At 40.2% G+C, this 108003-nt stretch overlaps 11 protein-coding genes across 16 annotated transcripts; 8 read left to right on the top strand and 3 right to left on the bottom strand.

Moving 5' to 3' along the window:
• Positions 1-12265: 12265 nt before the first annotated feature.
• On the top strand, positions 12266-12484 carry RB195_019981 (uncharacterized protein; the record flags this gene model as incomplete). The annotated part of the gene is made up of 1 exon (XM_064188082.1): positions 12266-12484. One exon carries the CDS (start codon positions 12266-12268, stop codon positions 12482-12484), a length of 219 nt encoding a protein of 72 aa, XP_064043963.1.
• A 155-nt stretch (positions 12485-12639) lies between these two features.
• RB195_019980 (uncharacterized protein) lies at positions 12640-13089 on the bottom strand (the record flags this gene model as incomplete). Its single annotated transcript, XM_064188081.1, has 1 exon — positions 12640-13089. The coding sequence occupies one exon, from the start codon at positions 13087-13089 to the stop codon at positions 12640-12642; it is 450 nt and encodes a 149-aa protein (XP_064043962.1).
• Positions 13090-13372: 283 nt separating this feature from the next.
• On the top strand, positions 13373-14406 carry RB195_019979 (uncharacterized protein; the record flags this gene model as incomplete). Of its 2 annotated transcripts, XM_064188080.1 has the most annotated exons (2): positions 13373-13528; positions 13699-14406. In XM_064188080.1, the coding sequence occupies 2 exons, from the start codon at positions 13373-13375 to the stop codon at positions 14404-14406; spliced, it is 864 nt and encodes a 287-aa protein (XP_064043960.1). The 2 variants fall into 2 exon arrangements, with proteins under 2 accessions (XP_064043960.1, XP_064043961.1); XM_064188079.1 differs by lacking the exon at positions 13373-13528 and having other exon boundaries at positions 13819-14406.
• Positions 14407-14871: 465 nt separating this feature from the next.
• RB195_019978 (uncharacterized protein) lies at positions 14872-25420 on the top strand (the record flags this gene model as incomplete). 2 transcript variants are annotated; one of them, XM_064188077.1, is made up of 12 exons in its annotated part: positions 14872-14934; positions 17772-17883; positions 18406-18512; positions 19347-19495; positions 21576-21676; positions 21814-21908; positions 21960-22134; positions 23464-23567; positions 23629-23770; positions 24783-24865; positions 24921-25083; positions 25299-25420. In XM_064188077.1, the coding sequence occupies 12 exons, from the start codon at positions 14872-14874 to the stop codon at positions 25418-25420; spliced, it is 1416 nt and encodes a 471-aa protein (XP_064043958.1). The 2 variants fall into 2 exon arrangements, with proteins under 2 accessions (XP_064043958.1, XP_064043959.1); XM_064188078.1 differs by lacking the exons at positions 14872-14934; positions 17772-17883; positions 18406-18512 and adding an exon at positions 19975-20049 and having other exon boundaries at positions 19452-19495.
• Positions 25421-30609: 5189 nt separating this feature from the next.
• Positions 30610-38821, top strand: RB195_019977 (uncharacterized protein; the record flags this gene model as incomplete). 3 transcript variants are annotated; one of them, XM_064188076.1, is made up of 15 exons in its annotated part: positions 30610-30717; positions 30797-30889; positions 31013-31139; positions 32286-32392; positions 33243-33388; positions 33913-33935; positions 33985-33987; positions 34581-34670; positions 34797-34891; positions 34943-35117; positions 35921-36024; positions 36081-36222; positions 38192-38274; positions 38330-38492; positions 38700-38821. In XM_064188076.1, the coding sequence occupies 15 exons, from the start codon at positions 30610-30612 to the stop codon at positions 38819-38821; spliced, it is 1581 nt and encodes a 526-aa protein (XP_064043956.1). The 3 variants fall into 3 exon arrangements, with proteins under 3 accessions (XP_064043956.1, XP_064043957.1, XP_064043955.1); XM_064188075.1 differs by having other exon boundaries at positions 33913-33987; positions 34570-34670; XM_064188074.1 differs by lacking the exons at positions 33913-33935; positions 33985-33987 and having other exon boundaries at positions 31013-31124; positions 34570-34670.
• Positions 38822-39665: 844 nt separating this feature from the next.
• Positions 39666-53601, top strand: RB195_019976 (uncharacterized protein; the record flags this gene model as incomplete). Its single annotated transcript, XM_064188073.1, has 15 exons — positions 39666-39809; positions 40812-40919; positions 41002-41094; positions 43445-43556; positions 45123-45229; positions 46463-46605; positions 47523-47597; positions 48646-48746; positions 49450-49544; positions 49899-50073; positions 50782-50885; positions 51332-51473; positions 53007-53089; positions 53168-53330; positions 53483-53601. 15 exons carry the CDS (start codon positions 39666-39668, stop codon positions 53599-53601), a joined length of 1764 nt encoding a protein of 587 aa, XP_064043954.1.
• A 397-nt stretch (positions 53602-53998) lies between these two features.
• RB195_019975 (uncharacterized protein) lies at positions 53999-54909 on the bottom strand (the record flags this gene model as incomplete). The annotated part of the gene is made up of 3 exons (XM_064188072.1): positions 53999-54067; positions 54128-54299; positions 54830-54909. The coding sequence occupies 3 exons, from the start codon at positions 54907-54909 to the stop codon at positions 53999-54001; spliced, it is 321 nt and encodes a 106-aa protein (XP_064043953.1).
• Positions 54910-55152: 243 nt separating this feature from the next.
• RB195_019974 (uncharacterized protein) lies at positions 55153-59081 on the bottom strand (the record flags this gene model as incomplete). Its single annotated transcript, XM_064188071.1, has 12 exons — positions 55153-55246; positions 55339-55453; positions 55620-55783; positions 55873-55946; positions 56522-56666; positions 56721-56883; positions 56938-57074; positions 57154-57304; positions 57506-57578; positions 57693-57795; positions 58638-58785; positions 58871-59081. 12 exons carry the CDS (start codon positions 59079-59081, stop codon positions 55153-55155), a joined length of 1578 nt encoding a protein of 525 aa, XP_064043952.1.
• Positions 59082-59413: 332 nt separating this feature from the next.
• Positions 59414-61731, top strand: RB195_019973 (uncharacterized protein; the record flags this gene model as incomplete). The annotated part of the gene is made up of 7 exons (XM_013453095.2): positions 59414-59419; positions 59486-59659; positions 59717-59842; positions 61066-61149; positions 61230-61325; positions 61497-61589; positions 61678-61731. 7 exons carry the CDS (start codon positions 59414-59416, stop codon positions 61729-61731), a joined length of 633 nt encoding a protein of 210 aa, XP_013308549.2.
• Positions 61732-66868: 5137 nt separating this feature from the next.
• On the top strand, positions 66869-68528 carry RB195_019972 (uncharacterized protein; the record flags this gene model as incomplete). The annotated part of the gene is made up of 3 exons (XM_064188070.1): positions 66869-66948; positions 67529-67678; positions 68366-68528. 3 exons carry the CDS (start codon positions 66869-66871, stop codon positions 68526-68528), a joined length of 393 nt encoding a protein of 130 aa, XP_064043951.1.
• Positions 68529-87953: 19425 nt separating this feature from the next.
• On the top strand, positions 87954-107096 carry RB195_019971 (uncharacterized protein; the record flags this gene model as incomplete). 2 transcript variants are annotated; one of them, XM_064188068.1, is made up of 14 exons in its annotated part: positions 87954-88068; positions 91532-91618; positions 91682-91825; positions 96082-96231; positions 97559-97659; positions 99857-99899; positions 99958-100074; positions 101473-101627; positions 101792-101893; positions 101952-102050; positions 102109-102174; positions 106263-106352; positions 106423-106530; positions 107010-107096. In XM_064188068.1, 14 exons carry the CDS (start codon positions 87954-87956, stop codon positions 107094-107096), a joined length of 1464 nt encoding a protein of 487 aa, XP_064043949.1. The 2 variants fall into 2 exon arrangements, with proteins under 2 accessions (XP_064043949.1, XP_064043950.1); XM_064188069.1 differs by lacking the exons at positions 87954-88068; positions 107010-107096 and having other exon boundaries at positions 91555-91618; positions 106423-106536.
• Between the last annotated feature and the right edge of the window lie 907 nt (positions 107097-108003).

Genomic DNA, 108003 nt, shown 5'->3' with positions numbered 1-108003 from the left:
TAGTAGTGGAGTCAGCCGAAGAAGCAACAGTTTCTTCTTTCCTTTACGAAGCCTATCTTACACACATTCAGTTCACCAATAATAGTTCATCAATAAGTTCATCAATATCGCTCGAATTTAGGATTATCACTCCTGAAAATACATAGAAATGGTGTTCCCCTGTGTGTTTGGAATATGAACGTGTTTCAGAATTCGAACCGCTGTGAAAGGGGAACACTTTTTATCATGTATTTCGAGTGAAACATGATTAAAATTCATATATTTCCACCAATCACCAGAAATATTGACCACGTTTCGACAACGTTATGTTTACGCGTTAGTGCAAACCTCCATGGTTTTGAAATCAAATGTTAGTAGAAACATTCCGAAGGAATTTAAAAATCACAGTCAAGCACTTTTTTATGTGTTCAGCTAACTAAACATGAGATTACAGTGATTCGACAAAACATCGTCACAAAAGCATCGTTTTTCCATGGGATGTTCATAATTCAAAATCAATATAATGTACTTTTTAGAGGGGAGAGTCATGTTTTGAAATCGAAAATTGAAGTAATCGTTCAGAATTATACCATCTTATGTTTCTTAAAAATTCAAAACAGGTCCTAAGCAGTGAGTCAGTATTGAAGTTAAAGGCATCATCCCACGAATCTGAGGTGGTGCAAATTTCAGGTGGAGTATTCGTATACGGGATGGGAGACTATGGAGAGGGGGATGATTCCGTCCATTTCTTCCTAATTGCCGTAAAAAACGGCCCGGAAGATGCGGCGCCGCACAAGGCTGGCGCGCTCCAGTCGAACTCCTTGTTGAAAATAGTGCGCCAGAACGCCTGAAGCCGTATCTTCCGGCCGTTTTTCACGGCAACTAGGAAGAAATGGACGGAATCACCCCCTCCCTCCCTTCCCCTATCCATAGTTTCCCATCCCGTATACGAATACTCCACCTGAAATCCGTATCAGCTCAGATTCGTGGGGTGATGCCTTTAATGTAAAACATTCAGAACAAAAAAATTAACATTTGTGAACATTTGTGAAAAAACAAAGAGATGTGGGAGAAACCCAGCGAAAAAACTTTATCATTTAGAAGAAAAAAGGAAGTAAAAAATCATAGTTAGTTGCTGTGGAGCTTCCCGATCCATTTGCAGAGTAACGCATAAATGGATAGTAAATCATCAGTGTTGGAATTTTTTTTCTCAATTACTTGAAAATGCTTTCAATGGGACCCTCGTTAGCTCGAGTCGGTTGTGTTATTACACATGCGTCTTTTTGAGTGCAATCGCACCACAAGTCAAGCCGCTTTGGCGCCCCTGCAAATAAGAATCGTCACAGAACAAATACTATTTCTGCTTTTTTTAAAACATATTTTCGAAACCCAGAACAAAAAAATACCAAAAAATACAAGAAAAAATCTTAAGATACTTATTCGCACTATCGATTATCGTCCTATCGATTGGTGCGATGAGCAACTGCGCTCCTCCACCGAGGACCAACGCGTCTCTTTCACACTGCACCGCGTCGACCACTAATATACGTTATGATGAAGTTCTCTAGCCGCTTTTGCTCAGTATATGGAGAATAAATAAAAAAAATAATATATACGAATACAATGAATTGATTTGGGTTAAGTTTTGGCTCTAATTCGAGCATTCGAGAACATGCAGATGGATTGTAGATTTTTATTTTGAATAGGCCTTAGTACAGTAAGTGTTGAAGGAGGAGGCTAGGCGTCGAAGCAGTAGAGATGTTGTTGAGAATGCACGTTGAATGAGTTTAGATGAGGAAATATCGACATGAGGTCTTTTCTAGCCACAAATATTTATAATGCGAAACCGTCACTTAAACAGTATAAAGTCGATTAAATGATTACGGACAGCGCATAATTATGACGCGCTCCATGACCAAAATAAAAATATAAAATGCCTTTTCCAGAAGACATTTTCGTGAAGAAACACGCTTGCATGAATGTTTCAATTGGCCGCGTAAGAATATGAATATGTCCTCCACTTCGTAGAGCATAGCATTCCAACTGTATCGTTGTATAGGAGTGAGAAGCGTCTTCTCTTCAAAATCCTCTTAGGAATAGTTTTCCTACTTTACTATTAAACAAAGGAGAGTAAAGAGGACATAAAACGAGAAAATGCCCGCATTGAATGAACAATAATTAAACAGGAAATGAAAACAAAGACAATATAAACACTTCAAGAACGTACTGTACTGTGCTTGTACTGCGAGAAAATAATCTGGCACTTAGTGTTAAATATGAGATGCATAGGAAATGTATAAGAGAGGATTTTTTTTGGATTGTTCGGAAATGTAGTGATTTCTCTATTTTCTGATCGTACTGTACCATTTCAGACTGTAGATCATTTCACTGAAGAGTGTAGCATATAATAGCACTTGAGTATGTCGATCTTATCCAGATTATTCATAATTTTATACATGAACGTGTGCGACCTAAAAATAAAATTATTTCGTAAAATTTTGGGGCTTGAAAATTTATTACTGTGCACTTTTACTATTGTTTATTACTGTGGCCGAAAATGCTTTATACAGATTGCGCAGCGCGTCATTTTTAGTCTTTTTCGTTATTTTTTTATTTTTTGAATTTCTTTTTTGCTATTTAAACATGAATTTATTTATTCATTTTTTTGTTTATTCATTTATTCGTTTGTTTCATTACGGTGTATCACCAGCACGAGGCGATGCTAAAACAAAATATCAGCATAGGAAAAAAAAAGATTCGACGATTCTGAATCACAATAGAAACATAAGCAAAACACTACAAATGCAAAAACTGTACGATATCAACACTTTGACCTACCGGTCGTGTCGCGTATTCTGATTCATGAGGTGTGACCAGCAGGTAGATCACATTCTAAGATGTAATTTTACGAGATTAACAGTTTAAAGGTGCACTGTCATTAAAATTTCACGAATGCTGCGCATTTCTCCACGAAGACAAACAGGGTGGCACAGGAAGGCGTGAAATTTTGAATGTAACAGTGGAAAATCTGAGGAGTTGGTCTACAGGTGGAAGTGGCATCCTTCAGTATACGACCACTTGCCATTTAGCAATCATGGAACAGAGCGGTTCACAGCACGCATTTGCTGTGAAGTAATTTTATAAAGATGGTGATAGTTTATTAGCGGTTTTTTTTTCTGGGGTTCGTTGAGTAGGTTGAAACCCTGGTCGCTAACACTTTCAGAGTTGAACCTGGCTCTTTGAATCCAGTAATCCATGTATTGATGGCGTGGGAAATTGAAACGTCGACATGACGTACGTAATAATTGTAATGACGTCAGGATTCCCGCTTATCAGCAGTCTCACTATTACCATTTAGGTAAAATACACAGCAAATCCGCGTTGTGAACCGATCCACTGGTCCAGGATTACTGAATGGTAAGTAATTGTGTACTGAAGGAAGCTATTCCCACCTGTCTATAGCCAACTCACGTTCGTAAACCTCAACGATTTGATTGAAGGAACGTATCCGGATTGATTAACGCCAGAAATTTATCCTTTTTTTTTTTTTTTTTTAGCTGTCACTCCTATATTCAAGATTTTCGTACCACCTTTTATGGTCAAATTGAGAATTTGAGAATTTCAACACTGTGACCTAGAAGTCTGAGAGGAAATTGAGTTCCACAAATCATGTCGAAAATATGAGTGGCAATATCATAAAAATAGAAAAATCTGGTATGGAGGCGAAAATTACAAGCGTGACAAAGACAATACGAGTAAGCGCTATGTAAATTCATCCTAACGAGAAGCTGACATTACGCACGTGGCATCACTGGATAAGATTTAGCGCATGTTTGTCGTTCATGTTTATAAAATCCATAAATTTAATATTTCATTCGAAAACTATTTATCCATCCAAAATTAATGGCTATTTGCATGGAAAATCCATTAATTTTCCTTTTTTTTGTAGCACATGGAAACAAAGAAGGAGAGATCAGACCTTTCAAAGGGAATGGATTCCTCTTAGAAAAACAGGTGAAAAGAACGCATACTAAGGATTAAAAAAATTCAGACTTAAACTTGACTACGCGTCAGTGCAAGTTACACGGGAAAAAAAGACGTAAATTCATAATCTAGAGTTTAGAATCTGATGAAAAATCAGAATTCCACTGATAAAGGACGATGAGATGACGACGACATTGAACTAAAGTCGATTTTTATTCCGTATCGTCATGCATTGATGACCGTGAGACCCACCGCTGCTGTGTGTCATTTATGTATTTTCCCTCCACGAGGAATTCGATGTCCTCCCGGTGGATCATGTTTCAAAATACGAATTCTATAATCATTACCGTTAAAAAAGCGAATTGACAAAATGTTACATTGCACTATATTCGTTCTCGGGAAAATTCACAGCACTTAAAGTGTTTTAAAATTTTGATAATAATGAGCACATAGTAACAACGGTATGAAATTGAGCCGCTCACCATGTAGAAAATGATGGCGGGATCATTAAAATAGGCAATATAGAGCAAGTGGTGAAAACGTAAAAAAAATGTGTTGATTCCAGCCCATTAAATTGACACCTACATACATATCATTGGAAAAAAAAGTTATTGTGTGGTGCTCGTCCATCAATACGATATCCATTAATTTCAACATGTTCATAGGGAGGTACACCAGCAACCACAAAGGGAAAAATTGTATCTTTCAAGAATGTGATGAAATTAACGTTAATGCAACGTATAATAAGCGTAGCATGAATAAATGATCTCGATTAAAAAATTGTGAGGAGCTCCTTGTTCAGGGAGAAGGCTAGTGATAAATTGAATTGAACAAGTAATTGAGCTATTTTGATATCTTTTTCCTTAGTTTTAGCCAACTTCAGCAGCCACAAATTTTTTATGACGTGAAGATTTCTCTAGACCTACAGTACTGTGACTATAGAAACCGATATTAGTAGAAAAATTGATATTAAAATATTCATAAAAAGATCTCGATGTTGGATTACTAGGTTCTATGACGATTTTGTCGTCATAGAACCTAGTAATCTAACATCTTGTATATCGTAATCCAACATCGTGTATATATGTATGACCATTGCATGATCATTGAAAAACCAGAGGTGAGCGGCAGTGCGGCACCGTCGGCCACCGTCGCTTGCTCGTGACCCACCACAAAATAGGATTTTAAGAATATGTTATACACAGTTGAACTCTCCTCGTTGAGATCTATCAAAAACTTGCATATTATTGAGAAAACTGTAAAATAACCATAAATATGCGCCAAAAAGCAGTAATCACAACCCAACATATCCCGGCGCTATACTTAAATGTGTTCAGAGAGAGAGAAACTCTCAAATTTTGAATTTCAAATTCATGTGCTTGCATCTAATAATTTTTCTTTTTTTTAAATTTTTTAACCAAATGTGAAAGTTTGAACCTCTGAACGCTTCTTCAATCATAACCTTAGGCTATATTGTATTCCAGTTACTGCTTTTTTGCGCATATTTGGGGTAGTTTTACTCATTTTTCAATGATATCCAAGTTTTAGGATTGATCTCAGAGAGGGGAGTTTAACTCATTAATGACAGTGCACGTCTTTGCGTGTCGGGCACGTGGGACAGGCACGTTTTAGGGCACTGTGCAGCCGCGGCTCAACGTTGAGCCGCGTTGTCCCACGGTTACCACTTTTTTCCTGTGTACAAATTTTTGCTTTTTTACATAATTTATATTGTATTTGTTGCTAATCGCGTTGTTATTGGACTTTTTTACCTTCATTCATTCTGTCTGCATACAGTTAAGTGAGTTTTAGCAGCTAAAGATGGATGAATCTGAGTTAGAAGATTCAGAGAACAATTTTAAAAGATTACTCGATGAATCTGATGAAGGAGCTACAGAAAATGGTTCTATCTTCAATGATGCGTTAGTGCTGCTTGCGGATGAGGAGTAAGATTCGAGAAGTAATGAGAAATTCTCGGATAGAGAGAGCGAACAGACGCAGAAACTCATGATGGCTGGATATTTTCTCATCAGGTTGGTCCACATGATCACTCACGTAGCTGTTACAATTCAACCGATTTTTAGGAGCTATATTTGAACAAGGAAGTGTTCTCAGTAATTGTCGATGAAGCGAGTAAACAAAGCAAGGAAAAGGATCCTAAATTTAATGACGCATATGCCGCTGAGATCAAAAACTTTATTGGATTGTTTGCAGTGAATGAAAAGCCAATTTTGCATAGGATGTTTCTAAAAAATGCAAAAAAGTGTCTTTTACAACTAACGCTTGAATTTGTTTCTTGTTTTCAAAAGATAGAAACGTTTTTCCATCCCCATGTTGTGTGTGTGATATTATTCGAAGACAATAAACCAATTAAGTACAAAAATTTTTTAAAAAATTGGGAAGTCACGGGAAATAAGCGTTGGAAACCGTGCGGATCAACGTTGAGCCGCATTGTCCCACGCGACCAAAAAAACGCGGCTCACCGTTGAGCCGCGCTGTCGTCAAAGGGCTAAAGATGTATAGAATCCTTAAATTACAATTTTATCCCAGGTTAAGAGCAAGCGAGGATGGGGCGATGTTGCTGCGCCGTCGCTCACCAGGTTTTTCAATGTTCATGCACATTATTGTACACAATGCATATACATTGTATACAACTAACTCCCAAACAGGATTTTGCACGGAAGAATGAAACCCACGAGGCCCACCTCCACCTTGAGACAATGAAAGTAGAAAAATGCTGAGCAAAATTTCCTGGAACAGTGTGGATCTCAGAAATCAATGGATGTGAGTTTCAATGGAGTTCCATCGGGGAAGATCCTTCTGGATAAAAAAAAATCGTCGGAAACTCGCTACCGATGAAGTGGAACTGTACTCCAGCGGACACGCTAGATAGCAAACAAGAAGAATTCAATGAAGAGCCAAAGTCGAAATTCTAAGAAACAGTTCAGGTGTTAGGAGAAGGTAGAAAAAGGAAACTGTTTATAAGAATAGGTAAGGGATATTTTGAACAAAACATTTGTGATTTTTTCGTTAGAATTAGTATAAGAAAGAATAAGAAAAGAAAGGAAGAATGAAAAATCAGAATATTAGTATTTCACTCATGGAAGAAAAATGTTATAAATTAATTGCATCCTCATCCCGAAAATTAGGAAATCATATTTTTCCCTAGAGAATTTCGTAAGCTTGAATTAGGCGCTGATTTATTAGCCGAACAGGTTTGATCGAGGATTAATTTGTAAGTTTTTTCGGATTTATTAAAGAATTCAAAACAAATTAATACTATGTCCTCCGTTGTCGCCTACGATTTGCTCTAATTGCTCAATAGTTTTCTCGATGTCTTCCTTCCTCCTTTTTGTGTTTTTTTTTTGTTTTTCGATGACTTTACAAACTTGATTACTTGATTAAAAACAAAGCAAAAACAATAGACATCAGAAATGTTTGGCCTTGTTCATGTGACATTCCATTTTAAAGGAGATTAAAATCCAAAGTTAAAGTTAAAGTTTCTTGCGTTAATCAATCCGCTTGGGATGCGCCCCCACGTTCACTTCAATTCAGAATCGTTTGAGGTTTACGAACGTGTAGCTCGCCTATCCTCCCAGACAACTCTGGTACCAATTTTTCAACTCCGAAGGGATGAAAGGCTTGGTGAACACTAGGGCGGACTCGAACCTCCGATCGATCGTGCAGAAAGCGGAACCTCTGACCGCTACACTACACCTGCCCCAATAAAATCCAGAAGACATTAAAATTGTGAAATCAAGAAAATACAATCTTATAAACCAGGAAGTGCTCTTTCAAGTGACCTCGAATGTTCTGTCGATGCATCTTTCATTACATGCACTTTAAAATATGGAAGGAAAAATGCCCACGAATTATTCGTGAACCTAATGCATACATATACTTGGTTTTGCAGAAGAAAATCAACATCGAAGTAGAAATGAAATCAATATGGGACATAAAATTTTGGGAATATGAATAAGCTGACTCCGATCATTCATGCATGAAAGCCTAATGTTATTATATTGGGACAGTTGTCATATGATGGTTAAAATAGCACAAAGTGCGATCATCAAATTTGCTGAACATGAAGTAAATAAAGTAATCAAATTTGCTCAACATGAAGTGAAACAGAATGTGCAACAGTGTGGAGTCCTTCATTTTCTTCCATTCGCTCATTCTCTCCTTTCTTCCCCTTCCTCTTTTTTTTCCTTTCTTTCCCTCTTTCCTTCAGAATGTGGATTTTTCCATACAACTCCGAATGGATCTTCAGTACTTTATCAAGAAAATGCTTCAACTCATCTGCAACATATTTATATTCCAAAATGGTGTGGAAGGCTCCTGGATTTGTGGAAGGCTCCTGGATTAAGGATTAAAGGAACTTATGAATATATTAATAAACATATAAATTAAGAATGTTCATTCTCGAAAAAAAAGTCTGAAGAGACTGTCAAGTAATTTTTAAAAGCACTTGTGGATTTTTTAAAAACGTTGTCCTAGAACTGGAGCAGAAGAACAGCTCTACAACATCTGCGTCACCTTCGTATATATAATCTAAAAATATTACTGTTCATGTGAAGAGGAAGGGTCAAAACTGTTTGAGAGTAAAATTGAAAAAAAGACGAAATAGCAAAAAATAAGGTTTAAAAAATTTCGACAATTAAAACAAATTTTACTGTACAGTGTCAGATGTACAGAACATTTTTTAAAGATTTCCTCTCCAAATTCGCTGGCATTCACTTCTGGCTACCTCTCTTTGTCATGATCTACCGAAGAAGGAAAAAATACAATGTTGTCCCCTATGTATGCTGTAAATATTTTTATTTCCGCACTAATTTACTAAATAAACGAAAGATTAACAATCAAATTAAAAGTGAACAATAAAAATGAACATAAACTAACAGTTTCAGATTTACACAGTATTTTAGTGATTAAAATTATCAAAAACTCAAAAAAAATAAAATAGAATTTATGAGAGATGACTCTAAAAAGAAATGCAAACCTCTTGGAAAGGTGCATCAAAAGAACACGCACTTTCCTACGTTAGTGTTTGCTCAGTACTTAGTATTTTTTCGATTAAGACTGCCTATTAGCGATCGCGTGGCCTGTCGATGGATCACGCTCTCGATTCCACTGGGCCCTATTTTTACATTTTTACAACTTTCATAGCTTAAGGAATGGTCCAAAAGAATTCAATTAAGATTTCTTATAACGATAAAATGCTGAAATTAGACGCTGGAAAGCGTTTGGGTCCCTAAAGTCATTCGTTTAGGTCTTTGCCCGGTAGGTAACAACCGCAGAGGATAATGTTAGAAAATTGAGAAGCGAGAGATAGTGAAGAGAAGCGAACATCAGCCAAAAAGAGGTAACACGGAGAGGGTTCTAGAGAGCACAATTATAGAGAGTTTCAGAGAGAGTTTAACTATCGAAAACTTGTTTGACAAACTTTTTAAAGACTGGATGCAGCTCACGAAAAGATTTTACTCTTTCTCCGGAATTCCACTGAAAATAGGCTTGGAAGAAAGCTTAGGTAGTGAGGTAAATAAACAAATAAAAGTGAGTAGAAAGAGGTGATCCAGAAAAACGGCCACAACAATGTCAAACGAGGCGAAAAGATCACACAAACCGGCGCTGCCTAGTTTTCTAGTTATCTATTCACTCGTTCGTTTATTTGCTAGCGTTCAACGGTGTCATCCATTGTTTTTTTCTTGCAAAAAAGAGAATGAATTAAAACGAGGGGAGAGAAATCTTCACAAACTAAGGAAGGAGAGAAGATACATTCATATTTCCATGGGAAGTTCCGTAATGCGTCTATGGAGCAAAACTCATTTAGATATGGAGATCTTAAGTGGTGGATATGAGGTCTATGACATTTTTGTCGATTAAGCCTCAAAGAGCTCAAGCGTTTGCATTTCACACGAGCGAATGAGAATTTGGCAGAGGTATTGAGGTGCTGAGAAAGTACACTTGAGAGAATTGCAGAACGAACCAATCGAGAGGTGACTCGGCAGAGCAGAATGCGAGTTGAGCAGCGAAAACACACATTCATGGCCGAAAAACACGAATGAGTGTCGAACCACTCAAATAAAAGAGCACCTAGGCGTTGACATGTGCACGTAATGCCGTGACCGAGGAGACCTGAATAGAGGGAATGGGCAGAGATAGGGGGAATGAAGGACTAATGAAACTTAGCTCTATAAAAAGCTGAAAGAACATGTTCCCGTCGAATTTTCCTACAATTATCTCTTAGTGCTCGCACACAAAAAGTTCATCATGTGTTCATTCATTGAATTTGAAAGCTAGTGAGATCTCAAATAGTAATCTCACGAAAAGCGATGAAGTAACTCGTAACTGGATCTCACTCAGTAACAAACAGTTTATCTGCAGATATTTCTTATCAACCGCTCAGATCCGAGTCCAACATCTTGTTTCGTTTTTATTTCATCTTACATAAACATGGAGGGTTTGTAGTCAGAAAATATAAGTGGAAAATGAAGCATCTGCCTCGTTTTTTCGGAATTCATTAATTCACCGTACCAATATACCGACATGTTAAACGCATATTCGCCACAAAAAAGACTGCGCCAGGCCCCACTGACAATGAGTTTGCCGATTCTTCCTTGAGTGTTTTGACATAGACGAATGTGTTTTTTTTTCTTTTTTTGGTGCACCATTCGTGTATGTCAATAAATAAATAAATAAATAAATACCGTACCACGAATAGCTAAGAAGCTCGTGATGATGGATGAGAAAAGGAAAGAATTCTCTGCGACTTCAAGTGAACTTCAAATACCTCTTTCTTAGGTGAAGTAGCAAAACATCTGCTCTGACTTTGCGGGAAAAGGGCACGATTTCTGAGCTGGTTGAGTTTTAAAGCATCCGACGTAAGGTGAAGATCCTCAGAAAAAGGAAAGTATGCAAGAACCCCAGTCAGTCCCCGTAATACGCATTAGTAACTGTTTCGAAACAGGAAAAAACACGAAACTTTATCTGATTCAACCTCAAATATGCAGATCACATCTAAAAGTAAAAAAGCGTAAGATTTGCTACAACAATATGGAAAAGGTTAAGAAAAAGTCGTCACCTATCAAAATGTAGAAATTTTTAGGGGAAAAATGAGTACGAAGCTTTTCAAATTACTTGTCGCGATATATGAAGTGCATAAATTGTATTTTTGCCTATCTAGACGCGTACGACATTTGCACGTACTTCTATGACATAGAAAACTGGCTTTAATTGCAATGCACTGCTTTCGATTACAGGTTTGAGATGTCAGTGATGGTGCTGATCATTTCCGTAAACAACTAGATTAAGAGCCGTTGGCCGTGATGCTAGAAACCGGATCGAAAGCCCACAGATCTCCTGGTAAACGTTCGCTGTCCATTAAAAAAGTACAGGACGATGTAGGGGAACTCTAAGTGTTCACAGACTTTCTTCAAACAGCCAATACTGGAACACGATTCTATTTTGATGGATGATTAAAGAAAGAAGTTACTTGTTTATTTATTTGTTCATTCACAAACACGATTTATGCTGGAATTTGAAATCTAGTATTTAGTATGGATTTTGGTTTTATTTTATATCATCCTCTGTTATTTCAGCTGTCAAAACATTTGCAGGGATCATAGAAGATGAGTGGGAGATTGGTTGCGTTGACCAGTCCCTTCAGCTGCGTTCGACTTCAATCCAAACTTGTTGAGGAACCCTCACGCGACCTATCATAAGCACTGTCAAACCATAGACCATGCAGTCGTAGCAGAACATCTTACTGCACTACAGCCACACCAAAAATTGTTCAAGGCATTAACAATAGGTAAATATACACTCCTCGGATCTCCCTCACTAGAGGGATCATAGCCGGTTAGTCGCGAGACTACGTGGCGCGTCCCCAGAAGGATAGGGGGTAATCGTGAACTAAAAGCGAATTTGTGCCTTCCCAGAGGAGCCGGTTGATTCAGGAGCTGGACTCTTTGGTTCTGCTGAGCTAGGACTCACTCATGGCATACTTGTATCCCGCAAGTCGGTACGGCCAAAAGCCTGCAATCAAGTGACTGGGAGGTGCAATGCAGACGGTTTGGAGTCGCCTCCAACAAATAAGCTCCACCTGTCCATTCCGGGAGAACGGAAGTTCTCCCAAAAACCCATGGGAGGAGAGGCTTGCAACCTTCCCATAGGTTTCAATTTTTATGCAAAACACAGTAATGGAAAAGAGTCTCCTGATTCCGGAAGAAAGCCTGGTACGGTAGCGTAGGTAAGAAAGACGGGGTTGCAGGAGTCACGCAAGCACCCGACACGGAAAATGACTAGCATGACGATCTGTACTTATAACGCCCTGACGCTTGCATCGGATGCAGCCATTGAAGATCTGATGATGAAAGCCAGGAAGACTAAGTATTACGTCATCGGACTGGCCCAACGCCACCCTCTCAATGCCGTATATGAGAGTGGAGAAGAACTGTTCTTAGGAAGGAAACATAAGGAACATGCGACGGTAGAGGAGTTGGTGGACTCGTCAACACGAGTATAGCAAACGCATCGACTCTTTCGAACAACTTACGATGATGATACGCGGATGAGAAGATGTGGTTCAATGTCAGCTTTGACTGTCTTCGCTCCAGCATCAAGCTACAAAGATGAAGAAGTCCAAGGTTTCTATATGGACCTGGAGAAGCCCTACAAAGATCATACTTTCACAAGGTCATAATTATTGATTTTAATGCCAAAACTGGCCCCAGAAGAACGCCTGAAAACTTCACATTGGAACCCGCCGCCTTCATTAGAATGAGCAGAGAGTGAGAGAGGCTTTCCGCGTTCATCACAACGACTGAGACCATCCATAGGAGCTCGTAATTCCAGAAGCCCTCCTTCCTCCGCAGGACGTTGGAGTGACCCGGTGGAGGGTACCGTAATGAAATTGACCACATTATCGTCAGTAAAAGATTTTGTCCGACGGATGTCGCAGTTGTACCAAAGTTTTATACGGGATCGGACCATCACTTTCTCCGGGGAAGACTCTCGTTTATCCAGAGAGAAGAGAAAACCGCGAAGTCCAGAGTGCGAGGTCCCAAAACTATCATTAACTGGGATCGCTACGCTAGCCGGCTTTTGGAAGGATTCCACAATCGACAACATCGACGAGGAATAAGACCGGCTGGTTGAACACCTTCACGACTGCACGAGAAAGGATGAGAGTTTTAGAACCACCAAGATACACCTGTCTCTCGAAACTCTTGAGCTGATACGCCAGCATAGAGCGCACGAGGCGAAAAAAAAAAAAAACCCCCGCCCGGGGCGGGGGGGGGGGGGGGGGGGGGGAAAAAAAGACCTTGAAGAGAGAAGAGCAGAAGTGCTGGCTGAAGCTGCAGAGGCGGGTAAAAGCTATGCCCGTCGAGACTTCTTCAGTCGCAAGACGAGGATGACTGCTCTCCGGAACCCGAAGGGAACAACCATTGCATTGAGACGGGGATTGGGGAAAATCATCTACGACTTCTCCTTTGATCTCTTCGACAGCCATGTCCACTTGCTCTGTCATCATCTGAGCGAAAACAGAGATGTACGAATTAACACCCCGGTGAGGCTCTTTACACGTTACGTATCGGAATGCAAGGTTCCTAAACAGAGGAAGACCAACAAAACCGTGTTGTTGTATAAGAAGGGAGATCCACATGACATCGATAATTATCGCCCAATCTGCTTACTGTCCGTCATCTACAAGCTCTTTACAAGAGTGATCCTTAAAAGATTGACAAAGACTTAGATGAAGGACAATCATGTGAGCAAGCAGGGTTCCAAAAAGGATTCAGCACGATTGACCACATTCACACTGTTTCGAAACTCATCGAGGTATCACGAGAGTACAAGATGCCGCTCTGTCTCACCTTCATCGACTTGAAGAAGGCCTTCGACTCAGTTGAGATGGAAGCCTTGGACAACCAAGGCGACCCTACTAAGTACATAAAGGTACTTCGAGAGTTATACTTCTCTAAACTTAACTTCACGACCGCAATTTCGCCATTCTACAAGAATATCATTATTGATGTGAAGAGGGGGGTCCGACAGGGTGATACAATCTCACCCAAAATATTCACAGCCACCCTAGAGAGCGCAATGCGAAAGTTGGAATGGGACGACATGGGAGTGAAGGTTTATGGTCGGCATTCGCACCATTTGCGCTTTGCTGATGACAATGTTCTGATAGCATCTAACATGAGTCAGGAAGAACGAATGTTGACCGAATTCGACGAAACATGTGGATGCATCGTTCTTCAGCTGAATCTATTCAGCTGTCGATGTTCATGCGTAACGGATTGGTCTCGGATGTCCCATTCACGCTCAACGGAACGAACATATCCGAATGCACGCTACGTTTATCTGGGTCTGGAAATGAACATGATGAACGACCTGAACCTCGTGCTGGACAGGAGGAGACGAGCGGCTTGGGGAGCCTAAAAGAGCATCGAGAGAGAGCAGAGCATGTAGTGAAAAGACCAAGAACAACCGGCTCCGTGCTCACGTCTTTAACACCACTGTACTTCCTGCTTTGACCTATACTTCGGAAACCTGACGACTTTGCAAGTAGGAAAAAACGCGGTGAGCCTCGTTGAACGCACAAATGAAAGAGTGATGTTAGGAGTCACACAACTGAGGGACGGATTCACAGTTCTATCTTTCGTCAGCAAACGAAATAAGGGAAGTAAAATTAGGTGTGTCGGACACGTGATGCGTATCAACGACAATCGTTGGACCAGAGCCGTGAGCGACTGGATACCACGCGACATCAAACGCACCGCAAGAAAACCGCCGACTGGATGGTCAGACCTCTTCGCAAATTCCTTCGAAAGAAAATTATGATGCTCTTCGTGTCCCACGCGAAAAGAGGGACCACTGGGCGACTCTGGCACGCGATTGAGACAAATGGAAGAATTACTGGCGCCCGCTCGACCTGCTCGAAGATCAACGGGAGTCAAGGTGATCAAGGTAAACTACACACTATGGTTGCCGATAAAAATCAAAAATCAAAAAATTGGGTAGTTTTTTCTGACTTGGTTTCATTGACTAATTACAACAAAGAAAAGAAGTACCTCGAGGTTCTGTTGAAGTGAAAGATGGTACCACATAATTATGTTAGAAATTGATCTATTTGACTTCATCGGGAGCTGGTGTTATAGTCTGAAGGGGATGTCCGCATTTTCGCCGAGGCGTGTCGTTCTCGAATGCAGTTCTGCCCAACCTTCTTCGATATACAGCAAAAGATCGCACTGAATCCATCCATTCGTCACTGTCTCATATCTTCGGAGACTTGGTGCCTCGCGTATATCGCCTAACGATATCGAGTGATCTGGTCCTCAGCTCGACAATGTCCGACAGTTCAGCGTAAGATAAGAACGGATAGTTGTTAGCAAGGATTCCAAGTTCCCTCGAGGTATTTGACCTATTTGGATTGGGATTTGGCTGTGTGCCAGACAACAGAACCTGTTTGCAATATCTAGGTAACTTCCGCCAAATAACTGTTGAAGTAACACAGCTCGCACGTGCTCGCATACTCAAACACCCGATCGGATTCAGTGTAAGCAGAGCCACCGCTAGGAGCTAACAATCAGACTCGTATACCCGGTCCCACACACACATTAAATTATATAGATCATATATAAATATATATAAATATATGTATATATGGCAATTTTATCGCCACTTCCAGAAAAGTAAGACTTTTGGGCAGGTGCTGTGGTCCTACTGGTTCTACTTCTTCTGTAATTAACACTTTGCACTCCGTTGTAGCAGTACGTACGACATCGAAAATATGTACTTAAAATCCACAGTCCCCGCCGTAGTGGCGCCGCGCTTGTTTAGCTTATTTCAGCACTACCAGATTAAAAAAATAAAATTGGTTTATTCCTGCAATTTTCTGCAAAGCATTTTTACTTCTTCACCTCTCTTTTTCACTTAACATATTACGGAAAGGAAAGAAAAGAGACTGTGTCGTATGCTCAAACAGACAAGAAAAGGAAAAAAGACGCGAGACTAGCGAGTTTTGTGATCCTTGTCGTGTGATGCCCCGAATGTATACGGGTGACCGCTTCCAAAAATATCATTCTTTGGGAATTTCAAAATATAAACAATTAATTTCAATACCATTTTATTAGCTAAAATTAGCTAGCAATTGTGTTTACAACAAATAAATAATATTGCAATCAGTGTAAATTTATGTTTAATAAAATATGTCGCATGGGATCAGGATAGCATTTGTAACGAAAAAATGCTGGAGTTTCTTGTGGTTCCGTGTACCTGGAATGACTGGAGTGCAAAGAGTTTAGAAATGACTCTTTCCTTTCTCTGAAATTTCTTCTTCTAAAATCAAAAGAATAAATGCGGCTCAGCGACAGTTAGTGGCTGCCATTAGTAATGAGATGAGGCGCACACATGACTCCATTGCGTCGAAACCAACATTCTCTTAGGTCTCCTACAGAATTTCTATGAAATTTGTCTATCCTGGCTATTTGGCCTCCAAGCAGTCATATATCATTTGTTTTGTACCGTAAATCAATTTGTACAGGTACAGTATATGCACTGTGCTGCGAAAACTGTATTTTTGTTGATTCATTGTTCAAAAAGAGAGGTAATAAATTTGCATGATCTTACCGTATTACCACCTCAAAGATCTTAACGTCGTCGATCTCTAAGTAGGCCGGCCTTAAACGAGAGCTGCAAATATTAGTGTTGCTGATAGTGGTTAGTTCATGGTTAGCAGACCTAAGATTAAGGAAGTAATAGCAATATCTTGGTACAACTTTATAATAACTGAAAATATTGTAACTAATTTATAAACGGGGACCAAATAGTTCAGGCTCAGCAATGTTGACCATGTCTAGTACACCGCTTCACCGATGTTTCTTCAGAGTTCCTGAAATTTTGCAGAAGAGAATTGCAACCTTGTTGGTTCATGAGAAATTTTTAGGCTGACCCCTCTCGGATCCGACTATACGAGGATACCAACAGTTTTTTTTTTAATGCAGCCGCATCCCGGCATAACGCAAATGTTTTTACAAGAGTTTTGTTGCTTTTATGCTTTCGTTGTTTGAATTATTCCTTTCTTCCTTGTCTATATTCTACCTCGTGTTTTAAGGATTTTATCAGTGTGTTTGACTCTATTGATTTTCTTCGCTTCATAGCGAAAATTAGCTTCAAGTTCCCGGGAAATCTCAGAATGGAAGGCAGTACCAGTATTGGCCTATTCTGGTAAAAAAAAGTGCTAGTATTGATCCATTCTAATAAATTTGGTCACGTATTATTGACCGCGCTACAGTAAGAAAAGTCACAACACCGAACGACTACCAGAAAATGAAGCTGACTCGACTCCGAGCCAAGAGTATATGTATTTTTGTGCTCAACGTACTATATATGTATTTTATTCAACACACATTAGATCAGCAACAAATAACATTTTAGATGATAATACGATCAGACTACCCTCCAGTTGAAATTCCGCGCACGTCATTTCCAGAAATCATGCTGAGTTCTCTGAAAGAACACATCACCAAAAACAAAACAGCATTCGTAAGTTTTTCTTTAAAGAAAAGTTTCGATGTAAAACCAGCAACGGCCAAAGAACGAGTTGCACAGCTTAGATTTGTGCTAAAAGCGACAAGAAGATCACCTATGAGACAATTTACCATTCCGCCTACGCTCTCGCAACTTTTCTTAATCAAAAAGGATTTCATGTGAGTTTTCATACAGTTCCTGTCAATTCATTAGTTCTTTTCAATTGCATTCAATCTTTGTCTTTTTTTCAGATCAACGAAGTTCTTTTTTTTCAGAAAGATGTTGCATGTGCTGTGTTGCAAAATCAGTGGGAGTGGGCGACTATTTTTCTTGGAGTGATCCTGAACGGCGGTACACTCACGGCAACAAGTGCAGCTTGCACTGAATGTAAAGCATAGACAACTTCTAAAAAAAGAGCGGAAACATTTCGAAAAATTGTTTTTTTCTGATAACCTTGAAAATGTGAACGTTGACCTTGAAAACCTTGAAAACCAACTTCAAAGTCGACTCACCACGAATCATAATTTAAAAAAAAAACATGGGTGCAGCCTTGACAACAGTCACTGAGGTGAACGATCAAATTTTACAAAAGCTCATTTTCAAAAAAAAATCACTCCAAATCATGCACTTTCTTCCGAGTTTATTCCCTTTTTTTACAAAAACTAATTTTTTTTCTTGCAAGCCTGTCTCAATTTGACGGAATATTTGGAAATCATTTTTGGTACAGTTACTGTGCCTTCCCGGGTGCAAAAATCCAAACCTAAAGACCTTCAATGATCTTGTTCCCACCCTCCCGAATACAGTATCGATAATCGCACTTTTCTATTGCATACTGAAACATCTTCATATAACACTAAACATTCTTAACAGCAATTTCTGAATCACTTTGTTACTCCAAATCTTTTTTAGATGAGCTCAATCATCATTTTCTTGACAGCAATACCAAGGTGGTATTCACCTATCCAGAATCTCTTCAGAAAGTACGGAGAGCAGTTCAGTTAACCTCTTCTGTAAAGGTGAGAGTTTTCGTTTGTTCTTTTTTTATATTCAACGACAGTTCTGACAACATTGCGAATTATAGAAAACTCCGTTCAAAACATCAATAAATAAATCATCACTAAAGCTGGTAGAAAAAGTACTTCAGTTAAAAAACTGGGGGAAGGACATGGACTAAACTGCTATTGAACTATGATTTGATGATTCTTTACTCTTAAATATCAGAACGTTCTGTTTTACACAGCTTTCAATTGCTATTATTTCATTATTTGATGTTATTAATGCTCCGCTGTTCTATTTCCTATTTACTTTTGCTTCTGACATCGCAGTACGTGCGCAAATATTGATGGTGTTGATACTTCGCATCCTTCTCTACGAGAGCTCTCAAGAAAAGAGATGCACCTTGTAGGCATCACCCCACGAATCTGAGGTGGTACGGATTTCAGGTGGAGTATTCGTGTACGGGATAGTAGATCATGGAGAGGAGGTGATTCCGTCCATTTCTTCCTAATTGCCATAGAAAACGGCCCGGAAGATCGGAGCCGCGCAGGGCCTGCGCGCTCCAATCGAACTCCTTGTAGAAAATAGTGCGCCAGAACGCTCGATCTTATCTTCGGGGCGTTTTTACGGCAATTAGGAAAAAATGGACGAAACCACCCCCGTCTTCATAATCTACGATCCCGAATACGGGTACCCACCTGAACTCCGCATCACCTCAGATTCGTGGGGGTGATGCTTTTAAAGAGCGTTGTATGATCCTCATATTGTGCCCTACCTGTTCATTTGCAATAATTATTATAACGGGATTTCATAAATGTGTCTTCATACATGCTTCTAATTTATCTGATTCACAGATCATAATTTGCTTTGAAAATGCCTCCGCTTCGAATTTCTCGTGCGAGTTCTATGCATGGAAAGATGTTCTAACAACCCAACCCAACTTCAATCTAGAGGTACCAATGCTGGACGTTGATCTGGACACAGTGTTCATGCCTTACTCGAGGTTGGTCTTACATTAAAATAAATTTAAATGTAGCGCATCATGATGCGTATCATGCTGAGGCCCTTACGGACATTCAACGTAGAATCCCAGCCCCACACATACAACAGCTTTGTATGTTCTCGATTTCTGAAGGCAACGTATCCCGAGAAATTGACTTGGTACAGAAACCCCACGAGTAACGTAGGAACATCGGGTTGTAGATTACGGTAACAAGCGTGGCCTCAACCAATTCCCCTTAGTCGCGCTTCGAAAAACGGCGTGGGAACTGCTTTACTTCCTACGATGACATTTACAACGCGCACCCTTGTGCACGCTCCGGTCTCCTTAGGAATTTATTAACTGGTTTCGCTTGAAAAAGCTTGTGAGGAGACATCATTGATCTTCGATCGATCGTCCATAGAGAATTTCTGTAAAGATCTACTTAGGTTTTTCTACAATTTCTTCTCGAAATAAAGACCGAAATGAAATTTCCTTTCCAGCGGCACCACTGGAGTTCCTAAAGGTGTGATGTTAACGCACAGAAATTATTGCGCAATTATGAACATCTTCAGAAGGTGAGCTATTAGTTTTTGTTCAAAATATCTAGAGAAAAACTTGGGATTCTCTAGAATATTTGTTTTCCAATTCTTTCTGCGACTGTAACATCTTAAGATATTCTGCTGAGTAAGAAACGCGCCGATACCTGCAGCATTCATCGCCAATGAAGTTTTTTGCGTTATATCCTGTTCAAGAGATTAAAAGGAACGTTAATAGAGTTTTTTTGCGCCCAATTATGCCACAATTTTAAGGATTTTAAGGATCAAACGTAAGCGAGGAATCTGAGAAATACACTAAAAGCTGAGATTAATGCAGAACGGAATGTCTATTAAGTGGAAGTAAGAGGATCATTAAAATGATTAAGATTGAGTGAGACCGACAACAGCGTCTTTTCTGTCGTTTTTGTGTTGAAAAATTTCAAATCTAATTCAGCAAGTTTTTCATAACAGAAATATTAATACATATGCTATTGAAGTACACTAAGATACATTGATTTTCTTCTATGGAAGAATGCTGGTATGCAACACTATGAAATGAGATTTTTTTTTTGCGGAACTTTGTAATTGCTAACACGGATGGTTAAAAATTCCAAAGCAAACACAGTTTCTTTGAGATTTCTCGGGTGAATTTACTTTCACAATTTGTTCTCACGCAAATGACAGAACTGCAACCGCTCACAGCCCTGCTTTGAACAGTTGAAGAAAAATCTATGCACATTGCAACGATAGCACCTTTAGTACAACTTAAATCTAGCCTGAGCTTTTCCTTCATTACAACATGACACAACTAAACTCCTTGTTGAAATTAAAGTCTTTAGCAACATAGGATTCCAAGTACTACTTACGGAACTATCTACAAAGTACTTTTTTTCTGAGCGCAGACTACCGTTTTTTCTTCGTAAAATTCTAGGAATTCGGTCATCACTTTGACTGGCTCTGACAGTTTCACTTCACAAAGATTCTTAACATCATATGCACTCTTTAGTGGTGCTTAATTGCTGAGAAGATTTTTTGATGAACTTAAAGCTTGAATGTTTCTAGTTTCACCTCCTGACCTTAAGGGCATCACTCCACGATTCTGCGGTGGTACGGATTTGAGGTGGAGTATTCTTATAAGGGATAGTAAATTATGGAGAGGAGGGTGATTCCGTCCATTTCTTCCTAATTGCCGTAAAAAACATCCCGGAAGATGCAGTGCCGCACAGGGCTGGCGCGCTCCAATCGAACTCGTTGTAGGAAGTAGTGAGCAGAACGCTCGAAACCGTATCCTCCGGGCCGTTTTCTACGGCATTTAGGAAGAAATGAACGGAATCACCCGTTTCCCCATAATCCACGACCCCGTATACGAATACTTCACCGGAAGTCCTCACCACTCCAGATTCGTGGGGTGATACCTTTAACTTTAGCATGTGGACTCATCCACTGTTTAGTGCTTGAATATTCAGACTTTATATATGATACTGTGGAAATATTTTTTGTACATATGTACGTGTGTATAAACTGTACAGGATTATGGAGAATTAATGTTTTTAATTATTAAAAAGGCATGACGCAATGCGTATGGCTGGCGCATTAACACCACCTTGGAACCACGACAAGGACAAGCGATTTCTCTTTCTGCCCTTCCATCACTGCTTTGGATTCGGTAATGTTTTATTTCGGAGTTTTCCTTAGTATAATTTTTCAAATTTTCACCTAAACTGGAAAATTCCCATTGCATTGTAGCTGTAGCCAATAGGATCCAGAATTGGTGGCATCCATCTTTCATAGGTCACATTTCAGCATTAATGATGGCGAACTTTTTGGATGGTGGAACAGCGGTGGTGATGTCACACTTTCAACCGGAACTATTCTGCGAGACTATTCAAAAATATAAAGTTAGTCCTATATTGGAAAAGGATAATTGTTCGGAGCACCCTGCTTTACAGATTCGCTACGTCGCTGCTGTTCCGCCTGTGCTAATATTCCTTGCTAAGAATCGTATCTGTCAACGGTACGACCTATCTTCACTCCAGTTCATCTTTAGCGGAGCTGCACCAGCTGGAAAGGATTTGTGCGAGGAATTGGCACGAAAATATGGAAATATGAAGCACATATATCAAGGTTTACAAGCATCCAAAGAGAAAAAAGATTTGAAAACATTTTCTCCTACAAAGTTTTCGCATTCGCATAAAGGTTACACATTGCAGTCTCCAAGAATTTTTATGATCAGTTGCAATTGATGCACTAAATTTAGTAAGCATGTGATGAAAGTGGAATGGTCTACTTAGTTCAATACCTTAGTTCAGCTCTATGCACATTTTTTCGGCTTATTCTCTAAGATATGGCTTAAAGGGAGCATACCACAAATCCGACGAAGGGAGATTCGTGGATGCATGCGAAGATTAGTGAGGGAAACCGCTGGACAAGCTAGAGATGAGGTTGTCGGGATCAGGGGTGGTTCCGCTCATCTCTCTCCGACCACTGTAAAAAAACGTCGTGAAAGACTCCTTTTTTCACAACGATTTCGAGTGCAGCTGATTTCAGCGCCACCCTTGTATTTCGGCTTTCGATCGCCCCGCATTCAGTTGCGCAGCGATCGAAAGCCAGCGAGTTCTCCTAGATCTCCTCTTCAAGTGAAACCAATGAATAGGTTGCTGAGGGGATCACATCGTATACACAGAGGAGCGTTCTAAAGCTGCTCGTAGGCAATAAAATGGTTCCGATGCCGTTTTTCAGGACGATTGGGAGAGCTGAGCGGAACTACCCCGGATCCCGTAATTTACAATCCCATCTCTAGTTTTCCACGGGGATTCCCTCACTACGTCAGATTCGTGGTATGCTGCAATTACCTCTCACTTACAAATCCTTTCGCGTTGTTTCACTAATACAGCTACTAACAAACATGTCAGAGATTTTTTTTTGCACAAAACTTAATTGGAAGCAAATTAAAACTTTGATGATATACGATACATGATACATACGTGTAACTCCTTCTTTCCACCTTTTATTTGGCTTGATAGCTGAAGTTAAGATCCAACAAGTCCCTTATCCTCTAATAAACTGATGAAACTACGCAGAAAACACGTTTGCTTTCTGCAGAGGGAGTCTCTTGTTGGGCCATCAAGAGAATTTCGACGATAGGGGACTGTCGAGGTACCCTACATGATGCCTGGAACAGAAGAGAACGTTTTAGATACAAACCAAGGCGTACGAAAAAAATATGTACTATAAAATGCCAAAATAATCTCTAACAAATGTTGAGAAGAAGTCCAAGATCATCACTCTCGCTTTCAAAATACATGGCACATCTTTTTGGAAAGGAAACACATGAAATGTCTTTTGCCTGTCAGCTAATGGTCGGCGAAAATTTAGGAGAACTTTTTCCTAATTCAAGAAGCAGCGCGTTAATTAAAGTTGTGTTGACTTTATTACTGTATGCCTAAGTTCCAGCATATGGTATGTCTGAATTGTGTATGGCTTCACACATGCCGGATGCGTTTGAAGGGCAACCATTTGGGAGTGTTGGAAAGCTTCTTTCGAACCTTGAAATGAAGGTAATTTATGTCTCCTGGTGGCGAATTTTGCACTGAATTAAAAATCAACGAATAGCTTCAGATTGTTGATCCAGAAACGAACATTGAAAAAAATCGTGGTGAAGAAGGAGAAATATGCATACGTGGTCCAACCGTAATGCTCGGTTACCTCGAACAACCTGACGCCACCCGAGAGTGCATTAGGGACGGTTGGGTGCATACAGGTGAGTAATTATTGTGACTAGCATTCTGATGTATTCTCTAACATAAAGAAAGTCCATTGCTGCTCAGCGGGTGATAAACTTCAAAAAATGAAGATGAATGACTCCGTTGTAGTTACGGTTAGCTACATTTCTAGGTTTTCATTTTGCACTCAGTCAGCCAACGCAATAGAAGGGATGAAGAATAAAGTATCTGGCGTTACCAATTCAGAATCGAATTTGTTTATGAACACATCTCTAGCCAATGCAATAACTTGCTGGGGCTAACCCATGTATCAGATCGGTGTTTCCTCCTTTCAGAGAAGAATTCCCCACCCATTTATCCATAAGGGCAGGATGAGAGATTTAGGTGACTCTAGAACGGTTTCGATCTACCGTTTACCGAAACTTCGGTTAGAGGTTCCGCTTTCTGCACGATCGATCAGAGGTTCGAATTCGCCCTAGTGCTCACCAGGCCTTTTATCCCTCCGGGGTCGATAAATTGGTATCAGACTTGTCTGGGAGAATGAAAACCACTGACTTGAGACATCGGCTTCCCTTCGCAGGTGATTGTATAGGCCAGTTACACGTTGGTAAACTCCAAACGATTCTTAATTGAGGTGAACGTGGTGACGCATCCCAAGCGGATTGATTAATGAAAGACACTTTATTCTTTATTTCCTTTATAATCACGACACCAGCACCTACTACAGCTACACTACTCCTTCCTGATATTTCTAAACACTGGACAGGAGAGTAAAATTTTTAGAGCAGGCCTTGCATGGGACTGAACTTGTCAATGAAGGAAATGATGTGAAAAAACTGAATACAATCTATTCAGGCGGTGGTTAGGCCACCACCATTTTCTATTCTCTTCTATTCTTCTTGTTTTCACCACTCAGAAAGAATGAAGTTTTCCATTTCACTTTTCACCGAAGCAGTCGTGCCTGAGATTAACACGAGCTCATACTTTATTAGCAATTATTGGAATCGTACTTGTACGCTGTGTCGCTCATTAAAACAATGATAGCTTCAGGAGACATTGGTTATGTAAATGAAACAGGCAACCTATTCATTGTAGATCGACTCAAAGAACTGATAAAAGTCAAAGGATATCAGGTGATTCTTCCACACGTCTTCAGAAATTGTTTCCCTTTGCAGATATTTTTTACAGGTTTCTCCTGCTGAGTTGGAAAACATATTGCTATGTCATCCTCTTATCCAAGATGCCGCCGTAATTGGTGTTCCGAATACGGAAAGTGGAGAGCTTCCCAAAGCCTTTGTAGTTTGCAGTTCAACTGAACTAACCGAAGAGGAAGTAATGTCGTTTGTTAAGGGTAAGTTACGTTCAGCGAGGCATTTTATTAAGCAATTTGCTAAAAGTAGTGAAATAAGTTTTCCTTGATGAAGTGGATGCTACTGACATCCACATAAAGCTGGATTACGTTATATTCGCGAATGAAAAAGAAATCTTTCACTACAACTATTTAGTAGAAGTATTTCTTGAGTTTTGCGAAAATAGGCGGTACCGAAATTCATGACTCGTTTTTAGGCAGGGTCTCATCGTATAAACAGCTGTCTGGAGGCGTTGAGTTTGTGAAGGAAATTCCGAAGTCACCAGCTGGGAAAATATTACGGCGAATACTTTACGAACGAAGCCAGTCGAAACTTTAGTATGAACAGAATTGTTTGGTTTATTTTTATAATGTCCTTATTATCTCATTGTCATGTTCGATTCCCTCTAAGATAAATACACATTCAAGAGAGCTTTTTTCAATGTAATGTTTTTCCTGAAATAAAACTTGCACATTTACGAATTCAGCGAGGTATCAGATTTTTTAACGCAACCAATACTGCATTAATATCATGAGCAGCGTTTAAAAACATAAAATAACTGGTTTTGAACAACATCACGGAAGTTTTCACTCTTCCACTTCTGAGTCCAATCCAATAAACTTTCAATAAATACAATAAAATTGTGGTACAGGACAACTCTCGTCAAAACAGCATTGGTCTTTTATGCCCGTGCTCAGGTGAATTATTTATTTATTGATTACTAGAAAAACTGAAAGAAAAAAAAGAACATCTATACATATAAGTTCCTCCTTTCAACGCGCTTCGATAATTTTGAAAAAAAAACGAATGAATGAATGAACATTTTACTGAAGCTTTTAAAGGTTGTTTTTTGGGAAAAATCTTGAGAAACGTGATTAGCGACAAACGTCTAGCTAGGACACGATCCTTCCGACCACCACCACTTCTCGGTGTCTCTAAAATAGTCGCTATGTCGCTGTAGCAAATTAAAATTAAACATATCAAAAATAATTCTAAAAAATGAATGAAAATCAATTAAAAATCAAAGGAAGAGAAAAACAATACAACATAAATAATAACTGGAGTAAATACAGATGAATATAAATACGTTCGCAAAATGTACACGCGATTTGGAAGTGTTTTCAACGAGGACGCCTTGATTGAGATTGAGTGCAGGGCTGACGCTGATTTTGGTAGGTTTCAATAAGCAGTTATAATGCGGTGCTGAAATACCTAAAATTGCGAGCAAAGCTGTGTTTGTAGAGGAAGGTTTCCACTACAAAATATCGAAGTTATCGTTCTTAGAGGTCGTTTTGAGTTGTTGAACGTCAGCGGAGAAGAGGTTGACAATTTTAGCAATATTTCAAAACTAAGTAAGTTTTTATAAGGTAGGGGTCGACTTAGGGGACTTCGAACTCATACACATTTTAACGCGCAACCAGAAATCCGAAATTTCACTTTTTCTCCTCGTCCGCGACCGCAACGGTACGGTCAAAAAATCCGGCCACCGTTCTCTGACAGATGGAGAATTCAGGCAAACCTGCATGTTTTTATCTCTATGGATGTCCTAGTTCTTTCTAAAACTAGTTTTGTGAAATCTTGAAATAGATAAGATAAAATCCTCGAGTTTATCATTCCTTTTGGAATGCCTCAACGCCTTATTCACTGCTATTCATAATCACTGGGGTTTTGGAATGCGTGTAGGCCGCCTTGTGAGGTCAGCCGATGATCAAATCAGTGTTTCTATCTCCCTAAATGGTCGACGGTCTTCCTACAATGTGACAAGGGTAACGAAGACGGTTACTTCTGCGATTACTTCAGACGGGCGGCAATATGTTATGGCTTCCTCGCGTCATCAGCCGGTACACCATGTCAACAATGAGGGTCGATCACATACACTTCGTTAAAGCCATCACCCCACGAATCTGAGGTGGTGCAGATTTCAGGCGGAGTATTCGTATACCTGATAAGAGACTATGGAGAGGGGGGTGATTCCATCCATTTCTTCCTAAAAAACGGCCCGGAAGATGCGGCGCCACACAAGGCTGGCGCGCTCGAGTCGAATTCCCTGTAGAAAATAGTGCGCCAAAACGCATCTTCCGGGCTGTTTTTTACGGCAATTAAGAAGAAATGGACAGAATCACACCCTTCTCCATATTCTCCCATCCCGTATACGAATACTCCACCTGAAATCCGTACCACCTCAGATTCGTGGATTGATGCCTTTAAGGAATTGGATGCAGAATCGCTGCCTGTCGCAGCTTCGTAGAAAATAGCGCCCCGGAACGCTCGGAAGCCGCATCTTCGGGCCATTTCTTATGGCAATCAGGAAGAAATGGACTGAATCACCCTCCTCCAAATCATCTACGAAGCTGCATAGGGATTGCCCACCTGAAATCCGTACCACACCAGATTCGTGGGGTGATGCCTTTAAGTTGAAGATAATAGAATGTGAAAACTAATGTTGCAAGATATTTAAAATACCATGACATCCTGTTTTAGGTGTTTTGCGTTTGACGTTTGACCCTGTGTGCAAGTATTCGACGACTCACCCGCAGTGACTGGATAATAAAGAAGAGTGCTCAGAGATCCCAGCTGATTGATCAATAAATCGCAAACAACATACGCAAGATGCTAACTTTGTTGATCTAGCAGCACAGCTGCTTCGCACAAAATAAGGTCATACTTAAACTCCTCTTTGGTGTAATCTTTTCTAGCGTATGAGTGAACGCAATAACTTTTTCGCTTCCGCGATAATTTCCCCTCTTCATAAACGCCAAAAGTCTTCAACTCACTTCCGGATTTCGATGAGTGATTTTCATTACCCGGACATTGGTTTAAGGAGACGTGGATTCGTCGATTTACTCGTTCATGTCTGCGTAAAAAATCCTGAAAGCTTTCTCTTCAGTTGTTTTAGTACTGTTTCTAAATTTGACAAAAGTGCTATAAAAGATGGGGTCAGGACTATTATAACAATTACAATTGTAACTCATGTCATTCTTTGAAATTTCTCAATTTGGACAGAATGAAACGTGACGTATCTTGCAGTTCAACAAGGAATTCGAAGAATTTATCTAGTCGTGTAAAGTAGTGCTCTCACTTTGTTGGACAAAGAGACATTTTTGTCGGAATCATTTAATGTTCGCCTTAGGCGGTATAAAGTTAAAAGGATAAAGTTTCTAGCGTTAATCAATCCGCTTGGGATGCGCCCCCACGTTCACTTCAATTCAGAATCGTTTGAGGTTCACGAACGTGTAACTGGCCCATACAATGACTTGCAGGAGGCAGCCGATGTATCAAGTCAGTGGTTTTATCCTCGCAGACAAGGACTGTTGGCAATTTATCGACCCTGGAAGGATGAAAGGCTTGGTGAGCACTGGAGCGGATTCGAACCTCCGATCGACCGTGCAGGAAGTGGAACCTCTAACCGCTACAATACACCCGCCCTTAGGCGATATATATATATATAATGCAAAGTCTTGAGACAAAGGAATTTAATAATTTGCCTCAGAGCAAAACCAAAACCTTCATCAAGAAGGTTATGAATCCGAACTTAGTCCTATAAAAGGTGAACATATTAGAAACTTTCACATATTAATTATTGTTAATTCCACATATTAAAAACTGATTCGAAAGGAGAACATTCTAACATTTTTCATGGGCGATAGATGAATTATTAAATCTCTTTCTCCGAGTTTTGTAGAGATTTAAAATTTCTGCAGAATGCACACAGGTCACAGGTCCAGCATATGTTCAGCCAGTGCTGAAGCTTATTTGGACTAAAACACGTTGGAAGCGTTTTTAAGAGAAAACGTTCTATTTAGACAGAAGAATAGGCAGTCGCTTTCGAGGAGAGATGAATGATGAATTAAGCACGATCTATGCGTATCGTTGAGCGTCATCATCAATTTTCAGTTTCTAGTCGTCTCTCGGATAGCAGTCCGTGGTGATAAGGGGATTTTTGAAGAAAATCTTTCAGCGCATGCTGTCACTCTTTATTCGCATCAGTTCTACTATTTTGTAATGTTGCGAATTGTAGTTTAATTCCTTCTATTAATCTGTTTTTTTTCCATCAGTTATCTTTTATTCCTACAACACCGCTACTAACTTGTGTCCCAAAATCCGTCGCAAACCATCGGAAGAAAAAATATTGGAAGTGGGCAAAATTAAATTTCGAAAATACCATACGAAAATAAATGAACGGCTGATTTCAAATATACTTCGAGAATTTACTTTTGACAAATATGTGGCCTGAAAACGGGCAAAGTTTCCTCAAACCCCTTTAATTACTTTCACACCTCCGCAATCCTGCCAATGGCATAACCTATACATCTCCATGGAAGGACTACAACTTAATTTGACACTGCACGTTCTTCGAGTTTCAAGCCAATTTTCTTATCGAGCGTATCTGAACCCTCGACCGAAAAGAAAATTACAATGTTTCCCTATCAGCAGTCTTGTGGTCAATTGAAGTGATAAGGATCCAGGAGAATCAAGTTAATATCTCTTTTCTGTTGGGTTGATGCGCATGATTGTTCCATTAGTGTGATTTCATCTAAACACTTTGCAATCTTGCATGCCGCAAATATAAACAAACATACTACGATATGACAAATCAACGGATGTTGTTTTTTGTCGTTGACTACTAAGCTGTTTACCTCCTCCTTCTCCTCCTTCCCCTCCTCCTCCTTCTCCTCCACACCTAACAGCAGCTTTCATTCGGCCTCTGCGATATGCGTCATGAGTTTTGCAAGAAAAGTTTTGATGTTATCTCAAGGTACGATTAGTATTATTGAGCGTATTCTTTTGGAATCTTTAAAAAAATCGCTATTTTGTAAGAGATCGTGACGTGCTGGAAGAAGATTAGTTCGCCCTTGTTACCCATTCGATTATATTGCCAAGGAAACGCTACCAAAAGTCCAGTACGTCGTTTGGTTATTTAGTTATTTAATCCCGTTATGAAATTTTGCGTCGTTAAGCCATACAGTAATGTTGTTATCTCTTAAAAACCTTGCTGTAATGCTTAAAGTCACCATACCACGAATCTCAGGTGGTGTGGATTTCAGGTGGAGTATTTGTATACGGGATAGTAGATTATGGAGAGGAGAGTGATTCCGTCCACTTCTTCCTAATTGCCGTAAAAAAGGCCGGAAGATACGGCTTCGAGCGTTTCGGCGCACTATTTCCTACAAGAAGTTCGATTGGAGCGCGCCAGCCTTGTGCACGCGCTGCATCTTCCGGGACGTTTTTTACGGCAATTAGGAAGAAATGGACGGAATCACCTTCCTCTCCATAATCTACTATCCCGTATACGAATACTCCACCTGAAATCCGTACCACCTCAGATTCATGGGGTGATGTCTTTAATTGCAGAAATAACGGACTAAATTGTGTAGAAACATCTAGATCATCTTTTTAATTTCATTCAGTAGAAGTATTAAATGTTAGGTTAAGATGTTAGGCAATCATGATTTAGATCTTTCCATCTTCTTTCTGTAAGGTATGAAATATCATACAAAACAGCCGGAAAAAAATGCACATTGTTTCAGATGATAATCAAGTCCGACTACCCTCCAGTCCAGATTCCAAGTTCGTCTTTCCCTGAAACTGTGCTAAATGCCGTGAAAAAACACATCAGCAACAACAAAACAGCATTTGTAAGGTTTTTAATTATTTTTAAAATAATTGTTCAACCGAAAAATTAACCGCCACCATGGAATTTCGTGACTAATTCAGATTTGTGCGGAAAGCAACGAGGAGACCACCTACGAAACTGTACATCAATCCGCCTACGCTCTTGGCACATTTCTTAACGAGAGAGGTTTTCATGTGAGAATTCGTGTGCTGCTTCAACCAGTATCGCACATGCAACCGTAAAAAACGCACTATACTGACTGACCAGTATTTCCTTCTAATCAAATTCTTCTCGAGTAACTTTCTGCTTTCTTCCAGAAAGATATGGCATGTGTTGTTCTGCCAAACCGCTGGGAGTGGGCGGCAATTTTTCTTGGAGTGACCTTGAACGGCGGTGTTCTCACGGCAATTAGCGCAGTCTCTACTGAGTGTAAGGAGAAGTTTTGTAAGGAAAAAAATCCACAACTCCCACAAAGAGACCGACAATAGTTTCAGTAGGTGATGCCGGTTCATGTAACTACATTTTCGAAATCGCGGTAAAAATTAGGTTTACGTCCACCCAACGCTCTAATTGAACTGTACGCAAAAAGAACGCAGGACGTCCACAGAGCACAGCGCAAAACTTTCATAGAGCGCAAAAACCGTTCCTAAATGACAAATGCCTTTCCAATTCGAAAAGGAATTGAGAATGCAACAGTTTATCAATCGACAGAACATCACTAAAAGTGAACAACTGAGTGAGTCCTGGCACTAAAGTTAAGCAATAGTCTTCGACGGTTCATGACATGCAGGCTAAAGCCACTAGGAGAAAAAGAAAAGAAGATAAGGTTGGAACTACTAATGCTTTGACTTCACCAACCTTCCAAACAGGCCTTCTGGAGGTAATTATAGTTGGGTCAAAACGACATGAAGCACGGACAGTTGCGTAAGCGGCTGCGCTTGAAGCGGTGTGGAGGGGACAGCGGTTGGAATCGAGGCGGGACCATGGCGAACTGCAGAGATGGGTGGCGGTAGCGAGGATCCCTACGCGATCCCAACCGCTACGCGCCACCGCTCCGCTTCGAGCCGCTTATACACCTGTCCGTGTTTCCTGGCGTTTTGACCCGACTTTAGCTGAGTGATAAGATGTAGTACTTTCAACAAAAGCGGAAATAGCTTCTTCGCAGTCCGCATTTGACAGTTAGGAACGGTCTTTGAACCCGGGACTTTTTTTGAGCGTCGAAGCACAAGTCGACAGAGCATTGCCTCCCTACAACCACCTTTTTCGAATCCTCATTTTCAACCACATTGTGCTTATTTTTTTATCTCCTCGATCGGTCTAGGAATATCCGTGGTAAAATTTGGTTGTTATTGTACCGTACTTTCGGTGCACACGTAATCAAATCAATGAAAGAGCACAAACCAATTAAATCAACTATTTTTTGATTATAATGTAATCGCGTCTTTCCAAGGATTATTAAGTACCTTTTGGTATTTTGATATTCAAAATTGTCTTCTCTTTGTGATATGCTTAGCGATCGATGAGGATTATTTGCTTTGGTCTTTAAAAAAATGGGCGTATTCTGTTTCCGCCAATCTTTCAGATTTTCAGATGAACTAAATCGTCAGTTCGTAGATAGCGAAGCCAAACTGGTACTCACAAATCCAGAATCTCTTCAGAAGGTTCAAAAAGCAGCCCAATCGTCTCCTTTTGTGAAGGTGGGTTCTCTCCCTTTACGATTGGCGTTGTATGTGGGAAATTTTTTAACGGAGTACTAATTTAACCTAATAAAGCTAAAAATACATAGGTAGTCACCGAACATATTGTTTCGATTTAACGTTTTGCGTTTGTGCGGAGATGACCTTCGATGACCTTCCTCGGGACCATTTTCTTCCCATTTGTTTCAGAAAAGTTCTTCGTTCTTCTTTGTTCATAAGTCGGGCTACTCTGTAATTGTAGTCGTAACAAAGTCTTTCTTCATTAGAAACTGCACCACCTATCATTTATTTGGTCGTCCTATCGATCTATCACTGTAGCCTCTCAAGAGAACCTATCGCGTCAACCCCAAACCAAACCAACTTCCAAACTTGTGTCCCACTCTCCTTGTCCCTATTCTAATGCCTTAAAATTACTGCAATTCACCTTTCCCCTTCCAAACCTAATGCTAACTTAGAACAAAACTTCAAGACTATTTAGGTGAATGTAGATTAAATTCTGTAGGGGTGCAATTCATACACCATGAGGCATTTGTGGCGCAGTCGGTGGCTGCACATCCAATGGTTTCAAACCGAAACACAGGCAGCCAAGTTCTTCTTTGCTCTAAAGTTTATAAATTGATATCGTTGTACAGGACGATTACGCTTTGATAAATTCAAATTTCTGAATTGACGTCGAACCCGCTGACGCAGCCCAAATGCATTCATTAGTTGGTCAGCAACGGACACTTTGTGATGCATCCCCAAATCTTTGAAAACTTTACCGATTACTGAGATCGCCTTCACGTAATTAATAAAATTGTCGTTACATTGCTTACTACATTTACTGACACAAAACATCTTCAATCTACAGATCATTATATGCCTTGGGGACATTCCTCCTACGATCTCAGGAGAGGTCTATACATGGAATGATGTTCTCACAACTCAAGCAAACTGGGCGCTTCATCCGCCTACGGTGGATGTTGATCGGGATTCAGTGTTCATGCCTTACTCGAGGTAAGACCGTTGTATGGATATATTCAACATTTCCCAGTATTGCACGAATCGTTCGCAGGTCCATAGTTGATTTTTGGAGTACTGCTACCCTAGATTTCTTCTAAAATACCATTGCCTCAGTCGAATGAATTATATGTTTGGTATAGCTTACATATTACATTGGTTTTTTTTCCCAAGTTTTCGTCTCAGAAATGTCTTCTTTTGCTTTCTGTGGAGAATATGTTCAATTTTGATTAAATTCTTTGTTGTTCTGATTTTTTCAACCGGTTAAATTCTTTGTTGTTGTGATTTTATAACCTGAGTTTGTGACATTATTGACTCCTATTTTATCAGATTGTCTCAAAACTATCCAATACCTATCTCATATGCCTGTTCCAAAAAAATCTTACTCAAAAAAGCATCAACCTGTGTGACTCGCAATGTCCCTGTTTGCAAAGAAATCTGACCGATATTGTATCCCAGTGTCGCTCATTAAGAACTTTCGTAGCGCTACAGCGAAGGCGGAAGAAAACTTCTCTTTTCAGTGGCACAACAGGCATTCCAAAAGGTGTGATGTTAACGCACAGGAATTACTGCGCAATGATGAACATCTACAGAAAGTAAGTTACCAGTTCACTGTTGAGAATACGTAGTAGATTTGGTTTTTTTTTTGGAATAAAACTTTCGTAACTCTTTTCCATTATCAACAGCTTGGAAGTTCTGGGATGCTTTTTAGGCAAAATTTACCTTCAAAACAACGAGTTCGAGTAATGAGTAGTGGTATTAGTAGTCAGAAAACTTTGTTGAAATGAACACATTTGCGTCAGGTGGGGTGCGAAAACCATGACTTTTCTGTCTTGCGTGAACAAAATCTATGATAAATACATAAAGGGATTTCAAAGGGATGAACACAATTGCTAGAAACCTTGAAGAACAAGGAACGAATAGCAAGAAAGAACCGTTTTCTGCGTTTATCTTAAAGTCATTCCAGAATAAAATTTAAGGAATATTATCTTATCTGGAGATTTTGTCGACTCTAAAATTTCAAAATCTCATTTGCTATTGATATCATACAATTTTGAATTGTGTCCACGCTCGTAAATTTATACTTTTGCGCACATGTTGCTTTAAATGTGTTTTCTTAAATATACAAACTGCAATTGTAAAGATCTCCTTGATGAATATGACTGAGCTTTGAAAAGGCATGACGCAGAACGCATGACTGGAGCGTTATCTCCACCGTGGAACAATGACAAGGACATGAAGCTTCTTTTCCTGCCCTTCTACCACTGCTACGGATTTGGTAAGACCTTCTATATCCCATTTTATGTCTTCAAAATGTTTGAGGTAGCATGATCAAGTAAATAACGACCTGACGTGTTTAGAAATTCTCATTCAAGGTCACATAGGTAACAAGGATATGTTCCAGCACTGTTGATGGCGAGCGTTTTAAATGGAGGAGTAGCTGTTCTGATGTCTCATTTTCAACCGGAACTATTTTGCGAAACTATTCAACGGCACAAAGTGGACGTTTCATAAGTAAGAAGTAGACTTTCCGATTATTTTATCGTTAAGATTCGTTTTGTCGCCGTGGTACCGCCTATAATGGTATTTCTCTCAAAGAGTCCTATCTGTGAACGATATAACCTCTCCTCTGTCCAGTTTCTCTTTTCCGGGGCTGCGCCAGCTGGAAAGGATTTATGCGAGGAATTGACAAGGAAATATAAGAACTTGAGGCTAATTCAACAAGGTTCGTATACATTAGGGGAAAATTCCTGTCTGAGTTTGCTTCTGAGCTTTTCATAACTTACAATCTTTTACAGTTTTCACTTACTTTCTTTGTGATTAGCACATGCTCGCTTTATGAGAACTTTTAGCCAATTTTTAAAAATATTTTATTTATTGTCTCCATGGTCTTCATTATAGAAATGAATTAACTGAGGTGTGATGTAAAGAACTTCGAAAACGGCTATTAGGAGATAAAGTCAAGTCAAAACGAGATGAAGCACGCTGCAGTTGCGGGAGAGGTTGCGCTTGAAGCGGCGCGGTGAAGGTAGCGGTTGTAATCAACGTGGGAGCATCGCGATCTGCAGCCATTAATGTTGCTAGAGAAGGTCCCCTCGATCCTAACTGCTAAGCTGCGTCGCACCACTACGAGCGCAGCCGCTCGCAGAGCTTCACCAATCCTCATTCCGTTTTAACCGTACTATAACACTTCTTTGGGTTGTATTTCAGCTCCCTTTGGAGCTGAAATACAACCCAAAAAAAGAAGCTTGATTTAGGCCATTCGGTATGCTCTTTGTGCAGATATTTTCGTTCAGCAATTTCTATACAACCTCCATCCCATGAAATAAATTGCTTGCGAAAAAGGAGGTGTTGCTATGTTTCTATTCTATTTCTAGACAGCACCAATTAGTTTTCATTTCTACTCCTATAAATAAATAAGTTATAAAGTTTAATTCAGCCATTTATGTCATATTTTTCTTTGTTGCGGTAAACAGATAAACATTGTCAGATTAGTGTTATCTCTGTTGTAGACTATAAAGGTATCAGGTTATGGTATGTCTGAATTGTGCATGGCATCACACTTGCCCGATCTTGTAGAAGGCCAACCTTTCGGAAGCGTAGGAAAACTTTCTTCTAATCTGGAAATGAAGGTAACCTTGTGTCTTCTTTCTACGAGAAGAAGGATTGAGATATTTTAATGTTTCAGATAGTTGATCCAGAGACTGGCGTCGGAAGAAAGTTTGGTGAAGTGGGAGAAATCTGTATACGAGGTCCTACAGTAATGCTCGGCTATCTGAAAAAGCCGGATGCAACTCGACAATGCATTAGGGATGGTTGGATGCATACTGGTGAATGATAAGTGTGGTAAACTTTTGCTTCTTCTAGACAGTAGTCTCACAAATTCAACATCCTTAATAGCTTTTTGTTTTTTGTACGTAACACCACAAACGTCGAAGGCAAATTATTAGTGGAACAGGTGTTGGTACAAAATTTGGTAAAGGTTTTCGAAGCCATTGCAGCTATCCTTTCTTCGGATTTCGAAACCGCTTTCGACTCTCCTAATCGCGCTGTCTTCTAAACGCGCTTCGCGCCGATGGTATTCCACCAAAGTTCATTCGCTTATTCGAGGACATGAATCGAAGAACAACTGCTGCCGTTCGAACACCAACCGGATATACAGCAACGGCTGAAGCAGTAACTAAGTAAGACAAGTGGCGATTGCAGGTCCATTACTATTTAACTTCGCCGTCGATGACATCACGCTGATTAGAGCAAGGTGAGTCGCCTCGAGACTTTCAACCGGAATCAGAGTAGACGGGCAGCCGATCCAACTCATAGATAAGTTCTGCTCCCTGGACCGTATACTTATGAAGAACGGGAGCTGGGAGAGTGATATACAGCACAGATCCGCTAAGACCTTTTCTGCCTTCAACTCGACGAATTGTTTGTGATCGACTCCTATCGCTTGCGAAGTCAAGCTACGAGTCCAACTATCCGCTGTTCGCCTTATCATGATGTATGGATCGGGGACTTGAGCACCGCCATCTATAGTGATGGTGAAGATTGGTTGCATGGAAGGAAAGCTGCTTAGCTACTTTTGGCCTAGGATATCCCACAATGAAGATCCTTATGCAGAAGTAGATGCTGTGTTCCGGCTAATGACACATGGAAAGTATCAATATCTGACAATCCCGTCAACAATAGCGGCAGAGGATCATTTTCGCTTCTTTGATCACATTGCAAGAACACCGGGAGACCGCCTTGTTCAACCTGTTCTGAGTTCTCTTGTATTCAAGTTGGATGAAGCCACCTGGCCGTGAACGGAAGTTCTGGACTGAGGTGGTGAAAGAGGACCTGATGACGCAGGCAGTTCAGGCGAGACGCAAGGCTTCGCAAGATATAGAATAGCGACAAATGGATTGATCCCATGCTTGCTCTCGCTGAAGATCGAGAAGGTTGGGTAGAGTTATGCGCAAGTGCGACACACCTAAGCAAAAATGCGGGGATTTGCGTCAGGTGATAATATCAGCCAGCCGATTAAGTTAAGTAAATCAAAGTCACCTCAATGCGTTTGCATGCATTGGTCCAGTTTGAACAGCAAATTTCAGTTTAAAAAAAAACTAATTTGAGTTTCAAACAAGAAGCAGAATGAGACTACTTTGCGCTTTTTGTTTGCCGCGCGGCAACGAATGCTGGCTACCAGGTCGTTTTGGTTGGTGCGCTGGCGCGTAGACCAGTATTCTCTGCCGCTCGTCTTGACACTTGATGCTTCGCGGTTGCCGCTCCTTTACCCCTGATCACGCAGCACAGGCGGCGAACTTTGAAAAAGACTTAAAGGTAGCGTACCACGAAATGTATGGTGCTGGGGTCTTATAAGGAACAAGAAAGGGTAAGAGTGTAGTTCACGAATATAAACATGATTTCAATTTTCCCTACCAAGTCGGAGAAAAGCATATGAAGCAGCTTCCGTTCGCACCGGTATCTCTAACGATGCAACTTACTATTGGTTGTAGAACGGTGGCAATCAGCAATGATTCCACAATTTAACAAGTTGGAAGCTTCAGCTGCTTATTTGAGTTTCATTAGTTGGATCGTGGATGTTAAACGACATCGGAATCACTCTTGTTCTATTCTGTAACGAGTTGCTTCGTAGCAACCGAGGCTGCTTCTCAAACTTTTTCCTAGATTAGTAGGCAGATTTGAGCGCGATCACATTCATAATCAAAAACTAACCGATAACTCTATCTACTCATGAAGGGATCCTTCAAGGCATGCTGTGTTTAAAGCGGAAAATTTCTTCCGAATTTTTGTGTTCAGGTGATATGGGCTATGTTAGAAATGATGGCTACCTCTTCATTGTAGATCGACTCAAAGAACTGATAAAAGTCAAGGGTTTTCAGGTAGATTGCCGGTTTTTCTTCACATGTGGCCACGTTTATTCGGATTTTATCGTAGGTACCTCCTGCCGAACTGGAAAACATACTGCTATGCCATCCTATGATCCATGATGCTGCTGTTGTTGGAATTCAGGATGCAGAACGTGGAGAGATTCCCAAAGCATATGTAGTTCGCAGTTCTAACGAACTAACTGAGAGCGAAGTGAAGTCGTTTGTTAACGGTTGGTTATCTGGATTTAGTGTAGGCTATAGATACTGTAACGAAACTCAAGGTTCTACATTCTTCAACAACCTTAAGTTATCGCAATTTCTTCAATCATTTCTGAAGAAAATAGTGTTTCTAGTGTGTTTTTACCTCTTACCTTGTTTTTTTTTCTTCTACCTTCGTGGAAATAGATAATATCGCGAAATTCATAGCTGATTCTTAGACAAGGTGTCACCGTACAAGCAGCTGTCTGGAGGCGTTGAGTTTGTGAAAGAAATCCCGAAGTCACCGTCCGGAAAAATACTTCGACGAGTACTCCGTGAACGCAGTCAATCGAAATTGTGATACTTTGAGCGTGTCTCATTCTACATTGAAGAAGAGAATAGTGGGACGTTGTTCTTTTTTTGCGTAGTTCGATCGAGTTCATGGCACTCTCAAACGAGTTATTGTATACAAGTTGTTCTGTGAGGATAGCAGGTGAAATAAAATTTGATTGTTCCACCGCTCAAACACAACATCTATTTCCTAAAAACAACAATGCTATCATCAGCAAAGGCTTGCTCAATGAACTGTCGATGGAATTTCTAATCTCCGACCCTTTATTCAGCAAAGAGACCACTACAGCTGCAGTGCATCACTTACATCCCTAAATCAAGTTTAGCATGTGCGAATACAATATAATTCAATCAGATTACCATGATGGATTGGTTTGGGACCACTTCAACTAAAATACACAATATTTCTAGAATACATTTGATATAGAATGGTTTATTTTTGGTTTTTCTCTTTTGAAGGTTGGAAGCTCCCAAAACAAAGTAGATGCGTAAATTGTTACACACACTTTATTATAACTAGCTTATAAATGAAAACGTACAGCGAGTTACCTCCAGAAGTTCGAAATTTCCCCCCACCCCCGCGATCCTGCCATGAAGAAGATTTGGTCTTTCTAAACAAAAAAAGAAACAAGGTCTCGCGCCCATGTTACGTGCAAGTGCGTCGTGAATTACCACCCAGAGACTGATCAAAGTGCCAAGGTACAAACTTTTTGCAGTAATTCACATTACTTAAAGAAGTCAAAGCGGAAACCTTTCGATTACCTTGAACAACTAAGACATCACATTCTCACCAAGACCTTTACCTTTTGTTCTGTGAACGCACTCCCTAAGCCACAAAGAGCGGTTATAGTATTATGAGGTTCACACAATCACTGCTATATTCCTTCTCTGATCTTCGTATTACAACATCCTCAAAAAGACTCACTTTGTGCTGGAAACGACTACAACCGACGGTCGTCTTTCGATCTTCACATCGACGCTACAACAATGAAGCCTCAGTACGTACTTTTCTCACTTTCTGCCATGATAGCCGAAAAAAAAGATGGCCAAAAATTAATTAAATTCCATCTTTTTTTATTGAAGCATTTATAATAGTTTTTATATAATCCAAAAAGGTCATAATTGATGCCATTTTCAAAGTGGTACTAACGCTTTAATTATGTTTTATTGCAACGATTTATTTACTACAACGAGATTCGAGTCCGCCCTAGTGCTCACCAAGCCTTTCATTCCTCCGGGGTCGATAAATTGGTACCAGACTTGTTTGAGAGGATAAAAACACTGACTTGACACATCGGCTAGCTACCGCAGGTCATTGTAGAGGCCAGTTACACGTTCGTGAACCTCAAACGATTCTGAATTGAAGTGAACGTGGGGGCGCATCCCAAGCGGATTGGTCAACGCCAGAGACCTTATCCTTTATCCTTAAAATGATTTATAAATTCACGTTAAAAGGCTTGAATGCAGTACGCTTGAAGGAAATGTAAGTTTTTATGGATTTGAATTAACCATGATGCTATATTCCATCGATATTGCGGCAAAAAAATCCGGTGCTTATTTTTCCGTTCTCCAGCCCCAAAAAGAAAAAAATCTGTTTTATTGAATGATTTGAATGAAATCGTACAATACTGTCTTTCTGGAATATAGGACAAAATGCCGCCCATATTCTTCAACTTTGGCAGATCTAATAAAATGTTCAAACCAGATTTGATCGAAGTATGAGATAATGATGATAGGTCGAAGCATACTGCATATTCTCCTTATATATATATATATATATATATATCTTATATATATGTATATTTTCTGAAATAGAGAAACGTTACCGGGGTGAACTCATTTGATATTATTTTTGATAGGTGACTAGAATTTCTTTGGCGAATACGTCCTAGCCAAAAATATATAAGATAATCGAATCTACAGAGATGTTATTAACACTGATTATACCTTTAGATGTCAACAGAAGTTATTAAATTAAATTGTTAATGTTATAATTTCAGAATATAATAAAATCTGATTATCCTTCGGTGCCGATACCAAGCTCATCGTTCTCCGATGTTGTATTAGACGCTGTAAAGAGCCGAATCAACTCTAAAAGGATAGCCTTTGTAATGACTTTTCTTATGAACAGCCACTTTTCGTTCACTTTAAAAAAATCCAACCCGAATTAGACCACTAGTTTTATTTCAGATCTGCGCCGAGAATAACAAGGAAGTGAACTACAAGACCGTCAACGATTCTGCATTCGCTCTAGCGACGTTTCTTCGGAAGAACGGCTTCTATGTGTGTTTTATCGTATATACGAATACTAAATTTTTTCTCAAACATAACCTTACATCTGAAATTACTGGGTGTCGCAGTTCTATGTTCTTATTTCCTATGCTATGGTCACAAATCAAAGAGACGACACGTTTTGTAGTCTTTTTTCTTGAAAAATCGTAAAACTGATTTCTTTCTCGAACCGTTCATTGTTTGATTCGCCTCTCAATTCCGAATCCCTCTTTCCGGAGCGCCAAGATGTGCCCGGTATTTCCATGCATTTGTCACTTTCCGTACATAGTACCAATCTAAACTTTGGCGGCACTACGGTCTTAATTAAATCCAAAAAGTAAGTAGTGTCGAAAATGCTCCATTTTGTCCAAATAATATTCTAGTTCAATCTAGAAAATTTAGAAATAAAATAAATAATGTAGGATCAAAAATTTTTTTTGAAAATCAAAACAATTTTTTTACGGTAAAGTGGGAAATTCTCTATCAACCCATAGGAATTTTACCAGCATGTTTAAAAAATTTCTTTCCAAGAAAAAATTGTCTCTCAACACAATAAGTCGCACGTTTAGACATTTCGATGGAGTCATATCTGCTTCGCCGCATAACTGCATTAAAAATTTAGCCTTTGAACATGTATGGGAAATTGCTGCATCATTAGATTATATTATTTGCAAAAAGTCTTATGAGCGCTATCACTGAAATTCCACAATTTCTTCTGTTCCTCCTTTTTTTTCATTTTATCAGTCGGCGAACACACTGTACTCGGTCAAAATCACACTACTGATTCTGTTAACTACACTGTAGCTGTCATGACCAAGCGTGACAGTTCTTTGCCATCCTACGACCACCCACTTTGACGACTTGCATCTGTCTCCACATCGAATACATGGTGATTACAAATGATTCATCGGGTTTTGAATGAATTTATCTTACAAAATATTATAAAAAAGTAATGATTGATACATTTTATGAGAGAACATAGTTCCATACTTCTTATGCATCATTACAAATATTCTATGTGCTCTCCTCGTGTTTCACCGCACAAATCTATCAGCGGTGGTCAAGTTCAGCCACCGCTGATTCGCTGGTGAACATTGACAGGGTCAAGCATGTCCCTGTCAATGTTCACCAGCGTATCAGCGGTGCGGTTCTGATATTCAGTCAATGTTGTGAGAAAAAGTGGCACGTAAACACTGTCTTTCACGTATCCCCAGAAAAAAAAATCACTAACTGTAAGGTCGGGAGACTGTGGGGGCCACCTTAAAGGCATCACCACACGAATCTGGAGTGGTACGGATTTCCGGTGGAATATTCGTATACGAGATCGTAGATTACGGAGAGAAGGCTGATTCCGTCCATTTCTTCCTAATTGCCGTAGAAAACGGCCCGGAAGATGCGGCGCGTGCACCAGGCTGGCGCGCTCCAGTCGAACTCCTTGTAGAAAATAGCGCGCCGAAACGTCCGAAGCCGTATCTTCGGGCCGTTTTTTACGGCAGTTAGGAAGAAATGGACGGAATCACCCCCTCTCCATAATCTACTAACCCGTATACGAATACTCCACCTGAAATCCGTACCACTTCGGATTCGTGGGGTGATGCCTTTAAGAGAGCCTCCGGAACAGGTTGTCACCGGCAGCTTTTTCCTTTGCCGAGGCAGCCTGCCTCCTTGAGCTGTTTTCTTTAAACTACTATCGCAGAATACTTTGGTGGGTTGGCTGTGTGTTGTACTGTCTTCGGAATGTGCGCTGTACAGTGGTGACGGATCCTCTCTACTCATATTTCAAGACACAAAATGTTTTCCGTTGATTCGTTGCTATTTTGTAAATTGTTATCACCCTGCCGAATGGTGCGCCAAAATGGAAGCTGCAATGTCTAAATAAAATTTTGAAGTACGCTTTTTCTACTGGTTATCAGTATAAATTGGCAATATTTATTTGAAGATATAAGACGTCAAAACCTGATAAATCATTTGTAATCACCCTGTATATGTCATAGCAAAATAGTTCTATAAATTCGTAAATTTTAGGGAACTGGAGTTTCCAATAGTAACATCGTTTACATGGGTGTCATATTACAAAGTCTAACTCGTTTAAGAAGAGTAAAAAACAGTAAATTATTCATAAGCAACCTATAAACAGTAGAACAAATGAGAATATTATGCTGTTACTTACAAATAACTCAATTCAACAACAATCTTACGTGGAAATAGGATCGCTCTAATTAACACCGTCTTTCCTACACATTTGCGTACCTGCTGGCCTCGATTCAGTGGTAGAATTCCAGCTCGTCCCGCCTGCGATTCTGTTCAGTTCCCTCCAATACAACGTTTTTTATTCTCATGGAGTGTTTCTCGATATTTTCAGAAAGATATTGCGTCTGCGATATTACCAAACCAGTGGGAATGGCTGTCGGTGTTTCTCGGAGTCACACTAAACGGCGGCACTTTGACATCAATAAGCCCCGTTTCTACGGAATGTAAGTGGGGAACATTAGTAGAAAAATATGACTAGGATTACAGAAAGAAATACACTAAGGATAATTGTGTACAGTTCTTTTTTTTTTTTTTTTTTTTTGGGGGGGGGGAGGTCGGGGGGACAATGATAATGAGCCGAGTCGTGGATAAAAACAGCACTTATTGTCAGCGACTGCACTGCCTACATATAGGATATATTAGGTTGATGCAAAAATGATGCGTGTTTTTTGTTGCCTTTTTCACTACAAATTTCTTCCCACTTATCAGTGACCCTGATCTTTAATAATAGAAGCCGTATAGCGTTTTGTAGCGCATTTTGTTGTGGTTATTAGTAGTTAAGTGGGTGAGTGTTTTGAACGAGAATGAGTGTTTGGCCAGTACTAAGACTTCGAAGGCAACATGTCCAGGCTAGATTTCACCAAACCTTCTTCTACGAGTTCGAGAAGGGCAGGTCTGCAGCGGAGACAGCTCAGATTATCAACGCTGGGGTGAAGGAAGCACCACCGAGTCCACGGTACGGCATTGATTTCAAAGTTTTCGTTGTGGCGACGTGAGCCTTGAAGATAAGGAAGATCGCGGCAGCCTTTCTGAAGTTGACGACCACCTGCTGAAGGCAATCGTTGAAGATGATTCGCTTAGAACAGCACGAGAGGTTGTCCAAGAACTAGGCATTGACCATTCAACAGTCGTCCGCCATTTGGAAATTGGTAGGATCAAAAAGTTGGGCAAGCTGGTGCCGCATGAACTGAGCGGATCCCAAAGAAACAGCCGTTTTGAGATCTGCGCAGCGCTTCTATTACGCAACAAAAACAATCTATTTACCCATCGTATTGTTATGTGCGATAAGAAATGGATCCTTTACGACAACAGTAAGGGTCCTTCTCGATGAGTGGACAAGGATGAAGCTCCCAAGCACTTCCCGAACCCGAAAATGCACTCGAAGAAAACCATTGTGACTATGTGAAGATGTGCTACAGGTGTAAAGCACTACAGCTTCATAAAACCTGAGAAGACCAGAGGGGTGCTGCGAAGAACTGGGCGGAGAGCACCGCAAACTCTAACGTCTTCGCCAGGCGTTAGTGAACAGAAGAGGCCCAATTCCCCTCAATGCCCGGCCACACATTTCAAAAGTGACGCTACTGAAGTTGAACGAGCTAGCCACAACTCGCTGCCTCACTCACCATATTCGCCAGTCCTTTTGCCAACCGACTATCACTTTTTCAAACATGAGGATAGCTTCCAAAACCAAGGTAATGCAAAAACGACTTCCGGAAGTTTGTGGACTGCAAAAGCTCGGACTTTTATGCAGCGGGAATGAACAAACTTGTGTCTCAAAGATGCGTGAACTGTAACTGCTCTCATTCCTGTTTATAAAGTTGATTTTGAGGCGAGTTATAGCGTTTCAAAGTGAATGTTTGAAAATGGGCATCATTTTTGCACCAACACAATATTTTGCTCACTGCACTATTGTATGCTAAGTAGGTTTGGGCTAACTGATATTAGTGGATACCAATGCAACATCGTATATTTGTCGAAAACCATGGCTTTCATTTTACTTGCATCCTTAGATGAACTACAACGCCACCTCCTGGACTGCAAAGCTAAACTGGTTTTCACTGGTCAGCAATCACTTAAAAAGGTGCTGAAGGCAACGCAGCAATCTTCTGACGTGAAGGTGAGAATGATTTTGCTTCTTCCTATTTTGACGCATTTTTGCAGTAGCGTCATGATTCCAATATTTCTCAGTATTAAAATCGAATCTCTGGGCTAAATCCGCTAGTGGAGTGAGAAAAGCTCTTAAAAATTTCGAAGGTCTTAAACTTTGTTAGAAGCAACATATATTTCAACATTTTTGCTTGAAAGCTTTCGCCATTTTTAAAATCACTGCGTTTAAAACTGGGCTTAGTCTGCCACGGAACGGCAAGCAAAGCGTGTCTCACCACATTGAACTGGCATCAGAAAACACTGATCGGGATTTTACGATATATTACAGGGCGACGACGTAAGAAACTGGAATTCGCTGGTTATTGGAGTGCCAGTACCGCGTAGTAGTTTCAAACTAAATTGCCAAATAGTGAATGAGTCGCTGGTAACCCTCTCATAGCCGCCACATCTGCATGCGTACTATTTCACCCTAATGCACTTCTCCGCATTTCTGCTGTACGCTATCGTCATCATTCTTGTCAGGACCCTTTATATATTAGACACGGCCATGCAGACAGAGCTGCTTAAAGGCATCACCCCACGAATCTGGCGTGTTGTGGATTTTTGTTGGAGTATACTTACATCGGGTCGTGGATTATGAATACGGGGGTGGATCCGCTCATTTCCCCAAGCACTGTAAACAGACGACTTCGGAATGAGGTTCATTATGACGTCCTTTATTGCAATGCCCACCTCTGCGCTCCGCCCCCGCCTGCGATTTGTGCGAATGAGTTCTCGACGAATCGCAGGCGGGGAACACCCGAAAGAATATAGAGATAAAATCACGTTTGAAAATTCTCCAAATATAGTACTGACATTTTCTGCAAGAAGACTACGCTGTCATTCACCAATGCTTATATTTCAAGAAAACCGTTGTGAGGAAAGAAATATTCCAGTTCTGTGGCAGAAGGTTACAGAAAGTTAGCAATAATGCTATTAACGTCGCTAGAACGTCACAATGTAATTCAATGATGAATTCAATGAATAATGTACATCACCCGCAATCAGAACATGATAATGGGGACTAACCAAAATGGGAGTTTTCCTAACTTCATTTAGAGCCCACAACGAATAGCCACTAAAAAGAAGTGGCAAAAATGCACTATAAAATGAAGACCTTTCATAACATCAACCGAAGATTACGAATCATTATTCAGAATTTCAAGTACAATGGAAAAATATGGAATTCAACTTCTACTTTTAGATTATAATTTGCCTTAATAACGACCAGACTTTGCCTTCCGGAACTCATCGGTGGACTGATGTCTTAGAGACAACACCCGATTGGAACATTACAGCTCCTGCAGTTGACGTTGATCGGGATCCGGTGTTCATGCCATACTCAAGGTGGGAGGAGTTTACGTGCCGTGAAATGTTTTTCTTCTGTATATTATTTATTCAAAATACTTGCATTTTGCCGTAGGTGTAGAACACCCAGAAAACTGTGTGTTTCTTTCAAGGTTCGGCTTTATGCGACAGTTGTCCAGCAGAAAAAATGGGGCATTTCACTGCCTTACAATCCTCCAGATTTCATCTGTAAAATCCTTCATTTCACTCTTTTGAGCGACGTGAAACCTCCGTTCTGGTCTTTTTGGGTTTTCTCGTTGTGATTGCAAACAGCGGCCAAATTTCATGGTTTACGATAGCATAAGTACCGCAGAGAATAGGTCGTTAGAGAACCTCTACATAACTCAAGAGAACTACACTGCTTCCTGGAGCGATAAATACACGATGATTCTGTCTCCAAATTAAAGAAATCGTTTTATATGAAGAGAAAAAACTTCAAATTCATTACTTCATAAATTTCTGTAGTCACGCTCCTAGGCTTGCTGTTTATTCAATGCCCAAAAGTAATTAATAATTAATAAATAACTATTTCCCTTTCCCAAAACCATGTCTCTTTCTTTGCGGTCCTTGGGGTAAAAGCACATTGAAGAACTTCTTGTTTCTCTCAGCGAAGAAATAAAAAATATATAATCAGTAATTTTATCACTAGCACTTAAAAAATATGTAGATTGTTTTCGAAAACTCACTGAACTCCTTCAGCAAAGACGCCGAAGGTAATGTGAAACTACATCTGCATAGTAGTCGACGAGACGCTCGTCACCCCTTACCTTATCACCTTAAATGCATAAACAACCATTTTGAAGAAATCTGTAGAGGAACTTTCACGAAATACGTTTGTATGTACTCCTTCTTTGTTTTTGTAGTGCCACGTGTGCAGCATACCCGGGTTTCCTGGAAAATTCAAAATTCTTTTTTAGTGGAACTACAGGAGAACCGAAAGGAGTAATGTTAACACACAGAAACTATTGTGCTATGATGAACATCTTCATGTCGTGAGTTCACCAGTTAATTCTTCTATCTGAATGTTTGATCCATGTTCATTGTCCCCCCCCCCCCCTCTCTTGTTACTTAGCACTTTGTTAGTAACGTATGACTGCTTCATTGCTGCACAAAGTGTTTATCTCTAACGTATTTCTTTTTTCTATAATAGATTCAGGTATAGTCACCGTTGAAACCTGGTGCAATTGCGTAAACGGCTGCGCTCGCCGGTTTTCATCGAAGGGGCTCCGGCCAGCTCTGCGGCGGCGTTAGCAACGGTTCAACCTCGGTAACAGCCGGTGCCTTCACCGCACCGCTTCCGCAACTGCACCAAGCTTCAAATCATCCTGAAACGACTATATATCTAAGAAAGCGTTCGAATTACTTTTGTTATTTCTCTTTGTATTGAAACATTTGTCATGGTTTCGTGGAATTGTCAAAAGATTTAGGATTTTATAATGATAATAACTAGGTATAGTCCGGTCAAAACGAAATGAAGCACTGTGCATTTGCAAAAGCGACTGCGCTCCAGGCGATGCGGTGGAGATAGCGGTTCGAGATACGGGGAGGGACCGCAGCGAACTGCAGCGGTGAGATGTGCTAGCATGGGTCCTCACTCGATCCTAACTGCTACACTACGCCGTATCGCTTTGCGAGACGCTATGAGCGTAGTCTCTTAAAGGTATCACTCCACGAATCTGAGGTGGTACGGATTTCAGGTGGATATTCGTGTACGGGATCGTAGATTAAGGAGAGGGGGTGACTCCGGCAATTTCTTCCTAATTGCCGTAAAAAACGGTCCAGAAGATACTGCTTCGAGCGTTCCTGCGCACTATTTTCTACAAGGAGTTCGACTGGAGCGCGCCAGCCTTGTGCGCGCGCCGCATCTTCCGAGCCGCTTTTTACGGGACCTAGGAAGAAATGGACGGAATCACCCAACTCTCCATAATCTACGATCCCGTATACGAATACTCCACCTGAAATCCGCACCACCTCAGATTCGTGGGGTGAAGCAACTGAAACGTACTTCATGTTGTTTTGACCCTACTATAGATTTTTCAGTCATAACAACTCTCGAATGACTGGCGCAGTAAACCCTCCATTAGACCGTGAGAAGGACAAATTATTGCTGTTACTCCCGTTTTATCACTGTTACGGATTCGGTGAGATTTCTCGCTTCTACAAGGAATTCAATCAATTACAAAACAGCAAAGATGACGTTCACTGTCAATAGGAAAATGGTAACGTAGACCTTCATCCTAGCGACAGATGAAGGATAGGCTGGCCCTTTTTTAATCAGTTGTTTCTCTTTAGAACATAGAGTTCCTCTATCTTGTGCTCTAAGGCATCGCCCCACGAATCTGGGGTGGTACGGGTTTCAGGTGGGTTAGGCCTATTCGGGGTCATAGATTATGGGAAAGAGGGTGATTCCGTCCATTTCCTCCTGATTGCCGTAATAAACGGTCCGGAAGATGCGGCTTCGAGCGTTGTTTTATACTTTTTAAAATCTATTTCGCTATTTTCTGCAAGTTCTATTGTTTCTACGAGTTCTATTATAGCGCGCCAGCGTTGTGCATGCGCCGCATCTTCCGAGCAGTTTTTTACGGCACTTAGAAAGAAATGGACGGAATCACCTTCCTCCCTATAACCTACCATGCCGTATACGAATACTCCACCTGAAATCCGCACCACCGCAGATTCGTGGGGTGATGATTTTAAATCATCACCACGCTATCAAGTACATCAAAATGCGAATCGCTGTTACTCAAATATTGCTGCAATCATTCTCCATATTTTTTTAGCTTTCTGTTTTCAAGTTATTTGTTTACCTGTTACCTATATCAGATTACACTTTGAGCTTTCAAGGCCTTCTCATGGACGCGGTTTTAAACGACTTTACTTCCGTCCACATGTCACATTTTCAGCCGGAGTTGTTCTGTCAGTCAATTCAAAAATATGGAGTAAGTACGTTTACTGTGATGGCGTTGTTGTCTTTAAAGGCATCACTCCACGAATCTGAGGTGGTACGGATTTCAGGTGGGGTATTCCTGTATGGGGTCGTAGATTATGGAGACCGGGGTGGTTCCGTCCATTTCTTCCTAATTGCCGTAAAAAACGTCCGGAAGATACGGCTTCGGGCGTTCTGGCGCACTATTTTCTACAAGGAGTTCGATTGGAGCGCGCCAGCTTTGTGCGGCGCCGCATCTTCCGGGCCGTTTCTTACGGCGATTAGGAAGAAATGGAGCGAGTCATCCTCCTCAAATCCGTACCACCTCAAATTCGTGGGGTGATGCCTTTAATTATGTAAATTCCAGATTCGCTTCCTTGCTGTAGCCCCACCGATACTTTCGTTCCTTGCTAGAAATCCTATATGTGAACGGTATGACCTGTCTTTTCTTAATACACTCCTTAACGGAGCTGCACCACTTCAAAAGGATGTTTGCGACGAATTGGTTAGCAAGTACAAAAACATAAAACATATATGTCAAGGTATGTACGTTTTCATGTTTCGGGATGACATTAATAAATAGTATAATGCGATGCTACAAAGCCGATCCAAACTTTTAATTTAAGTCAAAAAAAAAAACTATTTGCAGCTTTACTATTGACTATTTGTCATTTTCTGCCACAGAATTAAAATTGATCTTCACTAGCAACGTTTTTTTTTTGTAATATAAGCATTGATGAAAGATCTCTTAGTTTTCTTGCAAATGGTATCAGTGCAGAAAAATCTGGAAGACTCAGTGAATAAACTTTCAAAGCACATAACTTACAACTCTCCAGAACTCTATCTCTAACTTATAACGATTAAAACGACTCGTAAACAGACTCCACGTGTAGGTGTGTTTTTTTTCTGTTCCAGCAGTTCTGTGGAAGCATGAATGACCTATTTGTTCCAGTCCGCGGAAAAGTCTATCAGTCTCATCATCAAATTAAACACATTCAATTTAAAATGATGCAAAAAATTAGCGTGGAACTAAAAATCCCTGGTTTTTCCACTGCATTCGTTACGCCTATTGGAAACGCGAACAGAACTGAGAAAACTGTGTTCTGTTGTCAATGAACCATCTTTAGATGAAAGCAGGGAAAAAACTGTTTTCTAGTTCAGTATGTACCAACGATTTTGGGTACTGTAGCGCTGTATCACAAATGCTTGACATTCTGCGCTCAAAAACATGCAACAAAATTGATTCTCAGGCTACGGGATGTCCGAAATATGCATGGCGTCACACTTACCTGACCTTATCAGTGGGCAACCATTTGGAAGTGTCGGAAAATTAGCGTCGAATATGGAAATGAAGGTAAATTAAAGAAAGCATTCCACGAAGTTGACGATGATGGAATCAGCGTAGTGACGCTCAATTCCCCTTAATCGTTCTGAAAAACGGCGTGGGAATCGATTTAGTTCTTACGAGGTACGTTAGAATGCGCCATCCTCGAACACACACCGGCTTTATAGGCAACCTATTCATTATTTTTAATTGAGTAGTCTGTGGAGGAAACTTCCTTCATTTTCTTTTGCACGCGGACGCAGCGCGCGTATAAGGGTGGTGCGTCTTAACGTGTCTCGTAGGTACGAACGGTCGGCAAAAGATTTTCCCACACAGTTTCGCAGCACAGTCGTAATCTACACCCAGAACCAAATCTTTTCCGGAAGAAATTCTAAGATTGTTGATTTCGTGTGTGCCCACAGAAATTTTAACGGATAGCCGAATAAACGAATGATCTTGTTCAAGCGATGTTCCAGATTGTGGACCCAGAAACTGGCATCGCTAAGAAACGTGGTGAATTGGGAGAAATCTGTATTCGTGGTCCTACGGTGATGTACGGTTACTTCGGAAAACCCGAGATGACGCAAAAATGCATCAAAGATGGCTGGATGTACACTGGTGAGCATAAGTGGAGTTTTTTTTTTTAATAGCAGGGTCAAAACGACATGAAGCATGCACGCAATTGCGTACGCTGCTTCTCTCGCGGCGCTTCGGTGGAGCGTAGCGACTGGAAGCGTTGTGAAATTCTTGCAGGCACCACCCATCGCTGCAGTTTGCGACGGTCCCACCTCGGTTCCAACTGCTGCCTCCACAGCGCTGCTTCGAGCGCGTACGCAAATGCACCACAACTGCACTCGTAATTCATGTCGTTTTGACCCGACCATATGTGGTGGATGGATATTGATCAGAGCGCTCTTTTATGACTTCCTGAAAACAGTGCTTCTGTTCTGCAAATTCAATCGAAAGACCTTACGTCGGATCACATGCAGAAATTTCAAAATCGGATGTTGTTGGTGTAGTCGGGTCAAAATGACAGAAGTAGCTCGGCGCAGTTTTGTAGAGGGCTACGCTCGGAGCGATGCGATGCGAGGACCAAAGGGGATGTTCTTGGTAGAACCACTCATCGCTGTAGTTCACGAAGGTCCCACCTTGATCCCAAACGCTAGCTCCAAAGTACCATTTCGAGCGCAACCTTTCACGCAACTGCACCAAGCTTCACGTCATTTCGACACGACTATGAGAGTTTTGACAACTTTTCCGAGTTTTGGTGTACATCTAGAATACTACGTATATTTTGGAGTAAAATGTTTTTTACTGGGGCGAGTTGTTGTGTCCACAGTGAAGTCGTTCACTTGCCTCTCTCCACAAAGTGCGACAACTTCCTCGCAGCACTTTCCTTTCATTCGCCTGGTTTTTTTTAAACTCTTTTTTCGTCTTGAAGATCTCAGTTTGCAAAGACTCAATTCCTGTCCTTTTTTTAGTGTAAATGTGAACAATTGCAGAATAGTCCTAGCAGTAAGAAAATCCTTTTCCTCTAATTTAATAGTTCTTCCGATATCAGGGCACCTTCTCAAAGACTTCAGCTGCATAAATTGGATTTAAAACTGCAAAACTCAAAACCAAACTTTATAATTTATTTTACAGGCAGATCAAAGCTACCTGAACGTGGTGAGACGCTCACTCATCACCAGCGCCATAGTGATACCCTCACTCTCAGTTGAGAGTGGTTTAAAACGCGCCGCCTCAAACGCGACCATTTGGGTCCCATCGAACCAAAAGTTTTGAATCCAGAGGTCATGTAGAGCCGGGTCAAAACGACATGAGGTACGGTGCAGCTGCTGTTGCTCTCGAACCGGCGAGATGGACATGGCGGTCGGACCATTGCGACTTACAACAATGGACGGATGGACGATGGATGGTAGAAGGGATCTTCAGCCGATCGATGACCGCTGCACGGCAGCGCATTGAGCGCAACCGCTCACGCAACTGCATGGTGCTTCATGTCATTTTGACTCTTCTATACATTATGTTAGTTGGTCAACTTGTGCTTAGACATCGCGTCAAGAAGTAGCCGTACCGAGGCTGAGTTGTAAATTTGGTGAACTGTACGACACTGCATCAGTTCAAATCCACTAATAAGCGTATTTTTAGGAGACATTGGTTACGTTGACGATGACGGATACCTCTTTATCGTGGACCGCCTCAAAGAGCTAATAAAAGTCAAAGGATTCCAGGCAAGTAATTACTGGATGTGGCTGCAACCTTGTATGGGCCGATGGAGTTTTGTAAAGGTTATGATGAGGTTCATTTAGGTATCTCCAACCGAACTGGAGAGAATATTACAAGCTCATCCATTGATTAGTGATGCAGCAGTTGTCGGTGTTCCCGACTCGATAAAAGGAGAGCTTCCGAAGGCCTTCGTAATTCGCAAATCAGATAATCTTTCTGCTGAAGAAGTGAAGTCATTTCTGAAAGGTTAGTTTTAAACTCAACTCCACTTTCTTGACTTTAATCCTTATTTGTGGTGTTCGATAGAAAATGAAAATTTACACCTAGCCGTTCTACGTCTCGAATTATTCCAATCCCTCAAAGTTACAAAATCGGCTGATGCTTTCGACAATTTACAGAAAAGGTATCGCCATACAAACAGTTGTCCGGTGGTGTCGAATTTGTGGAGGAGATTCCAAAATTACCGTCAGGCAAGGTGCTAAGGCGATTGTTGCGTGAACGAAGCAAATCGAAATGACTCACTTATCACTATGCATCACAGCTAATAAAACGATATATAAACAATGTCTTCAGTGCCCCAAGTAACAGCAAACGATGTCCTAAACCCAAAACGCATTTTAACAGTATTTTCGCCTAGAAAGAGAATAGGGCGTTATTTCCTGCCTCTGATGCAACTGCACGGATAATTAAGACTATTAGTTTTCGTCGGCCGCTCCTAATAACGGAAATTCTCAAGGAAACAACTTCAGTCGTAAATTCAGCAACTGGCTCCAGTAGTTGTGTAACTTAGACGCTCCAATTGCCCTCCTTACAAGAACAACTCGCTAGCCAACCTACATACAAACAAATACAATAGGTGAAACAAATGTTTATCTAAACACACTGACGTCTTGAACTATTTTAAAAGAGTAGGCCTAGTCTTCCCTATATAGCTCAGCAACACCAAACTGGCTGACTCCCTCTTCGAATGGAAGGTCGATGACCTAAAGATGGAGAATCAATATCACCAATTAACAAATAACAAAAATTTTACTCAAACTTGCCTTCATGAGGTAGCGCATTTCATCCCTGGCGAGCCACTTCTTCTTCTTTGCCTCCTCAGTTGCTTTGGCGACGGCCTTCTCATGCTCCCACTCACGGAGATCAGCGTGATATTCGCGAATTTGACGAAGGCGATAGGCTCCCCACAGAATCCCAAGACCAAGAGCTGTGTACCTGAGAATAGCAGTTGGTTAAAGAAAAAACTACTAGAAAACAAACATTAGTGATATTCTGTAACCTTATTTTCAGAACTCCATCAAAAGTCATAAATTCGATTTGTACATCAGTACTAATAGGTGTTTTCGCGCACCGTTCCATCTGTGTTTTACTACGAAACATGTTGCGATATTGTGGAACAAAAACAAAAAGTTGTGATGACTGTAGATCATCAACACCTGAACTAATTCAAAGACGCGCCCTGGCTACAGCAATCCTCGTGCCTTTGCCGGTCTTTTCGAGAGGACGAAAGATGATTTTCATCAAGCGATTTGCGACAAAGGCGACATAGCTGCTGCGTACTTGGGAATAGTTCTGCTGCACCAAATTACTACAGAAATTTCTCGCAGATATTTTCGTCCACGTTCATTGATACTTAACCTGTAATGATCTACCAAACAAGCAGAAGCTTTTCAGTGGAAAAGAAAAACGAAAGCAGCACACTATTCTACTAGCGAAGAAATACAGAAAATGAAAACCTTTACTACCTGCCGAATCGTATAAGCGGGGAGACGGTCTGCGTAGGAGGAGTGATGACAACCGCGTTTGGGTGGCGGGGAGCGGACATCCTTCAAATATAAAAAAGGCTAAGCCAAAACACCTAGAAGATGAAATTACATCAGGTTCATAGTAGATAATTCGACAGATAGTGACTTTGGTCAAAGGAACACTTTGCAAGAAATTTAAACAGTTTATTCACCCTACTAACGAGACCGTAATGAACCCATATCTATTATTGACATCAGAGCCGAATAAAAAAGCTATTTAGGTTTTACTCCTAAATTTGACGTCTTTGCTTAGAAGGAGTAGCTCAAGATGAACCGACAGCTTCCTTGATTCCTCTCAGCATATTTCGATAGAGTTCGAAAAATGTCCTTCGGTTATGTATACATATCCTGATCAGTCTGAAAGATCAAGAAGAGTAGTTTGTGCCAAGAAGAAAGTTCCTCCCTTATCCCAGGATAACTACAGGGAAATAAAGGAGAAGTCAACAAACCTAGCTGTAAATGCACAAAGTTCTCTTTGAATGATGGACAATCCGGGAAGAAGTCGTCGAGGCACCTCAGAAGGAGAACAAAGCATTTCCTCCACAAAAGTTGCAATCCGTGATTCTGAATGACGTTAAGGAATGAATAGTAACAAATACTGAATAATAAATAATATTGACAAATTTGATCGCTTGGAGAAGCACGTCTGAACTGCACACACGCATTGATACTCATAAGTTGAAGACGAAAAAGAAAAGAAAAAAGAAGGCAGTTTTTTTTTTCGACTTACGGACGAGCATTCTTATAGCATTGTGTTCATCGGTAATGGCTTTGATTTGCTGACGAAGCATTTTTTCCTGGCCAACTGGCAATTCAACTGATAAATCAGAAGCGCGTTTTGTCACCATACAAACGCATTGCTCACAAACGGCCTCTACGGTAACATCCAGATTTCTAGAATATGTAGTAGAAAGAAAATAAAAGAACAAAGATAGAGTGCACAACAATGATCATTCTACTGAGCAGATAAAGTAATATCTCACTTCTCTTCTATATCATTGGTAATTACTATTAGCTGATCTTTCAATGATTTCTTGAACCCTTCGCTTTCGGTTACCTTAAAAGGAAAAAGTGACAAAGAACCAGTAAGAAGGAGAACTCGATTCGTTTCAGCGAGATTGAAAAAAACAAACTTATCATTATTCAACGGAACAAATATAATTTCTGCTCTACGGAGATGAAGTATGAACAGAACCAACATGTGAAGTACTGCGATACTATATCAAGATGACATGGTGGTCAAAATTCACAGAAATGACATAATGCTGCGAATGGAATCGTTATTGTACGAACATTGAGATTTTAGATAGATTTATAAAGAAGAAGAAAAGAAATTTAATTCATAGAGAAGAAAAGGGAGGGAAACAATGCACTGATCAACAAACTGATCTGCTTCGGGAAAGTTCCTTTTGATAAGTGGCAGTATCACTTTGATACAAGAAAAGTTTAAAAAAAAATAAATAAGCATGCGAAATATTTTACTCAAAGTCCAGAGCTAAACAAAATTTCAAATTGGCGGAAGAGAGATCGCTTGGGTTAATCAATTAAGAAGAAGAAAGGAATTAAGAGGAAAATATAAAAACATAATGGAGATAAGAAGATGTAACTGCAAGAATTGGAATTTGCACTCACTTGTTTCCCCGCAAGGTTGCAAGCCACAAACACTGCACTAGTCACAATGTTCATTTGCAGAAATTTCTCAGCCAGCGCACATAAGCGCGATCGATCTATTCGTAGAGTTTCTGGATATGGTGAAGGAGTTTGTGACTGGACCAATCTTGAATAAGAACAAATTACTTCCTTTAACGAAGGCAGAAGTAGAAAGCAGTACCTGAGATAACCTTTGCTAGTAGATTTTACAACTTCTTCATCACTGGGAGGGTTTTCTTCAAGTTTTTCTCTTTTCGCCTCTGGCTCTGCGTTGGTTGAGGAAGTCGATGCATAGGCTTCGTGATACGCTACCTTCAACCATTCCTTCGTCATGACAGAACCATCTAAAAACTTCAAATACCCATGGAAATAAAGCAGCAAGTGATAGTGAAAGGAACCTGGGAACTTGTCCAGATATTTCAGGAATTCTTTGTACTCAAACTGGGCGCTGTACTCTTCTACTACATCACGATTTTGCGAAATCGTATAGTTCGTCAGGTCGTTCTTCATTATATCTATTAAGCCGAAAATTCCTCTTAAAAAATGAGTATTGATGTATTAGTACCAGTAGTACTGCGATCGCAAAATATGATCCCAAGGGGACCTTGACCTACTTGATCAATTCCACGATTCCTTCCTCATGTCGCAACTTCTCCACTATGGGATCACGCTCAGGTGCACATAGTCTCCCAAGCAAGTCAACAATAAAGCGGCCTATGCCCCGCACGTCCAAACAGTTCTGTTCCATTTTGCTGCGCAATGCATCTGAAGCAACAGGATTTAGGATGTTGATAATTTCTTCAAGGTTGTCTCTTCGAGAACGGTAGGCCCTTTTGTTAAGGTAACACTATAATTTGGGTGGACTCTGCCATTGTGCATATTCAATTCGTTTAAATGCTCAATCACAGGAAACCTATGCCTTCTGTTCTAGAAAAAAGATATTTCTCATCGAATACCAAAGCTCACTTTCATCCAACACACTGTCAACTTCGGCCCTCAGTCTCACATGGGCAGGCGAAAGGACATCCTCCAAAATTGTCTGCAATACTTCTTTTGCAGAGCAAAGAGGAGATAAATGTTGAAGCATGGCAAATCTAGATAATACAAGAAGCCAGATGACTTATAGCATATTTATTGAGCTCGCACTACCCACTTGCTTGATTTCCATCAACAAATTGAACGCATGTCCGTGATCTGGCGGATCCTTCCTCAAATCTTCAGAAAGAATGTCCCAGTAGGCTCGGTACATATTCTCTCTGAAAAAAAGATAAATTAACATCTGAGATAAAAGGTGTGGCGGGTGCAGTGCTGTTTAGAAGGTTCGGCTGTTACTGCACGATCGATCGTTCGGAACCACCTCAGTGGCAACAAAATATTTCATCTCTCTGTGGTAAATAAATATTATAAATGGTACCAGAGTTGTCTGCGAGGATTAAAACACTGACTTGATCACCGGCTGAACCCCTCAAGTCATTGAGCAGGCCAGTACGCGTTAATAAACCTCAATAGCGCATCCTACGCGTTTTTGATACGCTTATCCTTTTTAGAACAAGAAATTGCTATCATATTTGTGTTCTAACCTATCCTACACAACATTCACCAATCTTTGCGCACATGCTGATTTCCCTACACTAGTTTCAATGCAAGGGTTTTTAGCCTTTGAATCCCCTAATATTGTGAAGTGATGAAAAAGCGCAACTACCTTCAAGTAGCCCTTTTTGCAGGCCTCCGCAAAGTTTTTAGTCGAATGGCAATTCCACAAGCTAACTAATACAGAACTTGACAAAGGTTAGGAAATGAGGTCGATTGTGACACAGAAGAAATATAAGGAGTATGCCCTGATCTGTACTTATGATTTGGTCTCCACGTTTAGAAATGAGATGTTGGGGAGAGACATGAGACAGTCTATGCACCGTGGCTGAAACAATGTAGCATGCGTGTTATGTTCCTCAAGTCCGGACCAATACAGTCCCACCAGACTAATTTTGGGGAAAAAGTTGGGTTCTAAGACACTAAGGGTAAACAGCATAGAAGGGGATACTAATGCGACTGATGCGAGAAAACCTGCTAAGAAGAAAATACTGTCAAAAACGCTCACTTCACTGCAGCTTCGATGGGGTTTTTTGGGATTTCTGATACTGAGAAGTTTGGATCAATTGCGATTTCATGCACTAACGCCAAATTGTCCATTGCAAGAGACATTTTTAGCAGATCGTCGGAGGAGATGAAATGAGCAGGAGATCCACCTGTAATACTCGGAGTTCGACTATTTCATCATCAAAACCTTGAATGGTAGGTAAAATGAAAGCATCTCCAGGAAAATGGATGGACCTGCAACCCAAGGAGGAAGCTGATTGTTAGTTTCCGATCCTGATGTGGTAGGAACGTCAACTGGTGTTGATTCCCAAACCCTTCTCTTTTTTGAGTCAGGCGTTACATTATTCACTTCCGCATCATTTCTATCTCCAGACATCTCATTGTTAGGAGTGTGAGCTTCCGGATCACTTGGAAGATCACTGGATTCGTTTTCATTCTCGTCCATTTTAGCACAACGGTTGAACCTGTAATGGATCCATCACATGGAGGAGAAGTCGGAATTTATTCGAGAGAAAAGAAATTATTTAAGAAGTGTTAGTCAGTAGAAGTTTAGAAGCAACAACAAAACAAAAGGGAGAAATAGGCAAGAACAGACAAAAGACCACCCACAACGATTATATTCCTACGAAACGTCTCTTCACAAATGCACAATTCGACGGAACAAGAACTCGTCCATGTGTCAGCGACTTCGTAATGCTGCGAATATCGCGAATATTTGTGTGCGAGTCTTTTTGTACCATTGATTTCTGAAAGAAACAAGGACTGTGCTGAAGAATCATGGAGGTATGTGGATTTTCACACCGAAATACCCTAGGATTAGGTTAGTTCATATGTACATGTGTGTTACAGACGAAAGAAGCACCTCCGGCTGAGGATCCATCAACAAGTGAAACAACGCCACCACCGAAGAAGACACTACCTAAGGAATGTATACTACGATTACAAAGATTTGATGAAGCCCTAACAGCGTTAGAGTTGGCGTTGGATCCAATAATTAGAGTTGGCTTCGATGAGCATTTGAAGGTATCGTTTTCCACCTTCCTCAAAATTTATTTCATATTTTGGACACTTTTTTTCCAGCGAAAGCCTTTGGAATTAGTGCAAGTAGATGTAATGACAATGTTCGTTTTGAATTCGATTGGGTGGTGTTTAGCAGCACAACGAGGAAAAGACCCGAAAGAGATCGTGCAATTAGCTGACGAATTAGTTAGTTGAAGTTTCTGTTATTTTGAAAGGTTTTCTTTCATTTTTTTTTCGGCTTGTAAGGAAGAGATATTGTTTTATTAGACAATGGCATGCAGAAAGAAGTGAAACAAAGAAAAGGTTCGATTTTGCTGAGTTCGTTCACAACTAGAGCTACGAGAAATTAAGACTTGGTACGTGTGTGCAATGCAAGACCTGTCACGTGAAACTTTGGAACTGACCACTCATAATAAAATGGGAAGGTTACAAGTTTATGACCGCACTAAATTTAAAGAGTAAAATAGAAGATTTTGCGAAATTTTTGTGAGGGCGGAGTCATTCAGTACGAAATTGGCGAGCTGAGCAAAAAGGTCATATTTTGTTCTCGAAACTGAAAGAGCCTGCGCTGCTGAAGCCTAAATGCAGTATGATTCAAACAAATGAGTTTACCCTGTTAGGCTGATCATGAGGTCAATTGCTGAAGATGTAACTCACCATCAGCGTTATGATCAGCTTACCAGCTGTGTGGGGCAGTTGACGAGTGGCTGGGTTGGCGGTAGGGCTGAGCTAACCCATTCAGTCTAGCGAAACAGTAGGTCGACTCTCTTCCTCTGTTAATCTATCTGGTTAGTAGCTGCGACACTCCTAAGTTTCAAATTTCATTTGTCTTCGTCTGTATCTGCACTAAAATGTTGATGACTGATGCGAAACAAGGAGTAGGATTGATATGTCTTTTATAGGTTTAGTGGGTCAGCTACCTTGGTAAAAGTTTTGAAGTCAAATTCCGAAATCAACGGTCCCAAAACCTAATCATTGACAAATTTACTCCATGCGTACATTCGAACAAATCAGCACTAGCTTACCAAGCTTACAATACTTGATGTAACCTACCTGGTTCTCCTGGCTTTTTAGCTTTGGCGTCGTTCCTGAATGCAGTCACTTCGGAGATCGGAGGGCCGAGCTCGATCATTGTTCATTCATTGTTTGTTCATTCATTCAAAACTGGCTTTCAGTTCTCCTTCAGAACACTACGCGAAAACCAAGAATGCCTCTGAATTCTAGTACTGTAAGGTGTTTTAAGTTAATTTTAAGGCACCTCTAGTTTCATTCACTGTTCTCATTTTATATATTAGCGCGTTTCTGGCTTGTCCTTGAAGAAGAAGATATTGGTAATCACACGGTTGCGTCTTTTGAATTACTTGTGCCTGTCAAGTGAGACATGTTCAATGAGATTTCTCATTTTGCAGAGACGGACAAAGCAATATGTTGATCGGCTGAAGTCCATTGAGATGAGAAAGAGCGCTCCCGGCTTAAATAAACGGGTTGCGAAGGTGACATATTTTATAACTATATATTTTATGTTGTTTCAGTTTACAGTTTTCATTTCGCAAAAAAAAGTTCTATCTTACAGGCTTTTGTTAGGAATGCTTTATGGGAGGTTCCTGGTAAACGTGCAAGATTGGATGATGATTCTGCACAGAATGTAGATGTGTCGGATGAAGAAAAGGTATGTACAAAATTACAACTGAAAAGTGAGAAAAAAAGCTAAAAAGATAAAATGAAAAAAAAGACTTCTAGTAATTTACTTTCTTGTGCGAATAGGAGCAAAGCTGAAGATGAAATCTTGCCTTCAATATCTTCCATTCTTTCTTTTCTGATGGAACACTTATTTTTCCAGGACTCTGATTCCGAGGAAATTTCTGACTTGGAACCCGCAGCCGCAGATGCTGATGAAGGTCCTTCCTATGTTGTAAAAAATGTCAAATTCGAGGTTATGATAGTTTAATTTTGTCCTCACATAGTCAGCGATGAACACCCATTTGTCGTCATTGATGGCGCAATAAGCAATGCAATTTCAGGGCGAACAGGAGCCACATCAACTTGCCCAAGTCCGAACTGGTAAAAATACATGATGCTCTGGTGCAGTCGTACATTATACTGTATGTGTGTTCGGCTTTTTCCTTGTTGGTCCTTTCATTGTTGGCATTATTGGACAGTGTTGTTGTTATATCTGCTAAAATTCCACTACTTGTTGAATTAAAACTGGATAATCTCGTTCAATTTTTGTCCACAAATTTACGATATGTTTACGCTACAAAAGATTTCCCAAGCGTGGTCAACCATCATCTGAAATTAATATCTCGTCATAATAAATGTTGAAGCTTGGTTTTCGCTCATCAGCTGATGTGGTTTGTTTTCTTTTAGCGATCTCCAATAGAACACAATTTCTCAGATGATTTGAAGCGAATCGATGCTTACTGGACCTGCACAAGCAGAGCACATTTCCGATTATTTGTTATGTGCCAAGAATAATGATCACGAACGCATACGTAAAGATTTTGTCTAGTGCTTCTGAGCAGAAAGCTCTTTTGTTCCCTTACCTGTTTACTTTCTAAAGATGCGTGAGAATTAACTCTTTCAAACAAAAACAGTTCATTTTGAAAAGTTCGACTTCCAATGAACCTCGGCATAGTTGAATGTAGTATCGAGTTTGATAAGATGTACACGAGGTTGTTAAATAAATTTATTGGCTAATGTTTCGGCAATATAGCCTTCTCCAGAGCATGAAATGGGCGATTCAATCTACAATTTAAACGACCAACCTCTCTACAACTAAAGTGATTAACTCCACGCCTACTTTCAATCACCAATTTAGCGACTATACCGGATGCTCACCTTAGATCGGAGACGTCTAGCATGGACCGCTAACCGATTGATCACGAGGGCGAGTGGTTCGAATGTAACATTTGGATCGGAAGAACCATACGAGATATGGCGCGAGTTCCCGCGTTACCGACAAACACTCGCCTTTGCGGTTCATTTTGGGGTTTTTGGCTTGGATCCAAAATGCCTCCAGCAATTTTGGAACCAAGCCGTTCAATTCAACTGTAGATTGAATCGCTCATTTCAGGCTCTGAAGAGGGCGATATTGTCGTTAGCCAATAAATTTATTTAACAACCTCGTGTACAGCTTATCGAACTCTGTCCTACAGTTCATTTTGTTTGATGTTTACTATCGGGCGCTTAGATGACTTTTTAGACCTTGTGTGCATCTCAAACAATTAGTGATAGCTAAATCTTAGAGACCGATTGATAAATACCAACTGTTAAAGATGCGGAAAAGCTCTGCTAACGAGTACATGGACTCTGCAAAGACTGTCAGCCTCCAAAACGTGCGTACACCTAGTCTGCACTCGAAGTGTCCGGTATATGCACTACTAACTTGTAGCCAATTCGCAAAAGAGATGATTTCATGCAAACCAATCGCTTTTACTCAGAACTGTGGTGTGGCATTATGTACTTCTAGGGGCGGATGTATAGTAGGGTCAAAAAGACATGAAGAACGGTGCAGTTGCGTAAGTGGCTGCGCTCGTAGCGGCGCAGCGGAGAAAGCGGTTGAAATCAAAGTGGGACCATCGCAATTTGCAGGAAAGAATGATGCTAGCAAAGAACCACCCTCGACTCTAACCGCTGCGCTCGACCGCATCGCTTTGCCCGCACGCGCTTACGCAACTGCACTCTGCTTCATATCGGCTTGACCCTACTACAGCGCAGTCAGTAAGAGTTCACTTTCTCTGCACAATCGATTGATGGTTCAAAATCGTCCCTGCACCAACAAAGCCCTTCATCCTTCCGATGTCCATAAATTGGTACCAGACTTGTTTGGGAGGAGAAAAAACACTAGCTTGATCATCGGCTAGCCCCTCTGTAGTCGCTGTACATGTCAGACATGCGTAAATCGCGAACCTAAAACGATTCTGAATTGAAGTGAACACGGTTGCATATCCATGGCGGATTTATTAACGTCAGACATCTTATCCCTTCATATCCCTTATCCTTTCATAGATTGTGCTTCAACTATCCGAAGCGAACCAAATCTATTTGTCTTTGAGAGTACGCTGAAAATCGGAACATGAACAACGATTACTCGTGAGTTAGCAAATGTACGTACCTTGCGCAGCCACAATCAGAAGAACCTGAAACGAAGAAAAGAGGAATTAACGAATATATCAATCAGAATCAAAAGCAATGTGGGAGAATAAAACGACGAACCATCACAGTACTATGCAGCAGAACCATTTCCTCTTTATATGTGGCCTTTCTTCTGAAAATTAGCTACTAAGGTTACGCCCACGGATTTATTTTTTACCCGACGCATCAAGCCGTAGTTTTTACACGATCGGCGACTATTTCTGCAAAGGTGCCGTTGAATATCATTGAAAATTTTATTTCCAAATTTTTTAAAGCGAAAAAATAAATCCGTGGGCGTAACCTTAGTAGCTAATTTTCAGAAGAAAGGCCACATTTTAAGAGGAAATGGTTCTGCTGCATAGCATTGTGATGGTTCGTTGTTTTATTCTTTCACACTACTTTTGATTTTGATTGATACATTCGCTAATTTCACTTTTCTTCGTTTCAGGTTCTTCTGATTGTGGCTGTACAAGGTACGTTTGTTAACTCACGAGTAAATGTTTGTTATGTTCCTACTTTCAGCATACTCAAGAAATGATCTTATCCTCGTTCGCTTCGGATAGTTGAAGCACAATCTATGAAAGGATCGAGTTCATAGAGCTCTGATCAATAAACGAAATTTTCTTCATTTCCTTTGGACCCATCATCAGCCCTCTGTTAACTTTTGTTTAGTTTTGCACTGATGCCAAACAAAAGAGATTCGACGCATCTCTTGGCTGAAGTCACCAGTAGTCCGAGCAATACGTACAGAATTGTACATTGGTATTGTCTCCGCAGATGCAAAGGCGAACGTCTTCCCCGTCTTTATCTTTCGCTAAAACCGGGAGCGTTTTCCTTGTAGCGTCCTGAATGCATTTAGTGAAAGAGTCAGCTTCATCCACTTTCTTCCTTGTCCGTAATCCAATATTCATGGAGACTCGTAACTTCTTTCTGGCGGAGCTTCTTTCTGTATCCTTCGTTTTTCAGACCTACCAAGTCTAGCTTCGGTTGATGTTGAGGTCCCCGATACCTTTTCTGAAACCGTACCATGAAATGGGCGGAAACGAATGCGACATCCCAGACAGCTCTGGATTTTAGGATAGGATATCTGACAAAATATCTGACAAATTTTCTTTGTCAGAACGTAGTCGAGCTGAAGCTTATGTGTTGGCATCTTCCGCTTTCGCTGCTCTTCTGGTGTTAATGGGGTTATTCCTTGCCACGTCATGGCATATACCGTAAGTGGCACAAACAAATTGTGCAACTTACGGTACATGCCTGGAGATGATTCGGGATTATGAGGATGCCTGTGAACAGCGTTATGCTGGAGACTACATCGCACATTGTTCCTTTGTTTGTTTTTTGCACTTTGTTTCCTACAGCCATTTTTGACCTACCATCATTGCCTGTCGGAGATAGGTAGATAGGTGTAAACTTCCATTTCACATTTCTTTCCTCCTGTAACCAGTGAAAAACCACTACACTAATAATCTGATAGTGTTGTATAATGGGATGCTTATAGTTGATTGGACCTTATACCTTCACTTTTTCAAGGAATTGACGACATTGAGATCCTGCGTATTCCGAACGCTATCAGTTCTTGTGGGAATGGAGCGACCATTCGCAAAGCATGTCTGATTAACAAATCGGAGTATGCCATTGTATTCTTCTTTTCGCTTTGCTCAATTAATTCATTATTTAATTGTTATGTATCCTGGCTTTTAGATTGTTTTTTTTTATCAACAAAAGATCTTCATTATATGCGCTATAAATTATGCCTGTCTGGACCATGATGTGGGTCTGTTTGGGATATAGGTGAGTCAAAACGATTTGGAACAAGACGCTGTTGCATAAGTTTTTGAAGCGATGAGATGGAGCGTAATAGTCAGAATTGAAGGAAGGGATCCTTGCTAGTATCATCTATCGCCGCACTTCGCGATAGCATCACTTCGATTCCAACCACAATGTGAATGGCGCCACTTCGAGCGCAACCACTTACGCAACTGCACCGTGCTTCACATCGTTTTGACATGACTATGATACAGGAGACATAGGAATTGTAATATTAGAGAGAAAAGAGACGAAAAATAGAGGCTTACAAGTTTTGATAGTTCTTGAAATGTTGTTTCTTCTTCTTCCTGTAACTCAAAGCTTCCGAAAACATTGCTTAGAATACAGGACTGACCAGAATCAACCAAAGAGAGTACAACCAAAGAGGCTGAACTAGAAGTTTGACCGCTGTTTTGCCCATATCCTTGTTGCTTTCCTGCCTGTTGATAGGAAATCTCTTCAGGACCCCTCTTGTCACACCGTACTCCCGTCAGCGAAATCAATCGATAGCTGTCTCTGCCAAACACACTCTCGATTGGAAAACACTGGTCCCGCATCTCATGCATTTTTAGACGAATTACACTAGAAGAGGCTTGCAGTGTACTAGAAAAATGCTGTCCAAGCACACAAAGATGCTACTTTAAAGAAAAGGATAAAGCCACTGGCGTATCTATCCACTTGGGATGCGCCAACGCGTTTTACTGGAATTCGTAATCGTTGAGGTTTTGGAACGTGTGTTGGCCTATACAATGACTTGCGGGGGCCAGCCGATGATCAAGTCAGTGTTTTTATCCTCCCAGACAAGTCTGGTAATAATTTATCGACCCCGAAGGGATGAAAGGCTTGGTGAGCACTAGGGCGGATTTGAACCCTCGACCGTGTGGCTACAACGGACCTCTGACCGACTGCGCCACACCCGCCCCTCAAACGATGCTTCTTTAATATCTCTTAAATAAATTCCATGATATCCCTCTCACGAGAAATTGCCCACGGTTTCTGTGACCTATAAATTATTAGGTTGGTCCGAACGTCTTGCACTGAAGTTTTTTGTTCAGAAATTCAAAGACTTTGAATTAACATTTTCTGGCAATTGAATTTGGTAGAATGCTTTAGATGCCTTCACCAGAGAGGTGTATAAGCGCGCGCATTTTAGTGGCATACAACCATGGACTCAATAAACCAAAGTCAAATTTGAACAGTCGTGTTCCTCAGATTCCTGCCACAACGCGTTCAACGCCACAGCTCATACCTGTGCTGCGTTCAAGAGGGATGTATCCCGCTACCTCACTACTCGAACCGTTAGAACAAACGGACTGGCGCCCGATTGGTCCAACGATTCGAGTACTGAGGTATTTCGCTCAAAGTTCGGCTTCGCTCTGATCGCTCGACTGATTGGAATGATGAAGCTCTGCGCGACGCCCTTTGAGACAAGCCTAATGTCACTATACATGACCTGTTGACGACACTTGGTTGCGACCCGTGGAACAATCGTCAGATGTCTTCAAGCTCTGGACGGAAAAGTGATGTCGATTTGAGCGCCCTGTGAATTGAGTTCTACGAAGCTATCAACAAGAGTGAGTGCGTGTCAGTCTTTGCTTCTGCGCCTATACTGATAGGACTTTCTCCGCCAAATCATTACAGAAGATGAGAGTGTTGTATGTTAATCATACAGGGCCGAAAAGTTAGTTCCCGCGTGGCGAAGCACCTCCAAAAGAAATAAAAGAAGATTTGTATATTGGCTGTTGCTTAAATTTGACTATCAACAAGTTGCAATCTTTATGCCAAGATTCAAGGAAAGTCGAACTTTCGCACTTCTAAAAGAAGAAAAAAAAATATATATATATATATATCTTCTGATATCTTCTGACTCGAACCCTTAGAACAAGCGTGCGACAATCCAGCGGGATACTATGAGCTGCTCCCATTTAGGTACACCGTGACTGCTCAACTCTACTCTTTCCAACTACAGAAATTGGCAGATGCAATTTGCCTGGAGCATGTGAAAGTTTGCAATGTTGCTCTATTTCATGACAATGCTCTACCTCACGGGGGAAAACTTACCCGCCAGAAAAGTGCCAGGTTTGGTTGGGAAGTTGTACCGCACCCAATTTATTCTCCTGACTTGACTCCGTCTGACTATCATTTGTTTGATTGTGTACTACACTTTGAGCAGAACCAAGATTGCTATTGATCTTTACTCTGGCTAACGTTTCGGCGTCTTCTTCAGGGCCTGGAAAAATCAGAGACACAGTAGGACACAATCAAACTCTACGATGCCAAGATTCAAAGAAGGTCGAACTTGGGACTTATCATTTGTTTATTCTGTCATTCGAGGTATATCCTGACTCGAACCGTTGGAACAAATGTGCAACAGTCCAGCGGGATACTACATCGCTCTTGAACGTAGCACAAATACGAGCGGTTGTGTTGTAGACTTGCAGGAATCCGTAGAACACGAGTGTTCAAATTTGGCCTTAGTTTATTGAAGTCATAGTTGAATCCCAGTAAAACGCGCGCTTATATGCTTTTCTGGCGAGAGCTTCTACGACATTCTGCTATGTTCACTTGCCAAAAAAAAACAATTCAAGGTCTCTGAAATTCTGGGTCAGAAAATAAACTTTGGTACAAGACTTCCGTACCAACCTAATTATAATACTATTTTAATTTTACCTAAGTAGCACCGAGAACTGCATCGCCTTACTTGGAAAGGTTTTCTTAGTATTCTTTTTTCTTTTTCGGAGTATTCTTTCTATTCATATCTTCCAGCTTCAGCCACTTCCATCACGACATTCATGGACATCTGCAAACTCGTCCTTTTGTAACTGCTGCCAAGCCATCTCCTCATTCACTGGATGCGTGTGTTTTACCAGGACTCGGAACTCTTCGGGGAACCTTAGAAGGCGCCGGTGTGAAAAACATGATGATTTGACGCAGCGCGCATCATACTTTATATGGCACTGAAATGATAGCAGGGAGAACATTTGGAAGGTTCTGAATTCCTGCAGGATATGCGAACATGAAAAATCGCGACCCATTTCCAGAAATCAAAGGTAATCGTTTGCTTTTTATATCGTTTTGAGAATTGTGGCTCAAAGAAACCCGAGGCCAATCAGCACCTAGAGAATTGGTGGTCGTTCAGGGGATGTCAGGCATCATGTTCGATGATATCATGTTTCAAGCGTCTTACAATGAAAATTTCGCAGACGCTCGACAATGCAGCATGGAAACCAAATTCTGTATCAATCACACACGCAAAAACTTGTGGAGCACAGCAATGGTTGCTCATGTTTGGAAATTGGTAGAATAAAAGTAGTACGATTGAAAAGTAGCGAAACATAGTAGTAGTCTTAGTCTTGCTAAAAGACATCAGAAATTCGGACGTTGAGCTCAAAACAAACCGCAAGACTCTTCAGCCCTTAGAAAGTAAGTGTTAAAACAACTGACCTCAAAAAAAACCTCAATCAAAACAACAATAACCTATCTGAATATTTTTTGATGCGTACGTTATTATGACAAAGTAGTTACGTTCAACCTACAATTTATTCTTCAAATTATTGTGTACACTATTTTAACGCACCTAAAACAGGAAAGAAAAAACGATATTTTCTATGTCTTCTTTTTCCTTTAGTCGATTGCGAATTCCTGCGCGGACACCCATATATACTCTACGAGATGTTTCTTTATTGTAACATGAAACCAGAATTTCCTTCCGAGCGACACGTACCCTTAGTGGTATGGGAGTGACGTACTTGCTGAGATTTCGATTATTCCCATTTTTTTGTAGTCTCTATTCTCCCGAATTCAATGTTACGCGCATATCGAGCGGTTATTCCTGTGGTTTTCACTGTAATTTCTGTTCACATTTTCTGCTTCTGTTCAGAAAACGAGTGCAAGGACTATGAAAGAATGCTCATAGGATGCTAACCTACTGCTGTGGTGCATCGTCTCTGTCCTCTTTTTTGCTCCTTCTCTAATTAATCACTGATATCGTAAATCCCCACTGGTTCACTGCTATACAATAACAACTGTATTACGGCTATTCTAAACAAATAGAAGAGCACTTATGCATATTCCAGAAATCCCAGTCTTACGCTAGACGTCCAGCAACGAAATTGTTCTGTACCTTGAAAGAGCTGTGATTTTTCCCGTTATTTCCACTTCCCCTTTTCACAGAGAATCTATCATGTGCCATACTCCTTCTAACACTTTGCTCCTGTTCCTCGAACATCTTGCTACTACCTTCCTATAGATGTTGGAGTCGCTTCCTGGATCTAACAAGAAAAAGATAGAAAACATTGTGCAAGCTAAAACTGAAGAAAGGTTTTAGTTATTTATGGTTCTGAATTTTATATATATATATATATATATATCCACTAATCCATTAATAGGCAGAATCTAACGTTATGACTGTTGTTCGCGTTACTTCATTTGTAATATGCGAATATGTTACAGTTATACGGGGACAAGTCTGTCGAGCATACTAGGCACACCAAAGATAAAATACGCTGTACCTTTCAGGATTTTCGTAATTAAAAAATACATCGCTTTGCCGCAAAAAAACTGCACTTGTACAATTATCCCAGAAAATTACACTATGTACAGAAAAGCGGTGAATATTGCTATCTAACTTCGTGACAAATCTCTAATTATTAAAGGTGGAAGGCAGTTTGTGCAGACGTTCGTTTTCTTAAACTTTTTAAAACGAGAACTTCTGTATCTTTCTTAGGAGCTGACCTCTTAACACATATCTTGACCATCAGCCGTAGCATTTTTCCTCCGCTTCATCTTTTTTTGTGTGTGTGTGTTCGATTAGTTGTTCTGAGAGAGACCAGACACAAAGGTAGCGGCTTCGTACCAATTAGGAGTCTTATTTTGTTTTGCTCGAGAAGTTTTCGGCAAAAAACGAAGCTATCTAATAACCACTCAAAGGGGTGTTTACCGCTGCCGTAGCTGGAAAAGAACGCTTGCCGTTAAAATCAGCAGTGTTGTTAGGATCTTCCTTTAATGTGGATATCTTCTCAGTTGTTCAGACATTTTTTGTTTAAAAAAGCTACGTCTTTTTTTTCCAACATACGTGGATTCAACGTAAGTTGTCTGAACATTCCCACGTACTTTCTGCTGTTTAAAGGCAGGATACCACAAAACTAACAATGTTGGGGTCTTCCCACAAGTATGTAGGGTTACCGATGGTATAATCATGATCATGCTTAATTTCCTCCAATTGCCTTGAGAAACATCTTGAGAAAAGGTCTTGTCGATCAAATTTCCCTACGTGGCACTTAATAACGTGCCACGTAAGCATAAGCAGGAATATACCAATCAATAGGCAGCCGACAGTGTCTCTTCCGATTGCTGGCAGACGCGACGTGTACGCTTGCTCTCACAGACGGACACCTTGGGAGGTGCCACGTAAAGAGACCCGTCGCCGCAGGGCAGTTTCCCACACTGTTGCCAGGACAGTTAGGGGGAATTGAGGATGATCGCACTTACTAACCTGTAACCCCAACAATATATTCGTTGGAAGATCTCAACATCAGCAATACCGTGATATCCAGCCGTTGTACACTTGCGCCTTGAAGTTCCAGAAAGTTCTCGAGTTCTCTTTTTTTGATCACTGCTTGATTGATACGGAATTTAGCCGTGGTGTGTGTGGTGTAGCGGTTAGAGGTCCCGCTTCCTGCACGATCGATCGGAGGTTCAAATCCGCCCTAGTGCTCACCAAGCCTTTCACCTCTCCGTGGTCGAAAAATTGGTACCAGACTTGTCTGGGAGGATAAAAGCACTGACTTGACACTAGCTAGCCATCGCAAGTCATTGTATCGGCCAGATACACGTTCGTAAACCTCAAACGATTCTGAATTGAAGTGAACGTGGGGGCGCATCCCAAGCGGATTGATTAACGCCAGAAACTTTATCCTTTTATCCTTTATATCATAAATTCTCTTTTTTCAGATGTTATTTCACCTTCACATTGCTGGTTTTTCTCTTCGGGTTACTTTACTATTTGCTTCTCGAGTATATGATTAACATTCATCCCTCCGAGGTCCATAAATTGATGCCACACTTGTTTGGGGTGATAAAAACACTTAGTAGATACGTCGGCTAGCCACCAAAACTCATTATATTGGGCAGTTAGCCGGCTACACGTTCGTAAACCTCAAACGAATCTGAGTTGAACTGAACACGGTAGGATAACCAAAGCAGATCAATTAAACACTTTATCCTTTATCCTCTAGGACATATTTAGGCAATTCTAATGTGATAGTGACCTGCCGAAACGTTAGCTGTAATAAAGAGTGTTAACAATCTTGGATCTTGTATGACATTTATAACCGACAAGTTGCAGTCATTATAGTATAATGTGCTTTTTCAGTGCTCAAGTAAACTTTTTCGGTTATATGAGGATCAAAAAGTTCCGATCACTGGCTATTTGGAACTTTTCGGTCATATCGCCTATCAACGCATTGAATTTCTGTTAAAATCCTTCATAATATGATTAAAATGGAAGATAGTAAAGGACAAAATTTCCGTCGAATTCGATTAAGATTAGAGTAAGATTGATTTCTCATAAGTCGAGGACAATTGTACTAGGCAATGAATAACAAAAAAACTGGCAAAATAAAACAAATCACAGTTCCGGGTAGGACGGGACAACGACAGTGGCGAGTAGTAGATGGTTTACGTTGATTTCACCAAACGTTTTGAGGAGAACTGTCTTCATGGTAACTGTAGGAGAGTGCTGACCGTGCTCTTTGTCGCATTTTCATAACATTTTCTACGATATTCATTTTTCTCGGCGAATTGTCGCGAGTTTTAGCCTCTTATGCGATCAATATTGCCTGTAAGCAAGGTACGCATGATGAACGGTAGGGATCCCATTGCTAAGTAGTCTGCTCCTATCTAGGCGCCATCACTCTTCATATGGGAGGAATAATATTATAACATTATTAGCATTACTTATAAGAATAGAAGAAATTTAGAGAGTAATGTCTTCTATAGTCGGCTTTGATCAAGTGCAGCCTAATTGGCAACATGCGCCTGCCGCAACCTTGGCTCCTTCTCTTATCCACAGTGAAGGTGTTGGGATGTTTCGACGAGAAGATACGGTTAGGGATGTAGAATACGAGATAAGGCACGATCACGCTCAGTTCATCCTAATCGCGTCTTGAAAAACGCTGTGAGATCGCTCAAATGCTCCTATGAGGCACCGCGATGTCGCCCACCAGCGAGCGCAGGAGTACGAGCCGCGTTTGACTGCGAGCGGGCGAGACAGCACCAGCAAATCCGCCGATTGCGTCACCTCGTTGGTTGACGCGGTGCGTACATCTTTCCATACGTGACGTGTCGCTTGGTGCCTCGTGAAAGAAATTGATCATCGGTAAGGCAACTCTCCAATCCATTTTTGGAACATGGGGGGAAAGGACTGGGGAGGAACAGAGCGTAATTGCACTACCATACTCTATGGGGCGTTTCAAAAGTATGTATGTTCACCCTGAATTTGACAATTTCACGTTTCTCGATGATTCCTATTGAACCGAAATGGCCTCGTTAGATTCTTCGCGGTTGAAAATAAGTAGTTAGAAAAAAGTTTTTGGAAAAACTTTACGTCTCAAACGATTGTTTGTTTGAAAGTATGTATTTTATTTTTATTTCGTTTTTTTTTTGTATTTCTTTCCCACCAAAAAATGCACACTCTTCCAGAGAGAGACTTCAAGTTGATGAAAATCTTGGGATGGATACATACTTTTAAATAAACAATTTTTTTCAAGATAGTTCCACTCTCATTTGAGAAGAAAACTTGATTCCAAAAACAAGTAGCTAACTATTTTTGACCACGAGAAATCTAATAAGGCGGCTTCGGTTCAGTAGGAATGAGCGAGGAACGAAAAATCATCAACTTCTGGGTGGATATATACTTTTGAAATATACTGTAAAAATACTGTATACACAGTATATATACACACCCTATCCTTATCTGTTTTTGGGGAGATTCCAGTATCGCCATGTTCGTGGTACATTTAGTGCCTCTAACATATGCTGCCGACTGAATGTTGCTAATAAACGCTCACTAAAAAATATGGTGGTCTGGTCAATCAGTGGGGTGGAGCGCAAGGGATTTTTTCGTTCATGTTTTTCCTAGCCCATTGGATGATCAGTCCGGGAGATTCGTTTCGCACGGATAAAAATTAATGTAAAAAAAAAACAAAGTAGTGTTTCATAGATAAGACAAAGAAAAACTCTATACCATTTTGAAAAAAAAAACAGCTGAAAAGAAGTAGAAAAAGGAATGGGCAAACTACGAACAGGACGATTAGGGTTAAAAGAGGAAACCACTTGTGTATTTCCTACGTGGTCTCAAAAAAAGGGATTTTAGTTAAACTTAGTACCTCAATAAACGTATCATTGTGTATTAAAGTTTAAAAAGTTTCTGGCGTTAATCATTCCGCTTGGGATCCGCCCCTACGTTCACTTCCATTCAGAATCGTTTGAGGTTTACGAACGTGTAACTGGCCTATACACTGACTTGCGGTGGCTAGCCGATGTGTCAAGTCAGTGTTTTTATCCTCTCATACAAGTCTGGTACCAATTTATCGACCCCGGAGGGATGAAAGGCTTGGTGAGCACTAGGGCGGATTCGAACCTCCGATCGACCGTACAGGAAGCGGAACCTCTGACCGCTACACCACTCCCGCCCTCATTATGTATTATAAGCAGAAATTCTAAGTGTGATGTATGGTTTTATGACTCAACTGTGACAGCTTGTGTGTTGGACCCAGCGTAGACAGGTCTATGCGATATTTGTTTTTTCTAACCCGGATTTTCCTTTCTTTGATTGAAAGCCTCGGATAATCTGATGAAACGGTTCGTTAGGCAACGGTCGCTGGGTGTCGATTGGTGTCAGCTTGGCTTCCATTTCTCACCTCTACATACTCACAGTAGTTGTTCTTCCTCCAGGGATTTTTGCTTCAGATATTCTTAAATTGAACTTTTGAGTCCCAATTTTTTTCTGGTCAATCTAAAGGTGGCAATGTTAGCATTCTCGCCGTACGAAGAAACAACTTCCATGAACGCTTCAACACACAAACAACGCTCGACTACTTTGAACTAACAAGTTATAGTTGACGTTTGTTTTGTTATAAAGAAAATAATTCTGAACGGTTAAAACTGAAAAGATCCACTCCTACACAAAGCGCAATGGGCCCAATAAGATTATGTACTGGATTCGCGTGGGGCGAGATATCGTGTGTCCTAGATGTATCTTATGTTTTCCTTTCTAATTCGCATATTGTCCACTTCATGGATTTAAGATTGCCATTTCTCGTGGGCGGATTACTGCCCACTAGAAATGGAATGATTACTGTGAAATCTAGAAGTTTCGTGCCGAGATAATTCCTTGACGCGTAAAGTTTGATGCGTTCCATTTTCTATAATTCATTGTATGGAATTGTTACTTTGGATCATCGAAGTGAAATTAAGAGCAGCGTTTGGGATGGAGGAGGAAGGGGAACGAGAAGAGGATTCTCATTGTCCAGAATCCACAACGGCTCGCCGCAGGACTTTCGCGAAACACACTATGCGCGACCACTCTCACAGACCACACGCCCAAGTCCTGTGGCGAAGTTCGGTATTTCTGGAAACTTCCTTTCACGTTTTTCGTTTGGGTTTGAATATTTTATTCTTTTGAGTGCAGGCAGGGTTTTGGGAGCTACGCAATCGGTAGAAAACGAACAGAAACATCGTACGTACAAATTCAGAACACCAATAATATCAGAATGGTATCAAAAAGTTGCTTTATGGGGTAATTTCATGAGTACTTGCGCAGTTTCATTTCATCAATCCGATTGATGTGTAAAGAGTTGTCTCGTCGGATTAATTGATGCATTAGGGGCTTTTGGCACATTTCATGCCCAGATTAGGAGGTGGTGCTCCTCACTTGTTTGTAGTAATAGCTAATTACGTCCTATTCTAGTGTGAGCGTGTAACTGTACCGTGTAACTCCAATTGTATCGTAATGTACCATACTCTTGAGAGCTATGTAGTGCAATATCGTCCCACGTCCGCCTCTTTCTTTTTCTTCTGCAGATTTCGGGAAGGGTTCGTAGAATTCTGCTCTCTTGCAAGAACAACCAGTTCTTCTCTCTTCCAAAAACAATCAGTTTTCAAGTATCATAATCTGACTTATCCATTTTTCCTCACGACTACTTTCTAAGCATCCTTTTTTTTCATTATTTTTGACATTTGGGTCTTTTACAAATCAAACCAAGTTAACAAAAACATCGTTTTCAACATTAATGGATGCCATCGATGTCTTCATCCTTTCTTGAAAACTTGTGATCTAATTGAACTTTCTCAGATGCGAAAAACGAGCAAACATCGAAAATGCTGATTTTCGCGAACCGGAAATTTCATTTTATGCTAGGTTATGTTTCTTTTTTTTCTTTAAAGCTTTAAAGCTATGTTACTCAAGAAGGAGGAGAACAAGCTCTTAGAGTGATTTGCACGATTTGTCAATTAATCAAATTACAAATTCTTGATAGAATGTTAGATTCTAGTGGTGTTCAACCATTTTAAGGAATGTTCCCCCAATTTGTGCTGTTTCGAGAATTTGATAGTCGGCCATATGCAATCGCTCCGCCACAATTTTTCCTCGTTCCACTTCGAATACTCCAATTCGCGCACTAACTTCGTTTTCCATGCCCTTCATAGCAATCATCCCATTTATGTTCGTAGATTACAGCAGGGTCAACCCAGCGACGATTCACTCCATTTTAAGTGCTCGTCTCTGATGGAGATTTTCATAATTCTTAATAAATTGGCTGTTCCTTTATGTATATTTCTTTTTTTTTACCTTATGACTTAGCTATATTCATACATTATTACATGAAAGAAAGATGAAAAAAATACTGAAAACAAGAAAAAGGTGCTAGTACAAAATTTCCGGCACGAAGGACAATACGACCAACACGTGGTCATGCACGAAAGATCAAAAGAAACGGTCTGGCAGCATGTGCGCGACAATTTAGGGGAAAAAAAGCGAGGGGTCTTCGATGTGTTCACAGAGTCACAGAGCAGATTCTGCTGAATCTGACATATTTTTTTTGTTGCAGGAACTAGAATGTCCCTCTTTCAGCTAACGTTTTAGACAGGTACTCATCGTAAAAAAAACATGGTTCCTTCGTTATCGTAGTATTGTTTATGTTTGTCATGTATTTCTAGAATTCAGAATATATCCAGAATTTTAACTTCTTGGATATGATGTGAATTTAGTGTCTCATTTTTCCCTCTTCAAACTACAGACTTTCTGAATGGATACAACACACAATTCCTGATCTGTCGAATAGTTTTTCTTCCGAAGAACTTACTTTACCATTACTTACCTACTATTCTACCACGAATCCACGATTCCCGCGCTCTTTGTGCGAAAGCAATCATCCAACTCCAGCCGATTTCGTGGTGAATTTTCAATTGCTCTTTCACATGTTTGCATTATTATTTTTACGTATGTTTTCATAAGGTTAGCGTGAATTTTTGAGAACCTTACTGGACAAATTATTCGAGAATCCCCACAAAACGGAAAAATGCTATATCGCAGCAACTTATAGTTAATAACTTAATTAGAATTAAAATAAACCGAAATAGTAACCTGTTAAATGCTATAGCACAGAAATATAGCTGTCAATTGCTGTAGCAGCTATCGTTCACCGTCTTTTTTTCGGTTAGGAATTTGACAACAATCTATAGACTGCAATTATTCACAGCAAAGAAAATTCCAGAACCTATTCAATTTTCCTATTCTCATTCTATTTTCACTTTGATAACTGCGTTTCTACTGGTCGTCGACAACAGTCATAGTTCGCTTAGGTATCTGCTTTCTTGACCTATAAGATCGTAGAGGAAATACATCTGGTAAATCTGAAAATCTGGATAAATCCGGAAATAAAAGCGTCGTAAAGACTCAGCAAAACAAACTTAACACTAAAATAAACGATTCCAACGATATATTTCAATGACATATGTTAACTATGGGCAACCTCTGAGGTAATCGGTTAGTACTTACCTTATGTGATGAAAACGCGGCAAACCATCACGTACCATGCTTCCGCTCACGAAACTTTTTATAGTGGACCCTAACGGCCCGGTAGATCGAAACGCACCGAGGTCTCACGATGTGAGGCTATTTCATTTGTGATTGCAGTGCACGCGTGACGTGTCGGCGGTGGAATTCTGCACTGAAATCGTCACAAAATCAGCATGAAACGGACCTCCTCAGGAGATGCACGTACTCTTTTCCATTTTCTATTTCCTTTTTCTCTTTTTTTGCGCATTCTTCGGCTCATTTACTCTTCTCCTGGTTGTTCACTACTTGCGTTTGCTGATCGTATTAATATGGTCATAAATCATTTTCAAATTTCTGTCGTAAATATGTCTTTGTCATAGATTCTGTCATACGTATGGATTTAGATGTATTTTCATAGAAATCGATTTCTTAAAGCACTCGAGTCGAGCTGTGATATCCTATCAAATGAGGCGAGTCGGTAATCGAATTTCTTTTTGCCGAGCGACTAGGCTGCAACTCCGCCTCTTCGACTGGTGGTGCCGCCTTTGAGCCGAGGACGAATTGCCCCATCGTTTAACCGTTACACTAGTCTTTGGTTCTCCCTTTTAATGAACTAACGTCGACCGCTGCTCTTCAAGTAGAACGAGCGGCCGAATACAAAACGATGTTGAATTTGGGTTTTTAGGCGGCCGCACGGGAACGCCGAAATTCATCGAATGTACGCCATGAGTTTCTGTTGTGTTCTGCAATGCTTCTTTCCTGGAAGAAGAATTCAGCATCTCTCTCTTTTTATGTTCGCTCTTTTCTATATTTTCCATCCATTTGTTTTCTTATATTTTCATCGTTTTTTTTTCTTGTTTTCTTAGATTCTTTCAAATTTATGACTACCTTTCTCAAGTTTACACAATTCTTCTACCTCTAATAATTCTCTTTTCAAACCTATGCTTCTTCATAATTTTTTCTACTCGCAAAACATTATATTGGGTCGAGCTCCCACATATTTATCTATTTATTTATTTATTCATCAATTCAATTTTTTGTAGCATTTTTGAATATTTTAACTTAACATTTTTGAATAATGTGAAACCTTGTTTGGTTTTGGACTTAACTTCACCACATAGTTGGCGTTTATTTGTTTATATGTGAACATCGTTAACACCCGATATCCAATAAGTCATGGATTTTGAAACACGAGTGAAATCTTGCATGAATTTTACCTCAGACTGAGGATATCAATAAAACTAATCGCACAAACGATGCTAATAATTTTTTTTTTCGTTTGCGTTTTCTTCCTTTAAGTCTTTCAAATTTTCTCCTGTTTTGTATTAGAAGTAGTAACATTAATTTTTATTTTTTCTGGAAATAATTTTTTGTTCCCATCATCTTAGAATATTACTCATATGCTGATGGAGCTGAAGTGACTAATTCGCCTTTTCAGAGAGGAAACTTCCTACTTTTTCTGTTGATATCTAGAAATTCAAAAATTGTTTGCGTTTGATCCCCCCTACACTACATAAAATCCACTATTCTCTTTCTCTACGACTCCAATACTATTTCCAAGGATGCTGGATGCTAATGAAAAGGCAGATGCTGGCTTACGTGCCCTTTGCCCACAAATAAAACTGATACCATCAATCTCAAAGAATTTTAGACTCGAAAAAAAAGATGCCCTTAAGGCATCTTCCACGAACATCTACATATATCCATATTCAGCCCGTCTACCTGATGTTTTGACAGTTCCTGGATCCGCGTACTGACTAAATGGAGTAGAAAAAACACATCCATGTCTCACCTGTACAACCAGCCGCACCTAATCCATCGGATATCGCCGGAATCTTTGAGAATTGGGATTCTCATGAGAATCATCTAAATTTCATAGGTCTCAATTCACTTCCAATTATCTCACGAGTTTCTCCGAAAATCTCCTCTACGCTATCAGCACTCTCGTTTCAAATTTTTTCAGTCTCTTCTTTTCTTGAGTTGAATTAGCTTCCATTCTCCTCTCTTTCTCCTACCCCTTCTCCTCCTTTTTCAACTTACTTGATTTTTCCAATGTTAATTTATTAGGTTCGTTTTTGTCTCGTGAAAGTTATTCGAGGAAGGTCGTGGAGAATTCTTTCATTCTATATGTTCCCAGCCTTTGAATCCGTCGGAACGTTTTTCCTTAGTATCCATGAGCATAGATGCTACGGGATAGTTTTAGCTGCCTGGTTTTTTGGTCGAGATGGTTCGTTGTAGCCAGCATCGGTAATGGGACATCGTTCAGGACATCGTTTAAGGTGTGGGTGGATCCAATTCAGGCGAGAGTGCCCTGGAGTAAATCAGCTGCAAAAGCGGCTCATGCATAAAGTCAACAACAAATTTTGCTTTCCAACGTAGCGTCAGGTCTTCACTATGCTTCCACAATAAAAGGACATTTAGGAGAGAATCGTAGGAAAATTTGGGAAATTGGATTAACAACTACAAATGTGACATCGTTTTTATCTATAAGACGGATAAGGAAGTGGAAAGAAAAGGGGAAAAAAGAATTAACAAAGGAACAAAGGAGGCTTGCAAATTTCGTTACGCTTTTAAACGTGAATTTTCGAATACTTACCAAATAGATCTTTTCGTTACATGTTTAGCTATCAGAGAATGGTTTATTATTTGAATTTTTTTTGAAGAAAAATAGCAATTGCGAGGAACATAAAGGTAGTACATGTAATAAGTCTTTCTGTTCCAGGTTCATCTCATTCACCCGCGCACCCCTTCCATTATCTGAGTTTATCAGGGAACAGAAAGATGTAAAAAAGATGTAAGAAAATCTTTATTAGATGTAAAAAATCGAAAACCACCTGCACCATTGAGATTGATCAAAACTAAGTGAAATCACTAACCTCAGATTAGTCGTTTTTTGTGGATGCTCACCGTCATTGCGCTCGCAATCTTACTGCAGCATGATCCTCCGACTAATGGCGTATTTCAATGAGTTTCCTCGCGAGGACCACTTCGTTCCCCTCATTTTGTCGAAAGTTACGTTCGAGAAATAATATCCTTCCATCCGCTCGTATGTCTCGCATTTAACTGCAGAAACGGGGCAGAGGAAGATAAACTTATATCGAAAGCTAAACAGAAAAGTACTTAAGTTTAGGATTTCCAAGTTTTTTTTTGTCCTCAGAGAGTCCTCAAGGTGCAGTAACCACTGTAAATTCCGGCAAGAGGACGAAAATAGCTTATTTTGAACATCGAAAACTTTTTATCAAAGCAGTTATTTTTTAAATTGCTGGCGGCTACAAATTTGGAGACGAGGCTCAGACATAATTGCCTCTTTAAGATTAATGACAACTGGTGCAAACAAAATGCGAAACAGACCAAATAAATAGTTCTCAGACAAAATTCCGAGTAAATCTTTCCTATCCAAGAAATCACACCTTCTGGTCAACTTGAAATGTGCCACTTCCGCCAAGTTCCAAAAATTTCAATACTCTCTAATACACATATGGGTGAGGTACCGAAATGTTCGTGACTACGTCTTTTTTTCACGATTAGTCAACTTTAACTTCACACTTCTCGCATTTTGTTTGCACCAAATGTAATATATCTTCAGGATGCAACTACATCTCGTATCTCCGAGTCTGGTCCCCTAATTTGTAGCCTCTGGTAATTTTGAAAATAAATGGTTCTGTAAAACTTTTAAGACACTCAAAATAAGCTGGTTAGGTGGACCTCGTTGTCGCGAGTCGATTTATGTTCACATATAATGATTTAGAGCAAAATAAATCAAGTTACGAAAAAATAAAACTAAAAAAACGCGGATCCACTTTTTTTCGTTTTCTGCTGAACAATTACCGTAGCTGCTGTGGTAAAATTACCGAATGGGAGATATTACAGTGCAGACAACTAAAATTTGATTGGTAATATTACGCATTTTTAGCGTGTTTGGTAGAAAAATGCGGAAGTTCGACCTATTCTCGTACTTTATATTGTTGTTCTTTCTGTAATTTTATCAATTACACAGATTTCTTTTATCTAATTTTCGCATTCTATGAATTTTGCGGAGAGATCTCTCTCAATATTTTCCAAAATTTTATCATCAAAGATTTATCAAAATCGAATAATGTCTAGCGATTACTATGTGAAATATGATCGCATTCTAAAATCTTCGCATTCGCATTTTCTCGTCTGTCTAAACAAATCATATTCCAATCGTGTTTCAAATCATTCAAAAAAAGTCTGTTTAGCAGCTAGTTATGTTTTTTTCCCGTTTCAAAGCAGCCGACAAACGTTTCTTGGTCTCTGAGAAACCACATGGAAGCGATTGTGTTTTGTGAGACTAAAATTAGCGGAAGACATGAAACACGATAGTACAACATTTTTTCTTCTTTCCTCTTTTTTCTGATCACAGTTCGTTGCACTAAAAAAAAGAAACAAGACAATAAGTGCGAGGTTTGATAAATAATATTTTTGTTTTGTAGCAGTAGTATGATTTGTTATTATTATTAGTTGTTAAGTCGTATTAGATTTGTTGTTATTATTAGTTTTCTAGTATGATTTTTGTACGAAATTTCGGAGAGCAACTCGTACAAAGATGTCTTCATGTGGGTGAAGGCATTTGTGCTGTTTTTGAGAATTTTAAATGAAACTTTTGCGATGAAGGGAAAAAAAGGTGGTCGCCAATGACGCTAATGCTTAAATTTGTAAGTTTTTTCTACAATTTTTGTTCTTTTTCTCCTTTGTGATTCTTAATAGGGGTAATATAGAAGTTACTTTTTCTTAGTGTTTTCAAGTGTTTTAGCTGTCAGAATAAATTTATTATTATTATTGCTTTTATTATTATTATCATTATTATTATTCCTATTACTGTTATTATTATTACTTCCTTACATTTTTAATTCCTTACTACTCACTACTTATTATGAAGATTTCGTCGTTATGTACTTTATACGTCTTTTAATCACGTCACTTCCATTATTCCATCGTTTCTGGAGCTCCACTGCAAATACCGGAACTTTCGCATGGAAGCATTAGCATTTTTTATGTGAGTGGAAGTGAGTGACCGTAGGCTATTATCGACGACCAAAGAGTTTGGCCGGCCGAGTTGAGTGAGTAACGCAGTAGTTCGATCCGGCCGTTAATCACCACGGGCCCCTAACGTATTATTTACAAGGACACACAAGCAACTAGGAAAGGTTGCTGTTGTCCTCGTCCAATCCTTGAACTGAGGGCAGTACCGGAGTTTCCCTTCAGCACACTACGTGTAGTTTTTCTTTTTCTCAGCGAATGCACGCGTAATTCGCTCAGCCGTAAATTGTTGATATCCTCTTGCTGGAACTCGGAGCGTTTTGGGACGTTTTTCGGGAACTTCAAGCTCTTGTGCTGCATACTGGAAATGTTATCCGCCACGAGAACTACGTCAGTTTCCATTGTGGATGAATTGGTTTCCAATTTTTTAGAAATGTTCTAATTCAAATAAACTTTTTCTTTGGTTTTCCTTCTTTTCTTCTGGTGCACTATTGGTGTATGTGAGTAAGTAAAAATAAATGAATGAGAGGCTTTTTTTTATTTTATCACCATTAAAGGTAACTTTTACTATAATGATATCACCTAAAATTTTCCTTATGGCTTTCAAATTACTGAAATTATTATTACTAACAAGAAACTGTCAATTGCTAAGGTTCAAATATATAGGAAAATATAACTAGTACATCAGACCATATCCCTCATTTATTCTGGTCTAATTTTTTAGATGTAAATATTCTATATATCGTTTCTTTTGATAATTACCGGAGCGATTAGACCTAAACATTTCGCGATTACATATATCCATGAACCCTGTACAGGAAACAGCTGAGAAAACGCTGAAGCGTGAAAATTTGTTGACATGCAAATTGCAGACATGCATGAATTTATGCATGTACATACAAAAATGTTGTAGGAATAGACTGCAGAAAAGATCGAAATACTTGCAGAAACCCCTCATGATCTCTGTGGAAATAGAAGTCGTGCATAGGAAACACGCGTTTCTGTAAATACCGAATCTTTTTGAGCGGTAGTAATCATGTGTTTTCAAGATTTTTTTCTTTACTTTGATATAATCAACATGTGAAGTTTTCATGTGACTCCTGGAGGAAATATGTTTTTGAAAAAATTATAATTAATTGAGATTTGTTGTTTCGTGAAGTTTGTCGTCTTGCTAATTCAACTAACGTAAAGTTTTCAACTTTTCTTGTACCAAACCTTTTTCATAACAAATTTTTAAGTGATCTCCGTAAAGCTATGGGTATTCTTGGATATGTAACTGCAAATTTCTACTGCAATTTCTAAGCTGTGTACATATCACACTGCCACATATAATATTATTGTATTTACATAATATTCAATTTTTAAAAGCCATTACAATCTTTTGATCCCGTCAGAAGGGTGACAGTTGAGTCTTGGTGCTTTCAAGAAATTTTCAGTGAGTGCTTTTGTAGTGGTCGTATTTTTGGAGATAAAAGTGATCGGTCTTTATTAGTGATCTTCGTTGTTTCTTTGTCATTTCATCTCCTTTCCCTTTTTTTTCTCAGGATTTGTTCTATTTAGTGGCGAATTGCCCTTTTCTGATTAGATGACATCATTTGTGTGCTTAGTCATGATGAATACCAACCGGCTTCATGCCATTCTGAATCTGATCAAGCCGGCGCAGTTCCGTCTTGTTTCGTCCTTTTTTCGCTTTCCCGGTACAGTTCTACGAGAGGAATGTGATTTTCACCCCGTAGACTGTGATTGTACCATCAGAGACGATTTTCAACCATTTTCTCTCCAATTGTTTCTCGCCTGACTTCCAAATTATCTAGCAGAAGTCTCAGAAATGTGAAGTTATTGTGAAGTTAATGTCAATTTTTGGTCACCGATTACTTGGGTAAAACGGCAAACAACAACAAACAACAAAAATAACCAGCATTGCGGTATCTTAACAGGTTTCAGGAGATTTATCCAACAGTTGATCTGGACATTCAAACTTTAGAAACAGTAGAAGGAAAAATTTTACCTTTACGCTCAATTACACAATCTTCTCAGTGCTCTGCCTTATAACAACTTAGTACATTTTATTATTTTGTTTTCGACGCTTCCTGCGTCTTCCAATACTTTAGTGAAATATCCGAGAAAATCAAACTGTCTTGTTGAAAAAATTAGTGGGAAATTGTTAGTGTTTTCTCTTCACCTATTGTTCGAAAAATTATTTTAAAAAACAGTTCTTCTTCCCAATTTACAGTGTTCGGGGCATGTATATCCAACAAAATAAAACTGCAATCAATTGAGAGAAATGGGTTCTTTTCTCTTCTTTTTGTATTAAGCTTTAGGCGTTCTTCTGAACTCCTACTGTCTTTCGATACTAAATTGAATTTTTTGTTTCCAAATCGTTCTATTTTTAAATTATGATATGAGAAATCTTAAGATTTTTACCGGCGCCCTAACCAATCGAACATAAAAATTGTAAAATTATCGATTTGACTCTTGGAAATGGTAAAAATCAGGTGTTTCTATAAATGTTTTTTCTAACTAGTGATCTGGCATAGCAACAGGAGGAAAGTGGAGCAGGAGGGTATCTTCCTTATCTCCTATTTCATCACTTTCTAAACATGATCGTTAAAGTGCTGACCTTAGTCTTAGCATGAGGGGGGAAATTCCACTTATGTTCAGTGCAAATTAAGTGTCTCTTTAATTTAGAGATTTTGTTTAAGTATCCTTTTAATTCGTTTTCGGGGTCGGGGTCGTTTACCTTCAACAATCCGGATTGATCCATGTTGAAGTCACTAGTCAGAAGTATTTACCAATCATTTGCACGCTCCGTAATTCTGGTCAAATTTGTGACGGATATTCATCTACGTTTTCAGCACACACACTAAATGGAAACGTGCGGTGATCGTCTATCAATCTTGCATTCGATTCTAAATTATTTATTGTAAAAAAAATGTGATTTCTGGAGATTTGTTAGCCCGAAGACATGAATGTGTAAGTGTCATTTGGTCTGTACCCATTAAAGGCATCACTCCACGAATCTGAGATGGTACGGATTTCAGGTGGAGTATTCGTAAACGGGATCGTAAATTATGGAGAGAGGGGTGGTCCCGTCCATTTCTTCCTAATTGTCGTAAAAACGGCCCGGAAGATACGGCTTCGGGCGTTCTGGCGCACTATTTTCTTCTTTCTTTTCTACAAGGAGTTCGATTGGAGCGCGCCAGCCTCAGATTCGTGGGGTGATGCCTTTAAACTGAGGGCAAAACGCATGCACGACTTCATGGATCCTCTTTACATGAAGAATGTCATCAGATCGATATGATCATTAGGCGTTCATTCATTGGGTTCATTGAATTCATTTGGCGCTCCCCCTCAAGGAACAATATTCATATGTGGGAGAAATTAGCGTTAACTAGTAAAGTAGGCCTTCGCACATTTTTATCGATTTCTGCTCTTTTTTCAATTAGTCGCTTGCTCTGCTGTTTATCCTTAGTCTCGTCCCAGTTCAGATCTTCATTAAATTTATCGTACGATGTAACGTAAGCGGTTAGGTTACGTCGTCGCGTTTGCCGATCGCTCACTGAAATGACTGTGAATTTATCGTTGCAGCTCAGGTACTGAACGATTTCCATCATCAGTGAACGAGGGTCCCACACGAGAGGTCTACTGTAGGTTCGGTCCCGGAAGCAGATGCAGCTCGGAAGTCGTGAATTTTTAGTCCGATTTCAGCAATGCTTTAATGTAACTTAATGCTGCCATATGATATGTGTAGATAGTTACTAGCAGTAGCTTGCTAGCTCAGCTAGAATTGGTCTTTTAAAGAAACTAGGTGAATATCAGTATTAGATTAAACTTTTTACTTCAAACTTCTTTAGTCCGTTTTTAGAGGTTTTAATCACTGCATTGACGGCTCACCCTTGACACTTTCAATGAATACTTTCCAGGATTCTATAATTTTTTAAGATGTTTTGTACCTAATGGGTTTACAATCTTTAAATGATGTTACACACAACATAGCAAAAACATGGATCGCGCCGCAAAAGTGCGCTATTGCCAATGGGTTATGCTACGTTGACAACGTCTTCTGCACGATGAGAGCGTAGCAGGGCTCAACAATTAGATTTCATCTAAGTCAATCGGGTGAGTAGCTGTTTATGGGGAACAAGCAGCTTTAACGCGATAACTTAATTTACGGGGGCAGGATCTGACCCACCAGGAGCGCCGTTATGAGTTAGAGGCATCACCCCACGAATTTGGGGTGGTACGGGTTTCAGGTGGGTTATGCCTACACGGAGACGTAGATTTTGGAGAAGAGGGTGATTCCGTTCATCTCTCCCTGTATCACTGTAAACGAACGACTCCGGAGTTGTTTCCTACCACGGCTTCTGCTGCAATGCGCAACCGTTGCGCCCCGTCCTCGCCTGCGATTCGTCCGAATGGGTTTTCGACGAATCGCAGGCGGGGGCGGGTGCAACAGTTGTGCATTGCAATAGAGGACGTCGTGAGAAACAGCGTTTCGGTCTTCCGTTCACAGTGATACAGGGAGAGATGAACGGATTCACCTTCTTCTCCACAATCTACGACCCCATTGTAGGCATTACCCGCCTGAAACTCGTACTACCCCAGATTCGTGGGGTGATGCTTTTGAGGAACAAGTGTGAAGAAGAAATCAAGTGAGGAGGGCGTAGAGGCCATTTTAAAAATTTCAGTGCTTAGACAGAGAAGAATTCCTTGAGCTTCACAGCTGCTTTCTAATTTCGTAAATGCAACGGAGGTTCTCCACTTATTTCTAGATAGACGTTACGAGAAACGTTGTCACGACGTGAAATATAGAGTTATTCCAGTTATTTTTTTCGGGATACAGTATTCAAGCACTTAATACTAATATTTCAGCAAACCGTATATAACAGTGGATTGTCAATTTGTTACATTTTTGTTATATTTTGTTGTTACGTTGATGGGATACGATGTAGATGCCTTCAATGACTTTTTTTGCTTGGGTGGGCACACAAACAAAAACAGTATTCCAGACATATCCTCGAAAATTTCGGACTCAGACATCCTGTCCCATTTCTTTCAACCAGTACATCCTATTCGTTCAAAGTGATTCGTTTTGTCACATTCGTTTTCTAACCGGCTCATCGTCTTCTTACTTTTTTTCGTTCAGTATAGTATGCAAAAAATAAATAAGTAATCTAATTATTCCACAGTAAGACAACAGTTAATGTGAAGAGTGGGGATTGGGTGACAGAATGGCGTATTATCACTCAAAATATTCAATACCATTTTTGATAGTTAATTGAGGATTCGAATAGGATGACGCAGGAACGAAATTTGATGATCGGCATGCTGGGTGAATTTAGTGAAAACGTGAAGGAAGATGAATTTCCTTGTAAACCTGTGAAAGATGATGTTAATGAAGGATGGATAGGTTTCTGATGCTTAATTCACGCTCAACGGGATTGATATATCCGTATGCCCCGGATTCTAGGGATGTCTAGGACAGGAAATAAAAATGGCAGTCTAACTGACTCAGCTGACTTTGCGGCGGACACTAAAAAAAGAATAACAATGGAAGCATACATGACGATGTGGTTAAGAAATCCTCGAACATCTGGCTGAGCATTCTCCTTCCCAAGTAACCGCACTTCCTGCTTTGATCTACTTCTCAGAAACAAGGTCTGTTCGCAAGCACACGGAAAATGCAGTCGCCGTGACTGAACGCTCCTTCGAAAAGGTAATGCTAGGAAGAAAAAGATAAAAGGATAAAGTGCACGTCATTGATGACTCGTTCCGGGATGCGCCTACGCGTTCGTCTTCAATTCAGAATCGTTTGTGGTTTATGAACGTGTGTGCAGCCTTGTAATCACTTGCGGACACAGCCCGCTGTGGCAAGTCGCAGTTTTTATCCTCTCAGACAAGTTAGGTAGCAATTTATCGGTGCCCGGAAGAATGAAGGGCTTTAGACACTGAGGCGTCGATTCGAACCATCGATTGATCGTGTAGTCACAGCGAAACATCTTACCGGTTGCGCTACACCCGCTTTATGCAAATGAAAAATGAGATTCGAAGTTCAATTTCAAGTCAAAGGTCGGAGACTTACGCGCTGCCGCATTTGAAGGGAAGGTGATATGAGGTGGGTCACTTGACGCATTTTATGGGGAACGGTTGAACCAGACCCGTGAGCGACTGTACACCTTGCGGTAACAAACGAACAACAGGAAAATCAGTGGCCTGGTGGCCAGAGATTTTTACGAAGAGATATTCTATGCTTTTCGTTCCTACTACGGGAAGAGAAGCCACTGGACAACTCTTGTACGTTTTCGGGACAGATGGAACTATTGCTGGGACTCTCTTAAGCAAATTGAACAACAGAAGTGTAGAAAATGCCGCTAGCATCGGACTAAGGTTTTTTTCTTGCCAATTATCTGATGAGCTAGTCGAATCACCCTACATTTTGCATCACTTTTAATTGCCTGTTTAATTATCTAGGTTATTTCGTCATGCAGACCTCTAACGTTTATTTCCCTTATTTAAATCTTACCTAAATGGCTTGTATCAATGCTAAGCGTGAACCTTGCTCATAATTTTTGACGAAGGTCACATCCTCATTTATCGATCGAACCGATCGAATACTGATCGGGAAAAGTTCTCTTTTCAGTACTAAGTAACTTTCCACATGATTGATGCGCCGTTCGGGCTTGTTTGAAGACATCACCCCACGAATCTGAGGTGGTACGGATTTCAGGTGTATTCGTATACGGCATAGTAGATTATGAAGGGAGGGGGGTGATTCCGTCCATTTCTTCCCAATTGCCGTAATGAACGGCCCGGAAGATGCCGCGCTGCATAAGGCTGGCGCGCTCCAGTCGAACTTGCAGAAAATAATGCGCCAGAACGCCCGAAGCCGTATCGTCCAGGCCGTTTTTAACGGCAATTAGGAAGAAATGGACGGAATCACCCGTCTCTCCATAATCTGCTATCCCTTATAAGAATATTTACACCTGAAATCCGTGCCACCTCAGATTCGTGGTGTGATGCTTTTAATACATCCATTCGCTCTCGCGAGTGATTGTGTAGGCAGCAGACGCGTTCATAAACCGCAAACAATTCTGAGCTGAAGTCAAAAAGATAAGCGCAAAGGGATAGTCAAAGAAAAACATCCCTTATCCTTTATCCCTATTTCATTTTCCCTACCATGCCCCTACAATTTCCTTCACCTTGCAGTTTTTCTAGTGTATAACCATTTTCTGAGAATTCACTCGGGGATGAAATGTTTGAAGAGGTCCTAGAAGTCAAAGTAAACATTGCTGAGAACCAATATGTATTTCCACATAGGTTTTGATACATAGTATGCTTGGAAATGAGTGGAACTACAAACAAACGAACTCTGCATCAGTCTCCATTATCTACTATCCCGTATACGAATACTCCATCTGAAATCCGTACCACCTCAGATTCGTGGGGTGATGCCTTTAAGCGAACGAACGTTTAAATATAGTCTGGTGAAAACGAGTACAGTTGCGTAGGCGGCTGCGCTCGAAGCGGTGCGTTAGAGCTTAGCAGTTAGGATTGAGTGGGGGACCCTTGTTAGTGTCATTCATCGCTGTAGTCTGCTATGGTCCCACCTGGATCCCTGATCTCACTATGATAATGCTAGAAATGTTACCTTTTTGCCAATGGTACTAAGAACCTTTAACGTATTATTTATCTGAGTTACTAATTCTTTTTTCCACTTTGTTCGCGCCTGTGTTTCCTCCCTCCTTATGTATGGCTCAGTCAAGTGCAGTGAATAAGAAAATTAAAATTTACAAAGAATTATAACTAGTGCTTTCTACAAAGCTTGTTCTTGTTGCAAGACAATGTGATTTCTATTGTATCACGTAAATATTAAGACAAGCTTGAATTAACATAACAACAATTGTGTGATCATGTCGATCTCTTTGATTTCACCGATGTAATGTATTGCAGTAATATGATTGCCTTGATTCCACTTGAGTTAGGTTAATTTGATAATTTTGTTTTTCACTATCATCAAGAATATTTCTCAGAAATAATTTCTTACAAATTTGCAATGCAATTTTGCATTCATTATTCGATGGCATTTCTTCCTAGAATTCATGCATATCGAAGCCGGCAATTTTGTACACCACCACGCACTAATACTCTAATTTTTTTACATTCTTTAGTTTATTCTAGTTCTAGAAAGGTTACTTCCTTCTTCTTCCGAAGACTCACTGCTTCCGCTTCTGTTCTCGGTTTAACTGGTTGGTTTGGATAGAAGTTAAATTTCGGATAATTCGGCGGAAAGTGAGGAATATAGTTACTTGGATATTATATGTACATTGCAGCTCTTATCATCCTTAAGTGATTCCTTTTCTCTTCGTTTTAAACAATCCTTTTCCTGGATAAGGCGTACTTAGGGGATGTGGACTGACACTCTACCGAGGCTTCTATTTCTGGAGGAACGTAAATAATTTACACGAGACCTTAAAACCTAAGCATTAGTCTTAGAGGATCTATGACATGTGTGCTAAAGTTAGTAAGAGAAAAAAAAACGAAGATAGCGCTTGCAGAAACATGGGCCCGGTTGAGTGCCCCCTCTTCAATTACATTTCCTCCCGTTTCTTTTTGTTTTAAACGATTTGATCTCCTTGTTTCCATGAATATTATTACTTTCTTTTTTTTTTGCTTGTAAAGATTAGTAAGCAATTAATTTGAGTTTTTCCTTGGTGTTTATTGTTACTAGGCCTCTACCTATATATGTCTGTTTTGGCTACTCAAATTTTTCTGGAAGAAGTGGGCTATACAGAGATTAAGGTCCTTACAAGCGCTCATTGCTCGTACAACGCAAAACTTCACCTTTAACACACGATATTCGGTGGTATGTTCAGATGGCAGATCGGTAACGGACGCGATGTGGACACTATGCATCTGGACGCTAATTCTTCGTAATGTCTACGCTGCTGTCTTTAATATTGGTAATCCCCAAGGAGAATATTTGAAATTGTGATGTTTCAGCAATTATTTTCCAATGATTTTAGGTACAACGGCCACGAAAGGCTCGTTGGCGTACGAGAACGTTCGATATGGTGTGGAAAGATGGAATAGCGCTAATTCGGCTCATACTGAAGTCTCGCTCAACATCATTGCCACAGAGTTGTACTTTGCGGGTTTTGAAGAGAGAAGTGAGTGAAATCCTCACGTCTTACGTCCAAGATGTTTTGATATCACAGCGTAATAAGAAAACCTCTACAAACTCGCCTTATTTTAGTATTGTATTTGTGAGATGACTTTTTTGCACATCTAAGACCTCTCAAAAGTCGAAATTTTTCTAAGTCGAAAAATAATGGGATCTAGATCAGTTACGTTTTGCTGTAACGAGTCCTATAGTCTCCGAAACTGTAACTTTAAAAAGGTTAGGCTTCAAAGGAAAGGCCTTAGGTACATAGAACTGAGTTGAAATCTGAAAACAAGAATGTAATAAATAAGTAATAAGTACTCATGGGTAGACGTCATTTCTTATTTTTTTAATCACTTTTTATCTGCTTGCGCGCTTTAACGCTGCCGGATGCTTTATGAACAATGTTATCTCTCTCTCCGTCTTCTCTTCATATCTTTTTTTTTTACTTATACTTTTGGTTAGGTTATAAAATAAGTCTGTAGATTTTTTATTTCCGTTTCTGTTCTTGTCTATTATCGGGAAAATATACGCACCATTTTAACACATTTTTTCTTTCCCCATTGCATATACGTTTTTTTTTTTTGCAATTGTTTTTTAAAATCGAATCCTTGATTTACATAGCTTGCTCTAAAATTGAATTTTCGGACGGCAAAAAAAAACGACATTTTTGATGTCCATCCTTCTCATGGTTTTCCTGGATGCCTAAGAGCCCACCGAACACATTACATACGAAGAAAGTGTCATAGGTGAACCTACTGATCTAAAATGGTTTCCCATGCTCAAGAATAACTATTTTGATCTGAGCGATTTTCAGAGAATCAATAAATCTTTGAGGGTGGGAAGAGGATAGTGCAAATGACTTAGAATACATAGTTGGTTTTTTTTTAACTGTTGTTGTAGTTCTCAGTCATATTTAGTAGTTTTGAGTAAAATAACATCATATAATCATGTTACAAACAAATATTATCCATTTGTTGATTTGCTAAAATACAAATTCAAACTGTGTTTATTTTAGTTTATATATATTATATTATTAGTTTTATTTTAGTTTGAAGGTACTGGAGATATGTAGGTCTGATATCATGTGCTCACGTTTTTTCACGAAATCTTCTCACTCATAGATAAAAGCTGTTTTATATTGAATTTCTCTCTTATTGTTTTCCTTAGCTCCTTTATGATGGGATTCCTGCATACCTTTTTTAAACCATTTAATGATGCCAGAAGGATGTACTTCTCTTCAATGACGTTCAATTCAATAGACAGCACAGACAATTGCTTTTTTTCTCTTCAAGACGGGTTTCGGCAAATTCTGAATCTTCGTTCTCTTTATGTTGCTGGCAGTCTCCAGAAAATGTACAGCAGTAGGAATAGGCAGGGGATCATTGATTAGTAAATTTGAAGGCAGCGTATCACGAAAATGACGAGACGAAATATTGGGATATCTCTCCACGGATTGGTTGGAGTTAGGGTATAGTTAGCGACTATAGCGTGATCACGCTCACTCCAACTTGGTAAAGGGATAAAGGATAAAGTCACTGGCGTATCAATCCTCTTGGGATGCACCAACGCGTTTTGCTGCATTTCGTAATCGTTGAGATTTTGGAAATCGTATTAGCCCACAAAGTGATCTACGGCGGTAGTCGGTAATCAAATCAGTGTTTTTATCTTCCAAGATAAGTCCGGCTCGTATTTATTGAACCCGGAAAAATTAAAGGCTTGGTTGGCACTAACGCTGTTTAGACCATCGACCGTGCGATCCACAGCGGGCCCCTAACCGACTGCACTACACCCGCCTTGATCCCTTTGTCCTTTTAGTGGATAAAGGATAAATGTGCACAGCGTTGATCAGTCCCTATGGGGATGCGCCTACACGCTCGACTTCAACTCAGACTTCGTTTGAGGTCAAAGAGCCGTGCAGCCTTACAATGGCTTGCATGGGGTAGCCGATGTGCCAAGTCAGTGTTTTCATCCTCTCTAGTTTGGTACCAATTTATCGACCTCGGAGGGATGAAGGGATTGGTGAGTGTATCCGAACCTCCGATCGAATGTGGCTCTTACTGACAACGGAACCTCTTACTGGTTGTGCTACACAGCCACAGAAAAATCTGCGTGAGAATCCTTTTTTTAATCCTGTCTTCTACGTTGCAACTTATTACAAGATAAAACGCGAGCAACTCCATCGTCATCCAAAGTCTGTAATCTAACTAAAATAGCTCAATTACGCAGCAAAAGCTGTTCCATCCCCTTAGTAGCAGACACGTTACGGGTTGTTCTCCTTTTATGGTACCTAGTAAGCTGTATCGCTGGAAGGAAAAATAACACAAGTCTGTAAAATAACACACAATCAAAACCCAAGTAGATCTAGCTTGATACACAGCTAAGTCGTTGGTCACTGCTTTGCTTTTTCTTTCTAATCATTCTTCTTTTCATTCTTCTCCATTCAATCATTCTTTCTATTGTTTCTTTTTTTTTGAACCTTTAGTCTTTATCCAAAACTACTCCAAAGTTCTGCGAGCCACAATTTCGAATTCGAACAATAGGATCGTGGCAGTTATGTCGAAAGAAATATTTTCCTGAATTGTCTGCGATGAGTTCTGAGAGACTGCTGAGTGTTAGTGTTTCATGCCATTCGGATGTTCCTAAATGCGAACATAGAGGGGTCGTCTTGTTTTCCCAGTGTATTATTTCCCGCATTGCACTAAGTTAGGATAGACTACGCCAGAGACCATGCAATCGCCTTTCTCTCCGAATGAGCACATATTACACATCTCGGAGAAGGCAGAAGCTATCGTACTTTTTTTTTGGAGTAATTGCTACTTGAGATTTGTCCGAGCTTGTTCCACGACTTCCACTCGGTCCTCGAGACACCGCAACGTACCAAAATAGCCCGTATTGCTAGGCTCAAGTCGTCGGCTATGAAAGACAAGCAGAGATTGGTCTTTTCGGGTCATTCACTGTTGCATATCAGCTCTGCGCTCCAAGATCTGGTCTTCATTAACAATGTTACCGCTAGAATTTGCGATCCGTTGCGCTAATTTAACCCCATTGATCCGTTCCTGGGTATCACATGCAACCCTTACGGCTGTCCTAAGACTCCAATGTTCCAATGACTGATTTCTTGGTTTTCCAAGGGCGAGCGGAAAGAAATCCGACTAATACCTTTTTATCACTCGGTTTTCGGAACCGTCGTGCTTTCTATGCGTCGTTGAACCTATGTGTTTACTTCCACTACTTCAGTAAGCGCATTTCTGAATATAGTATGCATCTAAATCCTAATTATTGTGCAAGCACTGACTGCCTGTAAAATTCTCCAATGTTGGGACATTATGCGTTGACAATGATGATAATGATGATTCGAACAGCGCTTCTTTCATTTTCCTAAAAATAGCAGGTCCTCAAAACGTATACGACGAGACAAGGCGACGTGAGTGCCACAGGAGTGTCGCGATATCATTAGAGCTTCGGATGTAACGCAAAGCAGAAAGAGAGATGTCTACAGTAATACGACATAGAGACTACATTCGCCGGAGTTTCTGCAGTTCAAGAAGCTGTACTGAATGCGAACAATGCTCTATGAGTTGGTGTTCAAAACGGGAAATGTTTCGGAATTATCTAACTGGCGAAACTTTTCGGAAGGAGCTGTTATGTGCTTGGGTTGTACTTTGTGATACGAGTTTACGAAGATCACTGCTGCTCCAGATGATCACACAAAAAATTCTTTCTATTAAATGTGTGCTATGAATTTACTATATTCTTAGAAGGCTTCCCATATTAGTGTTCTATCATTAGCCTTGTACTCGTCTATTCCTGTTCACTAAATCGGTCGAAAAGTTTGTTTAGATATGAGAATTCTCAATAACAACTTTTAAAGAAAACGTGGTTTGCTCTATTTATTCATTTGAAACTATGTAACCGTTAGGTATGTCAGAAAGCAGAAACAAAAGGAACAGAACTCACTAGGATTTTGCGAAAATTTCACACCGCATATTGGCTTTTTTAGCATTTTGTGTGGTGAGCTGACAGTTCATTCTCTTGCTACAGAAAGCAAGAAATCCTCACGCAAGATCCTTCTCTCGAGACTCGGAACGCTGCAGTAGAGTAACGGTTGCCAGGGTATGGGTGGCTAACTTAGTTTAAAAAGGACGGCTACATCAGAAACCTTGGGTGAACAATGGGCGGGAAATAAAGCTGAATGGCTCACTAACGTTGCTATCCTTGAACGGCTTCCCACAGTTAAGAAAGATGAAGAACCAATTATAGGGATTAAGTGGCAAATTCGCTTAACTCTCACACCTGACAAGCGGCAACCGGAACGGACTCGAGGAGTGGATGCGATCGATATCGAACATCAGCGCCACTTTCGAGCACCATCTGCCAAAAGGGAGAAGGAGGAGCTGGCACAAACAGGAGGTAGCCGGCGTCCTTGAGGCTGTCCGGCGGAGTGAAGCACAGGCTCCCGCGACCAGGACTTCGCTTATGCGTACGGGGACTTGTACTTGCCGGGCCGTAGTGAGTGGCTGGTTCTTTCCCGCCCCTTTAGTATTGTAGTTGTGTATTTGTGAGTAGAGTGGGAGTACTGTACTCAGTGTACTGAATGCAGTAGAGTGCACAGGAGCCACAAGGGAGTGCCTAGGCAAACAATGCGTATACATTAAGTGTACGTACGCATTTTGCCAAGGGCTCGAGGAGCCCAGGCCGCAGTGCCCGCAGGGCGGCGGCCAGCGGTACCGTACAAGTGCCAGAGCCTAGTCTAAGACCGGCATGGGGCCAGAAAAAGAGTGAAGTTCGGAAAAGTATGGCGGTAGCCTTAGGACCTCCCAAGATAGTGACCCGCGCGGCAGGGAGTGAACCATCGAGGCCGGACGCAAGCCTAGTGGCTACCATGACCACGTGCGGATTAACTCTAGCCCCGACGGTCTGCACATATCGCATTCCCCGGGGTGTTGGGATCCTAGTGCCAGTCTCTCACCGGACCCACACATCAATGAGTCCCCGGAACAGGGCCTGGGAGCCTAGCACCCGAGAACGCGACAGACGGAGCTTCTCACTCGCATGAACACAAAAAGTGAAACGAGTTAGGTCATTGTTAGCCTTCGTACCCAAACCTCCCTCCGGTCTTCACCCCCAACCCCCAAAAATTTCTAAAAAAAAAAAAAAAACCCCCCAACCCCCCCACAAAACCCCCCCCTCCCAAAAAAAAAAAAAAAAAGATTATTTTTTTTTTTTTATTTATTTTTTTTTTTATTTTTTATTTTTATATTTATTTTTTTTATTATTTATTTTATTTTTTTTATTTATAAATTTTTAAATTATTTTTTTTTTTTATAATTTAATTATATTATATATTTTTAAAATTTATTTATATATTAAATTAAAAAAATAAAAAAAATATTAAATAAAGTAATTAAAATAAAAAAAAGCGTACCCAATATTCATTGTTATTTGCAAGTTCTACGGCACCTTTATGCAATGAACAGTATAAAAATAAAATATATATAAAATAATATATATATATAAATATAAAAAATAAATGGAAGTGGTAGGGAATAAATTGAATCAATCTAGCTTTTATGGAAAACTCGAATTATTCCAGAAATATTGTGCTATCCTTCATGTGTCTTTTTCATCCGGCGTGTGTATGACAATGACTGAAAATATTTACGAAAAATAGCATATAATATATAATGTATATAGTAGAATGTAATATAAAAATAGGATAGAATATTAAAACTTTCAGTGTGCGATGTAATGCAGCACAGTGTTGTTGCCGTGTTGATTCCAACTTCTGAAGAACGTCTCGATGAAATGTTGATGAAATCGATGTGTCATCACTTTCGGGTACGTAATCTTTTTCTTAAATCTTTAATTGTGGCATATTACTGTGCCTGCAAAATTGAGAGATGGAAAGAGGTGGGAAGTGGAAAAATGCTAGGAGAAGATAGAAATGCAATAACAAAAAAAAACTGCTTCAGTATTAGCGTATTGGAACAGATCTTTATATTATGAAGGCGTTTAACTTACTAATTTTCTTATTTACTTATTTGCGTACAACCATGATGCACTATAAAAAGGAAGGAATATTATGTCCGAGTCAAAACAACCACTTTTTTGGCAATAGAATCCGACGCAGTCGTCTCTGTGGCAGACGAGCAGATCGTCGTGCTACTGCTGATGGTGGAAGGTCTTCACACAAGATCTGTTCCTCAAATCCAGAACGCTACGTACGTGAGTCATACACCAGAGCAGACCAACCCAAGATGAACGGGAACCCTAGGCGAATCTATCAGGAAGATGAAGGTCCACCAAGCTTCGTGATCCTTGAAGGACTAACCATACGATCTGTGCGGACAACAGTTGAAAAGAACTAGTTTGAAGCCACGGAACTGAACAAGGTTAAAACCTCTTTGTCCGTAGTGGACTTCAGTGACCGAAAAAGGCTTGTTGGGTCGGAACGAGGGTAGGAATATGTAACTGTGCAGAATAAGGTAAAAAAGGTGAAAGAAGAAGCCTTGAGGAATGGAAAAAGATAAACGGCAACTAAAAGGTTTTGTTACAGAGGATCTACATTTCAAGTTTGTCTTCATCTACTGTGTAAACGAGATCAGAGCGTTGAAAGTTACGAGCATAGAGTGAAAATGAAAAAGTCTAGAAGGAACTATTGAGAGGAAAATGTTTTTTTACATGCTTCCTATATGTTTATCTACGAGTGGAACGATCTAAGCTCAAATTTTTCAATACTTCCTCAATGATTTACATTGACCTCAACCTTCAGCGGAAGCCGAAGGAAAGGAAAGTGGTGATTCGCAAAATATGTGAATTGCAGTCTCACAAAATCCTGTTTTAGTAAATCTCTGAGAAAAAAAAACATCAATTAAAGGCATCACCCCACGAATCTGAGGTGGTGCAGATTTCAGGTGGAGTATTCGTATACAGGATGGAAGACTACGGAGAATGGGGTGATTCCGTCCATTTCTTCCTAATTGTCGTAAAAAACAGCCGTGTCTCTTCATTCGTTTTGGCGCACCATTTTGTACAAGAGGTTCGATTGGAGCGCGCCAGTCTTGTACGGCGCCGCATCTTCCGGGCCGTTTTTTACGGCAATTAGCAAGAAATTGACGGAATCACCTCCTTCTCCATAGTCTCCCATCCCGTATTCGAATACTCCAACTGAAATCTGCACTACCTCAGATTCGTGGGGTGATGCCTTTAATCTGTAGAGCAGAAGAAGGTTGAAGTACGCCTCAGGCAAAAGGGGCTATCAGAACTAGGAAGAGTCAGATCTGAGAAATTGTCCAATGACTATCGATTCTTTAGCGGATTCATCCGTGGTCTCCTTAACGTCGTTTTAGTGATACGTACGAAGATTCAAAGCTGGGTCTCGAAAATGTTTGAGGAAATTCGCTGTGATGAGTTATTTTCTTCACCATCTAGTCATTTGCTTATTTTGTTCGTTACAGTAAAAAGCGATTCTTTTAAAAGAGTAGTGTACTTTTTCCTTACTTTTCTTTTAATTACTGCTTCTGTCTTTAAAAACTTGGCAATAAAAAGTCCTTGAAGGCATCACCCCACGAATCTGAGGTGGTACAGATTTCAGGTGGAGTATTCGTATACGGTATAGTAGATTCCGATGGATGATGAAGATGAAGAGGGGATGATTCCGTCCATTTCTTCCTAATTGCCGTAAAAAAAACGGCCCGGAAGATGCGGCGCGTGCATAGAGCTGGCGCGCTCGAATCGAACTCATTGTAGAAAATAGCGCGCCGGAACGCTCGAAACCGCATCTTCCGGGCCGTTTTTTACGCCAATTAGCAAGAAATGGACGGAATCACCTTTCTCTCCATAATCTACGATCCCGTGTACGAATACTCCACCTCAAATTCGTACCACCTCAGATTCGTGGGGTGATGCCTTTAAGAATGTAAAACTCTAACACAAAAATAGCACTAATTGATTTTAAAACCAACAAAATTATACTGAAGCTGAAAAGGAATCGGAAAATGTCATATGAAATTTTCATCAACATACATGTTTACAGATACCATGCCTCACCATTAAAATGGGAAATCCGATAGAATTCGGTAGGATTTTTTCTTCACTTCTCATAAGTATCGTGTAGACAGATCCCTTTACTTATAGCCTCGGATTTTGTGACGAGTATTGGACCATCTCGTGGTTTGGGAGCGTATGCAACAAGCGAATTTGTGGAAAGTCTACGATGGACGTCATTTTTGTTAGCTTACCAGCACGAATCAGGTGAAACTTATTTACTTCACTTAGCGATTTTCTCTTTTCGCTTCACATCTGATCATCCTTTCTTGTGATTCCCTGAACTATTTTTAAAAAACCTAGATTGATAGATTGAGAATAAGAACACGACAGTTTATAGTCGGGTCAAAACGACATGAATCACTAGTGTAGTTGCGGTGCATTTGCGTAAGTGCTCGAAACGGCGCCGTGTAGGCAGCGTTTGGAACCGAGATGGGATCGTTTCAAACTGCAGCGATGGGTGGTGCCAGCAAGAGCTCCTAGCTGCTACGCTCCATCGAAGCGCCTCGAGAGAAACGCAGAATCTCGAAAGTACGCAATTTCGTACGTGCCTCATGTCGTTTTGACCCCACTATACGTCGATTAGGACTATTTGCTTTGACCTTTTGCGCTCTGCAGTACCAAACAAGAATGTCCTTGAATAATTCAATCCAGCGAAAATCTAAAGTGACGGTGAATTGGTACTGTTCTATGTGATCTGCAAATAGATCCACGACCCGGATGTCCGCGAAGAACATAAATTGAAGTAAAAATTATTTGCCAGCTTAAAACTTCATTTAAAGGCATCACCCCACGAATCTGGGGTGGTACGGGTTTTCAGACGGGTAATGCCTAATGGTGGGAAAAATGGTAATGGCGGGAACGCTGTTTCTTACGACGTCCTCTATTTCAGCGCGCCACCTTTGCGCCCTCCCTCCCTCCGAAAACCCATTCGGACATGTCGCAGGCGAGGGCGGAGCGCAACGGTTGCGCATTGCAACAGAACCGCCGTGGTAGGAAACATCTCCGGGGTCGTCCGTTTACACTGATACAGGAAGAGATGAATGGAATCAACCTCTTCCCCACAATCTCCGACCCCGTATAGGCATAATCCGCCTGAAACCCGTTCCACCCCAGACTCGTGGGGTGATGCCTTTAAGTCAATCTAAGTGTACCAGTGTTATTTATTTACTACTACAATCTCGAGGGGAATCTTAAGAATATGTTCTACTGGAGTGATTTAGTCCAGTTTAATCGTATGTGGCAGAGGTCAGTCGTTTTCATTAGGGCGGAATTAATCAGTCTTTCGATATTCTTTGCGCTAACAGAATATCACAATCTGCTATTCATTTACTCGGAACTCTGGAAATAAATCAAGGATTTGAACTATGCCCTGAAAGATTGGCACATCTGCAGAAAAATTTTGTCAAATTAGTTTTTTTTTTGAAAAATTTCAGTTGGTTAATTCTTCTACTTTTTTATTCCAGAAACATGAGTAAATCCGTTTCTTTAGGATTTTATTTTATTTCGTTATCTGCTGCCAATTCGGGCTTTGCAACGGAAACCTAAAATTCAAACAGTACAGTACATGCATCAATGCCTTTCAACAGTACGAATTCTATCCAGATCTCGAGGAATTGGCCCCTTTGATCGTCGACCGTCGCTCACCTCACCACGGCGGCCAACGGGCATCGATTCAGCTGAGGAGGTTACCGAACAACACCGATAGCTACGAGCCGTTCCTCAAATATGTCCGGAATAGCTTGCGACAAACGAATATTGTGGGTTATAATGTACAAATAATATATATATATATAAATAAATTATACAATGTAATAAATAATATGAATAAAATAATGCAATATAATAATATATAATATATATGCTGAATTATTGAAACTTTAACATCTTATTGGAAGAAATCTGTGTTTGATTTTTTTTTCAGGTCATACATTCAAGTAATATCACAACGCTCTACGCATTGTTACAACAAGCAAAAAGTATAAATATGACCGAATCACCATTTTCATATATTTTCACAAATACGGTATGCGCAGATATTTTTAATTCGTAATAAGGTGGTTCTATGTCTAAGCTAAATTCAGGATCTTTCTTTGCTCGAGGACTTCCTGAACAATGTCTATGGGACCTTTCACTGCAATATAACTGGTCTGCAGTTGGTTAAAAATGATCCAATGATGAAGGTTCGTAATATGTAAGATCCTCGTTATAATTTTTTCTTGTTACATGGAATATTTCCAGACTACTCTGGCTCTAACAGCCGAGGCAGTATGGGTAATCGGAGCAGCTTTGCACAGAATGACAGAAGTCAGTCGTTATGAATTTGAGTGACAACTATAAAACACTCGTTTTGTCACACATTTTTCAAACTTTCCAGTATTTCTCATTAATTACATTACCTTTTCAAACGTCTACCTCTCCTTCCCCTTCTGCTAAGAGCTGGTTCCGCCTCCTGAAGAGGAACCAGCAACCAACCAGTCATGTTCCCATACATTACTTCGTTCGGGAAACTTGCACCAAAAATCCCGAAAATTCTGGGTTTTCCAAATGGATCAAATGCTCTGGCAAGTTCAAAAATCTTACAGAATGTTTCCGAAGCTTTTTATATAAGGGTGCGCTTTTAGTGGATTTTTGAAAACATCCACAAATGAGCAACAACTTTCGCACATCTCTTGCAAAACATTTGCGGAGTTGGGCTGGCCTCCGGTTTCCCGTCATACTTGCCGGATCCTACCATTCGTTTCAACCCCTGATCACCTCCGCAAAAAGAAGATCGACAAATTTGACGACCCCAAAACCGGCGCTGCCTTTCGTTGCCCAACAGAGGGCCGAAGGTTACAATGGTCCACGGTTATCATAGTGTTGAACCCTGGTTGCTTTAAGTGAAATTATTCGGGTTTTTTTCCTCAAAAGATTTTGCTGCTACAGTTTCTGAACAACCTAGTACTTGAGGTGCAGAACTGATTTTTCTGTCATAGGACCCACTATAACACGTTGAACGGGTCCATCGCTAGTCAGTTTGACCTTGCACCGGCAGCACATATCCAAAAAGCTGGTCACCTTCTGAGCCGTCATGGTCATTACTTCGCCCCTCCGGATGATCACTCACATTTTAGGATCCTAGACAAAGATATGCTCCACTTCCTTGTTTGAGGGAACGGATGTAGCGCAGTCGGTAAGAGGTTCCGCTTCCTGCAAGATCGATCGGAGGTTCGAATCCGTCCTAGCGCTCACCAAGCCTTTCATCCTTCCGGGGTCGATAAATTGGTGCCAGACTTGTCTGGGAGGATAAAAACACTGACTTGACACATCGGTTAGCCACCCCAAGTCACTGTATGGGCCAGCTACACGTTCGTAAACCTCAGAAGATTCTGAATTGAAGTGAACGTGGGGGCGTATCCCAAGCGGATTGATTAACGCCAGACGCTTTATCCTTCATCCTTTATCCTTGTTCGCATCTCTGGTCAACCACTACTGCACGTCTTTTCTCCAGAAGTCATAAAAGGGTCGTTCAAATCCCATAAATGTAGGATAATGATGATTTACGCAGTTGTTGCAATGGTAAAGGGTTCTGCACGGTCGATGGTTTAGGACAGAATTGTCCCAGGGGATAAGAACACTGACTTGATACATCTGCCGGGACCCAACTCATTGTAAGGCTGCACATGGGTTCAGAAACCTCAGCGATTCCGAATAGAAGTCAAGTACATTAGCGTAATTCCAAGCGGATTGATGCCCTGAGCACTTTTATCCATTAAAGGCATCACCCCACGAATCTGGAGTGGTACGTATTTCCGGTGGAGTATTCGTATACAGGATCGTAGATCATTGAGAGAAGGGTGATTCCTTCCAAATCTTCCTAATTAACGTAAAAAACGGCCCGGAAGATACGGCTTCGAGCGTTCCGGCGCACTATTTTATACAAGGGGTTTGAGCGCGCCAGCCTTGTGCACGCGCGTATCTTCTGGGCCGTTTTTTACGGCAATTAGGAAGAAATGGGCGGAATCACCCACTTCTCTCTATAATCTACGCTTCCGTATACGAATACTCCACCTGAAATCCGTACCACCTCAGATTCGTGGGGTGATACCTTTAAATCTCACAGTCTCTAACTCTTGGACCATGGTCATAAATCCTCTATTTACGTCTCCTACCTGTTCCCTACCGTCTTCTTCACTTACATGAATCCTTGACCCGAGTACTGCTGTTGGCACATTGGAAGAATAATGAAATAAGCCTCCTTCAATAGATTCATGGAAGATGACGGCGCAGCTATGTGCCTACCGTAACTCATCTCTTGAGTAATCCGAGAACTCACTGGATTTGGCAAATCTAACCGCAGTATGACTCCTTAAGACACACTTACTACACAGAAAAACTGATCAATCACCAATCACTCAGTTGTATCAGGTGGAACTGTATTTACTCATCGAAATAATTATCTATGAGCTGAGTAAATTGTTTAAAAAAACAGTTTGATATGTTTTAGCATGAAAATAACATTCCATGTTATTTGATTAGCCTTGGAAAAGATTAAAAAGGAAACAAAACTAACATCTACTAAATTAATTAGTGATGTCATTGGAATCGTTGCGGAGTGCACCGCAGATCCTTCCTTTCTTCCTGATGAGAAAAAAAAAACCACCGATCACAGACTGAAAAAATTTGGGTGGCCCTATTTGTAGGTAAAAACAAAATATGTGGACCACTTTAATTGTAGAAAGTTCTGGCAATACAAAAGCATCTATTTCTGTTATAGACCATTTTTTGATTGTGGCTGCGGTGTTTTATTTATTCTTTGCAGCAAAATACGATCACGGAATATGGTATTTGTTTCTACTTAATACATCCCTTTGCTCTGGCGAGTGATTCTGAAGGACGGAGCGACAGGCGCGTACATAAACCTCAAATAATTTCGAAGTGAAGTCAAAAGATAGGCATTTTTCCAGAGGGAATCATCAAGAAAAATCATCCCTTATCCGTTATCTTCATTTCATTTTCCCTACCTTGTTACCTTTATCCCTACACTTTCCTTCACCTTGCAATTTTTCTAGTACATAACCGTTCTCTGAGAATTCACTCGGCTATGAGATGTTTGAAGAGGTCCGTGAAGTCAAAGTAAACATTGCTGAGAACCTGAGATATGTATTTCTGCATAGGTTTTGATACATAGGTATGCTTGGAAATGAGTGGAGCTACAAACAAACGAACTCTGCATCAGTTTTTATCCTCGCCCATGAATTCAAACCGACGATCGATGAGCTCCAGAAATGAAAACAATGTTCTCAGCATCTACTGTAGTAAAAGCATTTTTCTACGGGTTCTAGTAGTTTGGAATTAAGTTGAAAGGATAAAGTGTCTGGCGTTAACCAATCCGCTTGGGATGCGCCACCACGTTCACTTCAATTTAGAATCGGTTGAGGTTTACGAACGTGTAACTGGCCTATACAATGACTTGCGGAGTTCAGCATGTATCTAGTCAGGGTTTTATCCTCCCAGACAAGTCTGATACCGATTTATCGACCACGGAGAGGTGAAAGGCTTGGTGAGCATTAGGGCGGATTCGAACCTCCGATCGATCGTGCAGGCAGCAGAACCTCGAACCGCTACACTGCACCCGCTCCAGTACAATAATATTGGAATAATTACAATAATTAGGAGACGGAAACACTTCAGACACGGCAGAGACACGGTGGTCCACGGTCAGAAAATGGCTCCTTAGAATCGGTTGTATCGAGTTTGATCGGCAAAAATTGTAAATTTCGATATAAATAGTTGATAATGAGTGATATTCGCACGAGGTGGAGCGGTAACTCAGCGGAATTGAGGTCAATATAATCTGACAAATATTTTCCAGCCAGGGTTTTCCATTATTTTCAATGGGATGAGGAGATTCATAAGATGGAAATATGATGTCCTCTTGGTAACAAGTAATTTCCAAACTCGCATTAATCCTAACATAATATACGAGTCAACATTGTGCAGCGAATTGGCTTAAAACCACAGAAAAAGATTCAGACAACATTCAGATTCCTTGGAATTACAGGGTCACATTAATCGAATAGAAAAGATTATTTCACGCTAAACACCAACACTACATATTCTGGGAACTAAAAAGAAGTTTCTTTTTCTTATTGATAAATTCTTACTCTCAAAAATTTCGAGTTTTACAACATAGGCTACTATGTTCAAACATAAACAGAATTATCAATTTAAAAAAAATCAGTGAAATAGGAAAGAGCAGAAGGAGTGGAACAAAATAAACCTACTCTTTTAATGAAATATGTTGCTGCAAAAAATTATCCAATAGATATAGATAAATATATACAATATTTTTTATCTGACAGCTCTATGGATGCAGTCGATTTTCGTTTCGAAATCTCATTTTGATTCAGCTGAAAGTTCTTCCTCGACCAGCCGCTCTCCTGTGCGATGCGCGAGATTCATGGGCAGATGGAACGAAGATGAATGACGCCATCCGAAGGGTTAGCAGCCGGAGTTGACCACAAAAATAGTTTATTTTTCCCTTCTATGAGTTACCAGGGATTTTTTCAGCTTCGTGGCCGTCAACAGCTTACCGGTGATATTCACTTCGATCCAAGTGGCGAGCGCGAAGATCTCGTATATTACGGTATCGGCAGGATCAATTCGCAATTTGTGAAGGTATGAATTCGCTGCGAAAATCCTAGCACTGCAGTATACAGGGAATCGTTTACGTAATAATAGATACAGAAAATTGGGGTTCCTTTATTTGTGAATCTTTGACGTGACGACAATGTTGTTGAGCTGTGTATGAAGTTGGAACCAATCTGAAATTTTTAAAAGTTCAAAAATAATATCTTAAGTCCTCTCATGCACGTTTTACTCGCACGTGGACGAACGGAAAACTTCTATAGATCACTCCGAATCGTCTCTTTACTTGATGACTATGCATATTATTTAATTTTTGGCTCTTTTTCGAAGGATTGGGTTCGCTAACTGGTGCTAAATGATGTACTAAAGGTGAAAACAGGAAAAAACCCAATACTGTGGATGTAACCGCGTAGAAACCTGCATAGTAGAAACATTTCCTGAATACGTCAAGTAAAATAATTCAGGAAGTACACATCAAAATTGAAACTTAATGTGGTTAAGGATTTAAGTCCAAGAAAATGCTCGATGCTCGACAAAATGATAACATTTTGTCGAGCATCGAGATAACACTAATCAGCATCGAGACAAAACGATAACACTTTTTTAAAATCTTATCCTTTTTTATAATGCAACGATTTCAAACATAGCATATAATTGCAGAATATTAATCGATTAATCCAGGTTAGATCAATATTAGAATGTTCAGAAAATCTCTTGACTTTTGAAAATTACAATTTTAGAGGAAGTGCATACAACAAAGCTTGCTTCGACGCCTACGAATATAACCTTCCTTCTCACAAGGTTTACAAACCCTAAGCGGTCGTCTCAAATTTTGGCACACATCGTATTCATGACCAACGAACTGAGAAATTCTCCTAATCTAATTGAAAATCCTTTAAAAATAACGGTCAACAGCATAGTTCGCACTTCATTATAACCGTAGTGATAGAGAACCCTGCATTCAAGTTCTTTTCGGGACTACGCAATTCCGGGACTGAGATTAATATTGATATTTCTTTTGAAACATTTGGCATTAACCAAGGTTTCAGCTTTCAGCAGAAAAATTAAAAATGAGAAAAAGAAAAAAAGAAAGGGAATGGAAAAGAAGTACATGGAGAAAAACTGATGGTAACGATTCGTAATTGCTGTTTTCAACTCGGAACATAAGCAAGGTTGTTAACTACCATATTGCGAATATATTATTTATTTTATTTTATTTTATTTGTTATTATATTTATTGTAATTTGTTGTATATGAAGAAGAGATTATCAAATTTTTGTGTATTTTTCTTCCAAACAAACGAAAAAAAAATCACCATTCGTAAGACGATTCATAACGTTTTCGTCACAAACATCCTCATGAAAGAACCTTTCATGGAATCCATCTGCAGCCAGTAAACCGATCATATTTCATTGTGAGAGCATGGAAACTTCAGAAAAACTTCTAACGCACGTCTGAAAATCAGTCACAGACACAGTGCTAAGTGTAACGGGAAGTTTTATT

This window comes from Necator americanus, chromosome II (assembly GCF_031761385.1).
Source record: "Necator americanus strain Aroian chromosome II, whole genome shotgun sequence".
NCBI lineage: Eukaryota > Metazoa > Nematoda > Chromadorea > Rhabditida > Ancylostomatidae > Necator > Necator americanus.
Note: the sequence above shows the minus strand (reverse complement) of the source record. Positions and strands in the feature narration are given on the sequence as shown.